Below are 144,179 nucleotides of genomic sequence, written 5' to 3'. Positions count from 1 at the left end.
CCCTGGGCTCCAACACCGCCAGTTGCCGTCCAGAAGTGCTGTACGCACAGTCAACAGTCCCTCCTCTGTTATTGGGGTTCAGTAACGTCAGCTGTTCCCCTGCTGTGTGTGTGGCAATCCCTCCTACCTCCTCCAACCTCCTCCAACCTCCTCCTCCTCCACCTGTCCCTGGGCTCCAACACCGCCAGTTGCCGTCCAGAAGTGCTGTACGCACAGTCAACAGTCCCTCCTCTGTTATTGGGGTTCAGTAACGTCAGCTGTTCCCCTGCTGTGTGTGTGGCAATCCCTCCTACCTCCTCCAACCTCCTCCAACCTCCTCCTCCTCCACCTGTCCCTGGGCTCCAACACCGCCAGTTGCCGTCCAGAAGTGCTGTACGCACAGTCAACAGTCCCTCCTCTGTTATTGGGGTTCAGTAACGTCAGCTGTTCCCCTGCTGTGTGTGTGGCAATCCCTCCTACCTCCTCCAACCTCCTCCTCCTCCACCTGTCCCTGGGCTCCAACACCGCCAGTTGCCGTCCAGAAGTGCTGTACGCACAGTCAACAGTCCCTCCTCTGTTATTGGGGTTCAGTAATGTCAGCTGTTCCCCTGCTGTGTGTGTGGCAATCCCTCCTACCTCCTCCAACCTCCTCCTCCTCCACCTGTCCCTGGGCTCCAACACCGCCAGTTGCCGTCCAGAAGTGCTGTACGCACAGTCAACAGTCCCTCCTCTGTTATTGGGGTTCAGTAACGTCAGCTGTTCCCCTGCTGTGTGTGTGGCAATCCCTCCTACCTCCTCCTACCTCCTCCAACCTCCTCCTCCTCCACCTGTCCCTGGGCTCCAACACCGCCAGTTGCCGTCCAGAAGTGCTGTACGCACAGTCAACAGTCCCTCCTCTGTTATTGGGGTTCAGTAACGTCAGCTGTTCCCCTGCTGTGTGTGTGGCAATCCCTCCTACCTCCTCCAACCTCCTCCTCCTCCACCTGTCCCTGGGCTCCAACACCGCCAGTTGCCGTCCAGAAGTGCTGTACGCACAGTCAACAGTCCCTCCTCTGTTATTGGGGTTCAGTAACGTCAGCTGTTCCCCTGCTGTGTGTGTGGCAATCACTCCTACCTCCTCCAACCTCCTCCAACCTCCTCCTCCTCCACCTGTCCCTGGGCTCCAACACCGCCAGTTGCCGTCCAGAAGTGCTGTACGCACAGTCAACAGTCCCTCCTCTGTTATTGGGGTTCAGTAACGTCAGCTGTTCCCCTGCTGTGTGTGTGGCAATCCCTCCTACCTCCTCCAACCTCCTCCTCCTCCACCTGTCCCTGGGCTCCAACACCGCTAGTTGCCGTCCAGAAGTGCTGTACGCACAGAGCCAAACACCTCGCCAATGTGTTAGTGGGGTTCAGCACCGCCAGCTGTTCCCCTGCTGTGTATACGGCAACGTGTACTGCGACCGCCACGCAGGCACAACAAGTTAATTGTAAGGGAACCTGACCCCCCCCCCCCCAGGCGTTTGTTACTGAAGGAGCCACCTTGTGCAGCAGTAATGATGCAAAGGGAAAAAGTGCCTCTTTTCGTGATGCTCCTTGCACATGCTGAACCAAACACTTATGAAATGTGTCCCCACACAGCGTTAAACCGTCCGGTAGGTGGAACTTTCCTTTGTCGTGTGACGCAGCACAGCCATCATTTTTACCCCCTTGGCGCCGTGCGCCCCCTCCTCAGCGTTGTTTGAATCTGTCCCGGAGCCTGCGCTGTTAGGTTAGCCCTTGGCCATGCACACATGTTGCGCTGCCCGTCTTCTGACCTCATTTGGTGTCAGGCTGGCTGCGCCTGTGCGGGTGCGCTGGCCGAGATCCCGCCTCGCAGTGTCGTCTAATGTAATCCCACCGCGGGCCTGTGATCCGTGCCCGTGCGCAGTGCATATCCTCTCCTCTCACTCCCCTCCCTATGGCTTCTTCAGACTGTGCGATGTCAGCTGGTCCCTAATAGCATGCCACGGCCGTGACACCGCACAGTCTGAAAAAGCCGTAGGGAGGGGAGTGAGAGGAGAGGATATGCACTGCGCACGGGCACGGATCACAGGCCCGCGGTGGGATTACATTAGACGACACTGCGAGGCGGGATCTCGGCCAGCGCACCCGCACAGGCGCAGCCAGCCTGACACCAAATGAGGTCAGAAGACGGGCAGCGCAACATGTGTGCATGGCCAAGGGCTAACCTAACAGCGCAGGCTCCGGGACAGATTCAAACAACGCTGAGGAGGCGGCGCACGGCGCCAAGGGGGTAAAAATGATGGCTGTGCTGCGTCACACGACAAAGGAAAGTTCCACCTACCGGACGGTTTAACGCTGTGAGGAGACACATTTCATAAATGTTAGGTTCCGCATGTACAAGGACCATAATTAAAAGAGCTAAGTTTACCTTTTCCAGCATTAGTGCTGTACACAATGGCTCTTTCAGCTACAAACGCCTGGGGGGGGGGGGTTAAAGGTTTCCTTTCAACTTGCTCGAGTGCAGGCTTCGGCCTACACTCCGCTCCCCCTGCTCCTCCTGCTGACCCTGGGCTCTAACACCGCCAGTTTTTGCCCAGATGTGCTAGCTGCACAGAGAAAAACACCAGCCAATGTGTCAGTGGGGTTCAGCACCGCCAGCTGTTCCCCTGCTGTGTAGCCGGCAACGTGTCCTGCGACCGCCACGCAGACACAAGAACTGAAATTGAAGGGAACCTGTCCCCCCTCCCCCAGGTGTTTCTATGTTTTACAGCTACCTTGAACAGCAGTAATGCTGCATGTGTTCAAGGTGGCTCAGAAACTTATTCTCCTTGCCCATGTTGAAGTGAACACGTCTAAAATGTGTCCTCTGTGACCATTAAAACGTCCCTCAGGTGTGATTTGACTTTGTATTGACACACGCAACAAGCTCCTTGGTAACGCTGCCCGTCTTCTGGCATCATTGTTTGGCTGGCTGCGCCTCTGCGGCCGCCCTGACCCACACAACGCCCCTCGGTGTCTTATTTATTGGGACTGCGAGGGTGTGATTGATGGGCAGGATCAGTGCATCAGTTCGCCTGTCCCTCCTCTCCTTCCGCCTTCTTCGGACTGTGCGGCTTCATGGCCGTGGCATGCGATAAGGGATCAGATGACGCCGCACAGTCTGAAGCGGGTGTAAGGACCCGAGTGTGAGAGGCGAACATATGTGCTGCGCCAGGCCCTGAATCCCAGCCCCGCAGTGTTTTAACAATGTTAAGACACTGCGGGGCTGGGATTCATGGGCATCGCGAACCGCACCGGCCGACATTACATGATGCCAGAAGATGGGCAGCGCTAACGGCGCTAGGCCAGGGGATAACACGACAGCGCAGACTCCTGTACAGCAAATAACAACGCTCGGGAGGCTGCACCCAGCACCAAGGTGGGATTCTTGACACCTGTGCTGCGTCTCATTACAAAGGGAACTCTCGCCTCCATTACACAGTTTGACTGTATAAAGGGCTAAATGTTATACGTGTTCCATTCAGCGTGTGCAAGGAGAAAAATTACAAGAGCAACCTTTGACTTGCGCAGCACTGCTGCTGCATAAGCTGTGGCTCTTCTACTTTGTAACCCCTGAGGGGGGGTTAAAGGTGACTTTTGAAATCGGTTCAATTAGGCTTCGGCCTACACTCTGCTCCACCTGCAGAGCCCGGGCTCCAACAACGCTAGTTGCTGTCCGGAAGTGCTGGCTGCACAGAGCCAAACACCTCGCCAATGTGTCAGTGGGGTCCAGCACCGCCAGCTGTTCCCCTGCTGTGTAGCCGGCAACGTGTCCTGCAAAAGCCACGCAGACACAACACACCCAAAGCTGCCGCCTGTGCAGGCTTCGGCCTACACTCCCCTCCCCCTGCTCCTCCTCCTCCTGCTCCTCCTCCTGCTGTCCCTGGGCTCTAACACACCGCCAGTTGGGGCCCAGATGTGCTAGCTGCACAGAGAAAAACACCAGCCAATGTGTCAGTGGGGTCCAGCACCGCCAGCTGTTCCCCTGCTGTGCAGCCGGCAACGTGTCCTGCAAAAGCCACGCAGACACAAGAACTGAAATTGAAGGGAACCTGTCCCCCCTCCCCCAGGCGTTTTTACGTTATCCAGCCACCTTGTACAGCGGTAATGCTGCATGTGTGCAAGGTGGCTCAGAAACGTATTCTCCTCGCACATGTGGAACTGAAAACACGTCTGAAATGTGTCCTCTGTGTGACCATTTAACCGTCCCGGTGGTGTGACTTTCCTTTGTAATGACACGCTGCAACCCCCTTGGTAGCGCTGCCCGTCTTCTGGCATCATTGTTTGGCTGGCTGCGCCTCTGCGGCCGCCCTGACCCACACAACGCCCCTCGGTGTCTTATTCATTGGGACTGCGAGGGTGTGATTGATGGGCAGGATCAGTGCATCAGTTCGCCTGTCCCTCCTCTCCTTCCGCCTTCTTCGGACTGTGCGGCTTCATGGCCGTGGCATGCGATAAGGGATCAGATGACGCCGCACAGTCTGAAGCGGGTGTAAGGACCCGAGTGTGAGAGGCGAACATATGTGCTGCGCCAGGCCCTGAATCCCAGCCCCGCAGTGTTTTAACAATGTTAAGACACTGCGGGGCTGGGATTCATGGGCATCGCGAACCGCACCGGCCGACATTACATGATGCCAGAAGATGGGCGGCGCTAACGGCGCTAGGCCAGGGGATAACACGACAGCGCAGACTCCTGTACAGCAAATAACAACGCTCGGGAGGCTGCACCCAGCACCAAGGTGGGATTCTTGACACCTGTGCTGCGTCTCATTACAAAGGGAACTCTCGCCTCCATTACACAGTTTGACTGTATAAAGGGCTAAATGTTATACGTGTTCCATTCAGCGTGTGCAAGGAGAAAAATTACAAGAGCAACCTTTGACTTGCGCAGCACTGCTGCTGCATAAGCTGTGGCTCTTCTACTTTGTAACCCCTGAGGGGGGGTTAAAGGTGACTTTTGAAATCGGTTCAATTAGGCTTCGGCCTACACTCTGCTCCACCTGCAGAGCCCGGGCTCCAACAACGCTAGTTGCTGTCCGGAAGTGCTGGCTGCACAGAGCCAAACACCTCGCCAATGTGTCAGTGGGGTCCAGCACCGCCAGCTGTTCCCCTGCTGTGTAGCCGGCAACGTGTCCTGCAAAAGCCACGCAGACACAACACACCCAAAGCTGCCGCCTGTGCAGGCTTCGGCCTACACTCCCCTCCCCCTGCTCCTCCTCCTCCTCCTGCTCCTCCTCCTGCTGTCCCTGGGCTCTAACACACCGCCAGTTGGGGCCCAGATGTGCTAGCTGCACAGAGAAAAACACCAGCCAATGTGTCAGTGGGGTCCAGCACCGCCAGCTGTTCCCCTGCTGTGCAGCCGGCAACGTGTCCTGCAAAAGCCACGCAGACACAAGAACTGAAATTGAAGGGAACCTGTCCCCCCTCCCCCAGGCGTTTTTACGTTATCCAGCCACCTTGTACAGCGGTAATGCTGCATGTGTGCAAGGTGGCTCAGAAACGTATTCTCCTCGCACATGTGGAACTGAAAACACGTCTGAAATGTGTCCTCTGTGTGACCATTTAACCGTCCCGGTGGTGTGACTTTCCTTTGTAATGACACGCTGCAACCCCCTTGGTAGCGCTGCCCGTCTTCTGGCATCATTGTTTGGCTGGCTGCGCCTCTGCGGCCGCCCTGACCCACACAACGCCCCTCGGTGTCTTATTCATTGGGACTGCGAGGGTGTGATTCATGGGCAGGATCAGTGCATCAGTTCGCCTGTCCCTCCTCTCCTTCCGCCTTCTTCGGACTGTGCGGCTTCATGGCCGTGGCATGCGATAAGGGATCAGATGACGCTGCACAGTCTGAAGCGGGTGTAAGGACCCGAGTGTGAGAGGCGAACATATGTGCTGCGCCAGGCCCTGAATCCCAGCCCCGCAGTGTTTTAACAATGTTAAGACACTGCGGGGCTGGGATTCATGGGCATCGCGAACCGCACCGGCCGACATTACATGATGCCAGAAGATGGGCAGCGCTAACGGCGCTAGGCCAGGGGATAACACGACAGCGCAGACTCCTGTACAGCAAATAACAACGCTCGGGAGGCTGCACCCAGCACCAAGGTGGGATTCTTGACACCTGTGCTGCGTCTCATTACAAAGGGAACTCTCGCCTCCATTACACAGTTTGACTGTATAAAGGGCTAAATGTTATACGTGTTCCATTCAGCGTGTGCAAGGAGAAAAATTACAAGAGCAACCTTTGACTTGCGCAGCACTGCTGCTGCATAAGCTGTGGCTCTTCTACTTTGTAACCCCTGAGGGGGGGTTAAAGGTGACTTTTGAAATCGGTTCAATTAGGCTTCGGCCTACACTCTGCTCCACCTGCAGAGCCCGGGCTCCAACAACGCTAGTTGCTGTCCGGAAGTGCTGGCTGCACAGAGCCAAACACCTCGCCAATGTGTCAGTGGGGTCCAGCACCGCCAGCTGTTCCCCTGCTGTGTAGCCGGCAACGTGTCCTGCAAAAGCCACGCAGACACAACACACCCAAAGCTGCCGCCTGTGCAGGCTTCGGCCTACACTCCCCTCCCCCTGCTCCTCCTCCTCCTGCTCCTCCTCCTGCTGTCCCTGGGCTCTAACACACCGCCAGTTGGGGCCCAGATGTGCTAGCTGCACAGAGAAAAACACCAGCCAATGTGTCAGTGGGGTCCATCACCGCCAGCTGTTCCCCTGCTGTGCAGCCGGCAACGTGTCCTGCAAAAGCCACGCAGACACAAGAACTGAAATTGAAGGGAACCTGTCCCCCCTCCCCCAGGCGTTTTTACGTTATCCAGCCACCTTGTACAGCGGTAATGCTGCATGTGTGCAAGGTGGCTCAGAAACGTATTCTCCTCGCACATGTGGAACTGAAAACACGTCTGAAATGTGTCCTCTGTGTGACCATTTAACCGTCCCGGTGGTGTGACTTTCCTTTGTAATGACACGCTGCAACCCCCTTGGTAGCGCTGCCCGTCTTCTGGCATCATTGTTTGGCTGGCTGCGCCTCTGCGGCCGCCCTGACCCACACAACGCCCCTCGGTGTCTTATTTATTGGGACTGCGAGGGTGTGATTCATGGGCAGGATCAGTGCATCAGTTCGCCTGTCCCTCCTCTCCTTCCGCCTTCTTCGGACTGTGCGGCTTCATGGCCGTGGCATGCGATAAGGGATCAGATGACGCTGCACAGTCTGAAGCGGGTGTAAGGACCCGAGTGTGAGAGGCGAACATATGTGCTGCGCCAGGCCCTGAATCCCAGCCCCGCAGTGTTTTAACAATGTTAAGACACTGCGGGGCTGGGATTCATGGGCATCGCGAACCGCACCGGCCGACATTACATGATGCCAGAAGATGGGCAGCGCTAACGGCGCTAGGCCAGGGGATAACACGACAGCGCAGACTCCTGTACAGCAAATAACAACGCTCGGGAGGCTGCACCCAGCACCAAGGTGGGATTCTTGACACCTGTGCTGCGTCTCATTACAAAGGGAACTCTCGCCTCCATTACACAGTTTGACTGTATAAAGGGCTAAATGTTATACGTGTTCCATTCAGCGTGTGCAAGGAGAAAAATTACAAGAGCAACCTTTGACTTGCGCAGCACTGCTGCTGCATAAGCTGTGGCTCTTCTACTTTGTAACCCCTGAGGGGGGGTTAAAGGTGACTTTTGAAATCGGTTCAATTAGGCTTCGGCCTACACTCTGCTCCACCTGCAGAGCCCGGGCTCCAACAACGCTAGTTGCTGTCCGGAAGTGCTGGCTGCACAGAGCCAAACACCTCGCCAATGTGTCAGTGGGGTCCAGCACCGCCAGCTGTTCCCCTGCTGTGTAGCCGGCAACGTGTCCTGCAAAAGCCACGCAGACACAACACACCCAAAGCTGCCGCCTGTGCAGGCTTCGGCCTACACTCCCCTCCCCCTGCTCCTCCTCCTCCTGCTGTCCCTGGGCTCTAACACACCGCCAGTTGGGGCCCAGATGTGCTAGCTGCACAGAGAAAAACACCAGCCAATGTGTCAGTGGGGTCCAGCACCGCCAGCTGTTCCCCTGCTGTGCAGCCGGCAACGTGTCCTGCAAAAGCCACGCAGACACAAGAACTGAAATTGAAGGGAACCTGTCCCCCCTCCCCCAGGCGTTTTTACGTTATCCAGCCACCTTGTACAGCGGTAATGCTGCATGTGTGCAAGGTGGCTCAGAAACGTATTCTCCTCGCACATGTGGAACTGAAAACACGTCTGAAATGTGTCCTCTGTGTGACCATTTAACCGTCCCGGTGGTGTGACTTTCCTTTGTAATGACACGCTGCAACCCCCTTGGTAGCGCTGCCCGTCTTCTGGCATCATTGTTTGGCTGGCTGCGCCTCTGCGGCCGCCCTGACCCACACAACGCCCCTCGGTGTCTTATTTATTGGGACTGCGAGGGTGTGATTGATGGGCAGGATCAGTGCATCAGTTCGCCTGTCCCTCCTCTCCTTCCGCCTTCTTCGGACTGTGCGGCTTCATGGCCGTGGCATGCGATAAGGGATCAGATGACGCCGCACAGTCTGAAGCGGGTGTAAGGACCCGAGTGTGAGAGGCGAACATATGTGCTGCGCCAGGCCCTGAATCCCAGCCCCGCAGTGTTTTAACAATGTTAAGACACTGCGGGGCTGGGATTCATGGGCATCGCGAACCGCACCGGCCGACATTACATGATGCCAGAAGATGGGCAGCGCTAACGGCGCTAGGCCAGGGGATAACACGACAGCGCAGACTCCTGTACAGCAAATAACAACGCTCGGGAGGCTGCACCCAGCACCAAGGTGGGATTCTTGACACCTGTGCTGCGTCTCATTACAAAGGGAACTCTCGCCTCCATTACACAGTTTGACTGTATAAAGGGCTAAATGTTATACGTGTTCCATTCAGCGTGTGCAAGGAGAAAAATTACAAGAGCAACCTTTGACTTGCGCAGCACTGCTGCTGCATAAGCTGTGGCTCTTCTACTTTGTAACCCCTGAGGGGGGGTTAAAGGTGACTTTTGAAATCGGTTCAATTAGGCTTCGGCCTACACTCTGCTCCACCTGCAGAGCCCGGGCTCCAACAACGCTAGTTGCTGTCCGGAAGTGCTGGCTGCACAGAGCCAAACACCTCGCCAATGTGTCAGTGGGGTCCAGCACCGCCAGCTGTTCCCCTGCTGTGTAGCCGGCAACGTGTCCTGCAAAAGCCACGCAGACACAACACACCCAAAGCTGCCGCCTCTGCAGGCTTCGGCCTACACTCCCCTCCCCCTGCTCCTCCTCCTCCTGCTCCTCCTCCTGCTGTCCCTGGGCTCTAACACACCGCCAGTTGGGGCCCAGATGTGCTAGCTGCACAGAGAAAAACACCAGCCAATGTGTCAGTGGGGTCCAGCACCGCCAGCTGTTCCCCTGCTGTGCAGCCGGCAACGTGTCCTGCAAAAGCCACGCAGACACAAGAACTGAAATTGAAGGGAACCTGTCCCCCCTCCCCCAGGCGTTTTTACGTTATCCAGCCACCTTGTACAGCGGTAATGCTGCATGTGTGCAAGGTGGCTCAGAAACGTATTCTCCTCGCACATGTGGAACTGAAAACACGTCTGAAATGTGTCCTCTGTGTGACCATTTAACCGTCCCGGTGGTGTGACTTTCCTTTGTAATGACACGCTGCAACCCCCTTGGTAGCGCTGCCCGTCTTCTGGCATCATTGTTTGGCTGGCTGCGCCTCTGCGGCCGCCCTGACCCACACAACGCCCCTCGGTGTCTTATTTATTGGGACTGCGAGGGTGTGATTCATGGGCAGGATCAGTGCATCAGTTCGCCTGTCCCTCCTCTCCTTCCGCCTTCTTCGGACTGTGCGGCTTCATGGCCGTGGCATGCGATAAGGGATCAGATGACGCCGCACAGTCTGAAGCGGGTATAAGGACCCGAGTGTGAGAGGCGAACATATGTGCTGCGCCAGGCCCTGAATCCCAGCCCCGCAGTGTTTTAACAATGTTAAGACACTGCGGGGCTGGGATTCATGGGCATCGCGAACCGCACCGGCCGACATTACATGATGCCAGAAGATGGGCAGCGCTAACGGCGCTAGGCCAGGGGATAACACGACAGCGCAGACTCCTGTACAGCAAATAACAACGCTCGGGAGGCTGCACCCAGCACCAAGGTGGGATTCTTGACACCTGTGCTGCGTCTCATTACAAAGGGAACTCTCGCCTCCATTACACAGTTTGACTGTATAAAGGGCTAAATGTTATACGTGTTCCATTCAGCGTGTGCAAGGAGAAAAATTACAAGAGCAACCTTTGACTTGCGCAGCACTGCTGCTGCATAAGCTGTGGCTCTTCTACTTTGTAACCCCTGAGGGGGGGTTAAAGGTGACTTTTGAAATCGGTTCAATTAGGCTTCGGCCTACACTCTGCTCCACCTGCAGAGCCCGGGCTCCAACAACGCTAGTTGCTGTCCGGAAGTGCTGGCTGCACAGAGCCAAACACCTCGCCAATGTGTCAGTGGGGTCCAGCACCGCCAGCTGTTCCCCTGCTGTGTAGCCGGCAACGTGTCCTGCAAAAGCCACGCAGACACAACACACCCAAAGCTGCCGCCTGTGCAGGCTTCGGCCTACACTCCCCTCCCCCTGCTCCTCCTCCTGCTGTCCCTGGGCTCTAACACACCGCCAGTTGGGGCCCTAGGAAGACAAGCTTGAATAGGTCCCCATCCGGGTTCCAGTACCGTCAGCTGGTTCTCGGCAGTGTCTTTTGCTCTTGTACCTTCTGCTCCCCATCCTGGTTCCAGTACCGTCAGCTGGTTCCGGGCAGAGCCTTTGGCTTAGGTGCCTCCCTCTGGGTATCCGAGTTCCACCAACGTCAGGTGGTCCTTGGTAGTGCTTTCAGGCACGGGTACCTCCTGCTTAGTAACCGGGTTCCAGTAACGTCAGCTGGTCCTCGGTAGTTCCATTGGCTCTTGGACCTTCGGCTACCCATCCGGGTTCCAGTACCGTCAGCTGGTTCTCGGCAGTGCCTTTTGCTCTTGTACCTTCTGCTCCCCATCCTGGTTCCAGTACCGTCAGCTGGTTCCGGGCAGAGCCTTTGGCTTAGGTGCCTCCCTCTGGGTATCCGAGTTCCACCAACGTCAGGTGGTCCTTGGTAGTGCTTTCAGGCACGGGTACCTCCTGCTTAGTAACCGGGTTCCAGTAACGTCAGCTGGTCCTCGGTAGTTCCATTGGCTCTTGGACCTTCGGGTAGCCATCCGAGTTCCAGTTCCATCAGCTGTTTCTCGGCATTTTCTCAGCCTTCTTGTACCTTCTGCTACATTTCCAAGTTCAAGACCCGAAAGACGATGACCCGGAAGACCACCCCTAAGATGATGACGACACCAGAGACGACAACCACCGAGATGACGACGACCCTGGAGACGATGACCCTGAAGACGACCCCGATGACGACGACCCCGATGACGACGACCCCGATGACGACGACCCTGGAGATGACGACCCTGGAGATGACAACGACAACCTGGAAGACCGAGAAGCAGAAGAACAAGAGGCTGCAGAACAAAGAGCAGAAGAACATTAAGCATAAGACTAAATATCAGAGCAAAAGATATTATCTAAATTATAAGCAGAAGAAGACTAAGCAGTGTATGGGGGTGAGTCCGTTCCTCCTCGTGGTGCCCCTGGATAAAGCCTGATGCTGCAGGCCAAACTGAACGCAGACAAATGTAACTGTTTTGTGACAGGCAGAACGGAAGGTGTAATCTTCAAACTTTTATAGATAACAACTACGGGAATGCCTGTCACAAATAAGAATATGATGAAGAAGTTGAATATAAAAAAGATAATAGTTAAATAAAAAGAATATGAACAATGTAAAAAAAAAATATATATATACGTAGAAAAGAAGAAGATGAATAAGGTGAAGAAGTTGATGTCACAGAAGCTGATGATGAGGATAATGAAGAAGAAAGTGTGGGAGAAGTAAAAAATAGGGTGAAGGGCGTGGAAGTAGTGAAACATCAATATCTGACAAAATAAATAAAAAATTAACATAGTCAAATTCTTTCTAATGCCGAACGTCATAAAAAAATTAAAAATACTGCTATTCTATTTGATTGGGATAAACCCCTGTGCCTTTAATGTCTCCGCCACCTCCCCCAATACATCCTACATTATTCTTAGTTGTTTTCCTTCATGTAGAATTAACCTACAAGGAAAGAAAGGGTTTATTTTAATTCCGATATTTTCGTCCCATTGACTTGCATTGGGATCGGGTATCGGTATCGGATTGGATTCCGATACTGTGACGGTATCGGCCGATACTTTCCGATACCGATACTTTCCGATATCGGAAAGTATCGCTCAACACTACTCATGGCTGCTGTTTTTGGCACAAGGTTAGAGGAGACTGAGTTTTCCTAAAGCTGGAAAAGTTGCATCACCTGGCCTTTCCTTAAGATGGTAGTTAACAAGCTATAACCATACCAGTTCAATTAAGGTCTGAAAAACTGGTAAAAGTTATCTGATCATGCAAATCTCCAAGGGTGACCAAACTTTTGAACTGGCCCATTTTCCTTTTTGTAATTTTAAAAATTAAATAAGTGACAATAATTTTTTGCCTATAATAGAAAGGAAAAGTGTCATCTTTAACTTTAGCCCTTAGGCCGGGGTCACACTTGAGTGTGCAATGCGAGAAAATCGCACAAGTCTCTCGCATCAATACCCGGTACTGCCGCCGGGACTTGGGACAGGAGCATTCAGCTGCTTATAAATACATGCAGCCGCATGCTCCGATCTCGAGTCCCGGCGGTTGTGCTGGGTATTGATGCAAGAGACTCGTGCGAGTTTCTCGCATTGCAGTCGTAAGTGTGACCCTGGCCTTATATAGATTATTGCATTTTCTACTTGCTTAACTGTTCACTACAACATTCCTTTTTATCAGGGGTGCCCAAACTTTTACATGCAACTGTATGTTCTGTTGTGAATGAAATATGGCTATAAGAGATTTCCTAATTATTTCACTTTTCTTTTCTTTACATTTTACACAGCAGCTTGTTTGGAATTAGATGTTGTAAAAGTAAACCGAAATAGGAAGAATTCTCAGTGACAAGGTTAGCAGTAAGATGCAATGCTGAACAATTTTAATACAAAGAGATGAAACTCAACAAAAGGGCAGTAGCAATATGTAACATTCAGCAAAAACTGCATTAAATGCTTGTTATTTAAAAATGCTAATTCATTTATCAATAATACCAATAAACCCTTTGGTGAGCAATATAACATAAAACTAAGAAGAAATTGCTTGTCATTCAGTGTTCAAGTAGAGACTGTAGAAATACACTGATAGCAGTAATTATAACAGTAATACATTCTCAGAGGCGAGGAAAAAAAATCAATTTAAAGCTGACAGTACACTGATGGATTTCTCCCAAATCATAACAAGATCAATAATAATAGCTTAATGCATGCAATTAGGAGGATGCAAAGGAAATGGCAGTTTTCACTTAACTTTCCCTTTTCCACTCAGATCCCATAACTAGAGGACCAACCAAACAGCTTTCTTTTTAAACTCTGAGTAAGTAGAAGGGAGCAATTAGCATGACTTTGTTGGGAATAATAGCAGTATATTAGGATTATGGTTGAATGACCTTAGTAGTTTTAAGTAAAAATTGTGTTTGATTTTTTTTTCCCTCCATTTTCTTTTCATATCCATGGAATTTTTAACATCATGCAACTGATTGATGGGACAGTCATTTATCATATTATATTTCTTCTCATTTGTCCTACGAAGGAACTTGGATCAATGCTTGGTGTTAAGCGACAGAGATGAAGTGAAATGCTCTTTACAGATGATCATTTGTTTTAGTATAAAGTTTATCTTACACTGATAACTGAAATTATAAAGCCTTTAACCCCTTAACGACCGCCGATACGCCTTTTAACGGCGGCCGCTAAGGGTACTTAAACCACAGCGCCGTTAATTAACGGCGCTGTGGAAAAAGTGAATAGCGCCCCCCAGAGTCGGATTTTCTCTGGGGTCTCGGTTGCCGAGGGTAGCCGAGACCCCAGAGAACATGATTCGGGGGGGTTTTACCGACCCCCGAGTTGCGATCACCGGTAATTAACCGTTTACCGGCGGTCACAACAAAAAAAACAAAACGCGATTTGCCGTTTAATTTCTCTGTCCTCCGATGTGATCGCACATCGGAGGACAGAGAAATGTGGTCCCCGATGGCCCCCAGTAGCCCCCCGATACTTACCTACCTCCCCCGGTGCTCCTCGTGTCTCCCCATGGGCGCCGCCATCTTTTTTCCGGGAAAAAATGGCGGGCGCACGCGCAGTACGCCCGCCGCCCGGCACCCGGAAGATCTTTGGGGTCTCGGCTGCCGGGGGTAGCCGAGACCCCAAAGAACATGATCGGGGTCGGTTTGCACCGACCCCTGCTTTGCGATCACCGGTAATTAACAGTTTACCGGCGACCGCAAAAAAAAAAAGCGATCAGTTATTTCTCTGTCCTCTGATGTGATCGCACATCAGAGGACAGAGAAATAGGGGGATTCGGGGACCCTAACATACTCACCCGGTGTCCCTGGGTCCTCTTCTGTCTTCTCCTGCCAGCCGGCTTTTTCATCATGGCGGGCGCATGCGCAGTGCGCCCGCCATCTGCTGCCATCTGCCGGCCGGCAGGAGAAGACGAGTTGGGGCTAAAATTAGGGTTAGGGTTAGGGTTAGAGTTAGGGTTAGGGTTAGGGTTAGGGTTAGAGTTAGGGTTAGTGTTAGGGTTAGGGTTAGGGTTAGAGTTAGGGTTAGGGTTAGAGTTAGGGTTAGGGTTGGGGCTAAATTTAGGGTTAGGGTTAGGGTTAGGGTTAGAGTTAGGGTTAGAGTTGGGGCTACAATTAGGGTTAGGGTTAGGGTTAGAGTTAGGGTTAGGGTTAGGGTTAGAGTTAGGGTTAGGGTTGGGGCTAAATTTAGGGTTAGGGCTAGGGTTAGGTTTAGGCTACTTTCACACTAGCGTTTTCTGGCTTCCGTCGCAATGCGTCGTTGGAGAAAAAACGCATCCTGCAAAAGTGCTTGCAGGATGCGTTTTTTCTCCATTGGCTTGCATTAGCGACGCATTGCGACCGATTGCCACATGTCGCATCCGTCGTGCGACGGATGCGTCGTGCTTTGGCGGACCGTCAACACACAAAAAACTACATGTAACTTTTTTGTGCGACGTGTCCGCCATTTCCGACCGCGCATGCGTGGCCGGAACTCCGCCCCCGCCTCCCCGCACCTCACAATGGGGCAGCGGATGCGTTGAAAAAACAGCATCCGCTGCACCCGTTGTGCGGCGCTTACAACGCTAGCGTCGGTACGTCGGCCCGACACACTGCGATGGGCCGAGTACGACGCTAGTGTGAAAGTAGCCTTAGGCTTCTTTCACACTTGCGTTGGTACGGGGCGGTCGCAATGCGTCGGCCCGACGTACCGATGCACGTTGTGAAAATTGTGCACAACGTGGGCAGCGGATGCAGTTTTTCAACGCATCCGCTGCCCAGTCTATGTCCTGGGGAGGAGGGGGCAGAGTTACGGCCACGCATGCGCGGAAATGGCGGACGCGACGTACAGAAAAAAGGTTACATTGAACTTTTTTTGTGACGACGGGGGCTAAAGTTATGGTTAGGGTTGGGGCTAAAGTTAGGGTTGGGGCTAAAGTTAGGGTTAGAGTTGGGATTAGGGTTAGGGTTTGGATTAGGGTTGGGATTAGTGTTACGTTTGCGATTAGGGTTGGGTTTAGGGTTAGGGTTGGGATTAGGGTTAGGGGTGTGTTGGATTTAGGGTTTTGATTAGGGTTATGGTTAGGGTTGAGATTAGGGCTGTTTTGGGGTTAGGGTTGTGATTATCGTTAGGGTTGTGATTAGGATTATGGATTGGGTTGAGATTAGGGTTAGGGGTGTGTTGGAGTTAGGGTTGGAGTTATAATTTGGGGGTTTCCACTGTTTAGGTACATCAGGGGGTCTCCAAACACGACAGCCAATTTTGCGCTAAAAAAGTCAAATGGTACTCCCTCCCTTCTGAGCTCTGCCGTGCGCCAAAACAGTGGTTTACCCCCACATATGGGGCATCAGCGTACTCGGGATAAATTGGACAACAACTTTTGGGGTCCAATTTCTCCTGTTACCCTTGTGAAAATAAAAACTTGGGGGCTAAAAATCTTTTTTGTTGGAAAAAAAAATATTTTTTTATTTTCACTACTCTGCATTATAAACTTCTGTGAAGCACTTGAGCTTTCAAAGTTCTCACCACATATCTAGATAAGTTCCTTAGGGGGTCTAGTTTCCAAAATTTGGTCACTTGTGGGGGTTTCTACTGTTTAGGTACATCAGGGGCTCTGCAAACGCAACATAGCACCCACAGACAATTCTATCAAAGTCTGAATTCCAAAATGGCGCTCCTTCTCTTCCGAGCTCTGCCGTGTGCCAAAACAGTGGTTTACCCCCACATATGGGGTACCAGAATACTCAGGACAAATTGTAGACCAAATATTGGCATCCAATTTCTCTTGTTACCTTTGTGAAAATAAAAATTTGGAGGCTAAAAAAATATTTTTTGTGGGAAAAAAAATATTTTTTATTTTCACTACTCTGCATTATAAACTTCTGTGAAGCACTTGGGCATTCAAAGTTCTCACCACATATCTAGATAAGTTCCTTGGGGGGTCTATTTTCCAAAATGGGGTCACTTGTTGGGGGTTTCTACTGTTTAGGTACATTAGGGGTCTGCAAACGCAACATAACGCCCGCAGACAATTCTATCAAAGTCTGCATTCCAAAATGGCGCTCCTTCCCTTCCGAGCTCTGCCGTGCGCCCAAACAGTGGTTTACCCCCACATATGGGGTACCAGCATACTCAGGACAAATTGGACAACAACTTTTGGGGTCCAATTTCTCTTGTTACCCTTGTGAAAATAAAAACTTGGGGGCTAAAAAATCTTTATTGTTAAAAAATATATATTTTATATTTTCACGACTCTGCATTATAAACTTCTGTGATGCACTTGGGCATTCAAAGTTCTCACTACACATCTAGATAAGTTCCATGGGGGGTCTAGTTTCCAAAATGGGGTCACTTTTTGGGGGTTTCTACTGTTTAGGCACATCAGGGGCTCTCCAAACGCGACATGGCGTCCGATCTCAATTCCAGTCAATTTTGCATTGAAAAGTCAAATGGCGCTCCTTTGCTTCCGAGCTCAGCCATGCTCCCAAACAGTGGTTTACCCCCACATATGGGGTGTCGGCGTACTCAAGACAAATTGTACAACAACTTCTGGGGTCCATTTTCTCCTGTTACCCTTGGTAAAATAAATATTTGGAGGCAAAAAGATCATTTTTGTAGAAAAAATGCGATTTTTTTATTTTCACGGCTCTACGTTATAAACTTCTGTGAAGCACCTGGGGGTTTAAAGTGCTCACCAAACATCTAGATAAGTTCCTTAAGGGGTCTAGTTTCCAAAATGGTGTCATATGTGGGGGGTCTCTACTGTTTAGGCACATCAGCGGCTCTCCAAACGTGACATGGCGTCCGATCTCAATTCCAGCCAATTCTACATTGAAAAAGTAAAACAACACTCCTTCTCTTCCAAGCTCTGCGGTGCGCTCAAACAGTGGTTTACCCCCATATATGGGGTATCGACGTACTCAGGAGAAATTGCACAACAACTTTTGTGGTCTAATTTCTCCTGTTACCCTTGTGAAAATAAGAATTTGTGGGCGAAAAAATCATTTTTGTGAAAACAAATGCAATTTTTTATTTTCACGGCTCTACGTTATAAACTTCTGTGAAGCACTTGGGGGTTCAAAGTGCTCACCACACATCTAGATAAGTTCCTTGGGGGGTCTAGTTTCCAAAATGGTGTCACTTGTGGGGGTTTTCCACTGTTTAGGCACATTAGGGGCTCTCCAAACGCGACATGGCGTCCGATCTCAATTCCAGCCAATTCTGCATTGAAACAGTCAAACGGTGCTCCTTCACTTCCAAGCTCTGCGGTGCGCCCAAACAGTGGTTTACCTCCACATATGGGGTATCGGCGTACTCAGGAAAAATTGCACAATAAAATTTGTGGTTAAATTTCTGTTTTTACACTTGTGAAAATTAAAAAAAATGGTTCTGAAGTAAAATGTTTGCAAAACAAAGTTAAATGTTCATTTTTTTCTTCCACATTGTTTTAGTTCCTGTGAAGTACGTAAAGGGTTAATAAACTTCTTGAATGTGGTTTTGAGCAGCTTGAGGGGTGCCGTTTTTAGAATGGTGTCACACTTGGTTATTTTCTATCATATAGACCCCTCAAAATCACTTCAAAGGTGATGTGGTCCCTAAAAAAAACATGGTGTTGTAAAAATGAGAAATTGCTGGTCAACTTTTAACCCTTATAACTCCCTAACAAAAAAAAAAATTGTTTCCAAAATTGTGCTGATGTAAAGTAGACATGTGAGAAATGTTATTTATTAACTATTTTTTGTGACATATCTCTCTGATTTAAGGGCATAAAAATACAAAGTTTGAAAATTGCAAAATTTTAAAAATTTTCGCCATATTTCCATTTTTTTCATAAATAATTGCAAGTAATATCGAAGAAATGTTACCACTAACTTGAAGTACAACATGTCACGAAAAAACAATCTCAGAATCAGCGGGATCCGATAAAGCGTTCCAGAGTTATAACCTCTTAAAGTGACACTGGTCAGAATTGTAAAACTTGGCTCGGTCATTAAGTACCAAATTGGCTCTGTCACTAAGGGGTTAAAATGCAGTCAGCATCAATTTTAGAATTATTGCTATTTTTATTTTTTTTAACAGTCAATTGAAATGACTAAGAATTGTCAATTGACATTTTTGCATGTCAATGCAACAGATATTATTTGAACGTAGAGATGAGCAGATAAATTCAGAAAGAATAGTCTTTAACCCCTTTCCGACATCGGGTGTAAAAGTACACCGATGTCGGACTCCCATTTGGTGCTGGCTCCAGCGCTGAGCCCACAACTTTCCAGGCACATGACATCTTATATATACAGCTGACATGTGCCCGCAACAGCCACAGGCGGAATCGTGATCCACCCGCTGCTGTTAACTACTTAAATGCTGCTGTCAATCTCTGACAGCTGCATTTAACTAGCGCTTACCGAGAGCTCATCCCTAAACTCGCCCATCGATGATCCTGTCACGTGATCATGGGTCACCAATGGGTCGGCATGACAACCAGAGGGCTCCTGTTAATGTTACATACAGTGAGTACGAAAAGTATTCAGACCACTTTAAAATTTTCACTCTTTGTTTCATTGCAGCCATTCGGTAAATTCAAAAAAGTTTATTTTTTTCACATTAATGTACAGTCTGCAACCCATCTTGCCTGAAAAAAACAGAAATGTAGAAATTTTTGCAATTTTAACAAAAAACAAAAAAATTTAATATCACAAGGTCAGAAGTATTCAGACCCTTTGCTCAGATACTCATATTTAAGTCACATGCTGTTCATTTCCTTGTGATCCTCCTTGAGATGGTTCTACTCCTTCATTGGAGTCCAGCTGTGTTTAATGAAACTGATAGGACTTGATTTGGTAACGCACACACCTGTCTACAGTGCCTTGCAAAAGTACATAAAGATATATATGTAAATTTTTGGTGAAGAATCAACAACACGTGGAACACAATTGTGAAGCGGAATGAAATTTATTGGTTATTTTAAATTTTTGTGGAAATTCAAAAACTGAAAAGTGGGGCGTGCAATATTATTTGGCCCCTTTACCTTAATACTTTGTTGCACCACCTTTTGATGTGATTACAGCTGCAAGTCACTTGGGGTATGTCTCTATCAGTTTTATACATCGAGAGAATGAAATTACTACCAATTCTTCCTTTGCAAACAGCTCGAGCTCAGTGAGTTTTGTTGAGATAGTTTGTGAACAGCAGTTTTCAGCTCTTTCCACAGATTATCGATTGGATTGAAGTCTGGACTTTGACTTGGCCATTCTAACAAATGGATACGTTTATTTGTGAACAATTCCACTATAGATTTTGCTTTACATTTGGGATAATTGTTTTGTTGGAAGACACATCTCCGTCCCAGTCTCAGGTCTTTTGCAGACTCCAACAGGTTTTCTTCAAGAATGGTTATGTATTTCGCTCCATCCATTTTCCCATCAATTTTAACTATCTTGCCTGTCCCTGCTGAAGAAAAGCAGGCCCAAATCATGATGCTGCCACCACCATGTTTGACAGTGGAGATGGTGTGTTGAGGGTGATGAGCTGTATCGCCTTTACGCCAAACATATCATTTGGCATTGTTGCCAAAAAGTTAGATTTTGGTTTCATCTGACCAGAGTACCTTCCTCCACATGTTTGGTGTGTCTCTCAGGTGGCTTGCTGCAAACTTTAAACAACACTTTTATGGATATCTTTGAGAAATGGCTTTCTTCTTGCCACTCTTCCATAAAGGCCAGATTTGTGCAGTGTACAACTGATTTTTGTCCTATGGACAGACTGTCCCACCTCAGCCGTAGATCTCTGCAGTTAATCCAGAGTGATCATGGGCCTCTTTTTTTTTTTTGTTTCAATGAGTTTTATTATGTTTTTAACAATGAACAGATCAGGAATAGTTTACCCACGCAGGGGATGATTACATATTTGTAAAACAATCAACTATGAGATCCTGGAATAAACCAATTTTTTACATATAAAGACAGGACAAAAACAGGATGGAAGACACAATAGGGATGGGGGTGTTGCCAAACCACTTTATGGCATTATGGAAAATTTCAGCAGACATTGACCACTTGAACACATTAGTATGTATCACTGTAAGGAAATATAAGTAAAATCGAACGTGTACGTAAAATCTTGATGGATCTTGGGTGGAAGAGAGGGTTAGATAAAACGGCGAGTTTCAAATAGAACAAAGGAAGATCTTCCAAGTTCCACAAAAAAAAAAAAAAAAAAGAGACATTATGGAGAGAGTACTAGAGCCTGAGACAAGCAAGCGTTGGAGTCCAGGTCCAGCCAAGGTGACCATGTCCGAAAGAATGTATTCCAACTGTCTGTTCTAGTCGCTTGAATACGTTCGTATAGCATTATTGCATTCATTCTGTCTTTGACCAAAGATATAGAAAGCGATGAAGTCTTCCACTTGGATGCTATATGTATCTTAGTTGCCATGCATAGTAGATTAAGCAGTTTATGTGAATACTTCGAGAGACCAGGATGTTTAGAACCCAATAAGAAAACAATCGGGTCAAGATTAGTGTTGAGCATTCCGATACCGCAAGTATCGGGTATCGGCCGATACTTGCGGGTATCGGAATTCCGATACCGAGATCCGATACTTTTGTGGTATCGGGTATCGGTATCGAAACAACATTAATGTGTAAAAGAGAGAATTAAAATAAAAAATATTGCTATACTCACCTCTCCGACGCAGCCTGGACCTCAGCGAGGGAGCCGGCAGCGTTGTTTGCTTAAAATTCGCGCGTTTACTTCCTTACGTGAAGTCCCGGCTTGTGATTGGTCGCGTGCCGCCCATGTGGCCGCGACGCGACCAATCACAGCAAGCCGTGACGTAATTTTAGGTCCTTCAGGATTTTAAAATTACGTTCTGGCTTGTGATTGGTCGAGTCGCGGTCACATGGGCGACGCGAACAATCACAAGCCGTGACGTCACGGGAGGCAGGACACGCGCGCATTTTAAAAGGGGGGGAGAGGGAAAAGGGGGGGACGGTAGTAAAGTAAGAGAGGGGTGTAACATTAGGGCATATATTATTTGGCTCAGAATCTAACATGAAAACAACTTCTTAAGGGAAACATATCACTTCGTAAAGGCTATGCCTTATAGCCTTATAGAAAGAGCATAAACCTTTTATTTTGAAACTGCACAAATAACATTCTGACAAAGATGTCAACAATTTTGAGAGAAAATCGCCTGAGCGCCATTTTAAGTGTGATCAGGTAATCCGAGAATTCTGGCTCCTGGTTCTTGGGGTATTAATCCAATCTTTAGTTGGACGTGGTCTCCGTTGTGGTTGAGGTAGTGCAGCTTCAAGGAGAGGAACTCCAGCGCGTTCAAGCACTTTTCTGCCATCTTCTAAGGACCGGCAGATGAAGAGTTCATTATTGTGAGAAAATGAAAGTGCGAAGGGGAACCCCCATTTATATTTTATCTGCAAAGCCTGAAGTGCTGTTGTAACAGGCTTGAGGGCTCTTCTCCTAGCTAGTGTGGATGGGGAGAGATCAGCATACAGTCTCACTGAGCCCGGCAGGCCTGGTAGGGAAGCCAGGTCCCTTGTAGCAGCCAGTACAAGGTCTCTAGATTCTTCGTAATGCATCTTAAGAACAACATCTCTAGGAAAATCTGAGGTGCGGGGTTTACCCAGAGCCCTATGTATTCTTGTGATGTGCAATAGGCTTGGGTCTATGTCAGGCAGTAATGTTTTAAATAGTGCAGAGGCAGTATCCTTTAATGTAGAAATCGATTCAGGGAGACCACGAATTCGAATATTACTTCTGCGGGACCTATTTTCGTAGTCCTCACATTTTAATTCTAGGTCTGTAATTCGGTCAGCTTGGTGCTTAATAGTATCTTTGTCTTCCTCTAATGCCTCTGCAGTGGCATCCATTTTATCTTCCAGGGCTGAGGTACACTGGGATATGTCTTGCAACTGCATAGTAACAGTCTGCATGGCTGTGGTGAGCTCAGCCCTGAAAGTCTGTTGAAGTGTCTTTACTAACGCCGCTGTGGGGATAACATCTCCTGCAGCCATTACTATTTCTTCAGGGCCGGCCCCATCATCATGCGGTGAGGAAGAAGCCGACATAGAAGAGGTTGCGGCGGCCATCTTGCCCACTCCGCCTCCAGTCAGGAAGTCGGCTATTGTGCGGCTTACCGGCTGGTTCGCAGAGCCTTTCTTTGGCATATCAGGCCGGACCGGACTCCAAAGCAGTAGCGGTAAGTTCCCGGTGAGAGCAGGGAGATTCCGGCGCTCTATGGGGTCTCGTTGGCAGATCGGGTCACGGAGCTCAGCAGAGCATGTCTGGCTCCGTCAGAGTCCGCGCATGCGCCCGATCATGGGCCTCTTGGCTGCATCTGTGATCAGTCTTCTCCTTGTTTGAGATGAAAGTTTAGAGGGACGGCCGGGTCTTGGTAGATGTTTAAAGTTTTGGAAATCGTTTTGTATCCAAATCTGACTTTAAACTTCTCCACAACATTATCACGGACCTGCCTGTTGTGTTCCTTGGTCTTCATGATGCTCTCTGTGCTTCAAGCAGAACCCTGAGACTATCACAGAGCAGGCGCATTTATACGGAAACTTGATAACACTATTATCATCATTAGGCATTTAGGACATTATTCAGAGATGCACAATGAACTTCTGGAGTGAGTTTGCTGCACTGAAAGTAAAGGGGCTGAATAATATTGCACGCCCCACTTTTCAGTTTTTGAATTTCCACAAAAATGTAAAATAACCAATAAATTTCATTCAACTTCTCAATTCTGTTCCACGTGTTGTTGATTCTTCACCAAAAATTTACATTTGGAATCTTTATGTTTGAAGCATGATATGTGGGAAAAGGTTGAAAAGTTCCAGGGATCCAAATACTTTCGCAAGGCATTGTTTATAAGACCTTACAGCTCACAGTGCATGTCAAACCAAATGAAAATTATGAGGTCAAAGGAACTGGCCAAGGAGCTCAGAGACAGAATTGTGGTGAGACATAGATATGGCCAAGCTAACAACAGAATTTCTGCAGTACTCAAGGTTCCTAAGAGCGTGGCCTCCATAATCCTTAAATGATCCCAACAGTGAAACATGGTGGTGGCAGCATCATGCTATGGGGGTGTTTTTCAGCTGCAGGGACAGGACGACTGGTTGCCATTGAAGGAGGCATGATTTCTGCCAAATACAGATATATCCTGAATGAAAACCTCTTCCAGAGTGCTCTGGACCTCAGACTTGGCTGAAGGTTCACCTTCCTACAAGACAATGACTGTAAGCACACAGCTAAAATAACAAAGGAGTGGCTTCAGAGCAACTCTGTGACCATTCTTGACTGGTTCACCATCCAACCTGAAGGAGCTGGAGAGGATCTGCAATGAAGAATGACATAGGATCAACAAATACAGGTAAGAAAAAACATGTTGCATCATTCCCAAAAAGATTCATAGCTGTAATAACTCAAAGGGGTGTTTCTACTCAGTACTGAGTAAATGTTATGACTTCTTATGACCATGTGATATTTCAGTTTTTCTTTATTAAAGGGAATCTGTCACCGCAAAAATTATATATGAGCTACGGCCTTGCAACAGGGGCTTATCTTCAGCATTCTGTAATGCTGTAGATAAGCTCCTGATGTAGCCAGAAAGTAAAGAAAAACAGGTTATATTATACTCACCCCGGGGCGGTCCTGCTGCGGTCCAGTCCGATGGACAGTCCAGGTCCAGCACCTCCCATATTCATACGATGATGTCATCTTCTTGCCTTCCTGATGGGAAAGGTCAAAGAGGCCCGGCGCCTGCGCACTGCAGTACTTTGCTCTGCCCTCAACAGGGCAGACAAATTACGCCTGTGCCAGAGCCGCGGCAGGAAGACAAGAAGAGGACTTTATTGTATGAAGATAGGAGACGCAGGACCCGGACCATGATGCCCATCGGACCCGAAACGAACTGGGACCTCCCCTGGGTGAGTATAATATAACCTGTTTTTCTTACCTTTTACCTTACCTTTTACTACATTTTTGTTTTTTTTTCAGACAAGATGGGGTGCAGAGTGTACATTAATGAGAATTATTTTACCAAATTGCTGCAATGAAACAAAGAGTGAAAAATTTAAAAAGGTATGAATACTTTCTGTAACCACTGTACAGGCGATCTGATCATCACCTGTATGTAGCATAGCCGATCAGACAACTGCAGCTGCTAGTCTCCCATGGAGACTATTGAAGCATGCAAAAAGTTAAAAAAGTGTTTTTAAAAATATTAAGTTCAAATTGCCCCCCCTTTTCCCCATTTAAAATAAAGCAATATATATATATATATATATATATATATATATATACAAATATTTGGTATCGCCGCATTCAGAATTGCCCGATCTATCAATACAAAAAAATATTTCACCCGATGGTTAAACGGCGTAGCAAGAAATAAAAAAGACAAAACTACAGAATTATGGTTTTTTGGTCACCGCAACATTGCATTAAAATGCAATAACGGGCGATGAAAAGATTGTATTTGCACCAAAATAGTATAATTAAAAATGTCAGCTTGACACGCAAAAACTAAGCCCTAACTCAACCCCAGATCACGGAAAACGGAGATGATACGGGTCTCAGAAAGTGGCACAATTTTTTATTTATTTTTTTAACAAACTTTGGCATTGTTTTCACCACTTACATAAAAAAGAACCTAGAAACGTTTGGTGTCTATGAACTCGTAATGACTTGGAGAATCATTAAGTCATGTCACATTTAGCATTTAGTGAACATGGTAAAAAAACCAACAACTGCAGATTGCACTTTCTTTTGCAATTTCACCACACTTCCAAAAAAAATAAAGCCCTCACATGGCCATTTTGACCAAAAAATAAAAAAGTTATGGCTCTGTGAAGAAGGGGAGCAAAAAACGAAAATACAAAAATAAAAATACTGTTATGGGGTTTAATAAATTTTTCTCAAAATAACAGGTATTCGCAAACTCAAACACTTTCAATTTACAAAGATAATAAAGTGTGCTGCTCCATTTCACATTATGGTGAAAATTCAAAGCGTGGGATAATGACGTTAGTCATAGCTGATCAGGTTTCCATAAAGCCATGCATTAATAATAATAATTAATTAATAATGCTATTGCATCACATCATCTAGCACTGTCACAGTAGAAGTCTCAATTAGTATAAAAGATGCTGGCCGGCTATGGAGTGGCATTTTAGGCTTTTAGAATGTAAGGATAGGAAATCAGAGTACATAGCTCATTCCACTTAGGGCTCATACTCACTTGTGCGAAATACGGATATAAAAAATCGGATTGCACTCGAACCAATGTTATTGAATGAGTTGCATCTCATTTGCGATTATTTTCTCAGCCGAAATCGGACAGAGAAAAAAAAGTGCAGCATGGTGCTATTTGCTGCGTATCTCAGACGAGACTCGTCAATGCAAGTCAATGGGTGCGAAAAAAAAAACACACAGCACTCGCACCTTGCAAGTGCTGTCCGATTTGTACACACGGTGTCCTTTGAAAAGCCAGCAATTCATCTCCAGGGTACAGTAAAAACACACTAAAAAGTTAAGAATAGAATTGATAGAATATATATACACATAGAATAAATATGTATATATACTGTATATATATATATATATATATATATATATATATATATATATATATATATATATATATATATATATATACAGTACAGACCAAAAGTTTGGACACGCCTTCTCATTTAAAGATTTTTCTGTATTTTCATGACTATGAAAATTGTACATTCACACTGAAGGCATCAAAACTATGAATTAACACATGTGAAATTATATGCTTAACAAAAAAGTGTGAAATAACTGAAATTATGTCTTATATTCTAGGTTCTTCAAAGTAGCAATCTTTTGCTTTGATGACTGCTTTGCACACTCTTGGCATTCTCTTAAAGAGCTTCAAGAGGTAATCACTGGGAATGGTCTTCCAACAATCTTGAAAGAGTTCCCAGAGATGCTTAGCACTTGTTGGCCCTTTTGCCTTCACTCTGCGGTCCAGCTCACCCCAAACCATCTCGATTGGGTTCAGGTATGGTGACTGTGCAGGCCAGGTCATCTGGCGTAGCACCTCATCACTCTCCTTCTTGGTCAAATAGCCGTTACACAGCCTGGAGGTGTGTTTGGGGTCATTGTCCTGTTGCAAAATAAATGATGGTCCAACTAAACGCAAACCGGATGGAATTAGCATGCCACTGCAAGATGCTGTGGTAGCCATGCTCATTCAGTAAGCCTTCAATTTTGAATAAATCCCCAACAGTGTCCCCAACAAAGCACCCCCACACTATCACACCTCCTCCATGCTTCACGATGGGAACTAGGCATGTAGAGTCCATCCGTTCACCTTTTCTGCATCTCACAAAGACACGATGGTTGTAGCCAATGATCTCAAATTTGGACTCATCAGACCAAAGCACAGATTTCCACTGGTCTAATGTCCATTCCTTGTGTTCTTTAGTCCAAATAAGTATCTTCTGCTTGTTGCCTGTCCTTTGTTGCCTGCTGCACAAAGTCTCCACTTAACAGTTGTTGTAGAGATGTGTCTGCTGCTAGAACTCTGTGTGGCATTGACCTGGTCTCTAATCTGAGCTGCTGTTAACCTGCGATTTCTGAGGCTGGTGACTTGGATAAACTTATCCTCAGAAGCAAAAAAATTTGTATATTGCCCAGTGACGTAGTATATTGCCCAGTGATGTAGTATATTGCCCAGTCACGTAGTATATTGCCCAGTCACATAGTATATTGCCCAGTAACGTAGTATATTGCCCAGTGATGTAGTATATTGCCCAGTTACATTGTATATTGCCCAGTGACGTAGTATATTGCCCAGTCACGTAGTATATTGCCCAGTCACATAGTATATTGCCCAGTCACGTAGTATATTGCCCAGTGACGTAGTATATTGCCCAGTCATGTAGTATATTGCCCAATCACGTAGCATATTGCCCAATCATGTAGCATATTGCCCAGTCGCGTAGTATATTGCCCAGTAACGTAGTATATTGCCCAGTGACGTAGTATATTGCCCAGTTACGTAGTATATTGCCCAGTCACATAGTATATTGCCCAGTGACGTATGACACAGGTTAAAAAAAATTAAAAATAAACATATACTCACCTTCCGCAGGCGCGTTGTAGCTCTGTCGCCTGCAGGCGTCAACTTCCGGTCCCAGGGTGTGATGACATTGCGGTCACGTGACCGCGTCGCGGTCACATGACCATGACATCATGGCAGGTCCTTGTCGCGCAGGACCTGTGATGACGTCACAGTCACATGACCGTGTTGCGGTCACATGACCGTGATGTCACGGCAGGTCCTTTCCGCGCAGGCGAGCAGGACTTGTGATAACGTCGCGGTCACATGACCGTGACATCATTGCAGGTCCTTCTGCCAGACCATCCTTGCCACTGGAATGTGCCGCTTGCATCGTGAGGAGAGGGAAAGGCGGCGTAGGTGAGTATATAATCATTTTTTATTTTTTTTATTATTTTTAACATTAGATGTTGTTACTATTGATGCTGCATAGGCTGCGTCAATAGTAAAAAACTTGGTCACACAGGGTTAATAGCAGCGGTAACGGAGTGCGTTACCCGTGGCATAACGCGGTCCGTTACCGCCGGCATTAAGCCTGTGTGAGCGGTGACCGGAGGGGTGTATGCAGGCGCCGGGCAAGGAGTGCGGGGAGTAAGGAGCGGCCATTTTCTTCCGGACTGTGCACGTCGCTGATTGGTCGTGGCAATGGTCGTGGGTGTTTTGCCACGTCCAATCAGCGACTTGGATTCCATGACAGATAGAGGCCGCGACCAATGAATATCCGTGACAGACAGAAGGACAGACAGACAGAAAGACGGAAGTGAACCTTAGACAATTATATAGTAGATATGTTTTGAAGATTATTTGGTATTAAAAAGATGTGCACAGTTGTATTTTACAATGCAGTTTTAACATGAGCTTTTACATAGAGAGAACTGCTGTATGTAAAAATTCATGTTAAAATTGCATTGTATACGGATTGCATACGCATGTCATATGGACGTTCTGTGGAAAAATCACACGGAAATCGCATTACACTCGCATGGCACTTGCATGACACTCGCATAGCATTCGCCTGCTTTTTCGGTCCGGAAATCAGATATTTTTTTTGTCGCAATTGGGTATGAGCCCTTAATCTGATTGCAGTGTTCTAGTGCAGTGTTCAAGCAGTTTGAAAATCAAAGCGGTAGTCAATTTGTGAATAATATTCCAAATATTCAAGTGAAAAAGGGAAATCAATTAGTGTGACAGTGAATTTAATAATCTGTGATGCAGTAACAGCACTTTAATAGAAGCCTATTCTGCAAACAAGGAAGGCATTTTATTACCCTTCAGGTCAAATTTTGCTACTAAACCAAAATCTTGGAACCAACACAGGAATGTAAAGTGTGCTTCCTGTGTTTGTTTTTTTAACCCCTTCACCCTGGGCATGTTTTGTTTTTTGCATCCCTGTTTTTTTCTCCCCTTCTTCCCATAGCCATTACTTTTTTCGTTTTCCATCAATATGGCATTATAAAGGCTTTTTTTTTTTAGGGTGAGTTGTACTTTTGAGATACACTGTTGGTTTTACTATTATAGAATACTGGAAATGGAAAAAAATACAAGTGTGATGAAATTGCAAAAAAGGTGCAATTACACATATTTTTCTTTTTTTTTACCATGTTCACGAAATGCTAAATCTGACCATTATGATTTTCCACGTCATTATGAATTCGTAGATTCCAAAAATGTAGAGGTTCTTTCTTATTTAAGTGGTGAAAAAAAATCCAAAGTTTGTAAAAAAAAAATTGCATCTTTTTCCGAAACCAGTAGCATGTCCAATAGGGTGTTTCATTTTGTATGGTAGAAATTAAAATGTCAAATTTTTGCAGACTTTGCTTACGCCCCGAGTCTCACTAATGTAAAAAGTATATATGCCAATTTTCAAGATGATCGAACTATGTTTAGAGTTTGCACACTTTTATCAGTTTAATAAAAGCATGCAAAAAAAACAGATTTTCAATGTTAAGTATTTTTTATTAGAAATTCAAACAATTAAAAACTTAGAATAATAGTGACAATAAACAGTAACATTGATAGGCAGTATCATACATATTAAATTATTTACACTAATGTGCTGTGAAAGATGCAACTCCTTCTTTTGTTCGCTTGCTGACGGCTTTTCTATGATACTCGACAACTCTTAACAAGAACTGTTTCGGTTGTTCATCTCTGATTGAATTATTAAACTTCTTTATCAGAGCAATGCCCCTTTCTGTGGTGTCATTCACCACCTTAAGAGCATTGATGGAGCTTCTTAGTGTATCACTGCAATATTCTTCTACATCGTGGATCCCAAAATTCAATTCAAAGATTGTCTTTGTTTTACTTGTAACAAAATCGCTGAGGTCTTTTCCTTCAAAAACTAGTTTTTTACCTTCCAACTGTTTCAGCTCCTTTTTCTTTGCAGGTTTCATTCACAAAATTTTCAAACATCTTATCCTTCTCAGCCTGACTGATATGTTCATCCAAAAATGCCAATCCTATGTTAGTTTCTGACAGATACCAAATGTGACTCTTAGCCACTGTGAGGGCACTTTCTCTGACATCTTTATCTGGATAATATTGCAAAAGCTGTAGCATCTCCAAATCATTCTTTGGAGCCCATCGACTTGCAACTGCCTCGTGCCAAAAGCGGACATATATTAGACAGACAAAACGCACTACTTTTCTTATTCCTTTCAATATGGTATTGGAAATATGCAATTGTTTAGTGAATAGCACAATTTTGAGTACATATACGGCCTTTGCCATCCACCTTGCTTCAGTCAGAGCCCCTGGAACCCTAAATTCGAAATAGTTTTCATCCCAGCCTCCAAGATATAGAAATGATAGTTCTAATAGCTCTTTGTAATCTTCTCTTGGATGACTGCCATCTTGCAAGACATTGTTGAGGTAGTCCACTATTTTCACACGTTGTTCTTCTAGAAAACCTTGAATGGGATTTTCTTCATCTAACATCGTGAAATAGAACTTCTTATCAACTGAATTCGACTGATTATGGAACTTTCTGAAAATCTGGATGTCAGGACAACTTGATGGGATGTTGCAACAGTTACCAAACACTCCTTTCAAGATTAATTCGTGGGTGTGGTGGCGGCAAGCCAAACACACCAATGGTCTCCCAAATTCAGTTTCAATTTTGATACATGCTCCTTGGATCATTCCTGTATTAGATGCAGTTGTATCAAAACATATACCAATGATAAGGTCACGTAGTGCTAAACGGTCCACCTCCTGAATAACAACTTCAGCCATGAGCTCACCAGTACCTTTCTGAGCAACAGGTATGCCAAGCAAATGCTCAAAATCTTTTCCAGTTTCAAGAACAGCAGCTCTATCTTCTAGAGTTTTGACACTCCCTCAGGCAGCAATTCACTATCCCAATGTAAGATTAAATGAGGAGGATTTTCAAACAGTGACTTTTCCATGTTCTCAGCCATTTGTCTTCTGTTAATCGCCCGAGCTCAGAAAACGGTGGATGGAGACATGGAAATGCATGAAACATCGTGACCAAGGCTTTTTGCAGTTGCAATAAATGAAGTACTTGCTTGTCAAATGGAGAGTTGTTCTCGATCCCATGTAGCCGTGAGTGTGTGATCAAGAGGTTTTAATCTACGACCTGCACAAGATTTTTTCACTGGTGGTGCTGAAAATTTGTCCTCTTCGTGAATTGATGATGATGGAGATGAGACTGAATGTTCCACTGTTCATTTTGGCGATTTCTTTATAATGTTTCTCCTTGTATGCCTCCTTTTTTTCTGCATTTATTTTCTTATTTTTAATTTGTGAGGCAAGAACCTTATCTACACCACTCATTGATAAACTCATATAATCCTCTCTTTGTGACATAAGGAATGCTTTATTGTCTTCTAGTACGCTATTCATGGAGATCACATTTTGCCTGGCAATATCAAATAGCTCAACAAGATCACCTTTCCAAATCTGCCGCTTCATATTTACTTTGTCAATGTTTCTTGATTTCTCTTTACCCAGATGTTGATATTCCTTGCATAACTTCTGCATATGAGTTCAGATATTCTCCTCTGTCATGACAGGGATACTTGCTTTCTTCCACACTTCCTTTAGTTTAATACTTGTGGATTTAGCAGCACATGAGAGTGTTTCTTTAATTTCCTTGTGACGGTAAATAAAAACTAAAAGCACGTGTTCCTTGGAAGGGAGTTGAGCTCCCAAAAATTCACCACCAGGCACCTTTTCAAGTAACCAAATTCCCTTTCTAGTACTCTTTTTCAGTTAAACTACCCGCAAAACATAATAGAAACACAACATACACATTAGTGTGATGTCGATGATACATTTTCATGAATTTTGGTACTTTCAGATAAAAGTGATCAAAGTGTGCAACCTCTAAATATTAATTGATTTCGCTAAAAATTTTTACTTGGATCTTTTAGATGACTTAGACCAAGGATTCAAGCAAAGTCATATGAAAATCATAACTTCATATGAAGTTACGTCCATTTTTCATAACGTCCATAACGTCCATAACGTCCATTTTTCATGATCCACAGCTGGGTAGGGGCTTATTTTTTGTGTGCCAAGCTGACGTTTTTATCGATACCATTTTTGTGTAGACAGATATGATGTTTTGATTGCCCATTACTGCAAAACACCAAAAAATCATAATTCAGTTTTTTTTCTCATTACGCCGTTTACCGAATGGATTAATTATTTATATATATTGATAGATCGGGTTATTCTGAACTTGGAGATTAAAAAAAATATATATATACTGTATATTATATATATGTATTTTTTTAATTGTATTATTTTGAATGAGGCAAAAGGGGGTGATTTAAAGATTATTTCTTTTTCTTTTTAATATTTAAAAAAAAATAATAATTACTTTACACTTGCTTCAATAGTCCCTATGGGAGACTAGAAGATGCAATCATCCGATCTCTTCAGCCCTGCTCTATGTAGCAGAAATGCTCACTTGCTGTGACTGCCAACTACTGTTGAGCGATACCTTCCGATATTCAAAAGTATCGGTATCGGATTGGATCGGTCGATATCCAAAAAATATTGGATATCGCCAATACCGATACCCGATACCAATGCAAGTCAATGGGACACAAATATCGGAAGCAATCCTGGATGGTTCCCAGGGTCTGAAGGAGAGGGAACTCTCCTGCAGGCCCTGGGATCCATATTCATGTAAAAAATAAAGAATAAAAAAACATGGATATACTCACCCCTCCGACGGACCCTGAACCTCAGCAGTGCAAGCGTCTGCCTCCGTTCCTAAGAATGCAGTGAATGAAGGACCTGCGATGACGTCACTGTCACGCGACCGGTCACGCGACCAATCACAAGACCGCGACGTCATTGCAGGTCCTACACTCACTGCATTCTTAGGAACGGAGGCTGCCGGTTGTACCGCTGAGAGCCAGGGGCCATCGTAGGGGTGAGTATATCCACATTTTTTATTTTTATAATTTATTTTTTACATGAATATGGATCCCAGGGCCTGAAGGAGAGTCTCCTCTCCTCCAGACCCTGGGAACCATATGCACCGCACATACTGAAGATGACTGGGAACTTATAGGAACTTCCGATTCCGATTTCCGATATCACAAAAATATCGGAACTCGGTATCGGAATTCCGATACAGCGAATATCGGCTGATACCCGATATTTGCAGTATCGGAATGCTCAACACTACTGCCGACCGCTCGGAAATGCTCATAGCTATCTGGGTTTAACAACCAGTGGGGTCAGTTGTAGACTCTAGTTTGTCATACCAACCCATCGACGACCCGCTGTCATGTGACATGGGCACCGATGGGCGGGATTAGTGACGCACTTCCAGTGCTATCGTGTTAAATGCCAATGTCAGAGATTAACCGCGGCATTTAACAGGTTAACGGGTTGATCACGATTCTACCTGCAGCTGTTAGTGTCAAATGTCAGCTGTTGAAATCAGCTGACATGTGCAGAAAAAATATGGGCTCAGAGCCGGAGCCCATATCAAAAGGGGAGACTTGACATGCACTGTGAATGCCGTGAAGGGGTTAACGACAAAAATAATTGAGATATTTAACTGTGCTTGTCCTTATCTAGATGAATGAAAAAAGAGAGCCATAGTCATGTTGGTCAGCATAGCAAGATGCTTTCTGTAGTGTGTGTGGCACACCAGGCATTTTGTTACCATAAAAAAATAAACCAACAGAGCCCTGGTCATGCTGGACAGCGTGGCAGGATGTTTCCTGTAATGTGTGTGGCACAACAGGTGTGTTGTTACCATCAAAAAGGGAGAATTATTGGATAAACATGCTTTTAGACTCTCACTATAACTCTCTTCTGACTTCCGAAATGGAATCAAGCCATAAGCTGTATTACCTGCTTTTGCTAAGTGGGTGCATACCCAACGTTCTCCAATCTTTTCCTGCATTGGACATACAAAAATTTGCTGAGGTAGCAGCAACTGTCATAGCATATTTGACATGATGGATTATTATTATTTGCCATAACAACAACCTGATGCCTTTTAGTAGGCAGAGGTGCACCAGCAGGCAGAGACGCATACCAAGACTTTGTCCTTTCTCAGGCCGATACACTGAGAAATGATCCATGAACATTTTGTTCAGCAGATTGAATAAGTGGAAATAACTCTCCCAGTTTTCTATTAGCGTAATGACCAGCCTCCATTGTAATGTCAGCGAGTGTATTGAGCATGGCAGATAATTTTGTCACATCCAAGTAGACTAGAATATCTACTGCAAATGTAAAAATACCCCTTAATTTGTTAAATTGAATCAGGCATGAATCATTACCACCTTTTATTCTACTATGGCTGATACTACCGATTAATCTGGCCTTGCCATCTGCCATCCTAACTGTTCATCATTTGTCATCTACTACTCCATTCTGCTGACATCAGAGCATATGGCCCACACTTAGCCAAGCATCTACTCTCTGTTGGTCATGTCATCTGTGCTGCGGATTTACCGCAGATTTACCTTGTTTTTTTTGCAGTTTTTGTGCAGATTCCACCTGCGGTTTTACACCTGTGAATTCCTATTGAGGAGCAGGTGTAAACCGCTGCGGAAGCCGCACAAAGAATAGACTTGCTGCGGAATATAAACTGCTGCGTTTCCGCGCGTTTTTTTCTGCGGCATGTGCACTGCGGATTTTGTTTTCCATTTGTTTACATGGTACTGTAAACTCATGGAAAACTGCTGCAGGTCCGCAGCATCAAATTCGCAAAATCTGCAGCGTGTGCATATAGCCTTACCATGCAGCTTCTGCTATCTACATATATAAGAGGCATCGTGATTACTCGCTAATCCCGCCTCCTGCACAGTAGCTCCACCCCCACCACATCACCACACACAATCCCGCCTCCCACCCCATTACAACGCACAATCCCGCCCCCACCACATTACCACACACAATCCCGCCCCCCACCACATTACCACACACAATCCTACCCCCCCACATTACCACACACAATCCCGCCCCCCACTACATTACAACACACAATCCCGCCCCCCACCACATCACCACACACAATACCGCCCCCTACCCCATTACAACACACAATCCCGCCCCCCCACCACATTACCACACATAATTCCGCCCCAACCACAGATAATCCCACCCCCCACCACATAACCACACAAAATCCCACCCCCCCACATTACCACATGCGGCTCCGTCCCCACACATTACCACACGAGGCTCTGTCCCCACACATTACCACACGAGGCTCCATCCCCACACATTACCACACGAGGCTCCGTCCTCACACATTACCACATGAGGCCATGCCCCACACATTACGACATGGGGCTCTGTCCCCACACATTACCATACGAGGCTCCGTCCCCACACATTACCACATGAGGCTCTGTCCACACACATTACCACATGAGGCTCTGCCCCCCCCACATTACCACATGAGGCTCTGTCCCCACACATTACCACATGAGGCTCCATTCCCCCACATTACCACACGAGGCTCCGTTCCCCCACATTACCACATGAGGCTTCATCCCCACACATTACCACACGAGGCTCTGTCCCCACACATTACCACATGAGGCTCCGTCCTCACACATTACCACACGAGGCTCCATTCCCCCACATTACCACATGAGGCTCCATTCCCCCACATTACCACATGAGGCTCCGTCCCCACACATTACCACACGAGGCTCTGTCCCCACACATTACCACACGAGGCTTCGTCCCCCCACATTACCACACAAGGCTCTGTCCCTCCACAATACCACACGAGGGTCCGTCCCCAGACATTACCACACAAGGCTCCATCCCCACACATTACCACACGAGGCTCCACCCCCCACATTACCACATGTAGCACTTCCTTTCTATGTAATTCAACCACTTCAGCCAAGGTAAACGTACATTTAATTACGTCCTCATTCTCCCAAACAAAATGAGCCAAGAAGAGTCGCCAGGTCCATCTCACAGGCCGCAGGAAAAGATGCAGTAGCTGATGGACAACAACAATATCAACTAAATCATAGGATTGGTAATCAACAATGAACACCTGAGCAGATTGATAAGGACAGAGAGAGATATCACAAGGTTTATATCAACCGAGTGACAGAAAGAATGGAAGCTGATATATATACCGTCAACGAAGAAGGAAATTGACACCTGTGGAAGTTGAAAACAACAATGCCCGTCGACGTAAACTGCCACCACCTTCGAGGTATGGAGCAAGAAATCCAGAGAATATACCCAGTGAACACCACGTGGGAAAGCGAAACGTTATGTGTAGTGATTGCGGTGCATCTCACTTTTGGAAAGAAAAATTACACAGTGCAAAGTTTGCGTCATGCTGCTGAAGTGGTACTATACATGGTCAATTATACACTTCATTCTCTACAGTGACAAGTTGTAAAGGTCTTTCAGTTCAAATTGTACCTGGTTGAAGTCAAGGAAAGATCTTTGAAAATGACAAAAATGAATATACATTTAATTGTGTTTACAGAGAAACTTTAACTTAATTTATGTTTCGTTATGAAATTTGTTTAGATGCTGGAATGAATAAAAAATGCACATCTTACTGAATCCAGTTTGTTTTTGATTTTACACTGTGAATAAAATGTATTATTAGTATTATTCATATTTTTAATGATTATTATTGTTATTAACTTCATTTTAAGTTAATTTACCACATGCGTAAGCAATATTGAATGTTGTCATTATTTACTTTAGTTTAATCACTAGCAGTGTTAATTAGATAGCAATGAGCATGCCGAGCGTTAGCTGGCTTGAAACAGCTAGTTGTGGTCATATCAGTGACATGCCTTTTCTACTCACTAAGTTTTAAATAGTGAAAGTCTGTTCTGGTAATATGAAACTTACTATCTTGAGGGTACATAAGCATCAAACAGCCCCCAAAACAGGGCTAATTTTTAAAGACTTGTTGACAGCAAGCTATTGCTCATTACTTTGACAACAGCTAGCCTGTTCCTGCTCTCTAAAGGAAGGATAATTTTTGTAAGTCTTGATAAAAAGATTTATAATTGATTACTTTTTAGAATAGCAAACCCATTGGAGACCCCAAAAAATGAATTAATCTTTGAGAACTTATTCCTTTTTCACTTTTTTAAAGTTTTGAGGTCATCTCTGTGTGTCTCCAAAGTAAATTCATAGTTTTGTATGCCTTGTGAAAAAGCTTTCAATTCTTTATTTATTAAAGAATACAATTTGTGAAACTCCCTAAACAGAGATCATTTTTGCAACATCCTGTGTCAAAAAGCCACGACCTCTTGTATTTGCACCACCTGTCTTTAAACATCAGCAATGCAGGTATTGCCTCCTAAAATGACAATTTTTGGACTGTTTCTACAATTTAAGTAGCCTAACAAGTCCGATATTGCAGTGTGTTGTAAAATAGCCTGCTGGTTACCATTGCTGACCATTTGTTTTCACCTAGCTAGTTAGGTTATGTTCATTTGGACAATAATAAGGCTGTATTTGCATTAAAGAGATCCAAAGGGGTTTAAATGAGTCCTAGGAGACATTTTAGGGTATGTGCACACGTTGCAGATTTGACTGTGAAATTTTCTGTTGATTCTGTTGGCAGAAAATGCAGGTAAAAATCCACGAGGATTTGATGTGTTTATGATGCAGATTTTCATGCATTTTTTCCATGCCGATTTGTATGCATTTTTTAAGCTAAATAAAGATCTATTATTTAACAAAAAAAAGACTTGTGATGTAATTCCTTGTCCAACCTCTTCATTTACATACTTCATTGAAGAATAATGTTTACACGCACAGAAAGATAGATAGATAGATAGATAGATAGATAGATAGATAGCTCTATAGATAATAGATAGCTACATAATAGATAAATCTGTAGATAGATCTATAGATTGATCTATCTATAGATCTATCTATAGATAGATCTATCTATAGATCTAGCAGTAAGAAAAAAGAACAGAACAATTACTTATCTTTGACTGCAAAGCCCCCAGGCAACCTGTCCAATGATTGCCCCAAATGCACACAAATTCAAACAGACATGTGGGTTGAATAAATCCTGCACGTTTTTCGCCAAGAATATGGAGTGCTGCCTTCATTTTTGAATTTATTTATAGATCTATCCATCCATCTATCTATAGATATATCTATCTATAGACAGATAGATGGATCTGTAGATAGATAGAGATATGGATAGATAGAGCTATAGAAAGATCTATAGAGAAATAGATCTATAGATAGATGGATAGATATATCTATAGATAGATGGATAGATAAATAATACCAAACCCAATGTTTAGTAATAAACATAATACAATGGTACATAAAGAGCTAAATATAGACAGACACACACAAAAACTTCGTTAGGTCAGGGTAACACTTGCTAGAAAGTCGCACGAGTCTCACACCTCAATACCCGGCACTGCAGACGGCACTCAGGACCAGAGCATTCAGCTGCATAGAAATCCATGCAGCCGCACACTCCGGTCCCGAGTGCTAGGCATTAATGCAAGAGACTAGTGCGAGTTTCTCGCAAGTGTGACCCCGGTCTTAAACGCAATATCTGTTTAATTTAAAAAAAAATAAAAAATGGCATGGGCTCCCATGCAATGTTTTGCACCAGAGAGGGAAAGCCAGCAACTTGGGGCCAATATTTATAGCCTGGGAAGGGGTTAATACCCATGGATCTTCCCAGGCTATGAATCTCAGCCCACCGCTGTATTTTTAGCCTTTACTGGCTATTAAAATAGTGGGACCCCCTTAAAAATGACATGGGATCCCCTATAATTTATAGCCAGAAAAGGCTATGCAGACAGCTGCGGGCTGATATTCATAGTCAAGGAGGGGACCATGGATATTGCCCCCCTGGCTACAAACACCAGCACACAGCCTTCTGGCACTTAGTCTCTCTCTTCCCACTTCCCTGTAGCAGTGGCATAAGGGGTAATAGTTGGGGCTTGATGCCACCTTTGAATTGTAAAGTGACATCAAGCCGGCTTAGTAATGGAGAGGCGTCAATAAGATACCTATCCATTAATAAGCCTATAGTTGTGAAAGAGTTAAATAAAGACACATCCAGAATAAAGTATTTTAATGAAATAAAACACATCACAGTTTTGCCATCTTTATTGCTTAGCCAATCCACGCGACGCCCTCGATCTCCTGCAAAAAAGAAAAAATAATAAACCAACACAAACACTGAAAATGATGAGGAATCCAGCTCAACAAGATAGTGAAAAAACTCTTTTCTTTATTCACTTAAAAAAGTGTTCAGTGGAGGATAAAAACATCAGCAATTACAGAAAATAAAATGCGATATCAACGTGTTTCTGGTGACCAAGCACCCTTAGTCATGATATCATGACTAAGGGTGCTTGGTCACCCGAAACACGTTGATATTGCATTTTATTTTCTGTAATTGCTGATGCTTTTAATCTCCACTGAACACATTTTTAAAGTGAATAAAGAAAAGAGTTTTTTTCACTATCTCATTGAGCTGGATTCCTCATCATTTTTTTGATTCCTCCACGCCTTGACACAGCGGTGCTGTGCTCCGAGTCTTCAAGGATGTTAACTATGGTGAGCTGGACTTTGTTCTATTATAACACAAATACTCCCTGGTTCAATGCAGTCCATTTAATAACAAGTGTCCCACGACGATCTCCCCTATAGAGCTGTCACATCAGTAGATTTTCATTTCATATCTTTTACTTTTTTAAATCATGTTACAAGCAACCTGCAAACTTTTTGAGCATCACAGCAACATTATTATTTGTCATTTGATTAAATACTATCCAACTAACATGAATACAAAAAGTAGGTTTGTTAAAAAAGAATTATTAAAATCAACCTATTTGTAGGATTAAACATTATAAGATGTCTATCTACATGAGCATGTAGGTTATAGTCAGTTGAATAGAGTGGTAACTTGATAACTGCTCCCATGTGTCTTATTGAGCAGAAATCCACATTTTACTTATACTGTATGTAATTTAGATCTGGACTCAGATCTGCATGAGAATTTTCCTACAGGGCTTATCTTAAAATAAAGGGCATGTAATAAGTGACAACAAAGTAATGACTGACACTTTGTTCTGATAATCACAAACAGCTTTGCAGTAAGATCAGAACTAACACCGTACAATAAACTTTGCCTCATTACAAACATCTACAGCAGTACTTGCTATATCACGCTGTCAGCGCTTTTACAGAGTGGTGCCTGATTATAAATAACAGCATGCAACAATGTTGAACCTTCTCTCATTACAAAGACAATAAGCACATTTGTAGATGTCTTCTTATAGTGCAATCAATACTGATTTACTGCCATTCCCCCACACTGGTTGCCTGTGGGATGGATAATGAAGCACTATCACAGGACAGCTGTAAATATTTTTGCAATTTCTGCAGTACTGTATTAGCTCTGCTGTACTGTGCTTGTTATGATCTCACTGCAGAGCTGTTTATAATAATCACATAAAAGTGTCAGTCATTACTTGGTTCACACTGATAATGCCTCTTTTGCATGAAAATATGCTTTGGAGATAGATTCTCTGGGAGATCAGTGTCCGACCCACAGACCATAAAAGCTGACTGTATATAAGAAAAACTCTCATAGTGCTTCAATTTCCATCTAACCGGCAACAAGTGTGGGGAAGGGCAGTACAACAGTGCTGATCGCACTGTGAAAAGGCATCCTCAAATGTGCTGGGTTTGTTTATAATGAGACAAGCTTCAGCTTTGTCGTGTGGTGTAGTTTACAATCAGACACAGCTCTGCAGCATGATAAAACAAATACTTGTCTATAAGTTTGTAATGAGACAAAGTTTACTTCTGATGTACTGTGCCATCTCTGATCTCACTGCAGAGCTGTTTGTGAATATGAGAGCAAAGTGTCTATCATTACTTGGTTGAAACTTGTAACACGCCTTTTTATTTAAGATAAGCTCTAAGGGCAGATTTTCATGCAATATATTAACAACCCATTGCATATAAGACAAATGTAGATTTTTCCAGAATAAGACACCAGATTGCAGAAATAAAGATATTTTAATCAACCTTATTTGACTTGCAGGTCCGTGTAGATGACTTAAGAGAGTCGATCCAACTGGAAGATTTCCTTTAATAAGCTGAAAAAAACAACATTTAGCTAAGCATTCCTTTTAAGAACAGAATTTGAAGCCACAGAATATCGTCAAGCATGAGTTAACTATTTCAAACCTTGAAAACAGTATGATCAGTAAGCTGAACTCTATTAAGCATCCTAATCTCAGGCGATAACTCCACATCAGCTTCTTGGTGGTATAAGATTAATTTGCCACAAGGTGACAAAGGATTATATAGGATGCTTATAGGTCAAAAATAAAAAAAGATTGATAGGTCATATACAACATTTAGGATATGTCAAATTGTATGATTACTGGTTCTTTGGTTTTTCTCGAGCGACTATTAAAGAATAGTGTAATGTACTATGATTGCGTCTATTGTGAAACAACATTGCATATTTCTAGCTACATACATGGATTCAGACGATTAAAAACCTCCATAATACAATATAAAAATGAAGCATGGAAAAGCTGAAATCAAAGATTTGTGTTACTACTGAAAAGCAATGTTATCCTCAGCAATTTATGTCCATTGTATGAGTTACATTTGCTTTGTGTTTCTTAAATTGATATAGAAGGTAATAGATCTAAAACTACAATGCAAGTTAAATCTAAACAATTGTGACACACACAGCGGGAAACAGAAACCCATATCAATGAACAAAACTGACCACCCACATAATTTATTGTTCTGTTCCACTGCCTTATAATTTTATGTTATAAATAATATATTTTTAATTGCAGTAAGGTAACAAAATGTTTTTATTCAATTGTAAAACCATTTAATTTCCAACTGCTTAATGAATCTAACTTGAAGTGAATTTGATATTCTATGTGGCAGTAATTATACTACAACTCCTCAGTACTTTAAAACTTAGTCATAATCTCCATATAATAGTGGGAATTAAAATATGCAGTTTGTCTGACCTTTAACCCTTTCCAGACATCCGTTGCACATGTACAGTAAGTTCCATGTTGAGTATGGGTGTATAGCATAACTGGCATCTGTCTGTAACAACACTGATCTTAGCGCCAACCACTGCTGTTAACCACTCAAATGTCACTGTCTAGGGGGTGAGTGCACTGGCGATTAAACAAAAGCCTTGCTCAATATGAGTTTTCATAACTGTGTAGCTGTAAATAAGTGCCATTAAAAAGCAGTTGTTACCTCTTATTGCTTACTTTAGCGTATTTTTTCAGTTTGGCGCAGTCTGTATTATAACTGCTGAATAGTGTTGAGCGATACCATCCGATACTTGAAAGTATCGGTATCGGAAAGTATCGGCCGATACCGGCAAAGTATCGGATCCAATCCGATACCGATACCCGATACCAATACAAGTCAATGGGACTCAAGTATCGGACGGTATTCCTGATGGTTCCCAGGGTCTGAAGGAGAGGAAACTCTCCTTCAGGCCCTGGGAACCATATTAATGTGTAAAAGAAAGAATTAAAATAAAAAATATTGCTATACTCACCTCTCCGAGGGAACCGGCAGCGTTGTTTGCTTAAAATTCGCGCATTTCTTTCCTTACGTGAAGTCCCGGCTTTGTGATTGGTTGCGTCGCAGTCACATGGGCGACGCAACCAATCACAGCAAGCCGTGACGTAATTTCAGGTCCTTAAGGATTTTAAAATTACGTCCCGGCTTTGTGATTGGTTGCGTCGCAGTCACATGGGCGACGCAACCAATCACAGCAAGCCGTGACGTAATTTCAGGCCCTTAAGGATTTTAAAATTACATCCCGGCTTTGTGATTGGTTGCGTCGCAGTCACAGGGGCGACGCAACCAATCACAAGCCGTGACGTCACGGGAGGCTGGACAAGCGCGCATTTTAAAATGCGCGCGTGTCCAGCCTCCCGTGACGTCACGGCTTGTGATTGGTTGCGTCGCCCATGTGACTGCGACGCAACCAATCACAAAGCCGGGACGTAATTATAAAATCCTTAAGGGCCTGAAATTACGTCACGGCTTGCTGTGATTGGTTGCGTCGCCCATGTGACTGCGACGCAACCAATCACAAGCCGGGACTTCACGTAAAGGAAAGAAAAGCGCGAATTTTAAACAAAGAACGCTGCCGCTTCCCTCGGTAAGGTGCAGGCTGCGTCGGGGAGGTGAGTATAGCAATATTTTTTATTTTAATTCTCTCTTTTACACATTTTTACATTAATGTTGTTTCGATACCGATACCCGATACCACAAAAGTATCGGATCTCGGTATCGGAATTCCGATACCCGCAAGTATCGGCCGATACCCGATACTTGCGGTATCGGAATGCTCAACACTACTGCTGAAACAATTTATGATCATTTTTTTCCAGTGTTCTGTGTGACAAAATAAGATTTTTGTCCTGATGAAGAGGTCCTGCGATGACCTCGAAACGCGTTGACTTTGTAAACCTGTGAAAATAAAGTATCTAAGGAAAATATTTGTGGAATTCTATTATCAACATCACATCCAGTGAAACTTCACCCGGATATATTCTTTCTCTAAGTCTTTTGGACTTGTGTCTTGCAGCAGCTGATCAATGCGTTTGTTACATGTTGCTTTGTTGCAACACCACCAGGTGAGCAGATCCATGTTGGTTTATAACACTTAAAGTCCTACTGTGCACTCTTCCTTTTCCCAGTTTGCCTTACCACATATTAAAATGAGGAGTAAATTGTTCTCCAGTGATAAAATTAAACCAGAGGACTCATTCTGAGTCTTGTTCAATCTGAGGCTTGATCACTAAGTTGCATGTGAACAAACAAAGTTTAAAAGAAGATAGCTGTCTCGGCTGAGTGTGAATATGTAAACTGGTTTAGTGCTAATGTGGCACCCCAGAGTCTGGTTGCCACGGTGACATTGCCTCCCTCTAAGGGGTGATGTCATGCCTGGAGGCACGAAGGAAGGTCCCCATGCAGGTAACACAGTGTACATGTCAATTCCTGCTCCAGGCCAGAAAGGGGAGCTTCTTCATAAATTCTGGCCAGCAGTTGGGGTTAGTGAGACAGAAATAAGTCAGCTGAGAGAGTAAGCAGGGGAGTAGTCATGGAAACGGGAGCCAGCTGGAGCTGGTAACAGGAGAGTAAGAGAGGAGAGTTGGCAGTTGGTCTGTAGAGAGGGAAGGGAAAGGAGCAGAGACAAGAGCTCAGGGGAATAAAAACTGTGTATAGCTTTCCCCAGAGCAGAGCACTGATAAAAAGGAAAACCTGAGTCCTTGCATGGGCGGGTGCTGTATGCCCTGACTGCCAAATCTGGAGGGCAGGGGACTGCAAGTTCCCTAGCCACACCAAACACCTGAAGGCACAGTAGCAGACCAAGAGCCCCGGGGCTGACAGTGAAAAGGACAGTGCCCATGAAATAGGCTCACGCTGTCTGTCATACAGGTTAGAAATCATCATGCAGGAGAGGGCCGCAGCTTAGCAACAAGCCCACCTGGCAGGGTGGATCCGCTGAAAGCCTCCAGGCAAGCTGGACTCAATCCATCATCTGTAAGTGGTACCCCAGATTGAATCTACTTTCAAGTAAAAGGTAAAGAAAACTGCACACCTCTGTGTCCTTCACTTATTCTCTGCCCCACCATCTGAACAATTAAATATATTTGCTCTGGTGCCCCGCTCTACCCGTGGGGGACTGAACCATCTTTGCTGCGTCACCATCAGCCCCAGTGGACCTAAACCGCAGAGTAGGCCACCCATTGCCAAACACCACAGGTGGCGTCATGACCAAACACCACATAATAATCCTCCATTTTATTACACAGACAGGGCCATGGAAAAGGATCACAGCCCCGAGACCTCCCCCATATAACTGTCCAGTCCGATTCCGGGTACCCCACGGCCCTGGCGGGCGCGTCACTTATATTGTTGTCAGTTGGTTTCTACAGTTTGTGCTATATTTACAGATACAATTTCATACCCTTATTTTCCTATGTGCTTTGTGTGCTGAGAGCCTCAGTAATAGGAGAAAAAGTTAATTGTTCTCAGGTGCTTAAATTAAAGAAGCACTGCCATTAAGGTTTATATCCTCTTAATATATTGCAATCATTATATTATATAGCACTGTATTTACAATTGATAATTTTGCCTATCTGCACAGTAGATTATTCTCTTTTCTTTGCTCTAGCAAGAAACAGGAAGTGTCTTGTCCCTTCAGAAATAATTCCCATCTTCAACTCCTGACCCAGCTGCTCCACCATTCCCCCTGCCATTGAGTTTGGAAGTGACTTATGATTCATACAGGGAAAATTGACCTCTTGTTTCTGAATAGAGCTTAGAAGGATTCAGCTAATCAGTGTTAAATGTTAAAAACCTAATAGAAAGCTGAAGAATGAAATGGTTTGAAGGTCACAATGAGCAATTGTAAGAACACAGTGCTATATAATATGATGAATGCAATAAACTAAAATGATAAAATTTGCAATTGGAATGTGTTGCCGCAGCGTCGACACCCTTGCATGGTTCTTCTTCCTCACCCGTGCAGTGACGCTGGTATATTAAAGTGCCTGTCTGCTATATTTCAGCATCTGCTTCCTCCTAGAACCTGCACACGGCATGCTGGTCTCCTGGGAATTAGCTTTGGGTGTACACATTCACAGCCTCTTAAAGGGCCAGTGCATGCTTCTAAAATGTCCCCAGCCAATAGCTACAAGGCGTTCGATATAACGCATCCTCCCATATTGGGAGGTGCTTTAGTAGTGTTAGTAATCAGTATTGATCCTGCTATCTAGTTGTTAGGTCTCCACAACCATGCTCTCTAATCCTGTCCACCCCACTTACCTGATCCTGTCCTTCCTGTCTGCATCTGTTCCACTCTGTCCTGCTGAACCCATACCCATATCCATCCTGGCTTGCTTAGTCCTGCTCCTGATTCGCTTGATCCTGCAACTGTTTATCTGCACATGTAATCCCATACCTGTGGTTGAGCTGTGTTCCTGTACCAGTCCTGCTTTTGCTTGAACCTGCACCTGTCTACCAGCTGTACTCTCCTACTCACTTCTTCCTGGCCATTTCTGCTTCCCTGTCCCCCTTGATGGTCAGCTGCCATGTGCACAAAAGTTTTCTAAGGCCATAAAACTCACTTACTCTCATATCATTCAATCCGTAAGTCAAGCTTCAAGTCCCAAATGAGAAAGATTGCGGCACTCCCAAAAAAAGTGCATAAGAAAGGTCCCAAACCTTATAATATTATAGATGAACTTGGCACACAGGTATTTGATGTAAGTAAAGTAGCTTGAATGACAGTGTAACAGTGACAAGGACCTTCATCAGAGTACTAGTAAAAATTATTTTAAAACAGATCATATATTCCTCACAATTGGACACTTTGTCCATTCCACATATAGTTACAACAGTGTGGTATGATCTTTTTTCTTTTAATCTTTTCTTTTCTCCTACAAACCCAATTTTTCTATTGTATATATTTACAAGTATATGATACCACTGTGATCCTGTTGATCCTTTTTGTAGTTATATAATATCTAAATCTGACTATCTTAAATGGTTGTACATTTTTGTTATTTTTTTCTTATATTATCTCTGTTTTAAAATATTTTTTTCTATACTTTGATGAAGGTCCTTGTGGATCAAAACATCACACCTGTACTGTTACACTGTCATTAAAGCTACTTTAGTTACATCAACTACATGTGTGCCAAGTTTACCTATAATATTGTAAGGTTTGGGACTCTACTTGTGCACCTTACTTAGGAGTGCCTCTATCTTTCTCACTACGTGCTTTCCTATTAATGAACATTATATATGCCATGTCTGCTAATACTTACTCCTATAATTACCAGCAAACATCGAGGATCATCTCACAATCTCAACAACCATGCGATTTCATGAAATTTCCACTCAAGGAGACAAGGGGCCAGGACTTGGAGCAAGAATCACGCCATCTGACTAACATCAAATTACATTATATAACACTCATAGAATATCTTTGTGTACAGAGAATCAAATGAAATAAATTTTCATTTGATCTGATGACTCTGATTACAGAATACTTGCAAAAAGCTATTTGTTTCTTCTAAAGAACAGAATACCAGCATAGAACCCCAATTGACATCCGCTATTTCTCCAGAGGAGTTTGAATCCCTTAAGACCAAAACCAAAACTATTATTGACCAACACCAAAATGATACAGAAAGCAAGAAAAAGGTTAAATTCATCAGGGATATAGAAGATTACAAACAAGACACAGTCTATAAATGACAAATTTTGATCAAGAAGGAACTATTCAAAATTCACACGTTTCTCCTCCGATCTCTCCTTGTCAGGTTCAGAGATTGACAGGAGGGACCTCCCAAAACATTCTTCTCATTTTTTTGGCCAGGGAAAAAATCATTAGACCAAAAGAACCAGACAAGGGGGCCAATGTAAGCAGCACAACAGATTCCGTATGTGTAACCCACTCCCAGGAACGGCACCATTGGTGTTAAACTTTTCATCTAGGAGCTTGAATATATCAAAATTGTCTGTTTTGCTAAAAGGGCTTTCCTTTTGTCTTCTGTATAAATGTAATACCTTTGCACTAGATATGGAACTCCAAAAATTCTAAAATTCTATCGCTCACTAAGACTTAAGGTACATATTTCCTAGGACAAAGCTCTCTCCCTGCCCACTGCTCAGTCTCCTACCACCACAATGGAAGCACTTATCACCACTGTCAGCCTGGTTTTATGTTCAAAAAGTACATACAGACCCCCACATGGTGGCCACGCCCTACAGATCTTCATAGGTTTCATTGATAAGAAATTCCAAACCCTCTGGTCTGATATAGATAACAGTCACTGTTAGGAGTCGAGTTCCCGCTGCTGCACAGGGGGAATCTCGAACCTTGTCTGCTGCAGTCTCTCATTCTGCATCGGCCGCAGTGGAGCCTGCTCAGCGGAGACTTCAGTCCCAGCATCTCGCTCAGTCTGGTTCTGTGCAAAGCGTTACTGCTACCTTTCCAGGCTCTGCCACTGTAGCCTGTACTGATCAACGGCGAGCAGACGTCTCTGGAACTAAGTCCTGCTTTTCCCCTTCTGAGCATGCCCAAAGGAAGACCTCTCAGTGGAGGTCTGGGGTCACATGCTCAGGTACTACAGTAGCTCCTATTGGTCCTCCAGGAAGGTCCTGAAGTTGCTCAGTTACTGTAGCAGTTCTCATTGGTCCTCTAGGAAGGTCCTGAACTTGCTGCAGCTATAAAAAGTTTGCATGGCCGCACAGCCATGCACTAGTATACACTTGTTTATGTGTGTGTGTATTGATTGAAAGTCGCTCTTTAATCATTCCCTCCCTTGTGTTTGAATGCTCGCGTAAGGAGGATGATTGTAATCTAGCACCCGACTTTACCAACATTATTACGCAAACAGCATCTATTGCTGTGACTGCCAGTGTGGTGCCGTGCGCTTTCACCGCGCTTTCCAAACCCAAGTCTGGGTGGTTAGTGGTGCCCATCAGTGCAGCACCGCATGCACTCTCATGCTACTTTATTATTAATTCTGTTACTTGCAGTACTGCGGCCCTGTGACGCAACAGGGTTCACTTCTTTCACACAGGGTGAAGCTAACCCATGTGTATTCTCATTTTACTGCCATATAGTCCGTCATTGCTTAGCAGCAGGTTCCATCTCTGCACGGTGGACCCTGGGCTGCGAACGCACCTTATTCCTTTTCTCTAATTATTTGGTGCGTTCCACTAGCCCATTAGACAAACAAGCCATCAAATCACTAAAAAAAGTCAAACATTTTATTATAAATCCAGTTGATAAGGGTGGCACTATAGTTGTGATGAAAAAAAACCAGACTATACTGTATATTGGAAATAAAAAGACAACTTAGTGGCTACACAGTCTACCGGTGCCTTCCACACAATCCCACACTTCACATCAGCCATCTAATTACTGACATTTTGGATAAGAGCCAGACTAAAGGGATTATTGACCAGAAAACACGTGATTTTCTGCTTAGCAAACAGCCTATCATTCCAGTATTCTACACACTACCGGAAGTACATAATAATCTTGAACACCCATCAGGCCACCCAATTGTGGCATCAACTGACTCTCTGTTATCTCCGCTGTCCATCTGCTTAGAAAAATTTTTAATACCATTAATGAAATCACACAAAAATTGGATTGAACTAGTAACCATGGTTCTTACTAAGATTTATTTTCTCTTCCAAGATACATTTTATCTTCAGATTAAAAGTAATTTAATGGGCTCTAATTTGGCCCCCAATATGCAAATTGCTATATGTCTACGTATGAAGAATTGGTAGTTAATCCCAATGTCATGTGTCAAGAAATCTGTCTACTGTGGAAACACTTTATTGATGACATTTTGTACATATGGGGAGTCCACTGGAATCCCTTAACATCTTTTTTGAATTTCTCAACTCCTTTTGGCGCAATCTGACTTTCACCGTGGCCTACAATCTACAACACATCAATTTTCCAGACACATTAATCCTCAAAGACACCAAAGGAACCTAACAACTGATTAATATTTAAAGCCTACTGACAGTAATGGCCTACTATATTCCACTTCCATAATCCAATCAATACCCAAGTCGCAGTTTCAACGAGTAAAACATATTCTTCTGCAGTCATCACATACTCTTCACATACTCGCCCGGTAATACAAAACCGCATTACCTTTGTACATTCCTATCAACCGTTTGTGTGCATTTTACACAAAACCATTCACAAACACTGGAACATCCTCCATACACCTTACCACACAGTAAAATAATTCCAAGTGCCCTTTTTACCATGCTTCAAACGAGCACCAGTATTAGAGAAACGCTTGTTCATGCAGACTTCGGCACATCTCATAGACATACCGCACAGAGATTTTTACAATCACTTAAATTGCATACATTTCCCTTTCTACAAAGCAATCAATGCAATAATGTACTATGAGGCAACATAATACATCATCCCTACATGGAAAAAAAAATATACCATGAAAGATTATTCCACATGTGACACCTGATACGTAGTCTACCTCATCAAATGCCCATGTGAGCTTATATAAATTGGAGAAACCACGCAAGCAATAAAAGATCAGATATCTAAACATAAATCTACATTCAGGTGCAAAAACCGCTTATTGCCCCTACCGTTCCATTTTATCACAGCTGGACATAAAGTTACACATCTTAAATTTCAAATTGTTGCACACATAACTCCTGTCATGGTTTGGACAGGTTTAATGCCCTGCCCTCTCAGGGTTAATTGTTGTGGCCTCCTTTTGGATCTGGGAAGAATATCTATACCTACCCAAGCTGGACTAGGATTCTCTGTCATTTATACTTTCCTTTTGTCTGTGCGCCCTGGTGTGCGTGTGCATAATGTGTTGCTTGTTTGCTCTCCATGCTTTGTCTGGTCTGTTTGATCCTCTCGGCTTCCCTGCTTTGTGTTTCTATTCATTCGCTTACTCTGTCTTTCTGACCTCTGGCTTCCACCTGACTATCCTTCTGTCTCACCCTCCAGTACCTCGCTTGTCCCCTAGTTATTGACCTTTGCAAGTTTGACTAATCCTCCTTTGCACCCTGGTGCCTAGCTCTGCCCCTGGCCACTCCCCCTCTTTCACATGGTTCAGGTCCTGCTTGCTACCCAGTGAGTTCTCTGCCTTTCAGCTCTGGGCTCCCTTACTGTGGCGAGTAGCCTCCCGGCGGTAGTTACACCCGGGAGCCTTGACAACTTTTTTGCAACGAGGAGATCAGATCCACCTTCTAAAATGAAGGGCAGCCTTTTGGATCCATGAATTAAATTCACTAGCTCCAAAGGGTCTCAAAACAGATTATGACCTCTAAGCTTTCATATGATTGCAATTGGTCATATATTATTTGTACATATTAGTATCATAAAGATCCCTTTAATTAGGAACCTCCATCTGAAGATTGTTTATACTATTCTAAAACTGTTTTTCCCTAGATGTCCACTGTTTAGTATTATATGACTCTAAAAGCACTTCCTTCTCCTTCTCAGAGTCAAATCTCTCAAATCACTTCTCTCAAATTCCACTTTGCCACCAGTGTCTGCAGCAATATCCTTTGCACTCTATGTTTCTACTGTGCTAGACCACCCACCATACCTTTCCCATTCAAACATGCTGTGGAACACACATCTTAGCCCCTGTCACACAAGCCTTGCAGATCTGTAACTTTACAGTTGCATTGAACATTTTCGCGTCAGACGCGACATCACTTCCGGTCATGTGCCCACATTCTGATTGGCCATCAGCTACGGTATAATCCACCCCTGGCCCTTTTAACAGGGAAAACAGTAACAAGCATTAGAGTGCCTTTGAACCAACGGTGAACACGGTGTTCGCACAGCCATAACTTGACTGTACTTCTCTGGAACCACTGGTAAGTTGGGTAATGACCACCCTATCGCTTGCATAGCATTTTTCTTGGTGTGTCTCTTTTACTCTAGGTAACCTCTTTTCACAGATTCCGCATAATTGTACACTGTGTCCGTTCCACATATATTTACAACAGTGTGGTATGATCTTTTTTCCTTTTCTTTTCTCCTACAAACCCTGATTTTTTCCATTATATATATTTACAAAGAATTAAACAAAAATTAAGGGCGCTGCACAACCAATATACTGACTAGACCTGCTGCAGCAAATATTAGGACCCAACTACCAAATAGTCCAATATTAGGCAAAAAAGCCAAAGTGTATATTCTATATGTGGAGATATTTGCGCTGCGGGTACATTCAGAATTCCCCTTAGAGTTCCAAATAATAACAACAACAGAAATTCAGAATAGCACAAAGATTTGTACCGAGAGGTACCTCATAATAATCCTTGCACACACTTTTACCTTTCTTCAGTGTGGTGATTGTGATTTTCATATAGCGTTGTCGAAGGTCCTTGTCGTCTTCAAGTGGCTATGTTAAAATGTCCAAACTTTGCTTAAATGGATCCGCAGACCTTCCAGAATGTAGATGAGGTGTGAACCTGTCCCGGCCGGTGACAGGCACCTCTATTCTATTATGAATAATTACCCACTCACTAAACAGTGATGCGCGCTTCCAGTAGCACCTCGACGGCAAGTTGCTACTGGAAGCGCGCATCACTGTTTAGTGAGCGGGTAATTATTCATAATAGAATAGAGGTGCCTGTCACCGGCCGGGACAGGTTCACACCTCATCTACATTCTGGAAGGTCTGCGGATCCATTTAAGCAAAGTTTGGACATTTTAACATAGCCACTTGAAGACGACAAGGACCTTCGACAACGCTATATGAAAATCACAATCACCACACTGAAGAAAGGTAAAAGTGTGTGCAAGGATTATTATGAGGTACCTCTCGGTACAAATCTTTGTGCTATTCTGAATTTCTGTTGTTGTTATTATTTGGAACTCTAAGGGGAATTCTGAATATATACAGTATTTACAAGTATATGATACCACTGTGATCTTGTTGATCCTTTTTGCAGCTTTGTAATATCTAAATCTGACTACCTTTAATGATTCTACAACTTCCTGTTTGTGGCACATTAGTTTATGGGAGGGGGAAAAAATTTCAAGATTGGTGGTGACCATGGTGGCTATTTTGAAGTCGGCTATTTTGGATCCAACTTTATTTTTTCCAATGGGAAGAGGGTCATGTGGCACATCAAACTTATTGAGAATTTCACAAGAAAAGCAATGTGGTGCTTGGTTTTAACATAACTTTATTCTTTCATGAGTTATTTCCAAGTTTATGACCACTTATAAAATGTGTTCAAAGTGCTGCCCATTGTGTTGGATTCTCAATGCAACCCTCTTCTCCCACTCTTGACACACTGATAGCAACACTGCAGAAGAAATGTTAGCACAGGCTTCCAGTATCCGTTGTTTCAGATGTTGCACATCTCGTATCTTCACAGCATAGACAAATGCCTTCAGATGAGACCAAAGATAAAAGTCTAAGGGGGTCAGATCGGGAGACCTCAGTGGCCATTCAACTGTCCCATGACGACCATCATGATGATGTGTTGCCCTGTTGAGGGCAGAACAAAGTACTGCAGTGCGCAGGCGCTGGGCCTCTCTGACCTTTCCGGCGCCTGCGCACTGCAGTACTTTGCTCTGCCCTCAACAGGGCAGACAAAGTACGCCTGCGCTGGAGCCACGGCATGAACACCAGAAGAGGACGTCATGGAATGAAGATGGTTGGCGCTGTACCGGACCTGAGAAACCCATCGGAGCAGTACCGCCCCTGGGTGAGTATAATCTAACGTCTTTCTCTCCTCTATCAGGTAACATCGGCGGCTTATCTGCAGCATTACAGAATGAAATCAAATTTGATTTTGGTGGCTTTTTTATTTGCGGCAAAAAAAATTGTGCCTATTGGATAATTGAAATACCTGTAAAGGCTGTAAGATATGTGTTGGACACTGTGAGTCTCTGTTGGAGTGAGTTGAACATGTTTTGATCCCTGCAATGCAAACCTAGCTTTTTTAATGTCCTAATGACTTCAACCTGCCAAACTAGGAGAAATAGATACTCAGAGGTAAAAAAACAGCTTACCTAACAACTCATCGTAGCATCAGACTCTGTAGGCAATCTAAATTGGGTAACAGTCTAAAATTTGTTTTGGAAGGAATAGAGTGGAAAGAGGCATGCAGTACTGTTTTTTTTTTACATCGGCGATGCAGATAGCTAAAGTCTTGGCATTTTCACACTGTTTGGTGCAACAATTTTCCTTGCTTGGGGTGAATAAAGAGACATGCACTTTGCTAAATGAAAAAGAGAGTTTTTTCGTAAGATTTTCCAAAATTATCTCTTTATTTAGAGATACAAAACATGTACAATTTTGAATGTGATGAGTGGCTTCGCAAATAGAGGAAAATGTTTTCCTTTTTGGGGTCTGCAACTTGTTTGCTAAGCAAAAAATTATTAGGCAATTACAAAGGATTTTTAACAAGCCTTCCAAAATTATCCCTTTTTGTCTAATGAAACAATTGCTCTGTTTTAAACTTGAAGAAATTATGGCTCGTTGTCAAAAGATTAGCACTATTTTGAGAGCTGTTTCATTGAGTTTAGGTTTTTTATGCACACAAACATGAGAGTATGTTTCCCAGTAACAAAAGTACTGTTTAGTGCTTTAAAATATAATTTGCAGCCAGGAAATGTGTGACTACCATGGCTGTGCAGTGGCTGCCGCAGGAGAAGCACTGTAAAAAGTTAGGATGAGGCAGAAGATGTTTGACAGTTTAGAACAACCAAGAGCAGCCCGTATAACAGCAGCACAGTCTAGAACTGTGAAACACCGTGAACAGCCAGTAGGTGTGTGACTGCTGTGGTAGGAACAGCATTGTAGAGAGTTATGAATGGGCAAGCAAAGAGATGCCTGTCAGGTTAGCCCCTTCATCTCAAAGCCTGTTTTCACCTTCCTGACCAGGACAATTTTTACAATTCTGACCACTGTCAATTTATGAGGTCATAACTCTAGAACACTTTAATGGATCCTGTTGATTCTGAGACTGTTTTCTTGTGACATATCGTACATTATGACAGTGGTAACATTTCTTTGATATGACGTGTTTATTTGTGAAAAAAAAATTTGACAACATTTTTGAAAATTTTGCAGTTTTCAAAATGTAATTTTTATGCCCTGAAATCAGAGAGACATATGGCACAATATAGTAAATAACATTTCCCACATGTCTACTTTACCTAAGCATAATTTTGGAAACAAAATTTACAAAGCCATTTTTTTTTAGGACCCACCTCACATTTGAAGTGACTTTGAGGGCCTATATGACAGAAAATACCAATAAATGACACCATTCTAAAAACTGCACCCCTCAAGGTACCCAAATCCACATTCACAAAATTTAAGTGCTTCAGGAGCTTCACAAGAATTTTTGGAATGTGGAAGAAAAAAAAAACATTTACTTTTCTTTTACAAAAATTTTCCTTTCAAACTAATTTTGGTTAACTTTTGTAAGGGTCAGGGTATGTGCACACGCTGTGGATTCCATTGTGTATTTTTCCTTGTGGATTCTGTAAAGTCCACAGGTGAAATGCCCAGCGGAATCCACGCAAAAAATTGACATACTGCGTAAATTAAATCGCAACGTTTCCGCACAGAATTTTCGCAGCATGTGCACTGCGGATTTGGTTTTCCATAGGTTTACATGCTACTGTACAACACATGGAAAACTGCTGCAGATCTGCAGGGCCAAATCCACTGTGGATCCGCAGCCATATCCGCAACATGTGCACATACCCTAACAGTAGAAAATGGACCATACATTTTGTTGTGCAATTTCTCCTGAGCATGCCGGTACCCCATGTGTGGGAAAAATCTACTGTTTGGGTGCATGGCAGGGCTTGGAAGGGAAGGAGCGCCATTTCACTTTTTGAATGTAAAATATGTTGGAATAATTTGCGGTTTCCATGTCGCAATTGGAGAGCCCCTGATGTGCCTAAACAGTAAAAACCCCTAACAAGTGACACCATTTTGAAAACTAGACCCCTTTTTTACCTTATCTGGATGTGTATTGAGCACTTTTAACCCCCAGGTGCTTCATGGAAGTTTATAACATTAAGCCATGAAAATAGAAAAAACACATTTTTCGCAGATTAATCTTTTTTACCTCTAAATTTTGCATTTTCCTAAGGGGAACAAGAGAAATTGTTCCAAATTTCTCCATAAAATTTGTTGAAGAATTTCTCTTGAGTACGCAGATACCCAGTATGTGGAGGAAAACAACTGTTTGGGTGGACGACAGAGCTTGGGAGGGAAGGAGCGCTATTTGACTTTTTGAACGCAAATTTGATGGAATAATTAGTGGAGGCCATGTCGCATTTGAAGAGCCCCTGATGTGCCTAAACAGTGGAAATCCCCAACAAGGCCCCTTTGGGACCTTATCTAAATGAGTATTGAGCACTTTTAACCCCCAGGTGCTTCATGGAAGTTTATAACGTTAAGCCATGAAAATAAAATAAATCACATTTTTGTCACAAAAATCTTTTTAGCTACAAATTTTGTATTTTCACAAGGGCAAAAGGAGAAAATGGACCCCAAAGTTTGTTTTGCAATTTCTCCTGAGTTCGCCGATGCCCTACATGTGGTTGAAAACTACTTTTCAGGCACAGTGCAAAGCTTAGAAGGGAAGTAGCACAATATTACAGTTCAGATTTTACAGCACTTGTTTGAGGGTGCCATGTTACATTGGCAGAGCCCCTGAGGTGCCAGAAAAGCAGAACCACCCAATTTTACCAATTAAACCTCTCAATGAATTCATCTAGGGGTGCAGTGATTATATTGACACCACAAGTGTGTCACAGACTTTTATGCCATTGGGCAGTGAAGAAAAAATCATTTACATTTTTACCACCAAGATTGTGTGTTAGCCCCAAGTTTTACAATTTCACACTAGGAAATGGGTATATATGGCATCAGAAATCGTCCTGTAAGTTCTGCTGAATGCAGAAATACCTCATATTGGCTGTAGAATACTGTTTAGCCATATGGAGAGACTCGGGAGGGACGGAGCACTATTTGCCTCCTGGAGCACAGATTTTCCTAGACTCTTTTGCAGATTCCACATAAAGAGCCCCTAAGCACTAGAAAAGCATTTTTATTTACATCCGTCTTTTTAATCGCATTTTATTGCACTTTTTGTTCGACTGTATTATGATAATACATTGTTTTATTTATTTATTGTTTTGTATTTATTATTTTTAAGGTGTTCACTGAAGGGGTGAACTAGTGGGACAGTTTTATCGAGTGAGTCGTTACAGACACGGTGGTACCAAATATGTGTACTTTCATTGTTTATTTTTTATTTACATACATAAATGTATTTATTGGAAAAATATTTATTTTTTTTCTTTTATTTAGGGATTTTTTTAAAATATATTTTTACACTTTGTAATATTTTTTTAAAACTTTTTACATTGTCCCAGAATGGGACATTACTGTATTACATCAGATCGCTGATATGACACTTTGCACTGAAAAGTATCAAATCACAATCTGACAGGCAGGGAAGGAGGCATGCCAGTGCCTGCTCCCAGCAGGCATGCACAAGCCACCTTCCCACAGGACCCAGAAGGACCTTGTGGCCATACCCATGCAATCACGCTGTCTTAATGAAAGAACCCAGGGAGCCCCCTCCCTGCGAGATGCCCCTCTATGTTGCTGTCACTACTGAGAGCGGCATGAGAGGGGCTAAATGCCTGTGATCTGTGCTAGCACCGATCATGTGCATTGCTGCAGAGTGTCAGCTGTCACGTACAGCTGATACCCGCACCCCATCACAGCAGTCCTAGTACCGCGATCGGTGCGCCGTACTAGTATTGCTGTTTGCAAGAATGCAGCTCCTGCAGAGCAGTACTAGTATGACACGTCAGGAAACAGTTAAGGCCAGCAATGGCAAACTTAACATCAGCAGTACTACAATATAGATAGCTTGATGGAATATTGTAGATGTCCGGCAGAGTGTGGTCCATCAGGGCTTAATGCAGCAGAACTAGGTAGATGTAGTCAATGGATAGTCAGCCAGGCAGACAGATGGTATGGACATTTTAATCACTGGCATCAGCAGTTGGTGCATGAAAGTCTATACTGATCCATGCCTAATTCAGTTTTGCAAATGTTAGGAAATCATCGTAGTCATCATCATTTTCACTCTGTATGCCATCCCCTGCTTATTCAAAGTCTGTGTCATCTTTGACTTCCACCTGATGCTGATCTTCCTCTTTCTCTTCTTCCTCTTCCTATTTTTTCTCGTAATCCTGCAGCATGTGACATGGACCTAAAGGTTCCCCAACATACACAAGGTGGCAATAGTCATCCTCCTTTCACATGTTTTTTTCTAATATAAATATTATTAGGAATAGAACCGTGACTCCACATGTGCCTCTCCTTATGAATTTTGTTGCCTACTCAAAGGACATGAGCAGGTGACATTCATCTTTTATTATCTGCCATTGTCAGAATTCCAAATAACCCATGCTCCAGTTTCACTGTTGCATGATGTAGTCTGCAATCATTTTACGCTATTTGTACAAATGATACAACATATGCAGCATTAAATTCCTCTTAAATTCCAGTAGGTTGTGATGTTTACCAAAAAAATTGTTTTCTGGCAGACCTCTTTATTTTGTTGTATTTTGTCACTTAATAGCTATTGAAATAGGCTGTAACTTTTCTCACTTTTCTAGCCAAAGCATCTACCTTTGTCAAGTATATACTTTAGGGCTTAAAGACACGTCCAAAAAGCAGCCTACATTATTCTGTACATGGAAACAGAGGCAGAAACCCCTTGCTGCAAGAAATAATGGTCATATGGTTTCTTTCAGAGAGTTTGAGAAAACACATTTGCATATGTGGAGTAGAAATGGATGACAATGATATACAGTGGGTACGGAAAGTATTCAGACCCCGTTAAATTTTTCACTCTTCGTTTCATTGCAGCTATTTGGTAAGTTCAAAAAAGCTCATTTTTTTCTCATTAATGTACACTCTGCACCACATCTTGACTGAAAAACCCCAGAAATGTAGACATTTTTGCAAATGTAATAAAAAAGAAAAACTGAAATGCCACATCGTCATAAGTATTCAGACCATTTCCTCAGGCACTCATACATAAGTTGCATGCCATCCATTTCCCTGTGATCCTCCTTGAGATAGTTCTACACCTTCATTGGAGTCCAGCTATGTTTAATTAAACTGGTTGGACATGATTTGGAAAGGCAAAAGCCTGTCTATATAAAACCTCACAGCTCACAGTGCATGTCAGACCAAATGAGGATCATGAGGTCAAAGGAACTGGCCAAGGAGCTCAGAGACAGAATTGTGGCAAGGCACAGATCTGGCCACGGTGACAATAGAATTTCTGCAGTGCTCAAGGTTCCTAAGAGCACAGTGGCCTTCATAATCCTTAAATAGAAGAAATTTTGGACCACCAGAAGACTTCCTAGACCTGGCCGTCCAGCGAAAAGAACCCCAAGATCACTGTGGCTGAGCTCCAGAGATGCAGTAGGGTGAGGGGAGAAAATTCCACAAAGTCAACTATCACTGCAGCCCTCCACCAGTTGGGCCTTTATGGCAGAGTGGCCCAATGGAAGCCTCTCCTCAGTGCAAAACATATGAAAGCCCCACAGATATTGCTTAAAAAACACATGAAGGACTCCCAGACTGAGAAAAAAAGATTATCTGGTCTGATGAGATGAAGATAGACCTTTTTGGTGATAATTCTAAGTGGTATGTGTGGAGAAAACCAGGCACTGCTCACCACCTGCCCAATACAATACCAACAGTGAAACATGGTGGTGACAGCATCATGCTATGGGGTGTTTTCAGTTGCAGGGACAGGACGACTGGTTGTCATTGAAAGAGACTTGAATGCGGCCAAATACAGAGATAATATGGAAGGAAACCTCTTCCAGAGTGCTCTGGACTTCAGACTTGGCCAAAGTTTCTCCTTCCAATAAGACAATAACCCTAAGCACACAGCTAAAATAACAAAGGAATAGCTTCAGAGCAACTCTGTGACCATTCTTGACTGGCCCAGCCAGTACTTTGACCTAAACCGAATTGAACATCTCTGGAGAGACCTGAAAATTGCTGTCCACCAACGTTCACCATCCAACCTGATGGAACTGTAGAGGATCTGAAAGGAAGAATGGCAGAGGATCCCCAAATCCAGGGATGAAAAACTCGTTGCATCATTCCCAAGAAGACTCATGGCTGTACTAGCTCAAAAGGGTGCTTCTACTCAATACTGAGCAAAGGATCTGAGTAATTATGACCATGTGATATCTCAGGTTTTTTTTGTTTTTTTTAATAAATTTGCAAAAATTTCTACATTTCTGGTTTTTTTCAGTCAAGATGGGATGCAGAGTGTACCATTAATGAGAAAAAATTTACTTTTTTGAATTTATCAAATGGCTGCAATGAAACGTAGAGTGAAAATTTTAAAGAGGTCTGAATACTTTTCATACCCACTGTATATATTCCATGTGTTTCAATCATATGTGTATGCTTAGTGAGAAAAGCAGTCTTTGACTCTTCTGTCAGCACTCAATTACATCATTGTCATGATAATTGGAGGCAGCAGAGTGCTGGTAATGACAAATTGGTAGCAATGGTAGGATCTCTGCTTAATCTCCTGGCTGTCCCTTGACAACTTGGTGGCAGCAGTGGGATATCTGCGAGATTCCCTGTCTGGATCCTGACAATGCATATGATCCATCCATCGACCTTTAGATACCATGGTCATTACTACACTGAACCAATAAAAGAATACTGACTCTTAAATTGTCAAAATAAAACTATGAATCTTAAGGGGATAAGTTTTCATTTTGAAGCTTTTTTGGTTGTCATTTCTTTAATAACTTCTGATTGTTAGCGTACTTTCTTCATTTTTATATGCTTTTGCATGTGGCATTTATTGTATTGGTTTTACTTTTACCTTGGCACAGATACCTTAGTCACTGGCATCGTTGAGCTTGACAGTAGGATACTAGCTTAGTTTGGCATCTATTGTTTTTTAACCTCCCGGATCTGAGATCTGCCAAGGGGTGAACAAAGCCAACCTGCTTTAGTATTATGTGAAATCAAGCAGAATAAGCCATTTATGAACACTAATGGTATGAATGCTAAATAGTTGATGTAATATTGCTCACATTTATGATTGTGCTGCTGCATATTATGCTTTCATTGCTCAAAATAGGTCTATTAGTTATATGTACTGTATGATAAGTCTCTTAATGGTTAAATCTTTTTTTGAATTACATTCTACAGTATTTAATTATTTACTGATTTTCTCTTCTTTCAAACAATGAATTTAACATTTTTAAGTATCTGTCTGAACACGTATTGTCCTAACGTTTGTTAAATAGCATTTCATGTTACATAGATGCTAGTATTCATTTTATAATAATAATAATCTTTATTTTAATATACAGCTAACATATTCCGCAGCGCTTTACAGGTTGCACACATTATCATTACTGTCCCCGATTGGGCTCACAATCTAAATTCCCTATCAGTATGTCTTTGGAATGTGGCAGGAAACCGGAGTACCCGGAGGAAACCCACACAAACACGGGGAGAACATACAAACTCCTTGCAGATGTTGTCCTTGATGGGATTTGAACCCAGGACTCCAGCGCTGCAAGGCTGCAATGCTAACCACTGAGCCACTGTGCTCATCCACCATGCAGCCATTTACACTAAATTTTTGAAAAAGCGAACCTGTTTTTTTTTTTGGATGTCTAGTTAACCCCTTTGCCACATTAGATGTATCCATACATCCCTGTGACCTGGTACTTATTGACCTGGAATGTATGGATATGTCCATGCATCTTCGCACACACAAACGCTGTGCGCACACGATCACCACCGGGTGTCAGCTGATTCTGAAGCCTGACAACCGGCACTTAGTGCCAGGAGCGCTCCTCCACTGCTCTCGGCACTTTACCCCCTAAATGCTGTGATAAAACTCAATCGAACATTTTGGAAGCATGAAGAGGGAAAAAAAACCTTTACCCTTTGATAGCAGACTCCACGACATCATCGCGTGGTCCCAATCGCTGCCATGGTGACCCGATGTCATGACATTCGGGTCATCAGAGCGAGCAAAGTTGCTTGATAATGCTTATAGCATAATGAAACAAGTTTAACTGTCATTTCAGAGCTGGCAGCTTGCAAAAAATGAAAGTCCCATAGTGAGACAAAGTAAAATAATAAAAAAGTAAAATAAATTACATTTTCTTTTAAATTTTAAAAAAATATATAAAAAATTTAAAAATCTAAATATATTGTACTCATGAATAAATATATTTATGAAAATAAAATATATAAACAATAAAAGTGCACATATTTGGTACCGCTGAGTCCGGAACGGCACAACCTATAAAACTGTTCCACTAGTTAACCCCTTTAGTGAACACCATAAAAAAAGGCAAAAAAATGCTTTATCATCATACCGCTGAACACAAAGTGGAATGAAATGCAATCAAAAAGGCGATTATAAATAATGATGGCACCACTGAAAACATCATTTTGTCCCGAGAAATATAACATGTCATACAGCTCCATCAGTAGAAAAATAAAAAAATTATAGCTCTCAGAATAAAGCAATGCAAAAAACAATTATTTTATAAAATAATTTTATTGTGTAAAAGCTAGTGTTGAGCGATACCTTCCGATATGCATTGGTATCGGTATCGGATAGTATCGGCCGATACCGGCAAAATATCGGATCTCGCCGATACCCGATACCAATGCATTTCAATGGGACGCAAAGTATCGGAATGGTTCCCAGGGTCTGAAGGAGAGGAAACTCTCCTTCAGGCCCTGGGATCCATATTCATGTGTAAAATAAAGAATTAAAATAAAAAATATGGATATACTCACCTCTCCGGCGGCCCCTGGACTTTACCGATGTAACCGGGAGCCTCCGTTCCTAAGAATGAGCGCGTGAATGGCCTTCGATGACGTCGCGGCTTCTGATTGGTCGTGTGAGTGCTCATGTGACCGCTCACGTGACCAATCACAAGCCATGACGTCATCGCAGGTCCTTCACGCGCTCATTCTTAGGAACAGAGGCTCCTGGTTACGGCAGTAAGGTCCAGGGGCCACCGGAGAGGTGAGTATATCCATATATATATATATATATATATATATATATATATATATATATATCCATATACTCACCTCTCCGGTCACCTTTTCACTTATGCCACACGAGGAATGGTTTAAAAAAATAATTAAAACCAATTCTTCACCTGCTGTTGATTTGTTCATTCTGCCTCCCAAAGATTGCAGTAAGGGTCGGCACACATTTATTCTGCGCTGTGCGCTGAGCACTTTCACTGGATTTTACATGTAACTCTCTGAAATAAGTAATTCAGACAGAATCGAAATCGGAAGATTCCCTATAATGAGGCAGATGAAGCAACTGTGAATGCTATAGGACATGTGATCCAGTGGTGTCTGACATTTTAGGAGTGCATAAAACTGCAGTCGGCCACAATTTTGTGCACATGTACGGAGTCCAGAGAAACTCTGCTGCCTCATTATAATGAATGGATCCCTCAAGAGTTTCATCTGTCACATTACTCAGAGATTTAGCTGTAAACCCTAATGCAAGTGCTCAGTGTAGAGTGCCAGATTAAATATGATACGAAATGTTATGTAAAATGTTCCTAGCAAAAGCTTCAACTCAATCCACTAAAAAATCAAGTCCACACTCAGGTCCATCAGCTGTTAACAGAAATATAGGGGGTTCCACGTTACTGGTAGTACAAAGGCTCTGGAAAAGCAAAACGGCTCCTCACCCTCCAAAGGAAATTCCGCAGTTTGCAATTTTAACTTGGTTGCATTCATTGCTGTTTGTTTCTGGAAAAAAACCCATGGAGTAAACATGGTCACCTGTAGGTAAATTCCCATATTGGTACAATTTTCACACTGGAGCCACTTGTGACACACACGGGTTGTCAATATGATCACTGCACACTTAGATGAATTCCTTGTAAAGTATAGTTTGTAAAATGGGATCACTTATTGGAATTGATGCCATTCTAGAAACTTAGGGGCTCTCACAATGGGTCATGGCACACACAAACCATAATAGTAAAATCAGAACTATAATATGGCGCGCCTTCCCCTCTGAGCTTTGCACTGTGCTTGAAAAATATTTTCTGATTACATATAGGGTATTGGCACAGGCAGGAAAAAAATGTACCTCAGTTTATTGTAAAAAAAATATCCTATTAGCCCTTAAATAATTTAGAAACTTGGAGCTAAAGCAAGATTTTAGTGGTTAACAATGTAATTTATTCTTTCTTTACTGTTCAGTTGTGTAAAATTCTGTGAGACACAGGTGGTGTCAATATGATCACTGTACCCCTAGATGAATTAATTGGGGGGAGTAGTTTGTAAAATGTGTTCACATAAGGGGGGTTTCTGTTGTTTTGGCACCTCAGGGTTTCTGCCAATGTGACATGGCACCCTCAAACTATTCCAGCAATATCTGAACTCCAATATAGAGCTTCTTCCCTTCTGAACTTTGTACTGTGCCTCAAAAGTAGTATTCCCTCACATATCGGGTATCGGGGTAATCAGGAGAAATTGCAAAACAAATTGTATGGTGCAATTTCTCCTGTTAACATTGTAAACAGGCTAAAATAACATTACATACTCAGAAAACAAATTTTGGTGTCCATTTTTTGTGAAAATAAAAAAATTGGGGCTAAATAATAATTTTGTGGAAAAAATTTGATTTTTTTTTCACAGCTCAACATTATAAACTTCTGTGAAGCACCTAGTGGTTCATTGTGCTCACCACACATCTAAATACAGTCCTTGAGGGGTCTATTTTCCAAAATGTGGTCACTTGTGGGGGGATTTCTACTGTTTAGACACATGAGGGGCTCTTCAAAAGGAACATGGCATCCACTAATAATTACAGCAAATTTTGCATTCAAAAAGTCAAATGATGGTCCTTCCATTCGAAGCCCTGCCGTATGCCCAAACAGTGGTTTTCTCTCACACTGGGGAGAAATTGCACAACAAATTGTATGATGCAATTTGTTGTGTTACCTTTATGAAAAATGCCAAATTTGTGGCTAAAAAACATTTTTGTGGTGAAAATGTGATTATTTTTTATTTTCACGGCTCAACGTTATAAACTTATGTGAAACACCTGGGGGTTCAATGTGCTCACCACACAATTAAATACATTCCTTGAGGGGTCTATTTTCCAAAATGGAGTCACCTGTGGTGCTTTTCACTGTTTATGCACATCAGGGGCTTTCAAAATGGGTCATTGTGTCCGCTAAGGATTTCAGCAAGGTTTGTGTTCAAAAAGTCAAATGATGCTCCCTCTCTTTGCCGTGCACCAAAACAGTAATTTTCTTCTTCATATGGGGTATCAGTGTAATCACAGAAATTACACTACAAATTCTATGGTGCAATTTCTCTTGTTACTCTTATGAAAAAGCAAAATGTGGGGCTAAAAATATTTGTGTGGCAACAGCTTGTTTTTTTTTTATATTCGCTCAACGTTCTAAACTTCTGTAAAGCACCTCGGGTTTCAATGTTTTCATCATACATCTAGATAAGTTCTCTGATTGGGTCTAGTTTCATAAATATGTCAAGTGTGAGGGATTTTCACTGCTTAGGCACATCACGGGCTCTCCAAATGTGACATGGCATTTGATAATTATTCCAGCAAACTTTGCATTCAAAAAGTCAAATGGCGATCCTTCCCTTCCAAGCTCTGCCATGCGCACAGTGGTTTTTCCACACATATGGGATATCTGCATGCTTTGGAGAAATTGCACAACAAATTTTGTCCATTTTTTCCTGTTACCCTTGTGAAAATAAAACAAATTGGGTGTAAAAAAAAAATGTTGTGAAAAAGTTCCCAAATGATCATTTTTTTTCCACATTCCAAACATTCCTGTGAAGCACCTAAAGGGTTAATGAACTTCTGGAATATGATTTTGAGCACTTTCAGTAGTGCAGTTTTAGAATGGTGTCACATTTAGGTATCTTTTGTCATATAGACCCCTCAAAGTCACTTCAAATGTAATGTGGTCCCTAAAAAAATGGTTTTGTAAATTTTGTTCGAAAAATGAGAAATTGTTGGTCAACTTTTAACCCTTAAAACGTCCTAAAAATAACTTTTGTTTAAAAAATTGTGCTGTTGTAAAGTAGAAATGTTATTTATTATCTGCTCTTTGTGATATATGTCTCTGATTTAAGAGAGTAAGAGATTTCAGTTTGAAAATTCCAAAATTTTCCACATTTTTGCCAAATTTCAATTTTTTTTCACAAATAAATGCAAGTTATATTGATAACAGTTTACCACTATCATGTTGTACACTATGTCACATAAAACAGTTGAAGAGTTAGGGTATGTGCACACGATGCGGATTTTGCTGCGGATCCGCAGCATTTCCGCAGCTGCGGGTCCGCAGCAGTTTCCCATGTGTTTACAGTTCAATGTACACCTATGGGAAACCAAAAATGCTGTGCACATGCTGCGGAGAAAACCGTGCGGAAACGCAGCAGTTTACATTCCGCAGCATGTCACTTCTTTCTGCGGATTCCGCAGCGGTTTTACAGCTGCCCCTATGGAAAACCGCAATTGTAAAACCGCAGTGAAAACCGCAGAAAAAACGCTGTAAATCCGTGATAGATCCACAGCAAAAACGCAGAGTTTTTGCCCTGCAGATTTATCAAATACGTGTGCACATAGCCTCAATGGGATCCGTTGAAGTTTTCCAGAGTTATTACCTCATAATGTGACACTGGTCAGAATTTTAAAAATTGGCCTTGACAAACTATCTTGGGATTAAAGTGTGTAAAATGTATTTCTTCTACATTTGCCAAACATTATACTTTTTGCTATGCTCCAAGTTGAAAGATAATTTGTTGACCACAACATGTCAAAAAGTTATGGCTGCTTCCTTGTGCACCTCATGCATGCAATCACCGACAAAGTGGGCAAAATAATTTCTCCCAATAAGGAATCATTTTGGACCATTTTGACATAAAATGACTGTTCGTGCAGTTTGATATTAAACAAGTTATTATGTTTAAGAAAGAAAAGAAAAGCTGCATAGAAACACTCCCAATATTGAAAGTATAGACATGATTTAAAATTGCAAAAAAAAACACAGCCACACCATTAAAAATATAAATAACAGACGGGGACGGATATAATGATCTGCAAAAGAAAAATCCCCACGCATCATGCACAAATAGATATAGACAATAAAATCTCCATGGAACCAAAAAAGAAAGAAGTATATATGTCCCAAACATCATATTTAAAAACCAATTATAAACTTTATTACACAGACTAAATAATAAACAAATCCATAACGATCATATGTATATATATACAGTAAGCAATATATACCAACACAGAGGTATCAAAGAGAAAACACGGTATGCCAGGTTAGGCTACGTTCACATTTCCGTCCTGCGACGCAGCGTCATCGACCCATAACAACGCATGCGTCATGCGCCCCTATCTTTAACATTGGGGGTGCATGGACATGCGTTGTCATGCGTTTTGGTGCGTTGCACGACGCATGCATCGTTTGGCCGCACCTGGCGGGGCGGGGCGCGGTCGACGCTACATGTTGCAGTTTTGGAGCGTCGTAAAAACGTGTGCGTCGCCCTTGCGTCGCCCGTGCGTCGTAATTGCGTTACAATCCCCATTGAAACCAATTGACAATGCACAGGACGCAAGTGCGTGCGTCGTGCATGCGTTGTGCGACGCATGCGTCGTTAAATAAAATGACACAAAAAGTGTCTAGACTGTGTCTAGACAGTGAAAAAACATCCCCCATATATAAAAAAAATGTTTGCATTGTTTGGCACTTTGCATCAGCATACGACAGAGACAAGACCTCATCATTAGTGTTGAGCGATACCGTCCGATACTTGAAAGTATCGGTATCGGAAAGTATCGGCCGATACCGGCAAAGTATCGGATCTAATCCGATACCGATACCCGATACCAATACAAGTCAATGGGACACCAAGTATCGGACGGTATCCCTGATGGTTCCCAGGGTCTGAAGGAGAGGAAACTCTCCTTCAGGCCCTGGGATCCATATCAATGTGTAAAAGAAAGAATTAAAATAAAAAATAGGGATATACTCACCCTCCGACGCAGCCTTGACTTTACCGCTGTCTTCTAAGGTATTTCAAGCGCTTGAAAGACCTTAGGTGACGTCACTGCTTTGTGATTGGTCGCGTGTGATTGGTCCTAAGGCCCTTCAAGCGTGCATTCTTAGGTACAACGGCTCCCGGTTACGGCGGTAAAGTCCAGGAGCCTCCGGAGAGGTGAGTATATCCCTATTTTTTATTTTAATTCTTTATTTTACACATTGATATTAATCCCGATACCGATTCTCGATACCACAAAAGTATCGGATCTCGGTATCGGAATTCCGATACCCGCAAGTATCGGCCGATACCCGATACTTGCGGTATCGGAATGCTCAACACTACTCATCATCTGCTTTCAAGAGATGTAAGTATTGAATGATTCTGCGCATTTTCTTAATGTTTTATTTTTAAATTGTTTATTGCAAGTTGTGTATTCTGCACTGTGGTTGTGGTCATTGTTGTATTTTTATTCTGGTTGTGATGTATGGCGTTGTATATGATGGCGTTTCATTGTCTCCGGCCTTGTTGATTTTATTGTAAAGTATGGTGGTGTATCCAGGATTGACTTTTATTTTCAATTTTTGTGGGGGTGTTTTTTTATTCTGGTTGTGATGTATTTCTGGCATATATGATGGCGTTTCATTGTCTCCGGCCTTGTTGATTTTATTGTAAAGTATGGTGGTCTTTCCAGGATTTACTTTTCTTTTCCATTTTTTGGGGGGGTGTTTTTTTATTCTGGTTGTGATGTATATTTCTGGCGTTATATGATGGCGTTTCATTGTCTCCGGCCTTGTTGGTTTTATTGTAAAGTATAGTGGTCTTTCCTGGATTGACTTTTCTTTCCTTTTTTTGGGGGGGGGGTTGTTATTTTTTTTCAGAAATCTATTGTGCTTTTTATTTTGGGTTGTTCTGTGCATGCGGTTGTTCCACTGTGGTTTTTTTTAAATAGAAATGTTTTCTTTTTTAATCAGGTTCTGATGAATTTCAGGGCTTCATATGTAGCCGTACTCTTTTATTTATTTAGTTATTTTTTTTCAATTGTAACGTATGGCGGTATGGTTTGCCTTTTCTTGTACCTTTTGGAAATCAATGTTGTAAAAATTTTGTTTAAAAAAATCTGTGTCTTTTTGGATTAGTACATAGGGTCTGTTGTTTATTTGTTTTGTTATCTTTCCTGGGAGGGACTGGTATTATGCTTTTGCTATACTCTGGCATTGTGTCGTCTCTGCCATTGTTTTTTATTTCAATGTATGGCGGTGTTGTTTGCTCAGCGCTTGTTCAGTTGGCATTGTACTATGAGTGCACTGTTCGTTGTTGTCGTAATGTTAATGTATGGATTTTTTGATATTTTCCTATATGTGCCTCTGTATTGTGCATAGTAAAATAATTAAATTTTTTTCATTTCAGAATTTCATCTTGTTATTAGAATGGCCAGCGACTCGAGCCACACGACACCGCTGGGGAGTCCGGTGAGTACATGATCTACTGTTGCTTACTATTCGGTGTCATTTGTAGACGTGTCACTCAATTTTTAAAAACTATTTTCCAGGCTTCTTCAAGTGAGGAGGAACAGAGCCAGGAGGAGCAGCGACCTCGGGGCCAAGCTGTGATGTCAAGATGGCGAGTACGTATTTTTTCAAACAACCTAGTAATTTTTTTTTTTTCCTTACATTTTTTTTTTTTTTTGGGGGGGGGGAGAAGGGAGGGAGACCAATTTTTATTTATATTGCAAACATTAATGTTTTCCAATTATTCTAGGTTTCACAACGGGACCAAGATGAGGGGATAGATATAGACATCATGGTCGCCTCTATCCAGAAGCGAGGCCCATTGTGGGACAGCCGTGACTCCCGGCATGCGGACCAGGTGGTTTTGAGACGTATGTGGGCTGAGGTGGCCAAATCGCTGTGGGATGGCTTTGACAGCGCTTCACCCACGGACAAAGATAAATCTGGTAAGTATTGCCGAAATGCCGCTCTGACCCATCAGGCCAAGATACACAACCGTCTGTGATGTGTTCTACTTTTGTTGCATCGCACACGGTTGCGTTATCAATTAAAAAAGTTTCTCTCAACCTTAATTTTTTTGTTTGACTTTTTCACAGTCAAAAAAATTGAAGACCAGATGGCGCTCCATGAAGGACCGTTTCAATCGGGGCCTGCGGAAGGAGGGACAGACTCGTAGTGGTGCTGCTGCGGCAGGGACATCCACATACAAGTACGGCAGAATTCTTCAGTTCCTGAGACTGGTCCTTGCTCGCCGACAGTAAGTATTTAGTACCTATTCCCACACATCGGTTATTGTACAAGATGCATATTCACGTAGTATATTTCCCAGCCATGTAGTTTATTGCCCAGCCATTTAGTATATTGCCCAGTGACGTAGTATACAGCCCACAGACACATAGTATCTTGGCCAGCCACATGCAATATTTCAGAGTGGCATAGTATATTGCCCATCCAGGTTTATCACAGTTTCCAATACATGTTAAAATAATAGACACGGGAGACCTTGTAGTCCAGGGCAGGTTCTGTTCCCAGGGTTGGTCTGATCGCAGGACCTGTGGTGACGTCTCGGTCACATGACCGTGACGTCCTGGCAGTTCCGACGGTAAGCGTAAACCATGGCGGCCGTTACAAATGGCAACCATGGGTGAGTATAGCATGGTAATTTATAAAAACAAAATGTTTTCAATTTTTAATATTGATGCGGCATAGGCAGTGTCAATAGTAAAAATTTGGTTACATCTTAACGGCGGCAATGGTTACCGCCGGTAAGTGTTTATCAATGACAGAGGGGAGTATGCGGGTGACAGGCATTCACTGCGGGGAGTAAGGAGAGGCCATTTAATTCAGGACTGTGCCCGGCGCTGATTGGTCGCGTCAGCCATGACAGGCAGCTGGCCGTAACAATCAGCAAATTAATACCGTTAGGACTGACAGACGGAACTGACCCTTTACAATTATGTAAAATTATAATGTTATAGTGTGTGATGCAATGTTAACTTTATATTATACACAGGAGGCGGCGAATGTGAAATGTTATATTTTGTATACTAATGTTTTCCTTATGTTTTCACAGAACACACAGCAGCACCCTCGAGCCTGTTCGGAACTCTGGAGCAGTCCTTCGTGAATCGCCATCTAACCCGTCACAGCCATCCCACAGCGAGAGCAGGCTTGCACCACTATCTGGAGAACCGGCAGCCGGTCCATCAGATGTTCCCCTGGCCGAGGCCACTGGCGCTCCTTCCTTCGGGTATTCCTGACAGCGTCAGCGGGCCTCAGACAGGCCGCTACTGCCCGAATTCTTGCATTTGAGCACGGTCTTCCAGAATTGTTTCAAGGCGCTGGGCGATAGAATGGACACAGCTCTGTCCAATATCGACCGGCGCCTTGAAACTATGGAATCCGAGCTCTCGAGGCCGGCAAAACATTTCTTTAGTGCCATTGCGAAGGGCATGGTGGAACATCTTACGCCGGAACTCCAGATTTCGGTGATGCAGGCCTGCAACAATGCCTACATGACTGCTCTGCAGCAGGCTCGGGTCATGCAGTCAGCGACTACAATGCATGTAGTACCATCCCTGGCTAGCATGACTCCGACTCCTGCTGCAGAGCACCCACACAGAGCTCCGCGTGCCGAGGGCCACCGCCGCTGCCGACACCATAGAACCGAGCCGCAAAGTCCTGCTCCTGCCAGGCCTTCAAGGACCCAAAGACGCCACGCTGAATAACACCCAGAGGGAGAGAGGAGAAAACGGCCAAAAATGACAACATCTACGGCGGCTCTGGCAGCTCCAATACCAACACCGAGCTCTCGGCCGGGGTCTAGCTGGAGCAGGAGTAGCCAGAGCCAGTCCACAGGGCCAAGGAGACTGGTCGTGCCTCCTCCCTCCCCTCCTGCTTTGGCATTCTCGCCACCGTCGACCACAGGGTGGTCAGACGTCGGCATACCTTCTAGTATTGTCCAGTATGGTGGTTCCTCCTCCTCCCCCCTCCACCCACTCCCAAACTGGTGGATATCAATCACCCTTAATCGCCAAAGTTCCTACCCCTTAGAACCTTTCCCCATTTTTCTTTTTGTGTCACCCTTAATAAAATTGTTTTATTTTGACTACAAAATCTGAGTTTCTTGGTCTAAAATAAAGTTTGCACCAACTCACACCGTGCGCTGTATACACAAATCTTGTTTTTTAAACACCTCATATCTGCAATGTCTGACACAATTTTATCCAGTTATTTAGTTGTAATTTTTTTAAGCCTGTCTCTCATTGTACTATGAGGTGTTACAAACACATAAAGAGGATTAAAAAATATATCAATTTTCAAACCTGCAAAGGTACCGTCACACATAACGTTTTGGTTAACGATATCGTTGCTTTTTGTGACGTAGCAATGATATCGTTAACAAAATCGTTATGCGTGACAGCGACCAATGATCAGGCCCCTGCTGGGAGATCGTTGGTCGCTGCGAATGATCAGGACCTTTTTTTGGTCGCTGATGATCCGCTGTCATCGCTGGATCGGCGTGTGACACCGATCCAGCGATGTCTTCCCGTGTAACCAGGGTAAACATTGGGTTACTAAGCGCAGGGCCGCACTTAGTAACCCGATGTTTACCCTGGTTACCATTGAAAATGTAAAAAAAACAAAACAGTACATACTTACATTCCGGTGTCTGCCACGTCCCTCGCCGTCATCTTCCCGCACTGACTGACACTGTGAGTCCTGGCCGTAAAGTAAAAGCAGAGCACACCGGTGACGTCAACGCTGTGCTGTGCTTTAGGGCCGGCACAGTGTGGGAAGCTGACGGCGATGGACATGGCAGACACCCAAATGTAAGTATGAACTGTTTGGTTTTTTTTACATTTACAACGGTAACCAGGGTAACCATCGGGTTACTAAAGTGCGGCCCTGCGCTTAGTAACCCAATGTTTACCCTGGTTACATGGGGACTTCATCATTGTTGGTCTGTGTGACAGCTCTACAGCGACCACACAACGACTTAACAACGATCACGGCCTGGTCGTATCGCTGGTCGTGATCATTGGTTAATCGTTTAGTGTAACGGTACCTTAAGGTTATTGGTCAGGTGAGGTGGTAGCAATGTTCACGTGGCCAAGTGTCGCCACTATTTGACTCTGGACGTATTCCAGCATCCTGAGTTCAATAGTGTTAACTCACTAGAGTTGAGCAAACATGATTGTCTCCCTCCTTGTCAAGCAAAACACTTGCAGACTTGTAGCATATGGGCCCCGGCTTCATGGAGTGTGGATTATGATCTGCAGCCACATGTTCAGAGGCTGTGTGACAGGCAGAACACATGCACATCCAAGGCCTATTTGTTGGCCTCACCATGCATGTGTAGTGCCTGTCACACAGCCGCGGCACATGCAGCGGCAGCGGCAGAAAACCTGCTTCAGCCGTCACGCTCCATGATGCCAGGTTCCATATGCAAATAGTCTGCAAGATTAATTGCTTGACAAGGTGGGAGTCGATCATGTTCGCTTTTAAAACTATGGAACACACGGCTATGTGAACAATTGGGTTGTTTTGTCAGAGTCAATTTGGGAACTGGTGCTCACATTACTACATTTTGTGGTACCCACATTTGGTTCTAGAACATTGGATTTGTTTTAACTTTTTTTATTGGCAACAACATTGTAGGGGAGCATTTTTTTAAACGGAAAGGCACAATAAAGAACTTTATTTCAAAACACAACACAGTAGAAAATCACGGTACATTACAACATTTAAAGAACATGACATTAGGCTGGTAAAATGTCATGGACTCAATAGTGTTTAATTCTTTACATGACAGTGTTTAGATTTTTATTAATCACAATAAATTTACTTACAGTTACAGCAGGATAAAGTACAGTTTCTACATTAAACCATTTGATCTTGCCATGACACACGGCCAACATCTGAAACAAAATATGAAGCAAATCGATCCCTCATCTGAGCAATTTCCAAAGTTGTCCTCAGAGGATGATCTTGGTAATCGGGCAATGGGTTTGGTATGGGTTCATCTAGTTCCACGTTGACTCTCTCTTTAGCAATAATATAATTGTGGAGAACCACACAAGCCTTCACCACCTGATCAACTGTCTCAATTTTCAGATTTATAGCGGATCCTAAAATCCGCCATTTGGAGACAAGGATTCCAAAGGCGCACTCCACAGTTCTTCTGGCCCTGGACAGTCTATAATTAAAAATACTTTTTGTGTGGTCCAAGCCCCGACTGGAGTACGGTTTCAGTAGGTTGGCACACATTTGAAATGCCTCATCACCAACAACCACAAATGGCATTGCCGGCCCTTCGGTGTTGGGAAGAGGTCTTGGCTGGGGGAAATTAAAATTGTTCTCATATAATCTTCGGCCTATATCAGACTCCTTAAATGTCCGTGAATCATTTGCATGGCCAAATGCTCCAATATCCATGGCGAGAAACCTGCAGTCCGCACCTGCAATTGCCATGAGCACAGTGGAAAAGTATTTTTTGTAATTAAAAAACAGAGATCCACTTCTTGCAGGCTTTGTAATCCTAATGTGCTTCCCATCCACTGCTCCAATACAGTTAGGGAAAGAACACACTTGGTCAAATTTTTGGGCGTTGGCCTCCCATAACTCTGTTGTTGGGATTGGTAAAAATTCCTCCCGGAGATTGTCCCACAAAGCGCGGCATGTGTCGGCAATAATACCCGAAAGTGTGGAGACTCCAATCTGAAACTGGAAATGCAGGGATCTCAAGGTCTCTCCGGTAGCCAGGAAACTGCCAAGGAGAAAAATAAATAAATTTAAGTAAAGTACATTGTTATAAAATAAAATTACATTTTCCATCCCTCCCTCCCCCCCAAACAAAAAAAAGGTTATTTAAAAAAAGGGCAGAACATATAAAGTCCTTCAACTAGCTACATTACGTACCATAGAGTCACCGGCAGACGTTCCTCAGCGGAAATTGATCTCCGGAGCTGCGTGTCCTGCCTGGTAATGGCTCCTTCCACCAGACGCAGCAGATAGCGGAAGCTGTCTTGAGACATCCTGGTATACTCAAAATATTTTTCCAGGTTGTCGTTTAGCTCACCAAACAAGCAATGGTAGGCTCCACGGCTCTCTCGGACTTCCACTATAAGGTGTAGCCAAAAGCGCCGATGACTCCTTCTCCATTGTTTATCTCTTTTCCTTTGTTCGTGAAAGGCGATAGCGCAAGCATTAGCCATGGCAAAATCCAGCTCCATATTGAGGTAGATACTCTCCATGGGACGCTCCATCTTGATGCAGTAAAAACACGCAAAATGGGAGGAATTTTTATGTATGCCAGGGTATATATACTAAAATTCCACTATAACCACCCTCTTCTATCCATTGGTGGTATTATCTAGTGTCTAGACACTAATGGGGCTTTTCATCATGCTATTGGGTGAAAAATGACATCATTGTTTGAAAACGCATGCGTCGGAAAACGCTGCGTTTTTAACAAAAACGCAGCAAAAACGCACAAAAAAACGCTGCGTTTTACGACGCATGCACTCAACGCATGCGTCGAAAAAGGTGCGTTTAGTGTGCGTTACTAATGCGTCATGCGTTGCGTCGACGATGCTGCGTCGCAAGACGCAAATGTGAAAGTAGCCTTACAGGTGAGTCCCAAAATTCATCCCCAGGGTAAACAGCAAATATATATAAACAAGTAGCAGCATATAGAACCCAAAAATAAATTGTACATCATACAGTCCCCATGTAATAGGAAAGGGTCCAAAAAATGCCGCTGTCAGACCAATATGGTTGCACACTTACCAATACTAAATACAGAGGGGAGTGACCAACACTTCATCCGGCGGCCGCCACACACATCTTGGGTTCCTTCATTCAGGCACATCATTTCATTTTCCTATAGTCATCTGATTTCAATTGTTTGTATTGGTATATTGGTGCTAGGAGACCTAAGATTTTTTTAGTTATTTTCTATGGCACTTTGAGGCTTTGCAGTACTTGCGATTTGCTGTGACTAGATTTGCCACAAATCAAATTTTTAAAGAAATTTAGCTTTGGTAAATTATTATTTTTTTAAAATGCTCATCTCTTGAATACAGTTCTACATTTCCAGTAATATATTTAGAACAAAATGCAACTCAAATTGAAAAGCAAAAAACAATTCCTTAAGTGGAATCGGTCAGCAGTTTTTTGCCATATTATCTGAGGTCAGTATAAGGTAGGGGTGGAAAAAATGAAATCAATGATCTGTCACATGTCTGGCTGCATGGTGTTGTTTAACCTAGACTTAAGATTTAACCTCTTCATGACCTTGGAATTTTCCATTTTTCCGTGTCCGTTTTTTGCTCCCCTTCTTCCCAGGGCCATGACTTTTTTATTTTTCCATCAATATGGCCATGTGAGGGCTTATTTTTTGTGAAACAAGTTGTATTTTTGAACAACATCATTGATTTTAGCATGTCGTGTACTTGAAAACGGGAAAAAAATTCCAAGTGCGGTGAAATTGCAAAAAAAAGTGCAATCCCACACTTGTTTTTTGATTGGCTTTTTTACTAGGTTCATTAAATGCTAAAACTGACCTGTCATTATGATTCTCCAGGCCTTTTTGAGTTCATAGACACCTAACATGTCTAGGCTGTCTTTAATCTAAGTGGTGAAAAAAAAATCCAAACTTTGCTAAAAAAAATAAATTGTGCCATATTCCGATACCCGTAGCGTCTCCATTTTTCATGACCTGGTGTCGGGTGAGGGCTTATTTTTTGTGTGCTGAGCTGGCATTTTTAATGATAGCATTTTGGTGCAGATATGTTCTTTTGATTGCCCCTCATTGCATTTTAATGCAATGTCGCGTTGACCAAAAAACGTAATTCTGGCGTTTCAAAATTTTTTCTCGCTACGCCGTTTAGCGATCAGGTTAATCCTTTTTTTATTGATAGATTAGGCGATTCTGAATGCAGCGATACCAAATATGTGTAGGTTTGATTTTTTTTTTATTGATTTATTTTCAATGGGGCGAAAGGGGGGTGATTTAAACTTTTATATTTTTTTATTTTTTTCACTTTTTTAACTTTTTTTTTACTTTTGCCATGCTTCAATAGCCTGGGAGGCTAGAAGCTGGCACAACATGATCGGCTCTGCTAAATAGCAGAGATCATCAGATCGCTGCTATGCAGAAGAAATGCTAGTGTGCTATGAGCGACAACCACAGGGGACACTCACAGCAGGCCTGCATCAGTAACCATGGAGGTCTCAAGGACCTCTATGACTACCGTTCTGATGCATCGCTGACCCCCGATCATGTGATGGGGGTCGGTGATGCGCTCATTTCCGGCCGCCAGGCCGGAATCGTCGGTTAAATGCAGCTGTCAGCATTTGACAGCGCAATTTAACTAGTTAATAGTGGTGGGTGAATCACGATTTCACCTGCCGCTATTGCGGGCACATGTCAGCTGTTCAAAACAGCTGACATGTCCCGGCTTTGATGCAGGCTTACCGCCGGAGCCCTGCATCAAAGCGCGGTATCTGACCTCGGACGTACTATCCAGTCCGAGGTCAGAAAGAGGTTAATAACTTTGTGATTAACATTGCTGTGTCTAGCTGGTCATGTGAGCCCTGGTCCAACTCTGCCCACTTCTGTAATAAGAACCTCACTGTAAATAGAGGGATAACGTTCTCAGCTCTGCTGCATTGCTAGATCAAAAAACTCTGACAGTGTCAGAATGGCTGCACCCAGTAAACTAAGTGATAGTTTGTTGGATTCAAGGTACCTTTGTCTAGATCATGTTGCTCTCATATGAGGTAGCAAAACCTGCTCACAGATTCCCTTTACAGAATTTTTCATTCATTATAAGGTGTAGGAAGGTATGTGTTAAAGCCCTGAATGGGAGGTATGTGTCACCGAGGTGGCTAGCCTCAGTGATATAAGCCCTGGAAATGAAGGTTACAGCAATAATAGTTTGCTGAGAAGCTTCTTAACAGGACCAGATTTTGAGTTTGGGTTTTAGGAGCCACCAGAAGAGCATAAGTGGGAATGGGTTCTCCAATAGCTCCAGTCTGGGCTTTGCAGGACTTATTTAAGGCAACTTAGCTGTCTCAAAAAATGTCAGTATGTGGAAAGAAGAAAAGACTTGTGAGAGTTAGTTGGTCTCTGACAGATTCAGAGGAAATGTATTTGGTTCTGAATGACTGAGCCTGCTTCGATATATGGTAATTCCTGTATATGAACTGTTTTTTATTTGTTTACATTTTTGCTGATAAAAGGCTGTTCTTTAGGGTACTGTCACACTCTGCAAATTTCCAACGATCACCACCAGCGATACGACCTGGCCGTGATCGTTGGAAAGTTGTTGTGTGGTCGCTGGAGAGCTGTCACTCAGACCGCTCTCCAGCGACCAACGATGCCGAAGGCCCCGGGTAACCAGGGTAAACATCGGGTTACTAAGCGCAGGGCCGCGCTTAGTAACCCGATGTTTACCCTGGTTACCATCGTAAAAGTAAAAAAAAACAAACAGTACATACTCACATTCCGGTGTCCGTCAAGTCCCTTGCCGTCTGCTTCCCGCTCTGACTGAGTGCCGCCGTAAAGTGAAAGCAGATCACAGCGGTGACGTCACCGCTGTGCTCTGCTCTTACATTCCGGCCGGCAGTCAGTCAGAGCGGGAAGCAGACTGCAAGAGACCTGACGGACACCGGAATGTGAGTATGTACGTTTTTTTTTTTTTTACTTTTACGATGGTAACCAGGGTAAACATCGGGTTACTAAGCGCGGCCCTGCGCTTAGTAACCCAATGTTTACCCTGGTTACAAGCAAACGCATCATTGGATCGGTGTCACACACACCGATCCAATGATGACAGCGGGAGATCCAGCGACTAAATAAAGTTCCAAACGATCTGCTACGACGTACGATTCTCAGCAGGGTCCCTGATTGCTGCTGCGTGTCAGACACAGCGATATCGTATGGATATCGCTGGAACGTCACGGATCGTACCGTCGTAGCAATCAAAGTGCCACTGTGTGACAGTACCCTTATGTTTAGTGTCCTTTGGGGGTTTATGAAAACAATAAGCATATGTTTGGACCTGATCGCATTGTCTGTGTGTATGCTACCGGCTTCCAAAGGGCACACATTTCTTCAATGATCTTTTGTAATGTTTCTTTTAAAGTTACTCCATTTTTCAAATTAGATTGGAGAAAGACATTAGATTAATGAAATCACATGTGAAGTGATATTTAATATTAGCCAAATCGATACATTATACAGCAATCATTACTAACAATTTTACTTCATAATGAATCTATAGTGACTTGCAAAAGTTTTCATCCCTCAACATTTTTCATGTTTTGCTACCTTACAACATGGAATTTCACAGTTCTCTTTTTAAAGGTTTGCATCTGTTCAATTAAAGAACATGCCTACAACTGTGAATATATGGTTTTCATTTTTATTGTAAAGCAAGCAACAAATAGAACATGATAGCTGTAAACTTCAGTGTGCATAACTATTCACCCCCCCAAAGTCACTACTTTGTAGAGCCTCCTTTTGCTGCAATTATAGTTGTAAGTCACTTTGACTAAGTCTCTATGAACTTTCCATATATTGCCACTGGGATTTTTGCCCATTCATCAAGTCAAACTGCTGCTAGTTAGCTAGCTTCCTCTAGTGAACAGCAAGTCTGACCACAGATTCTCAGTTGGATCTAGGTGTAAGCTTTGACTAAGCCACTACAAAACATTTACACATTTTCCCTTAAACCACTTGAATTTTGCTTTAGCAGTATGCTTTGGATCATTGTCTTGTTGAAAGTTAAACCTCCGTCCCAGTCTCAAATCACTGACAAACTGAAACCGGTTTTGCTCAAGAATAACCCTGCATTTTGCACTATCATCTTGCCCTCGACTCGGACCATTTTCCATGTTCCTACTGCAGAAAAAAATTTCTACATTATGGTGTTGCTACCAACATGTTTCACTGTGGGGATAGTGTTCTTGGGATGATGAGATGTGTTGGTTTGGTGCCAGACATAGCGTTTACCTTGATGGCCAAAATGTTAAACTTTGTTCTCATCTGACTCCCAACATCATACTCCATACATTTGGGCAGTCTTCCATGCATTGCAAACTCAAAACCAGCCTAATTATTTTTGTGTATAAGTAAAGGATTTTTTTCTGCCCGAGTTTCTATAAATGCTACCTCTATGGAGTGTACGGCTTACTGTGGTTGTATGGACAAATTCTCCAGTCTCTGCTTGCCAGACAAGAGGACCAGGGAATGGCGTTGTCTTTGCCACCAATAGAAATCAAGGTGCAGATATTTCAGGTTGCTTGTAGTAAAAAATGTTTTACTCAAACTAATAAAAACTATATACACAACATGTGTTTGCAGCCTTCTTCAGAATAGAAGGTCATTTATTGGGATACATTTAAGTCTTTATATGAGAATTTAATTGTATTGTCAAGTTTTTTTACAAATAGGTTCATTATCATCAATATTTTTTTTTATAAATGTTATATATCATTTTTTATATATATTTAAAAGGACAGTGTAGGACAGTGTAGGCTGAATCACTCCCCCTCTTCCTCTTTTGTCTCCCCTCCCTCTCTCACACAGGGAAAAGGCTACATATGAAGGATCAAATTCATTTTCTCCAAACACCTGAAGAAGGCTGCAAATAGCCAAAACACACTGTGTATATAGTTTTTATCATTTTGAATAAAACATTTTTTACCTACAAGCAACTTGAAATTTCTGCACCTTGATTTTTCTCGGTGACAGCACCATTCCCTGCTCCTCCTATCTGGCATCTACTTTGTGGGCTGCTCCTGTTTCAGGGTCCAATCCCTCCACACCAGGTGGGCAGCAGTCTCTTGCAAATACATCCATACTTCAAGTGGGAGTTGTGCCTCAGTTTGCACAACCGTATCAGGTGAGCAAATTCCTATAGATATTCACCCACTCAATTGATTATGTCACACTACACTTAGATAGCACTACATTTTTCTCCTTTAGGAACTTCAATACTGTTTACAGTCTCTGCTTGTGTACTTTGCAGCTCCTTCAAGGTAACTTTTGGTCTCAGAGCTAACTCTCTGATTAATGCCCTCTTTGCTTGGGGTGACAGTTTTGGTGGGTGGCCCTCTCATGGCTGGCTTGTTGTGGTATCATGTTCTTTCCATTTGATGACATTGGATTTGATGGTGGTACTGGGGTCTTGAAATATTGGGATATTTTTATATTACCCAGCCCTGACTTGCACTTCTCAAAATTTTTCCCCCTGACCTGTTTGGAGATCTCCATGGTCCTCATGGTATTGTTTGATTAATGGTTCCTCCTGCTTAATGGTGTTGCAGCCTCTATAGCCTTTCAGAAAAGGTGTCAATATATTGACAGACCATGTGACACTTAGATTGCACACAGGTGGACTTCCTTTCACTAAGCATGTGACTTATGAAGGGAATTGCTTGCCCAAGAAATTTTTAGGGGCTTTATTGAAAAGGAGGTGAATGCATAAGCACATGCTAATTTTTAGCTATTTGATTCCATTAATTAAATTAATGCCTTTATTTACTTCACTTCACCATCTCTGACTATTTAGTGCTGATGCATTACACACAAATTGTATTACAAAAATATTTAAACTCAGGTTGCAATCTAGCAAAATAAGCACAAAAAGCCAAAGCTGGTGAATACTTTTGCAAGCCACTGTACAACATCATTCTGGAGCAGCCAAGAACATATTAGTTTATTCTGATCCTTAAGAAACATTGCCAGCCACTGATTATACAGGATCAACATGTGGTTAAATCTTCAGCATTCTAATAACATCAAGTTTCAAGCAACCCAACTTTTAGGAAGAAAAGCTAGAGTCATAGTTGCATAGTTTGACGAAAGACAAAGATTTATCAGATTTAACTGTGGTTATCCAGTCCTTTGATACTTTTGTTTTTTTCTTGTAATTACTATTTATTGTCTTCAACCATTACTCTCTTCACTCAAAGCGATAAGGAAGCTGTGGAATAATATGATGTTCAATACCTGAAAGAAAAAAGAAAAAACACAAAAGGAAAAAAGCTTTCCTTTTAGTAAGAAATTGGCTTTGTATGAAATGCAAATCCTCTGAAACAATCATAGTATCTCCTTATAATTTTCACAGTTTTTAAACAGCAAGGTCTGTATCGATTAGATGTTCCAGAGTGTTGGCATGAATATTCATAACCTGGTCTTTTATAACTTGCTTTGAAAATGCTAATCTAATTCTGAAGGTAAATGTGTCATTTTAAGACTGAAATTACTTCAGATTAATGTCTTCTTTGCCAATAAACAATTCTACTGGATAAAGGAAACCTGATGTCTGGGAAAAAAAACCTGCTCACTTTTAAATGTGCTACTTTTACTTTTTATTTCTGAAAGGTCAAATCATTGCACAGAAACTGCCTTCTGTAACAGTAATAAAAAGACAAAGCTCGCTTAATAGGATGTGACAAAAAATTGCTTACCTTTTACATCCTTTATAAATATGTTTATGAAATAACTGGTCTTCAGGCAATCAATCTCATTTTTTATGTTTCCATGAGCTAGCAAGTTAAGACTTTGATGTACATTGAAAGAATGATTTGTGGATTTAAATAGAATTGTATCAATGGCACATTGTTTTCTTCCTCTTTATTTCAGGTTTAGCTGTGATATACTTGTGTTTTAGTGTGCAATTTTTTCCTTTCACATCATTGCTTGCAAAGTACCTTTGAAATATTTCAATTCCGTTAAATGAAATGAATCAAACTAGTAAAAACCTGAAACAAGTGAACAAATGCTATTAACCTGCAGATATGGGGTTAATCTTTATGGTAATAGCATTCTACCTGGCACCCACATTTAGATCCCTACTGTTGGGAGGAAATTATCTGTATTCTTCCCAGCAGCATTCAGCTACCAGTCATGGGGGTAATGCTGGTGCAGATTCAATCATCGCCGAGAGCTACAGCTTTAACTATACCCCAGCACTGACTGGCAGCAGATTCAGGATTAGGATCGGCTATCAGCCAATGATGGGGACATGATTAAAACCACTGCTCTCTATGCAGAGAGCAAAGTCTGAAGCTGTGCTGGCAGCACCCCTGTGCCTGACACGCGAACTAATGCGGGGATGAAAAAAGTTAATTTCCTCCAGGCAGCGAGGGTCTAAGTGTGGGTGCCAGGCAGGTTCAAAAAGCTATTGACCTGCACATTAATCCCATATCTGCAGATCAATAGAATTTTTTCATGTGACAGATTCTCTTTAAAGAAATAAATAAGCAAAATTCAAAATCTCCTGTTTGTTTTGTCCAAGTAAATTTGATGAAAGGAGAAGTTATTCTCCATAAATTTTATGTCCCCTTTGATTCTCTGAGATCTTTCAAGACATCAGAGCATAATATCGTATTTTCCGGACTATAAGACGCATCGGACCATAAGACGCACCTAGGTTTAAGAGAAAAAAATTAGAAAAAAATTGACACAAAAAATGTGGTCAATTCTATACTTAATATCCTCCCGGCTACCTTATCTTTATCCTGGTATGCAGGGCCCCCATCTCCATCCTGGTATGCATGGCCCCCTCATCCCAATCCTGGTATGCAGGGCCCCATCTCTGTCCTGGTATGCATGGCTCCATCCTTATCATGGTATGATTTAGTTACATAGTTATTAAGGTTGAAGGAAGACTGTAAGTCCATCTAGTTCAACCCATAGCCTAACCTAACATGCCCTAACATGTTGATCCAGGGGAAGGCAAAAAAACCCCATGTGGCAAAGGGTAACTCCACCATGGGGAAAAAAATTCCTTCCCGACTCCACATACGGCAATCAGACTAGTTCCCTGGATCAACGCCTTATCAAGGAATCTAGTGTATATACCCTGTAACATTATACTTTTCCAGAAAGGTATCCAGTCCCCTCTTAAATTTAATTAATGAATCACTCATTACAACATCATACGGCAGAGAGTTCCATAGTCTCACTGCTCTTACAGTAAAGAATCCGCGTCTGTTATTATGCTTAAACCTTCTTTCCTCCAGACGTAGAGGATGCCCCCTTGTCCCTGTCTCAGGTCTATGATTAAAAAGATCATCAGAAAGGTCTTTGTACTGTCCCCTCATATATTTATACATTAACATAAGATCACCCCTTAGTCTTCGTTTTTCCAAACTAAACAGCCCCAAGTGTAATAACCTATCTTGGTATTGCAGACCCCTCAGTCCTCTAATAACCTTGGTCGCTCTTCTCTGCACCCGCTCCAGTTCAGCTATGTCTTTCATATACACCGGAGACCAGAACTGTGCACAGTATTCTAAGTGTGGTCGAACTAGTGACTTGTATAGAGGTAAAATTATGTTCTCCTCATGAGCATCTATGCCTCTTTTAATACATCCCATTATTTTATTTGCCTTTGTAGCAGCTGCCTGACACTGGCCACTGAATATGAGTTTGTCATCCACCCATACACCCAGGTCTTTTTCATTGACGGTTTTGCCCAGAGTTTTAGAATTAAGCACATAGTTATACATCTTATTACTTCTACCCAAGTGCATGACCTTACATTTATCCCCATTAAAGCTCATTTGCCATTTATCAGCCCAAGCTTCTAGTTTACATAAATCATCCTGTAATATAAAATTGTCCTCCCCTGTATTGATTACCCTGCAGAGTTTAGTGTCATCTGCAAATATTGAAATTCTACTCTGAATGCCCCCTACAAGGTCATTAATAAATATGTTAAAAAGAAGAGGGCCCAATACTGACCCCTGTGGTACCCCACTGCTAACCGTGACCCAGTCCGAGTGTGCTCCATTAATAACCACCCTTTGTTTCCTATCCCTGAGCCAGCTCTCAACCCACTTACACATATTTTCCCCTATCCCCATTACTCTCATTTTATGTAACAACCTTTTGTGTGGCACCGTATCAAAAGCTTTGGAAAAGTCCATATATACTACGTCTACTGGGTTCCCTTGGTCCAGTCCGGAACTTACCTCTTCATAGAAGCTGATCAAATTAGTCTGACATGAACGGTCCCTAGTAAACCCGTGCTGATACTGGGTCATGAGGTTATTCCTCTTCAGATACTCCAGCATAGCATCCCTTAGAATGCCCTCCAGGATTTTACCCACAGTAGAGGTTAAACTTACTGGCCTATAATTACCGAGTTCAGTTTTTGCCCCTTTTTTGAATATTGGCACCACATTTGCTATACGCCAGTCCTGTGGTACAGACCCTGTTATTATGGAGTCTTTAAAGATTAAAAATAATGGTCTATCAATGACTGTACTTAGTTCCTGCAGTACTCGGGGGTACTTAGTTCCTGCAGTACTCGGGGGTGTATCCCATCCGGGCCCGGAGATTTGTCAATTTTAGTTATTTTTAGACGCCGCTGTACTTCCTGCTGGGTTAAGCAGGTGACATTTAATGGGGAATTATTATCACTAGTCATATTGGCTGCCATGGGATTTTCTTTTGTAAATACTGATGAAAAAAAGTCATTTAGCATATTGGCTTTTTCCTCATCCTCATCCACCATTTCACCCAGACCATTTTTAAGGGGGCCAACACTGTCATTTTTTAGTTTCTTACTATTTATATAGTTAAAGAATATTTTGGGATTATTTTTACTCTCTCTGGCAATGAGTCTCTCTGTCTCAATCTTTGCTGCCTTGATTTGCTTTTTACAGAATGTATTTAATTTTCTGTATTTATTTAATGCCTCCTCACTACCTACTTCCTTTAATTCTCTAAATGCTTTCTTTTTGTCCCTTATTGCGCCCCTTACAGCTCTATTTAGCCATATTGGTTTCCTCCTATTTCTAGTATGTTTATTCCCATACGGTATATACTGTGCACAGGTCCTATCCAGGATGCTAATAAATGTCTCCCATTTTCTTTGTGTATTTTTGTGTCTCAGGATATCGTCCCAGTTAATTGCACCAAGATCCTCTCTCATCCGTTGGAAATTTGCCCTCCTGAAGTTTAGTGTCCTTGTCACCCCCCTACTACCCATCTTATTAAAGGTTACATGAAAACTTATTATTTTGTGATCACTATTCCCCAAGTGACCCCCAACCCTTATATTTGATATGCGGTCTGGCCTGTTGGTTAATATTAGGTCTAGCAGTGCCCCCCTCCTTGTTGGGTCCTGAACCAGTTGTGAAAGGTAATTGTCTCTCATAGTTGTCAAAAACCGATTACCTTTGCTGGAACTGCAGGTTTCTGTTCCCCAATCTATTTCAGGGTAGTTGAAGTCCCCCATAATAATGACTTCTCCTTGAGTCGCAGCTACATCTATTTGCTTTACGAGGATATTCTCCATTGCTTCCATTAGTTTTGGAGATTTATAACAAACCCCTATCAGTAATTTATTATTTTTAATTGGCCCCATCCCGATTCTGGTATGCAGGGACCCATCCTTTTCCTGGTATGCAGGGTCTGCATTTCTGTCCTGGTATGCTGTACATGGCCCCAATGCCTATGCCTTTGCACTTAAAAGCGTCTTTTAGTGTGTGACAGCTGTCAAACATAAAAACCCGCTATAAAAACCCACTATAAATAATAAATCAAGATCACCACCTAAGTTAGGGAAAAATAATAAAATAAAAAAATCAATATATTTCCATTTTCCCATTAGGGTTAGGGTTGGGGAAAAAGTTAGGGTTAAGGCTAAAGTTAGGTTTAGGGTTGGGGCTAAAGTTAGGGTTGGGGTTGGGGCTAAAGTTAGGGTTGGGGTTGGGGCTAAAGTTAGGGTTGGGGCTAAAGTTAGGGTTAGGGCTGGAGCTAAAGTTAGGGTTGGGGTAAAGTTAGGGTTGGGGCTAGAGTTGGGGTTTGGATTACGTTTACGGTTGGGTTAGGGGTGTGTCAGGGTTAGAGGTGTGGTTAGGGTTGGGATTAGGGTTAGGTGTGTTTTGAGGTTAGGGGTGTGTTGGGGTTGGGATTAGGGTTAGGGGTGTGTTCGGGTTAGGGGTGTGGTTAGGGTTGCGATTAAGCTTAGGGGTGTGTTGGGGTTAGGGTTGCAGTTAGAATTGGGAGGTTTCCACTGTTTAGGTACACCAGGGGCTCTGCAAACTCAACATGGCATCCGATCTCAATCCATACAATTCTCGTTGAAAAAGTAAAATGGTGTTCCTTCCCTTTTGAGCTCTGCCGTGTGACCAAACAGTGGTTTACTCCCATATATTGGGTATCAGCGTACTCAGGACAAATTGGACAATAACATTTGGGGTCCAATTTCTCCTGTTACCAATGGGAAAGTACAAAACTGGGGGCTAAAAAATCATTTTTGCGGAAAAAAAAGATTTTTTATTTACATGGCTCTGCGTTATAAACTTTATTTAAACACTTAGGGGTTCAAAGTGCTCACCACAAATCGAGATAAGTTCCTTGGGTAGTCTAGTTTCCAAAATAGGTTCACTTGAGAGGTGTTTCTACTGTTTAGGTACATCAGGGTCTCTGCAAACGCAATGTGACACCCGCAGACCGTTACATCAAAGTCTGCATTTTAAAACGCTACTTCTTCCCTTCTGAGCTCTGCCATGCACCCAAACAATAGTTTTCTCCCACATACAGGGTATTAGCGTACTCAGGACAAATTGCACTACAATTTTTGGGTTCCAATTTCTCCAGATACCCTTGGGAAAATACAAAATTGCGGGATAAAATATCAATTTTGAGGAAAAAATGATTTTTTAATTTTCACGGCTCTACAAATTATAAACTTCTGTGAAGCACTTGAGGGTTCAAAGTGCACAACACACATGTAGATAAGTTCCTTAGGGGTCTAGTTTCCAAAATGGGGTCACTTTGGGGGGGTTTCCACTGTTTAGGCACATCAGGGGTTCTCCAAACGAGACATGGTGTCCCATTTCAATTCCAGCCAATTTTGCATTGAACAGGCAAATGGTGCTCCTTCCATCTTGAGCTCTGCCATGCACCCAAACAGTGGTTTACCCCCACATATGAGGTATCAGAATACTTAGAACAAATTGTACAATAACTTTTGGTGTCCAATTTCTCCTGTTACCCTTGGGAAAATAAAAAATTGGGGGGTGAAAAATCATGTTTGTGAAAAAAATAAGATTTTTTATTTTTACGGCTCTACATTATAAACTTCTGTGAAGCACTTGGGTTCAAAGTGCTCACCACACATCTTGATAAGTTCCTTAGAGGGTCTACTTTCCAAAATGGTCTCAGTTTTTGGAGATTTCCACTGTTTAGGCACATCAGGTGCTCTCCAAACGCAACATGGCATCCTATCTCAATTCCAGCTAATTTTGCATTGAAAAGTCAAATGGCGCTCCTTCCCTTCCAAGCTCTGCCATGTGCCCAAACAGTGGTTTACCCCCACATATAAGGTATTGCTGTACTCAGGACAAATTGTACAACAAGACTTCTAGTCCAATTTTTCCTGTTACCCTTGGTAAAATAAAACAAATTGGATCAGAACAAATTTTTGTGAAAAAAGGTTAAATGTTCATTTTTTTTAAGCATTTCAAAAATTCCTGTGAAGCACCCAAATGTTTAATAAACTTCTTGAATGTGGTTTAGAGCACCTTGATAGGTGCAGTTTTTAGAATGGTGTCACACTGGGGTATTTTCTATCATATAGACCCCTCAAAGTGACTTCAAATGTGATGTGGTCCCTAAAAAAAATGATGTTGTAAAAATGAGAAATTGCTGGTCAATTTTCACCCTTATAAGTCCCTAACAAAAAAAATTGGTTCCAAAATTGTGCTGATGTAAAGTAGACATGTGGGAAATGTTACTTCTTAAGTATTTTGTGTGACATATCTCTGTGATTTAAGGGCATGAAAATTCAAAGTTGGAAAATTAGGAACTTTTCAAAATTTTCCCAAATTCCCGTTTTTTTTCTCAAATAAACTCAAGTAATGTCAAGGAAATTTTACCAGTAACATGAAGAACAATATTTCTCGAGAAAACAGTGTCAGAATCACAGGGATCCATTGAAGCATTCCAGATTTATAACCTCATAAAGGGACTGTCGTCAGAATGTTAAAAATTGGCCCAGTAATTAACATGCAAACCACCCTTGGGAGTAAAGAGGTTAAAACATTAATATTGTTTTTTCTAAATGATTGCAAACTTGTTTTCTTTGCATTATTTGAGGTCAGCAAGCAAGGCATTTTTTGTTATTTTGATCATTTCTCATTTTCAGAAAATAAATACAAAATGTATTGCTTGGAACTTCAGAGACATGTTGTCAGTAGTTTATAGTATAAAAGAAGAATTTACATTTTACTCAAAAATATGCCCATAAAGAGAAAAATTAGACAAACTGAAAATTTTGCAGTGGTTTCTTAATTTTTGCCAGAGCTGTATACAAACAATGTTTTAGCCCTTCCTTCTTTTCTGATCCTGAGCTTTGCACTCTAAGTTCTTTTCTGTCGCTTGTACAACCCAAAAATGGATGTCATTCCCTTTCTCAGCTTTTATAGTGGCTGAGCTAGGAAATTACCTTTTACAGTATTTTTTTCCTGTTCTATAAAGTTTATACTACTAGATGTGATAACTAGGGTTGAGCGACTTTTATTTTTATAGGATCGGGTCGGGTTTCACGAAACCCGACTTTCTCAAAAGTCGGGTCGAGTGAAATCGGCCGATCCTATAAAAAAGTCGGGGTCGGGGTCGGCCGAAACACGAAACCCAATGCAGTGCAATGGGATACTATGGTTCCCAGGGTCTGAAGGAGAGGAAACTCTCCTTCAGGCCCTGGGATCCATATTTAAGTGTAAAATAAAGAATAAAAAAAAAAAATATTGATATACTCACCTCTCCGACGCAGCCCGATGTAACCGGCAGCTTCGGTACCTCAGAATGAGCGCTTGAAAGACCTTAGATGACGTCGCGGCTTCTGATTGGTCGCGTGGCGGTCACGTGACTGCCACGCGACCAATCACAGGCCGCGACGTCATCTAAGGTCTTTCAAGCGCTCATTCTGAGGTACCGAAGCTGCCGATTACATTGGGCTGCGTCGGAGAGGTGAGTATATCAATATTTTTTTTTTTTATTCTTTATTTTACACTTAAATATGGATTCCGATACCGATTCCCGATATCGCAAACATATCAGAACTCGGTATCGGAATTCCGATATCAGATTCAGAAGATCGCCGACCTCATGGCCGACCCCACACAGGGGTCGGGTCGGGTTTCATGAAACCCGACTTTGCCAAAAGTCGGCGACTTCTGAAAATGGCCGACCCGTTTCGCTCAACCCTAGTGATAACTAAGGCAAATAACGGGGAACACTGTGCATGCATGCCTGTGGTAATGTAAGTCCTCCTTGCAATCATCAGCAATGTGTAAACTGATAACGAGCATTTTTTAAGCTATTCATTTTAATCATAAATTGTTTAAATTTGAGAAGACATATACATTTCATTAAACTCACCACACAAATTATCTTCATATCATCGCTTTGCTCATCTCTAGTTGATTTATTTATATGTTATCTAATTTTATTTTAGAAAAGTTGCATTAAACAATGTCAAGTCTGACATAATGTATAGTTTTAAAGCCTATATGTGATAGGGTCCTTTGTGAAGAATCTAGTGCAATAAAGCATTGGAGTAGAGGATTGCATGCAACTAAAATGGTCAATATTATTAGAAGAACACTCCTGTTGTTCAACTTCATTAAAATCAAATTTACTGACATATTGTTAAAGCACCTGCTATGAATTCAAAATAATGGGTCGATATATTTCTGCAAACATGACTTTGAGGGTCAAAATAAAAATATATTTTTTTTTTATTAAGAAAACAGTTTATGTGACAGACTTTTATTCTTTGTGCAATTTAAAAATGATTAGCTTTCGAAAAATGGTATTTCAGTACATTTTGTGACTTGATTTGGGGTCACTGTGTAGTTAATATCAAACTTTCAAAACAATTCTTTCACAGCTAGTTATGTGTAGAAATTATTCTTTATTTTGCACCTGATGTGTGTATGTTTGTTTCATGGTATTCTAGAAATCTGTTTTCCCAGCTGCTTTGGGATATTTTGACTTGCAAAAAGGCATATCTACATAAACATGGTTTGGCAGCAAGTTCTGTTCTCCACATAAATGTGATCCAGTTAAATAACATTTTGTTCATCATGCTTTTGTTTGCCTTTCATCATAAAATGCAAATAGAGATTAGGTATATGCACCACCATGTAACAGGATACATTAAACATTAGGATTATGTATCCGCTATTTCACACAATAAAGTATCAACTACTGTATGTTGTGTTTTATCTTTTTCATTGTACAAATTTATGATAAATGTTTCAAACTCATGATTATTGAATCTTCAATAAGTATTATTATAGTATCTGACAAAACAAATGTTAAATGAGTACTCCAAGATATAATTTTGACAAAAGTGCAAATTAAAGAGAATCTGTTGACAGGTTTTTGCTATGTAATCTGACAGAAGTGTGATGTACGGACATATGCCCTGATTTAAGTGATGTATAACTTACTGTAGTTTACAGGGTGAAGCAGTTGTGATAGAATCCGTTTTCTCTGCTACAGATTTAGCAGAGCTTGAATGCTGAGCCCTGTGTAACCCCGTCCACAACACTGATTGCTAGACAGAAGGCTGTTAATAAATTCTGAGGCCATGGTTGAACTAGGAGGCATGAGGCCTTCTTGTCCTGTAGTGATAATCTACTGCTTATAAAATATGGAATTTATTAAAATAGCAAAACATAACCAAGTAATGAAACATAGCTGTAATCAGGGTCTTTTCCCCTACATCATGATATTTTCAGAAGACATAGCAAAAAGTTGCAACTAGAGATGAATGGAGAAATGTATTTGAGTGGAATTTCCTAAAATCTGTGGTTTTCTGAGAATTCAAATAATCTGTACTTCGATTCATGGGTTGAAATTAAATACACAGTCAGCACCATTTTACACATGCTGCCCAGTCAGGAAGTTGGCTAATGGCATCTGGTGTGATAGTGCGGTCTTCTCCATAATGCCTTGCAGCAATGCAATCACATGATGTAGCACAGCCAATAAGGGGGATTATCACGGGCAGTAGAAAACACAGGGGCTCGCCAAAAAATGCTATTTTATGCTGTCCTGTGTAAGGAAAGGAGTAGCGATTAGAAGACCCATGGATGTTTGGATTTGTTTGGGTCTATTTGGTTTGGGTTCCAGAACCCCATAGAAATCAAAGACCAGAACTTTGGAGGTGGAACTACCAAACTGTAAAATAGAATAGTGCTTGGTACGAACATCAAACTTTACAGTTCAGTTTTGTTCATCTCTAGATAGGAGCTCTTAGATCACACAGCATAGGGATAGATTTAGGTGTAAATCCAAGATTCAAGTGATGTTTAGCATCTCGTCATCACCACTCAGTGTATGACTGTAAATGAATACATCTCAGACATCCAGCAGCATCAGCATCTCAATAGACTTTTTTTTTTGGTTCTTTGTTTTTTCAAACAGTAATAGCATGCCAAGGAGGAAATAAACCACATTTTGCAACTAAATCTGAATTCTAAATATTTTTTTAATTTTTTTAAAGAGAAATCTCCCAAATCCTGAAATTTAAACTCTACAATGTGAGCATTGTATAAAATATTTTTTGAGCCTGCAGCATTACTTCAACATTCTAATGAGTGAATACATTAGGCACTATTCATTGCTCGCATGAATAGTATGGTATTCAGGCTATTCGTTACTCGATGAGTAATTAGGTATAGTGATGAGCTAGTATACTTGTTACTTGATATTTCCCAAGCATGCTCAGGTGATCTCCGAGTATTTGCATGTGCTCAGATATTTAGTTTCTGTCACTGTAGCTGCATGATTTCCGGCTGCTAGACAGTATGATTATATGTTGGGATTCCCTATCAAACAGGCAATCCCCACATGTATTCATGTTGGCTAGCATCCGCAATAATGCAGCTATGGTGACAGAAACGAAGTCTCCTAGTACATCCTAATACATGGAGATCACCCGAGCAGGCTCAGGAAATCTCGAGTAACGAGTATACTCACTCATCACTAATTAGGTATTTGCTTCAGTATAAAGTTTGGCACTTTACTTGTAGCCAATGAACATGCTGGGCTGGCTTGCCAATCACAGTAATGCCGGTGTAACAGGCCAGATTAACCCCCCCGCCCAGAATATACCCAGGGTTAAAATGGCCTAGGCCAGATTATACCCCGGGTATATTCTGGCCTAGCCCAAACTATACCCCGTGGTATAAATTGGACTAGCCAAGTTTATACCCCTCTGGGCCAGATTATACCCCAGGTATATTCTGGCCTAGCCCAAACTATACCCCGGGGTACAAATTGGACTAGTCCAGATACCCCTCCAGGTCAGAATATACCCGAGCTGCTGTAGATCAGATTTTTCAGCCTTTTGAGAACCATTGAGTGATATAATCAATAACGGAGCCCCAGGCAGCAAACTGGGACCCAGGCAGCGCACAGGGCCCAAGGCACCACACAGGGCTCCAGGCAGAGTACAGGGCCCCAGGCAGCCCACAGGGGCCCCAGGCAGTGCACGGGGCCCCAGGCAGCGCACAGGACCCCAGGCAGCCCACAGGGGCCCCAGGCAGCCCACAGGGCCCCAGGCAGCCCCAGGCAACCCAAAGGGCCCCAGGCAGCCCACAGGGCTCCAGGCAGCATACAGGGGCCTCAGGCAGCACACTGGGGCCTCAGGCAGCACACTGGGCCCCTGGCAGAACACATGGCCCCAGGCAGCGCACAGGGCCCCAGGCAGCGCACAGGGCCCCAGGCAGCGCACAGGGCCCTAGGCAGCACACAGGGGCCCCAGGTAGCACACAGGGGCCCCAGGCAGCGCACGGAGCCCCAAAGAGCACACGGAGCCCCAGGCAGTGCACAGGACCCCAGGCAGCCCACAGAGGCCCCAGGCAGCCCACAGGGCTTCAGGCAGCGCACAGGGGCCTCAGGCAGTGCACAGGGGCCTCAGGCAGCACACCAGGCTCCTGGCAGAACACAGGGCCCCAGGCAGCACACAGGGCCCCAGGAAGAGCACAGTGGCCCCAGGCAGCGCACAGGGGCCTCAGGGAGCACACGGGGCCCCTGGCAGAATGCAGGGCTCCAGGCAGTGCACAGGGCCCCAGGCAGTGCACAGGGGCCCAAGGCAGCACACAGGGCCCATGGCAGCACAGGGGCCCCAGGCAGTGCACAGGGCAACAGGCAGCACAGAGGGCTCCAAGCAGTGCACAGGGGCCTCAGGCAGCACACAGGGGCCTCAGGCAGCATACTGGGCCCCTGGCAGAATACAGGGCCCCAGGCAGCGCACAGGGCCCCAGGCAGCGCACAGGGGCCCAAGGCAGCACACAGGGCCCCAAGCTGCACAGAGGGGCCCCAGGAAGAGCACAGGGGCCCCAGGCAGTGCACAGGGCAACAGGCAGAACAGAGGGGCCCCAGGCAGCAGAGAGGGGCCCCAGGCAGCACAGAGGGACCCCAGGAAGAGCACAGGGGCCATAGGAAGTGCACGGGACCCCAAACAGCATATGGGGCCCCAGGCAGCTCCACAGGGACCCCAGGCAGTGCACAGGGCCTCAGGCAGCACACGATGTCCCAGGCAGCACATGAGGCCCCAGGCAGCACACAGAGCTCCAGGAAGCACATGGGGTCCCAGGCAGAGCACAAGGCCCCATACAGCGCACAGGGCCCCAGGCAGCACACAGGAACCCAGGCAGCCCACAGGGGGTCCCAGATAGCGCATGGGGGGCAGAGACAGTGAGCAAGGGGATAAGAGATAGCACGCAAGGGGGGAAATAGACAGAACGCATGTCCACTGTGCGCTTTCTGGGACCCCGTGCGCTATCTGGGACCCACTGTACGCTGTCTGGGACCCCCTTTGTGATGTCTGGGGCCCTGCTCTTGAGTATATCACTTAATCCTGTAAGGCTAGATTCACATTTGCGTACAGCCGTGTGCATGCGTACGCTCTCAGTGAAGCCTTGACCACTGCTGTGCCCACATTCTTTTGACGGTGCTGCAACCCGTGGCAAAGGCAACAAGTTGGATTTTCTTGCATTCGCCAAATCGTCAAAACAACGCCTGCGGACACAAACGCAAACATCCGCAGGGCCTGCATACCCAATGATAAAGATAGGGTACGCAGGCAGCATGCGGCCGCATTCATACCTGGGCGGAGATTAAATGGCAGGCGTGGCAGTGGGCGGGGCTTCACTAAGAGCATACACAGCCAAGCGCAAATGTGAAGCTAACCTAAGATGTCTAGAACCCATGTGCGATGTGCGATGTCTGGGGCCCCTGTGCGGTGTCTGGGGCCCCGTTCTTGAGTACATCACTCAATGGTTCTCATAAGCATGAAAAATCTGATCTACAGCAGCAGGGGTATATTCTGGCCCGGAGGAGTATAATCTGGCCTAGGTATAATATACCCATGGTCTATACTCCTCTAGGGCAGAATATTAGTGTGTTTTTGCTGCTGTAGTGCTACAGTATATATAGATGCATATACACAAACCATATACCATTTCATGGCTTTTGTCAGATTTTCATGCAGTCTGCAGCAGATTTCCCTCTTCCATGTGAAACGGAGAAATCTGCAGTGCTCCTGCACAAAAAAATCCACATAGTTGGGATGCGGATTTTGATGCAGATTGACTGCTGATTTTTTCCCTGTTGAAATTCAGCAGCAAATCTAGTGCAAGGGAATGGGTGGACTAGACTTATAGCATGTAGGGTTGAGCGACTTTCATTTTTTTAAGATCGAGTAGGGTTTTGGGAAACCCGATTTTGTCCAGAGTCGAGTCGAGTGCAGTCGGCCGATTATCGCTAAAAGTCGGGGATCGACCGAAACACGAAACCCAATGCAAGTCAATGGGGAAGCATAGTCGGCAGTGAGTGGAGGCCAGGAAAACACCTACAGTGCCCATTTTAATGCCAAAAACATCCATTCTTGTTTCTGAAGCTTGCCAATCTTAATTAACTGTATAATAATAGTTGGGCATAGGGAATTGGGGGAAAGTTGTGGGGGGAGTAGGGCTGGCTCAAGTTTTTCGTGGGCCCAGGAAATGCGGACTACGTCACGGCGGTGTTGCAGGGAAAGGTAAGTATTTAAAAGTTGCAAGTGCTGTGATCCTGAGCAAGCAGGGGGGGGGCCCACTCGTTCGCATTGCCACTGGCACAGGGCCCCTCAAAGTACGGCGGTGTGTTTGCATGGCGGGGGCGCCTCCCACCAGCAGCGACACTTTTGCGTACTCTGAGGGGCCCTGTGCCAGTGACGTCGCCAACGAGTATGCCCCCCCACCTGATGAAGGAACCTGCACTTTCATCTGCACCTTCCTCTTTGTCCCTGTGTAAGGTGGTATAACATGCGGGAAGGGGAACCTTACTTTCAGCAGGGACAGATTCTGGCTGTGTAGAGTACAAGGGGAATGTAGTGGTCTAGGTCAATGTACCAGCAGACTCATTTAGCAGTGGCTGGGCAATGGGCAGGATGAGGAGGAAACAGATATAGGGCCAAAGAATAAAGTAGGCTACATGCAGTTCAAAATTGGTAACAGGACTATACAGGCGGCATTGCTTTGTTCAGTGGAGTAGCAAACCCAAGAGCAGCAGACACTGTTTCAAGGGCCTAACCACACTAGTAGGCCAAATGCAGTTTAATATCTGATAGTATAGGGCGAAAGCCAGAATGTGGAAGCTCAGCTTTGTTCAGTTGAGGACAACACCAGGGAGGGGCAGACACCTTTAGTAGGCCGGAAAAGCCTATTGCATTTTTTAAAATGGTAATTTGGAGCAGAAGGTTGAAGCTCAGCTTTATTTAGTTGAGGGCAACACCAGGCAGGGGCACACAGACAGACACCTTTAGTAGGCCGGAAAAGCCTATTGCATTTTTCAAAATGGTAATTTGGAGCAGAAGGTTGAAGCTCAGCTTTATTTAGTTGAGGGCAACACCAGGGAGGGGCAGAAGCCGTTAGTAGGCCCTAACCACCATTTTTTTTTTAAAACCACTTAATGAGAGCCGGAAGGTTGAAGCTCAGCTTTATTTAGTTGAGGACAACACCAGGGAGGGGCAGAAGCCGTTAGTAGGCCCTAACCACCATTTTTTTTTTTAAAACCACATAATGAGAGCCGGAAGGTTGAAGCTCAGCTTTATTTAGTTGAGGACAACACCAGGGAGGGGCAGAAGCCGTTAGTAGGCCCTAACCACCATTTTTTTTTTTAAAACCACATAATGAGAGCCGGAAGGTTGAAGCTCAGCTTTATTTAGTTGAGGACAACACCAGGGAGGGGCAGAAGCCGTTAGTAGGCCCTAACCACCATTTTTTTTTTTAAAACCACATAATGAGAGCCGGAAGGTTGAAGCTCAGCTTTATTTAGTTGAGGACAACACCAGGGAGGGGCACACAGACAGACACCTTTTGTAGGCCTGAAAAGCCTATTGCATTTTTCAAAATGGTAATTTGGAGCAGAAGGTTGAAGCTCAGCTTTATTTAGTTGAGGGCAACACCAGGGAGGGGCAGAAGCCGTTAGTAGGCCCTAACCACCATTTTTTTTTTAAAACCACTTAATGAGAGCCGGAAGGTTGAAGCTCAGCTTTATTTAGTTGAGGACAACACCAGGGAGGGGCAGAAGCCGTTAGTAGGCCCTAACCACCATTTTTTTTTTAAAACCACTTAATGAGAGCCGGAAGGTTGAAGCTCAGCTTTATTTAGTTGAGGACAACACCAGGGAGGGGCAGAAGCCGTTAGTAGGCCCTAACCACCATTTTTTTTTTTAAAACCACATAATGAGAGCCGGAAGGTTGAAGCTCAGCTTTATTTAGTTGAGGACAACACCAGGGAGGGGCAGAAGCCGTTAGTAGGCCCTAACCACCATTTTTTTTTTTAAAACCACATAATGAGAGCCGGAAGGTTGAAGCTCAGCTTTATTTAGTTGAGGACAACACCAGGGAGGGGCAGAAGCCGTTAGTAGGCCCTAACCACCATTTTTTTTTTTAAAACCACATAATGAGAGCCGGAAGGTTGAAGCTCAGCTTTATTTAGTTGAGGACAACACCAGGGAGGGGCACACAGACAGACACCTTTTGTAGGCCTGAAAAGCCTATTGCATTTTTCAAAATGGTAATTTGGAGCAGAAGGTTGAAGCTCAGCTTTATTTAGTTGAGGGCAACACCAGGGAGGGGCAGAAGCCGTTAGTAGGCCCTAACCACCTTTTTTTTTAAAAAAACCACATAATGAGAGCCGGAAGGTTGAAGCTCAGCTTTATTTAGTTGAGGACAACACCAGGGAGGGGCAGAAGCCGTTAGTAGGCCCTAACCACCATTTTTTTTTTTAAAACCACATAATGAGAGCCGGAAGGTTGAAGCTCAGCTTTATTTAGTTGAGGACAACACCAGGGAGGGGCAGAAGCCGTTAGTAGGCCCTAACCACCATTTTTTTTTTTAAACCACTTAATGAGAGCCGGAAGGTTGAAGCTCAGCTTTATTTAGTTGAGGACAACACCAGGGAGGGGCAGAAGCCGTTAGTAGGCCCTAACCACCATTTTTTTTTTTAAAACCACATAATGAGAGCCGGAAGGTTGAAGCTCAGCTTTATTTAGTTGAGGACAACACCAGGGAGGGGCAGAAGCCGTTAGTAGGCCCTAACCAAAGTTGAAGGCCAAATGCAGTTTAATTTCTGATACTATAGGCCGAAAGCCAGAAGGTGGAAGTTCCGATTTAGACAGTGGAGGACAATTTGAATTAGGGACTGCAGACAGACTTAGTAGGCTGTCCCCTGTGGACCATGCATCCACCACATTAACCCATTGCGCCGTAATGGACACGTAATCTTCCGTTGCCATGCCTACAGGTCCATGCGTCTGTTGTCAGGTGCACCTTTGTACTCACAGATTGCCAGAGTGCATGGACAATGCGGTCTTCTACATGCTGGTGGAGGGTTGGGATGGCTTTTCTCGCAAAAGAAGTGTCGACTGGTTAGCTTGTAGCGTGGTACAGCGTAGTCCATCATGGCCTTATTAATAGTAAATAAAATATATAACTAGGCTCTATGAACTTTTAAATAGGTTCCAGGGGTACACGGGCAGCATTGGTGTGGTCAGTGGAGGAGTATTGCAAGTAGGGGCTGCAGACAGGCTATCAAAGGCCTAAAATAACAAACAGTAGGCAGTCATGGCAGTTTTACATCGGTTACATGGATACACAGGCAGGCACTCCAGGCAGCATTGTGGTCAGTGGAGGAGTATTGCAAGTAGGGGCCGCAGACAGGCTATCAAAGGCCTAAAATAACAAACAATAGGCTCATGGCAGTTTCACAGCGGTTACATGGATACACGGGCAGGCAGCTTGGTGGTGGTGAGTGGAGGAGTATTTAAAGTAGGGACCGCAGACAGGCTTCAAAGGCCTAACATAAGAAAATGGGCTGGCTGTAGGCACTTTATAATTGGTTCCAGGGGTACACGGGCAGCAGTGGTCTGGTCAGTGGAGGAGTATTTAAAGTAGGGACCGCAGACAGGCTATCAAAGGCCTAACATAACAAACAATAGGCTCATGGCAGTTTCACAGCGGTTAAATGGATACACGGGCAGGCAGCTTGGTGGTGGTGAGTGGAGGAGTATTTAAAGTAGGGACCGCAGACAGGCTTCAAAGGCCTAACATAATAAAATGGGCTGGCTGTAGGCACTTTATAATTGGTTCCAGGGGTACACGGGCAGCAGTGGTCTGGTCAGTGGAGGAGTATTTAAAGTAGGGACCGCAGACAGGCTATCAAAGGCCTAACATAACAAACAATAGGCTCATGGCAGTTTCACAGCGGTTACATGGATACACGGGCAGGCAGCTTGGTGGTCAGTGGAGGAGTATTTAAAGTAGGGACCGCAGACAGGCTATCAAAGGCCTAACATAACAAACAATAGGCTCATGGCAGTTTCACAGCGGTTACATGGATACACGGGCAGGCAGCTTGGTGGTGGTGAGTGGAGGAGTATTTAAAGTAGGGACCGCAGACAGGCTTCAAAGGCCTAACATAAGAAAATGGGCTGGCTGTAGGCACTTTATAATTGGTTCCAGGGGTACACGGGCAGCAGTGGTCTGGTCAGTGGAGGAGTATTTAAAGTAGGGACCGCAGGCAGGCTTCAAAGGCCTAACATAAGAAAATGGGCTGGCTGTAGGCACTTTATAATTGGTTCCAGGGGTACACGGGCAGCAGTGGTCTGGTCAGTGGAGGAGTATTTAAAGTAGGGACCGCAGACAGGCTATCAAAGGCCTAACATAACAAACAATAGGCTCATGGCAGTTTCACAGCGGTTACATGGATACACGGGCAGGCAGCTTGGTGGTGGTGAGTGGAGGAGTATTTAAAGTAGGGACCGCAGACAGGCTTCAAAGGCCTAACATAATAAAATGGGCTGGCTGTAGGCACTTTATAATTGGTTCCAGGGGTACACGGGCAGCAGTGGTCTGGTCAGTGGAGGAGTATTTAAAGTAGGGACCGCAGACAGGCTATCAAAGGCCTAACATAACAAACAATAGGCTCATGGCAGTTTCACAGCGGTTACATGGATACACGGGCAGGCAGCTTGGTGGTGGTGAGTGGAGGAGTATTTAAACTAGGGACCGCAGACAGGCTTCAAAGGCCTAACATAATAAAATGGGCTGGCTGTAGGCACTTTATAATTGGTTCCAGGGGTACACGGGCAGCAGTGGTCTGGTCAGTGGAGGAGTATTTAAAGTAGGGACCGCAGACAGGCTATCAAAGGCCTAACATAACAAACAATAGGCTCATGGCAGTTTCACAGCGGTTACATGGATACACGGGCAGGCAGCTTGGTGGTGGTGAGTGGAGGAGTATTTAAAGTAGGGACCGCAGACAGGCTTCAAAGGCCTAACATAATAAAATGGGCTGGCTGTAGGCACTTTATAATTGGTTCCAGGGGTACACGGGCAGCAGTGGTCTGGTCAGTGGAGGAGTATTTAAAGTAGGGACCGCAGACAGGCTATCAAAGGCCTAACATAACAAACAATAGGCTCATGGCAGTTTCACAGCGGTTACATGGATACACGGGCAGGCAGCTTGGTGGTCAGTGGAGGAGTATTTAAAGTAGGGACCGCAGACAGGCTATCAAAGGCCTAAAATAACAAACAATAGGCTCATGGCAGTTTTACAGCGGTTACATGGATACACAGGCAGCTTGGTGGTGAGTGGAGGAGTAGTGCAAGGAGTGTCTGTCCCAGTACTCCCAAAATATAAATAGATGTTAATGTCTCGCAAAACAACCAAAACAAAAAAAAAAGGTGGCATACTTAGGTACAGGGGTGGGCTCATCTACTGAGTTTCTGACATAGTAATTTGGCAGTAACTATTTAATGGTGCCAATATAGGACACAGACACAGACTACTTTAAGTTGCATCATAGATGTCTACAAATTTGTATTGTCAGTGCCAGACATTGAATGATGTCAGCGAATAGACTAAAGATTGGTGGAGCTGTGCGACATAATTTTGCACGTGGTAGAGCACATTTTGAGCTGGGGTAGGGGGGAACTCTCTTGAGGCCGGCGGGACCGCCCCAGGGCCCCTCATGTTACAACGGTGTGTCTGACGTTGGGTGCGCACCACCACCGCCAGAGACACTACATTGTACTATGAGGGACCCAGTAGCAATGCCGTCAACCAAAAGCGAGCACACCCACCTCTTCAGACAAACAGCAGTCTCACGGGTGCTTGCGCCAAGTCGCGATACCACGGCCCCGTGTGGGGAGTTTTGCCATTTAGGGAGGTGTAAACATGTCGTATGCTGTACAATCAGCTGCAGCAAATTAGACATTAGAAAAGTAATTCACAGGCAAGAGCTTTTCATAGGAAAGCTAGGTGTCGGCCGGGCAAGGTGGGGCAAAAGATTTCGAAATCCAGTTGTGGTTCATTTTAATGAATGTTAGATCGTCAACATTTTGGGTAGCCAGACGAGTCCTTTTTTCGGTTAATATTGAACCTGCAGCACTGAATACTCTTTCTGATAGGACACTTGCTGCCGGGCAAGCAAGCTCCTGCAATGCATATTCTGCCAATTCTGGCCAGGTGTCTAATTTGGAGGCCCAGTAATCAAATGGGAATGACGGTTGAGGGAGAACATCGATAAGGGATGAAAAATAGTTAGTAACCATACTGGACAAATGTTGTCTCCTGTCACTTTCAATTGATGCAGCAGTACCTGTCCTGTCTGCGGTCATAGCAAAATCACTCCACAACCTGGTCAGAAAACCCCTCTGTCCAACGCCACTTCTGATGTGTGCACCCCTAACACTCCTAGTCTGCTGCCCCCTGGAGCTCGTGTGAGAACGATCACGTGCGCTGTGTGCTGGGAATGCCTGAAGCAAACGGTCAACAAGAGTTGATTGTTTGGTTGCTAATATTAGTTCCAAGTTCTCATGTGGCATAATATTTTGCAATTTGCCTTTATAGCGTGGATCAAGGAGGCAGGCCAACCAGTAATCGTCATCGTTCATCATTTTCGTAATGCGTGTGTCCCTTTGTAGGATACGTAAGGCATAATCCGCCATGTGGGCCAAAGTTCCACTTGTCAAATCTCCGGTTGTGATTGGTTGAGGGGCAGTTGCAGGCAAATCTACGTCACTTGTGTCCCTCAAAAAACCAGAACCCGGCCGTGACACGCAACCAATTTCCTGTGCCCCCGTGAAAGTTTCCGCATTAAAAATATACTCATCCCCATCATCCTCCTCATCCTCCACCTCCTCTTCGCCCGCTACCTCGTCCTGTACACTGCCCTGACCAGACAATGGCTGACTGTCATCAAGGCTTCCCTCTTCCTCTGGTGCAGACGCCTGCTCCTTTATGTGCGTCAAACTTTGCATCAGCAGACGCATTAGGGGGATGCTCATGCTTATTACGGCGTTGTCTGCACTAACCAGCCGTGTGCATTCCTCAAAACACTGAAGGACTTGACACATGTCTTGTATCTTCGACCACTGCACACCTGACAACTCCATGTCTGCCATCCTACTGCCTGCCCGTGTATCCTCCCACAAATAAATAACAGCACGCCTCTGTTCGCACAGTCTCTGAAGCATGTGCAGTGTTGAGTTCCACCTTGTTGCAACGTCTATGATTAGGCGATGCTGGGGAAGGTTCAAAGACCGCTGATAGGTCTGCATACGGCTGGCGTGTACAGGCGAACGTCGGATATGTGAGCAAAGTGCACGCACTTTGAGGAGCAGGTCGGAGAACCCAGGATAAGTTTTCAATAAGCACTGCACCACCAGGTTTAAGGTGTGAGCCAGGCAAGGAATGTGTTTCAGTTGGGAAAGGGAGATGGCAGCCATGAAATTCCTTCCGTTATCACTCACTACCTTGCCTGCCTCAAGATCTACTGTGCCCAGCCACGACTGCGTTTCTTGTTGCAAGAACTCGGACAGAACTTCCGCGGTGTGTCTGTTGTCGCCCAAACACTTCATAGCCAATACAGCCTGCTGACGCTTGGCAGTAGCTGGCCCATAATGGGACAACTGGTGTGCAACAGTGTCATCTGCCGATGGAGTGGTTGGCCGACTGCGTTCTGTGGAAGAGCTGTAGCTTCTGCAGGAGGACGAGGAGGAGGAGGAGGGGGTGCGAACGCCTACAGCCAACTGTTTCCTAGACCGTGGGCTAGGCACAACTGTCCCTAAATTGATGTCGCCTGTGGACCCTGCATCCACCACATTCACCCAGTGTGCCGTGATGGACACATAACGTCCCTGGCCATGCCTACTGGTCCATGCATCTGTAGTCAGGTGCACCTTTGTACTCACAGATTGCCTGAGTGCATGGACGATGCGCTGTTTAACATGCTGGTGCAGGGCTGGGATGGCTTTTCTGGAAAAAAAGTGTCGACTGGGTAGCTCGTATCGTGGTTCAGCGTACTCCATCAGGGCTTTGAAAGCTTCGCTTTCAACTAACCGGTAGGGCATCATCTCTAACGAGATTAGTCTAGCTATGTGGGCGTTAAAACCCTGTGTACGCGGATGCGAGGATAAGTACTTCCTTTTTCTAACCAGAGTCTCATGTAGGGTGAGCTGGACTGGAGAGCTGTAGATCGTGGAACTTTCGGGTGTGCCGGTGTACATGGCAGACTGAGAGACGGTTGGAGACGGTATTGTTTCCGCCGGTGCCCTAGATGCAATATTTCCTCCTACAAAACTGGTGATTCCCTGACCCTGACTGCTTTTGGCTGGCAAAGAAACCTGCACAGATACTGCCGGTGGTGCGGAAAATGGTGGCCTTACAGTGACGGAAGGGATGTTGCGTTGCTGACTAGCTTCATTGGCCGAGGGTGCTACAACCTTGAGGGACGTTTGGTAGTTAGTCCAGGCTTGAAAATGCATGGTGGTTAAGTGTCTATGCATGCAACTAGTATTTAGACTTTTCAGATTCTGACCTCTGCTTAAGCTAGTTGAACATTTTTGACAGATGACTTTGCGCTGATCAGTTGGATGTTGTTTAAAAAAATGCCAGACTGCACTCTTCCTAGACTCGGATCCCTTTTCAGGGATTGCAGACTGAGCTTTAACCGGATGGCAACGCTGTGCTCCAACAGGTTTTGGCTTTGACACGCGTTTTGGTCCAGATACGGGCCCGGCAGATGGAACCTGTTGCGATGTTGATGCCTGCTGCGGCCCCTCCTCCACCTCCGCTTCTGAACTACTGCCGCCTGCACCCTGTTCCCCCAATGGCTGCCAATCGGGGTCAATAACTGGGTCATCTATTACCTCCTCTTCGAGCTCGTGTGCAACTTCGTCTGTGTCACTGTGTCGGTCGGTGGTATAGCGTTCGTGGCGGGGCAACATAGTCTCATCAGGGTCTGATTGTGGATCTGTACCCTGAGAGGGCAATGTGGTGGTCTGAGTCAAAGGAGCAGCATAGTACTCTGGCTGTGGCTGTGCATCAGTGCACTCCATGTCAGAATATACTTGTAATGGGCATGGCCTGTTAAATGTTTCACTTTCTAAGCCAGGGACGGTATGTGTAAAGAGCTCCATGGAGTGACCCGTTGTGTCGCCTGCTGCATCCTTCTCTCTTGTTGTAGTTTTTGCTGAGGAGGACAAGGAAGCGACTTGTCCCTGACCGTGAACATCCACAAGCGACGCGCTGCTTTTACATTTACCAGTTTCGGAAGAGGAGGCAAAAGAGCTAGAGGCTGAGTCTGCAATGTAAGCCAAAACTTGCTGTTGCTGCTCCGCCTTTAAAAGCGGTTTTCCTACTCCCAGAAAAGAGAGCGTTCGAGGCCTTGTGTAGCCTGACGACGAAACTGGCTCCACAGCTCCAGACTTAGGTGGAATATTTTTATCCCCACGACCACCTGATGCTCCACTACCACTACCATCATTACCAGCTGACAATGAACGCCCACGACGACCTCTTGCACCAGACTTCCTCATTGTTTTAAAATCTTAACCAAAGTAACTTTATTTGTTGCTGTCAAACAACTTACACGGTGAGCTATAACTTCAGTATGATTTCAATATCCCTTAACAGGTTGGTGAGACCACAAGGAAAATCAGGCACAATGTTACACACTCTGTTTTCTGTGGCACAAAATCACAGAGATGACACACACGCAGGACTGTCACTCAAGCACTAATGTCAATATTAATCTCCCACCTAATTTATTTTTTTTTTTTTCTCAGGGAGACTTTAGAAACCAAATAATATTTAAAAAAAAAAAAAAAAAAGGCTTTCTATGGCCCACAATTAGAGAGAGAGAGGTGGCACAACCAGGAGTCAAGACTGGCGCACAAGCTGAAAGGGCAATATTACTCTCCCACTGTTTTTTATGTTTTTTTTGTTTTTTTCAGGGAGACTTTAGAAACCAAATAATATTAAAAAAACCAAAAAAAAAAAAGGCTTTCTATGGCCCACTGAATGAGAGGGAGAGAGGTGGCACACCCAGGAGTCAAGACTGGCACACAAGCTGAAAGGGCAATATTACTCTCCCACTGTTTTTTTAGGTTTTTTTTTTTTTTCAGGGAGACTTTAGAAACCAAATAATATTAAAAAAAAAAAAAAAAATAGGCTTGCTATAGCCCACTGAATGAGAGATAGCACACACAGCAGTGGCACACAAGCCCTGACTGAGGCCAATATTTTTCTCCCACTGATTGATGTAGTGTTTTTGTGTTGAGGTAGAATTTAGAACACAAATCACGGAAAAAATAAATAGGCTTTCTATGGCCCACTGAATGAGAGGGAGAGAGGTGGCACACCCAGGAGTCAAGACTGGCACACAAGCTGAAAGGGCAATATTACTCTCCCACTGTTTTTTTAGGTTTTTTTTTTTTTTTTTCAGGGAGAATTAGAAACCAAATAATATTAAAAAAAAAAAATAAATAGGCTTTCTATGGCCCACTGAATGAGAGGGAGAGAGGTGGCACACCCAGGAGTCAAGACTGGCACACAAGCTGAAAGGGCAATATTACTCTCCCACTGTTTTTTTAGGTTTTTTTTTTTTTTCAGGGAGACTTTAGAAACCAAATAATATTAAAAAAAAAAAAAAAAATAGGCTTGCTATAGCCCACTGAATGAGAGATAGCACACACAGCAGTGGCACACAAGCCCTGACTGAGGCCAATATTTTTCTCCCACTGATTGATGTAGTGTTTTTGTGTTGAGGTAGAATTTAGAACACAAATCACGGAAAAAATAAATAGGCTTTCTATGGCCCACTGAATGAAAGGGAGAGAGGTGGCACACCCAGGAGTCAAGACTGGCACACAAGCTGAAAGGGCAATATTACTCTCCCACTGTTTTTTTATGTATTTTTTGTTTTTTCAGGGAGACTTTAGAAACCCAATAATATTTAAAAAATAAAATAAATAGGCTTTCTATGGCCCACTGAATGAGAGGGAGAGAGGTGGCACACCCAGGAGTCAAGACTGGCACACAAGCTGAAAGGGCAATATTACTCTCCCACTGTTTTTTTAGGTTTTTTTTTTTTTTTTTCAGGGAGAATTAGAAACCAAATAATATTAAAAAAAATAAATAAATAGGCTTTCTATGGCCCACTGAATGAGAGGGAGAGAGGTGGCACACCCAGGAGTCAAGACTGGCACACAAGCTGAAAGGGCAATATTACTCTCCCACTGTTTTTTTAGGTTTTTTTTTTTTTTTCAGGGAGACTTTAGAAACCAAATAATATTAAAAAAAAAAAAAAAATAGGCTTGCTATAGCCCACTGAATGAGAGATAGCACACACAGCAGTGGCACACAAGCCCTGACTGAGGCCAATATTTTTCTCCCACTGATTGATGTAGTGTTTTTGTGTTGAGGTAGAATTTAGAACACAAATCACGGAAAAAATAAATAGGCTTTCTATGGCCCACTGAATGAAAGGGAGAGAGGTGGCACACCCAGGAGTCAAGACTGGCACACAAGCTGAAAGGGCAATATTACTCTCCCACTGTTTTTTTATGTATTTTTTGTTTTTTCAGGGAGACTTTAGAAACCCAATAATATTTAAAAAATAAAATAAATAGGCTTTCTATGGCCCACTGAATGAGAGGGAGAGAGGTGGCACACCCAGGAGTCAAGACTGGCACACAAGCTGAAAGGGCAATATTATTCTCCCACTGTTTTTTTAGGTTTTTTTTTTTTTTTTTCAGGGAGAATTAGAAACCAAATAATATTAAAAAAATAAAATAAATAGGCTTTCTATGGCCCACTGAATGAGAGGGAGAGAGGTGGCACACCCAGGAGTCAAGACTGGCACACAAGCTGAAAGGGCAATATTACTCTCCCACTGTTTTTTTAGGTTTTTTTTTTTTTTCAGGGAGACTTTAGAAACCAAATAATATTAAAAAAAAAAAAAAAAAAAAAAAATAGGCTTGCTATAGCCCACTGAATGAGAGATAGCACACACAGCAGTGGCACACAAGCCCTGACTGAGGCCAATATTTTTCTCCCACTGATTGATGTAGTGTTTTTGTGTTGAGGTAGATTTTAGAACACAAATCACGGAAAAAATAAATAGGCTTTCTATGGCCCACTCAGTGAGAGATGGCACACACAGGGATGGCACTGTAGCAGAAATGCCAATCTTAATCTCCCACAAAAAAAAAACAAAACAAAAAAAAAAACTGTCCTACAATTACTATCTCCCTGCAGTAATGTAAGCCAGGTATGGCAGGCAGCAATAGGAGTGGACTGATGCACAAATTAAATAAAAAGTGTGGACAAACAAAAAAGATAGCTGTGCAGAAAGGAAGGAACAAGAGGATATGTGCTTTGAAAAAAGCAGTTGGTTTCCACAGTGGCGTACACACAGCAATACAGCTATCACGGAGCCTTCTAGGGCAGCCCAATGAGCTACAGCGCTGAGGGGAAAAAAAAAAAAAAATAGCTTCCACAGTCCCTGCACACCGAAGGTGGTGTTGGACAGTGGAAATCGCTGCAGCACAAGCGGTTTGGTGGTTAGTGGACCCTGCCTAACGCTCTCCCTGCTTCTGACGAAGCGGCAGCAACCTGTCCCTAAGCTCAGATCAGCAGCAGTAAGATGGCGGTCGGCGGGAACGCCCCTTTATAGCCCCTGTGACGCCGCAGACAGCAAGCCAATCACTGCAATGCCCTTCTCTAAGATGGTGGGGACCAGGATCTATGTCATCACGCTGCCCACACTCTGCGTTCACCTTCATTGGCTGAGAAATGGCGCTTTTCGCGTCATTGAAACGCGACTTTGGCGCGAAAGTCGCGTACCGCATGGCCGACAAGCACAGGGGTCGGATCGGGTTTCATGAGACGCCGACTTAGCCAAAAGTCGGCGACTTTTGAAAATGATCGACCCGTTTCGCTCAACCCTAATAGCATGTGTTGGATGCATTACATTGAACTGACAGTAGATGGTGCAGTTCCATCAGTGCATAGTTAATGCTATGTGTTGTAACTTGTTATGTATGTTTCTCCCTGCTCTCTATGATATGCACCTTAAGTTCTCCAGTGTGAGTTCCTATTCTATCCTGATAAGGTATTTAAAGTGAACTTAGAACACCTCCAACAAAAAAAAAGTTTTCCAATTTTGACAACAATGGAAGACCAACTATATGATCAGCTTTTGAGATTCTACACTGCAACAGAACCAAAGTACCACAGTGAATCTACGATCTACCTCCAGAGAAACGTTCAAATGCCAAGTCCCAGTTTAGACAAATATCTAAGCCATATCGAGCAGAGAAAGGGATAATTTACTATGGAAAAAAGGAGGTTCCCACGAAAAGCCAACTGCCAAATATCCTGAAGGCCTGTCACGACAACCCAACTTCTGGTGGCCATTTTGGGAGAGATAAAACATTTGCCAAAATTTCTGACCGTTATTACTGGAAGGGAATGAAGAATGATGTTTACCAACATGCCAAAGCCTGTCAAAAATGTTTTGTCACATGTCCAAAAATCAGCAAAGAAGCTCCACCACTCAACAGTATACCAGTGCCTGGAAAAGTATGGAGCTTAGTTGGGATTGATATGATCGGTCCTCTTCAGGAAACATCTAGCGGCAACAAATATATAGTTGCTGTCACTGATCATTTTGTCGAAGTGGACTGAAGCAACAGCTGTTCCAGACAAGAGTGCCATGTCAGTAGCAAAATTTTTGTACAACATTATTTGCCACTTAGGCTGTATGGACACTCTGATTAGCGACCAGGGAAGAGAGTTTGTGAACTCGATCATCGACAACCTGATGGATCATTTTAAAACAGATCACCGCATTTCAACTGCCTACCACCCACAAACAAATGGCCAGCGGGAACATGATAATCGAACACTCAAAGAATCTCTTTGCAAGCTTGTCAATGACCAAAGAACCAACTGGGACCAGTTCATCCCTGGTGTTTTGTTTGCCTATCACACATCTATGCATACCTCAACCAAGTGCACTCCATTTGAGGTCATGTATAGACGAAAGGCTAAGCTTCCTATTGACCTCAATCCATCAGCAAATTACACTGTGGATGTCATGTCTCTTTCAGATGATGCCAACCCTGATGTGCTAAATACACTCACAACCATTCATAACAGGATCCTCTCAACTGTAGGTACCAACATCCATTCTGCTCAGGAACACCAAAAGTGTGCCTTTGATCGCTGACACGAGCAACAAAGAAATCACTGCTGGCACCATTGTTTATATCAAGAATCAATGTCGTATTCATCGCATGAGTTCAAAGATGGCACCACGCTGGGTTGGACCCTACTTAGTTGTGGAATCCTAAACCAAGGGACGAGTAAAACCTAAGAACAATAAGACTGGCAAGATACTAAGCAACACCTACCATGCCAGCAACCTTAAGATTTACCAGGCTGAAGAGACTTCTCTACCACCTCAGTCCCCTGATGACTGTCCCAGTGACTCTGCCACACAGAAACACCAGCAAACCAAGACTTTCAACCCACTACCAAGTTCAGGAAGGAAGTATCTTACCACCACTCGTGACCTTACATTTAATAGGGTTGTGTACTTTGGAGGCACAAGAGATCTTGGACAACCACGGCGTACATATAAAACCAAAGGTGATGGGAACTGCTATTTTTGGGCCATCAGCTATTTCCTGACAGGAACAGAGGACAACTACTCCCTTCTCAGAGCTAAAGTCATCCAGCACATGAAAACTAACTTGTCCAAAAAACTACAGGGCTTCTGTAATCAAGATGTGAATGAATATGTGAACACCTCTGGCATCTCTCGTGATGGAGTCTGGGCAACTGATGCTGAAATCATGGCCACAGCAAATATGTTGAGTTGTGACATCGTCATCCACACCAAAGTTGGTGACACCATGGATTGGTTGACCTATCCCGCAAGCTTCAATATGCAGTCAACAACAGAACATGCACTTTATCTTTAAAACAGTCATGATCATTTTAATGTTGTTATCAGTGATTACCTTTGAACGTTTATATTGTAGTGTCCTGTCACCAGCCATGTGTACGATTATCAGCCGAAAGCCTCTCTGGAACCAACAATCGCCCCATGTAAAAGTACCTTTATAAGTTGAAGTTTCAGAATGTTATAACTTTTATTATATCCTGAACAGTTTTTTTATGAACAGTCAAGGTTTTCAGGTTGAAGTAAAAAAAAGTCTGTGTGTTTAGAGTATTAAACACTAAAATGTTGAAAAATTATGTCATTCTTGAGTATATCAATCAATGGTGCTCATAAACGTGAAAAATCTGATCTTTAATATGCTTTAATCTTTTTAACTCAAGAACGGGGCCACAGACATCACACAGGGGGTCCCAAACAGCACACATGGGATCCCAGACAGCAGTGGCGTATCCAGGGGGGGCAGGCGGGGCATGCGCCCCGGGCGCAGCTGTCAGGGGGCGCCATCGGGGCCACCTGATGATGTGATGTGGCATTGCAGCTGTCAACAGCCAGGCTCCTCGTCGGTGCCCGGCCGGCACATTCTGCCGCCCGCTCCCGGCCCACGGCCCCCGCAGTGAGATAATCCCATGCTGTGTCTGTGTGTGCTGCACAGCTGCGCTAGTACAGTACCCGGCCCGCCGGAGGTTCACTTGCTTGCCTTGTTGTGAGCGCCCCCTTCCTTGTTGTGGCCGGCTGCGCCCCTGAAAACCGCTGTGAGGCACTGACCGCTGCTGGCACTTCCGCATCAGGGAAGCGCCAGCAGCGGCTGATGTCACACAGTCTGACTAGCGTGTCACACAGGCTGAGGCTGCTTCGTCGGTGGTCGTTGCGCCGCAGCGCCGGTGACTCGGTTCGGGTGTCGTCGGTCGGTCGTGTGCAGCTGTTTGTAGCTAGGTGTTGTTGCGTTGGGCGGTCGCGTGACATCGTCGGTGCCGGTGGTAAGTGCTCCAGACCGTGGCCGTGGGGAACGGGTGGAGCTGATGAAGTTTGATGAAGACACCGACGAGTCACCGCCTGCAGGCCGCCTACATGTATGATGGATAGGGGGATGGAGCAGCTGCCAGGGCAGGGGCAAGTTGCAACAACGCAAGCTGGGTTACTGGGTATGTGACGAGACTGTCAGACTCACTGTTGTGAGAATGAGTCTGACGACTGTGATAGGGGCACAGATCTGGACATTATGGGGGCACAAATCTGGACAGTATGGGCCATAGTGTCCAGATTTGTGCCCCCCATAGTGTCCTGATTTGTGCCCCCATACTGTCCAGATTTGTGCCCCCATACTGTCCAGATTTATGCCCCCATAGTGTCCAGATTTGTGCCCCCATACTGTCCAGATTTATGCCCCCATAGTGTCCAGATCTGTGCCCCCATAGGGGGCACAAATCTGGACAGTATGGGGGCACAAATCTGGACATATGGGGGCACAAATCTGGACAGTATGGGCCATAATGTCCAGATTTGTGCCCCCATACTGTCCAGATTTATGCCCCCATAGTGTCCAGATCTGTGCCCCCATAGGGGGCACAAATCTGGACAGTATGGGGGCACAAATCTGGACATATGGGGGCACAAATCTGGACAGTATGGGCCATAATGTCCAGATTTGTGCCCCCATAATGTCCAGATTTGTGCCCCCCATACTGTCCTGATCTGTGCCCCCATATTTCCATATTTGTGCCCCCATACTGTCCAGATTTGTGCCCCCATACTGTCAAGATCTGTGCCCCCATAGGGGCCATAATGTCCAGATTTAAGCCCCCATAATGTCCAGATTTGTGCCCCCCATACTGTCCTGATCTGTGCCCCCATATGTCCAGATTTGTGCCCCCATACTGTCCAGATTTGTGCCCCCTATGAGGGGAGCGCTGAACTGATCCTTTGACCCGGGTGCAGGAAAGGCTAGATACACCTCTGCCAGACAGTGCACAGGGGGCAGAGACAGCGCACAAGGGCCCTGCGTGCTCTCTTCCCCCTTGCACACTGTCGCTTCCCCCTCCCTTGTGCACTGTCTCTGCCCCCTGTGCACTGCCTGGGGCCCTGTGTGCTGCCTGAGTCCCCATCCACTGTCTCTTCCCCCCTTGCATGCTGTCTCTTCCCCCTCCCTTGTGCACTGTCTCTGCCACTCCGTGTGCTGCCTGGGGCCTCGTGTGCTGCCAGGGACTCCTGTGTGCTGCCTGGTGCCCTGTGTGCTGCCTGGGGCCCCATTTGCTGTCTCTGCCCCGTGTGCTGCCTGGGGCCCCTGTGTGCTGCCTGGGGCCCCTGTGTGCTCCCTAGAGCCCATGTGCTGCCTGGGGCCCTGTGCTCTGCCTGGGGCCCTGTGTGCTGTCTGGGGCCGTGTGTGCTGCCTGGGGCCCCTGTGCACTGCCTGGGCCCCCGTGCTCTGCCTGGGGCCCCGTGTGCTGACTGGGGCCCCGTGTACTGCCTGGGGCCCCTGTGTGCTGCCTGGGACCATGTGTGTTGCCTGGGGCCCCGTGTGCTGCCTGGGGCCCTGTGCACTGCCTGGGGCCCCTGTGCGCTGTCTGGGCCCCCGTGCTCTGCCTGGGGCCCCGTGTGCTGACTGGGGCCCCGTGTACTGCCTGGGGCCCCTGTGTGCTGCCTGGGACCGCGTGTGTTGCCTGGAGCCCCGTGTGCTGCCTGGGGCCCTGTGCGCTGCCTGGGGCCCCTGTGCGCTGTCTGGGCCCCCGTGCTCTGCCTGGGGCCCTGTGTGCTGACTGGGGCCCCGTGTACTGCCTGGGGACCCTGTGTGCTGCCTGTGACCACGTGTGTTGCCTGGGGCCCCTGTGTGCTGCCTGGTTCCCCTGTGTGCTGCCTGGTGCCTCTGTGCGCTGCCTGGGGCCCTGTGCACTGTCTGGGCCCCCGTGCTCTGCCTGGGGCCCCATGTGCTGCCTGGGGCCCCGTGTGCTGCCTGGGGCCCTGTGGGCTGCCTGGGGCCCCTGTGTGCTGCTTGGAACCTCGTGTGCTGCATGGGTCCCTGTGCGTTGCCTGTGGACCCTGTGTGCTGCCTGGAAACAGAGTTGGGAGAGCGTACCTTCAGCATAGGGAGAGTGATTGGAGGTTACAGTAACCATTATTTATTCTAAAAAGCTCTTTTAAGGGCTGAAAATTGTGAAGAGATTACTTGTTTATTAGGAGGGATTAAAGTAGGGAGAGATTTAATAGGAAGGAGGATGAAAGGCAGGCACCTGGGTGTTCTCGTCATTGCAAGTACATGCTGCAGATCTCCGCTATTTTCAACTGTGTTGTATAGTAGTTAGTATTAGGAATAGACTGTGGGATTTTGGTGAAATAGGGAGGATTTCATCCACTACAAAAAATTTAAAATCAGCTATTTGTAGAGGGACATAATATTAGGTAGTAACAGCATATACAAAACCATTTTTTTGGGAGATACATATTATTTCTATGTAGCAGCCTATAATTTATTTTTTTTACCGCCAAATAATATTCCTCAGTGGCAGCATATAGTAACATCCATTTTAAAATCTTATTGTGATAATATTCCTCATCTATTGCTTAAAAAACCTAATATTTGTCTAGCAGTTGTGCGACTTGCACAATCTGGGTACAGATAATCATATGTGACTATTTAGCAGGGGCAATAATCTTCCTTACTCCACATTTGAAGTGTCAGTAAGGCGATTGAAAAAAAATCATAATTTTCTATTGGTTTAAAAAACAGCGTACCTTTATCTAGCAGTTGTGCGACTGGCACAATCCGAGTAGAGAAAATCTTAAGTGAAAATTTAGCAGGGGCAATAAGCTTCATTACTCTGCACTTGCAGTGTGTCAGCAAGGCAATTGAAAAAAAAACATAATTTTCTATTGGCTTAGAAAATAGCATATCTACTGGTGCAACTGGTGCAATCTGGGTAGAGATAGTCTTACGTGACAATTTGGCAGGGGCAACAATCTTCTGTTTGAGTGGGTCAGCAAGGGGAACAACAGGGAGTACAAGTTTCACCTTTGCACAATGTGCCAAGTATTCACAAAGTACAAAACATTAGCCATGTGGGGTATACATACTTAACGACTAAGAACTTGTTGCAGAAGCAGGAGGAAGTGATTTCATTAAAAAAATGGGTTTGGATGGTAAAGGATGGATGTTAAGACAACTTCCCAAACAAAGCATTTTTGGCTGCTTTTACATTCCATTGCATCCGTAGAGCTTGCAAAGTTGCCTGAAGTCCATCTCTTTATCAATTTTAGAGAAGTCAGCCAGTCTGCATTTTGCTTTGACAGGCGTGTGCGCCTATCTGTTATGATTGCACAAACTAAAAACCCTCTCAGACAACACACTTGCAGCAGGTGCAGAATGAGTGGTTGGGCCATATGTTGAGTGTGATGGGGTGATATGCTATGTGGGTATCATTTTTGTTTATATTTCTATTTTACTTATTTTCATGTTGTTCTCTTGTTTATGGAGTTATTTGCTAATAGATGAATGGCTGTTATTTGCCATCTGATATCAGCCCCCACAGTCCTGTCTCTCCACAGGGTCAGTGAATAATGTTGTTTGCTAATATGCTAATGACATATTAATCTAGCTTGTTGAAACAGTGAGCCCCTGCGACCCACCACCCTAACCTGTGAATGAGTAGAGGGACTTGTAAATATCAGGGAGATGAGACACAGATCAGTCTTGTGTGGAATGATGATGTGAACACAGCATGTCAGAGAGAAGGGGAAGCATTTGGACCATTTTTTTATCCTCTGTCTGCTGGATTATTGGACTCTCATCTCCTTGGACATTTATCTGGTTACTGAATTGTATTCGCTTCTGGACTATCTTATCCTTTGTGTGGTGCATCATATATGGACCTTTTGAGTTTTTGCCTAAATAAAGCTTTTGGAATTGTTCACTATTCTCTTGCTCTGTTGATTGTGTGGTATCTGAGAAGGACCCCGTGACAAGTGGTGGCAAGCAGTGGGATCAACAGAGCGTATCCTAATGGAGAACCACCAACAGAGTAAGTACAGAAATTGAACTGTATTCAGTTTACAGGAGATAGCCAGGGACCTGGGTCTGAACTACCAGGGATTGAATAAAGAGGCCTTAATTGTCCTACTGGTGGGTGCCAGCTCGGCCACCTCCTCCCATATGTCTGAAGGATGAGCACTGGAGACAAGGACCCCCACCCCAAAAAGCCAGTGGGTGGTGTGGTACGAAGAAGAGATGACGGTTCTGGGCCCAGGCGTCTCTCAGGAGTATAAGGAGGAGGCTGCCCGCCGGGCACAGCAGAGACATGAAGCAATGGAGCTTGAAAGAGGGAGTAACGCAATGTGGAATGTAAACCCAACGGGACAGAGTTTCAGCCATTTGATGAGGCTTCCGGAGATGTGGAGGGGTTCTTCAAGGACTTTGAGCAGCAGTGTGCTGTGATGGAGGTGCCCCACTCTGGCTGGTTGCGTTTGTTAGTGGGAATCCTGAATGGTAGCCTGGCGGAGGCTTACCAAACCATTGCTTCACAGTGGAATCGGGATTATAACATTCTAAAGCAGACTCTCCTGTATTATCATACTATCACCCCAGACTCATATAGGGCCAAGTTCCGAGACCTCCCATGCACTACGGGGGGATCGTTTAGGATGTATGCACATAAGATGTCCCAGGCATGTCGGAGATGGCTGGAAGCAGAACACGCCTTTACTGTGAAAGATGTTATACAGGCGTTCCTTATAGAACAATTTCTTGCCAAGTGCCACACAGAGGTACGGGAATGGGTCCGGGAGCGCACGCCGTGCACCGTGGATAGAGCTGCAGCCCTGGCCGATGAAGCCCTTACTATCCGACCGCAATGGAGGAGTCTTCTGGACAATAAACCATGGCCTTCTCCCACACTCCATCCCCCTCCGATTATATCTGCCCTTCCACCTATCATAAATGTAAAAAGAGAAGGCAGCACTCGATTATTTCCAAAAAGTGTAGGATTTATTTTAGACCCACATATCAGTGCGACGTTTCAGCTCTACTGAGAGTAGAGCTGAAATGTCGCACTGATATGTGGGTCTAAAATAAATCCTACACTTTTTGGAAATAATGGAGTGCTGCCTTCTCTTTTTACATTTATGAAAAGTGGATGACCAGTGGACAGGTTGCCTGGAGGCTTTGCACCCGGAGATAAGTAGTATTGTTGTGCTGTTCCTTTTTTTTATGAATATGCCCTTCCACCTAGTCACAAGCTGATGACAATCATGCCTCACAATCCTGGGTCACAACTGTTCCAACCACGACCTGGGGGTATCACAGACAGGAGATGTTATGGGTGTGGGCAACCTGGACATTTGCAGTCTGCCTGTCCCTCAAGGATTCGGAGCGAGCCCCACGCAGGCCCACCTCGTCCAGTACATCTTGTGCACTCCACCCCGCCTGAGGAAGAGCTACCACCACCCCTACCAGAGTCGACCACTGACCACGGCACCATAGATACCCCTCCTGGAGTGTACAGACCCCGGCCTTTGTCCATCAGAAATTCAGAGCAACTGCATTGCCACCTGCAGGATGTCTTAATTGATGGATACTAAGTGTCGGGATTTAGATACACGGGGTATTTCTGACTATCACTGACCCCATGTGGTTTGACCCGAGGCAATTCACCAGGGCCCGGGAATTTCCATTGTCCTGGTGGGGGGTGTCCGCAAATATATACAGCAAGCTTTGGTACATTTGGATTATGGTTTTGGAGAAAAACTGTGTTGGATTGGAGTTATGGGAGGGCATCCTGCAGATATCCTCCTTGGAAATGACATTGGGGAGTTACAAAGTCATTTTGTGGGAGCAGAAGGTCCATGGGCCTCTCACTCTTCTGAAAGAACAATTGGAGGGAGATATCTCAGATACCGGAATGCCCATTATTCCCTACATTCTAGAGTTCAGAGACTGTCTCGCCCAGCTTTCTACCTTGGCTAATGAACATCAGTGAAAGGCCCAGTGGCCCAGTCCAGTCAAAAAGCCTGGTATGACCATAAAGCCAGGACCCGCGAATTTATGGACAAGTGCTCATGATTATTGCAACCCCTGCCACTGTACAGAGGAACTATAAACTATTGAGCAATGTTGACTAAAGTGAGCAGGCCAGAGGTCTGTGTAGACCTCATGGCGTGCTCACTTATTATGAGGGGGGAGAGGTTGTGATGGTGTGATATGCTATGTGGGTATCATTTTTGTTTATATTTCTATTTTACTTATTTTCATGTTGTTCTCTTGTAGAAGGAGTTATTTGCTAATTGATGAATGGCTGTTATTTGCCATCTGATATCAGCCCCCACAGGGTCAGTGAATAATGTTGTTTGCTAATATGCTAATGACATATTGACCTAGCTTGTTGAAACAATGAGCCTCTGCGACCCATCCTTCTAACCTGTGAATGAGGAGAGGACATTTACCCCCCTGAGTTGCACCTGGTGTGCATGGCCCTCCCCTGTAATCCTTGTGGGTGAAAAGAGCTGGTACCTCTGCCAGCAGTGTCTGAGGGTAATCTTTTTAGCAAGTCTTCCACTATGGCCCTCTGGCATACATGCACTGAAAATGTTCTGCCTCCATTATGAGAGATTTTACTTTTTATTATGGTTCAAGAAAGGTGCACAGCCAGTATTTCATGATTAAAAAAAGTGTTTCACAGGAAGAACACTAACCATCCTCTCCTGCTCATGATGCATAGCCTCCTCATCTTTCTCCTCATCAGGCCATCCATGCTGGACAGGCATGAAGCTGGGAGTCCCCTCTGTAGTGCAGACCTAAAACTCCTGTTCCGCCTCATCCTCCTCCTCCTGTTCCTCGTCATCACCCAATGTGGCTTGAGAATATTTTGCAGCGCTATGCTTTGTGCTATCAGCCATTGCAAAATCTTCTCCTTAGCCACCTGATCGACATTCAAAGATTCCTCTTTGAGATTCTGCAGCAAATGTTTTAATAAACAAAGCAACACGATGGTTACGCTGACAACAGTGTCATCAGAGCTCACCATCTTGGTGCAGTACTCGAAGTTTTGAAGAACCTCACAAATGTCATCGATCCACACCCACCCGGCAGTTGTTATCTGTGGGGGCTGAGTGTTAATCTGATGGGCATTGAGAAGCTTGAATTCAGACATTGCTCTCTGCTGCTGATTAAGCCTTGCTAACAAAAGAACCACCTACCGCCTCAACACTTTTATCTAGCTATGCCTGTGTTGCCTATTCAACATTTTGTTTATTACCAGGATCCTTGTATCTTGTTCTCTCATGCTGTATGCATTTAATAGCCCTCTGTGTCTATACTTTTACACATAATGGTTGGTAACTGGTTCATGCAGCATTACATGAACACCTGATTTCTTACATTATGGCTAGTCAGAACAATGAAAGTGATTGTTACCATCCACCTTTCATGTCTCCACCATTTCCTCATAGATTGTAAGCATGCAATCAGGGCCCTCATTCCTCTTGGTATCTGTTGTTTATCGGATTATTGCTATTCTGTAATGTATTTTATTGTCTGTACAAGACCCTTCTAAAATGTAAAGTGCTGCAGAATATGTTGGCGCTTTAGAAATAAAATTAATATTATTTATTATTATTGTTATAGATCGAATTCTAGAGTGTTAGTAGGTCACAAATCAGTCGGTGATGAGGCAAATTAAAGCGCTGCTGCATCCAAGCTAGTCTACTGAAAGCCTGAGATGACTTTTGAAAATGTGTGTTAGCACACCTTACCTTGGCAAATAGGTCTGGCAAGTCTGGGTATGTTTTTTAAAAAAGCTGTACTGTCCCAGACTCCACCAGGTTCAGCCAGTGTGCCATAAGGGAAATGTAGTGTTCCTGTAAACAAGAACTTGTCCACACGTCTGTGGTAAAGTAGACCTATCTTGTAACTGCATTGCTGGAGCATGGCAGACATTGTGTAACACATGCTTATGTAAGGCGTTGACGGCACACCGGGGAAAATAGTGTCGGATGGTAATCGAGCATCGTGGGGCTGCCACCGCCAAGAGGTTGCAGAATGACTCAGTTCCCACAAATTGAAACAGCAACATTTCCAGGGTTGCCAATCTGGCTATGTGGGTGTTTAGCGTTTTGGCCTGTGGCTGGGTGGATATTTCTGCTTTCTGTTAAATGTCTGGGGCAGGGACAAGTAAACGCTGCACTGGGACAGCAAACTGGATGTGGTTGCTGACTGTTGTGTCTGTGCAACTGCAGATTGTGCGCAGGAGACATCATTGCTTGCATCATGGACAGCAAATTGGGAAGGCCATGACATAGGGGTAAGGGTAGTGGTTTCACCATCAGACAATGATTTTGTAACCAGGTGTTCCACTCACCTACTGGGGTGCTTGGCTGCCATGTGCTTTTGCATTCTGGTGGTGTTCAGGTTGGCAGTGTTCTTGCCTCTTCTTAGCTTGGCTTGGCAGATTATGCAAATAACAGTTGCTTTGTCTGCCATACAGGGGAAAACACACCCTTGGCCTGTTATCTAGCCAAGTGCAGAGGGCTCTATGGAAGAGTTGACCGAGTTCTCCCTTTGGGCAAACCACTACCTCTTATTGCCTGTTTTTGTGCTATGGACCAATCCCTGTCTGCACTGCTGTGCTCACTAGACGTGCCAACATGCTAGGTTGGATCAGTGGCCTCATCATCAAACACATCATCTTACAATTCCTCAATCTAATCACCCTTCTGAGTTGCAATTTTAGGCTGACCTGATGGCAGCTGTGCATTATGATTATCCTCCGCCACTTCAGACATGAATTGACCTTCCCCAATGTGGCTTTTTCCTTGCCGTGGGTGCTCAAATGTTTGCGCATCAGTACACTCCACCTTTTCATGACCATCTTTAATGGTGCATGTTGAGAGGCCCTGACAAATTACAAGGGAATTTAAACAGTTCCTGAGAGTGGCCAGCATTGGTGTCATATGTCTCCTGGGACTCTTGTTGGTGGGTGGATGAAGGACCAGGTTAAGGATTCAGATGCCGAGCCCTTTGGCTACTGAGACTGGACCATGTGGAAGACTTGGTGGTGCTGCCTCTCAATAGACTGGAGCCTTTATTTGCCATCCAACCCATAACATCCTCGCAATTGTCTGGGTTCATCAGTGGTGTAGCACGCTGACCACATTTTAACAGGAAGTTAGAACAAGATCCAGTCACCTTCTGATCTGTAACACCATCTTGGCGGGCACCACCACATCCACATCCCTTAACATAACACTTTCTCATATGGAACGATTTATGCTTACGAAAAATAAAAAAATGTCCTGGCTTTATTTTTGATAAGTACTTTCACAGAGGTGTTATGCACAAATTCAAATAATCTAGCAATGTGTGGCAATTATTTAAAGATGTCACCTTCATTACACACAGCAACAGAAGTCTCATGAAAATTAGAGATAAATAGTCAAGTTTGCGCATCTCGGCAGGCTTTGCACCATAACTGCAAAGAATATTGTGATGTCCACATCACAGCGTCTTTCAGCGTGTATGATACAGACCCCCTGGGGTAAATCTTTGGAAACCTTTGTACATTGTGCAAAGGTCAAATTTCCACTCTCAATCTCTATATATTCTAATATTATAATTTGATTATTGTGGTGCCCGTATCACAGTTTCTTTAAGTGTATCATATATCTGTTAGCCTGATGTGAAGTTTTGGTTGTGACATTTTGGTACATGAATGGATTAATATGCTCCACACAATTCTTCAGGTTTCAGCCATACACAGAATAATAATATGAGTAATGAAACATGCTCTATATACAGTATATGTGCAGCTAGTTCTGAAATCTTACCCACATATCCCTTTATATATGGAAATTCAACATAATACCTCTGTTAGCATACACCATATACTGCTCATATACACATAGGTATAAAATCTGTGTCTGAGGGTGAAACCACTGCCTCTTCCCCTGTGTTATGTCATTCCCACTCTGCTGTCCAGTAAGAAGGTGCTGAGGCCTCCTGTCCACAACCTGCAGTTGCACAAACACAACAGCCAGAAACCACATCCAGCTCGTAGCCCCAGCGCAGCATTCAGTTATCCCTTGTCATCATATCTGTCTGTTCAATAGAGATTGGTGGACACCTGGACAGGTCCCGCAGGTACGGCCAAACAGTTACAAAAAGTTTGGCTTCAGGTACCAGAACAGCTACTGGACTCAAACTCGATCCTGGACCCCTTTCACTTGAATGGGGGCCCTGAACATCCAGTGTTTGCCACGCTGTCATGTGAATTACAGCATGGCAAACACCGCTTCAGATCGGTGGTGTAATCATCCTCTCTGGTCAGACAGCTGCGGTACGCACGCTGTCAAAAACAGCTTGATCACTCAGCTGTGATCGGAGGTATAAAGTTTACCTCCAGTCACTGGTGTCAGTAGATGGGACTACTGCTCCCATCATCCAATGACTGCTAACAACAGCGAGAGCAGGAGCAGCTGACGGGAGTGTTCATTAGCCAGCTCCTGCACTGTAAATAAATACTTAAAAATACAAAACAACGTGGGTTCCCCTGCATTTTTGATAACCAGCCAGGCAAAAGAGTTTTTCTCAAGTTGCTAGTGGGTCACTGCAGTTCAGCCTTGCTAGGAAAGTTGTTGTGATTTTGCTTTTTGCTCCCTCTAGTGGTCATTAGTGATTTGACTCTGGAGCGTCTGTCTTTTCCTATATCCTCACCTGGGCCGTTAGTTCAGGGGCGTTGCTATATAAGCTCCCTGGACCTTCAGTTCTATGCCTGGCATCGTTGAAATCAGAGCTAATCTGTTGTGCTCTTGTCCTCTGATCCTGGTTCCTGTTTTTCAAGCTACGTCTGCTTCTTTGCTTTTTGCTTTTGTTTTGTTTGGTATTTTTGTCCAGCTTGTTCCTATCTGTATCCTGACCTTTGCTGGAAGCTCTAGGGGGCTGGTGTTCTCCCCCCGGACCGTTAGACGGTTCGGGGGTTCTTGAATCTCCAGCGTGGATTTTTATAGGGTTTTTGTTGACCAGATAAGTTATCTTGCTATATTCTGCTATTAGTAAGCTGGCCTCTCTTTGCTGAACCTGGTTCATTTCTGTGTTTGTCATTTCCTCTTACCTCACCGTTATTATTTGTGGGGGGCTTGTATCTTGCTTTGGGGTCCATTTCTCTGGAGGCAAGAGAGGTCTTTGTTTTCTTCTCCTAGGGGTAGTTAGATTCTCCGGCTGGCGCGAGTCATCTAGCGATCACTGTAGGCATGATCCCCGGCTACTTCTAGTGTTGGCATTAGGAGTAGCTATTTGGTCAACCCAGTTACCACAGCCCTATGAGCTGGATTTTTGTATCTTGCAGACTTACACGTTCCTCTGAGACCCTGTCCACTGGGGTCATAACAGTATGCCAGGCCAGTATTAAATGTTTAATGCATTGCAGAAGTGGGATTATAAGAAAGAAAATTTTGAGTTTTTTTTTTTCCCTCTCTCATTTTTTTTTTTTCTTTTCCCCTTTACCTCAGAGTGGCTTAAGCTTGCTGCAGATATGAATGTCCAGACCTTGATTACAAGTGTGGACCAGCTTGCCGCTCGTGTGCAGGGTATACAAGATTATGTTACCAGAAATCCTAGGTCTGAACCCAAGATTCCGATTCCTGAACTGTTTTCAGGAGACCGATTTAAGTTTAGGAATTTCAGGAATAATTGTAAATTATTTTTGTCCCTGAAACCTTGTTCGTCTGGAGACTCTGCTCAACAAGTAAAAATTGTTATTTCATTCTTACGGGGTGACCCTCAGGATTGGGCTTTTTCGTTGGCGCCAGGAGATCCGGCATTGGCTGATATTGATGCGTTTTTTCTGGTGCTCGGTTTACTTTATGAGGAACCCAATCTTGAGATTCAGGCAGAGAAAGCCTTGCTGGCTATGTCTCAGGGCCAGGACGAGGCTGAGGTGTATTGCCAAAAATTTCGGAAATGGTCCGTGCTGACACATTGGAACGAGTGTGCACTGGCCGCTAATTTTAGAAATGGCCTTTCTGAGGCCATTAAGAATGTTATGGTGGGTTTTCCCATTCCCACAGGTCTGAATGATACCATGTCCCTGGCTATTCAAATTGACCGGCGGTTGCGGGAGCGCAAAACCGCAAATTCCCTCATGTTGTTGTCTGAACAGACACCTGATGTGATGCAATGTGATAGAAAAACCGCAAATTCCCTCATGGTGTTGTCTGAACGGACACCTGATTTGATGCAATGTGATAGAATCCTGACTAGAAATGAGAGGAAAATTCATAGACGCCGGAATGGCTTGTGCTACTACTGTGGTGATTCTACACATGTTATCTCAGCATGCTCTAAACGTATATCTAAGGTTGTTAGTCCTGTCACCGTTGGTAATTTGCATCCTAAGTTTATTCTGTCTGTAACTTTGATTTGCTCACTGTCATCTTATCCTGTCATGGCGTTTGTAGATTCAGGTGCTGCCCTGAGTCTTATGGATCTCTCATTTGCTAAGCGCTGTGGTTTTATTCTTGAACCATTAGAAAATCCTATCCCTCTTAGGGGTATTGATGCTACGCCATTGGCAGAAAATAAGCCGCAGTATTGGACACAGGTTACCATGTGCATGACTCCTGAACACCGCGAGGTGATACGTTTTCTCGTTCTACATAAAATGCATGATTTGGTTGTTTTGGGGCTGCCATGGTTACAGACCCATAATCCAGTCCTTGACTGGAAGGCTATGTCAGTGTCTAGTTGGGGCTGTCGTGGTATTCATGAGGATTCCCTGCCTGTGTCTATTGCTTCTTCTACGCCTTCGGAAGTTCCGGAGTACTTGTCTGATTATCAGGATGTCTTTAGCGAGTCCAGGTCCAGTGCATTGCCTCCTCATAGGGAATGTGACTGTGCAATAGATTTGATTCCAGGCAGTAAATTTCCTAAGGGAAGACTGTTTAATCTGTTGATACCTGAACATACCGCTATGCGTTCATATATCAAGGAGTCTCTGGAGAAAGGACACATCCGTCCGTCTTCTTCCCCTCTTGGTGCGGGATTCTTTTTTGTGGCTAAAAAGGACGGATCTTTGAGGCCTTGTATTGACTATCGGCTTTTAAATAAGATCACTGTCAAATTTCAGTATCCTTTGCCACTGTTGTCTGACTTGTTTGCCCGGATTAAGGGTGCCAAGTGGTTTACCAAGATAGACCTTCGTGGTGCGTACAACCTTGTGCGCATTAAGCAAGGGGATGAATGGAAAACCGCATTCAATACGCCCGAAGGTCATTTTGAGTACTTGGTGATGCCTTTTGGGCTCTCTAATGCCCCTTCAGTTTTTCAGTCCTTTATGCATGACATTTTCCGGAACTATCTGGATAAATTTCTGATCGTTTATCTGGATGATATTCTGTTTTTTTCTGATAATTGGGACTCGCATGTGGAGCAGGTCAGGATGGTCTTTAAAATTTTGCGTGAAAATTCTTTGTTTGTCAAGGGCTCAAAGTGTCTTTTTGGTGTACAGAAGGTTCCCTTTTTGGGGTTCATTTTTTCCCCTTCTGCTGTGGAGATGGACCCAGTCAAGGTCCGAGCTATTCTTGATTGGACTCAGCCCTCGTCAGTTAAGAGTCTTCAGAAGTTCTTGGGTTTCGCTAACTTCTACCGTCGTTTTATCGCTAACTTTTCTAGCATTGTGAAACCTTTGACGGATATGACCAAGAAGGGCTCCGATGTGGTTAATTGGGCTCCTGCTGCCGTGGAGGCTTTCCAGGAGTTGAAACGTCAGTTTACTTCGGCGCCTGTTTTGTGCCAGCCTGATGTCTCGCTTCCCGTTCAAGTTGAGGTGGATGCTTCAGAGATTGGAGCAGGGGCCGTTTTGTCGCAGAGAGGCCCTGGTTGCTCTGTTATGAGACCTTGCGCCTTTTTCTCTAGGAAGTTTTTGCCTGCGGAGCGAAATTATGATGTGGGCAATCGGGAGTTGTTGGCCATGAAATGGGCATTTGAGGAGTGGCGTCATTGGCTCGAGGGTGCTAAGCATCGTGTGGTGGTCTTGACTGATCACAAAAATCTGATGTATCTCGAGTCTGCTAAACGCCTGAATCCTAGACAGGCCCGCTGGTCATTGTTTTTCTCCCGTTTTGACTTTGTTGTCTCGTATTTACCAGGTTCAAAGAATGTGAAGGCCGATGCTCTTTCCAGGAGCTTTGTGCCTGATGCTCCTGGAGTCGCTGAACCTGTTGGTATTCTTAAGGATGGTATTATCTTGTCAGCTATTTCTCCTGATCTGCGACGTGTGTTGCAGAGATTTCAGGCTGATAGGCCTGATTCTTGTCCACCTGACAGACTGTTTGTGCCTGATAAGTGGACCAGCAGAGTCATTTCCGAGGTTCATTCCTCGGTGTTGGCAGGTCACCCAGGAATTTTTGGCACCAGAGATCTGGTGGCCAGATCCTTTTGGTGGCCTTCCTTGTCTAGGGATGTGCGGTCATTTGTACAGTCCTGTGGGACTTGTGCTCGAGCTAAGCCTTGCTGTTCTCGTGCCAGCGGGTTGCTCTTGCCCTTGCCTGTCCCTAAGAGACCTTGGACACATATCTCCATGGATTTCATTTCTGATCTTTCGGTGTCTCAGGGCATGTCTGTTATCTGGGTGATATGTGATCGCTTCTCCAAGATGGTCCATTTGGTTCCTTTGCCTAAACTGCCTTCCTCTTCCGATCTGGTTCCTGTGTTTTTCCAGAACGTGGTTCGTTTGCACGGCATCCCTGAGAATATTGTGTCAGACAGAGGATCCCAGTTCGTTTTCAGATTCTGGCGATCCTTTTGTAGTAGGATGGGCATTGACTTGTCGTTTTCGTCTGCTTTCCATCCTCAGACTAATGGACAGACGGAGCGAACTAATCAGACTTTGGAGGCTTATTTGAGGTGTTTTGTCTCTGCTGATCAGGACGATTGGGTGACCTTCTTGCCGTTAGCTGAGTTTGCCCTTAATAATCGGGCTAGTTCCGCCACCTTGGTTTCGCCGTTTTTCTGCAACTCTGGTTTCCACCCTCGTTCTTCTTCGGGTCATGTGGAACCTTCTGACTGCCCTGGGGTGGATTCTGTGGTGGATAGGTTGCAGCGGATCTGGAATCTTGTGGTGGACAACTTGAAGTTGTCACAGGAGAGGGCTCAGCGCTTTGCCAACCGCCGCCGCGGTGTGGGTCCCCGACTACGTGTTGGGGATTTGGTGTGGCTTTCTTCCCGCTTTGTTCCTATGAAGGTTTCCTCTCCCAAATTTAAACCTCGTTTTATTGGTCCTTACAAGATATTGGAAATTCTTAATCCTGTATCCTTTCGCCTGGATCTTCCTGTGTCGTTTGCTATCCACAATGTGTTTCATAGGTCCTTGTTGCGGCGGTACGTTGTGCCTGTGGTTCCTTCTGCTGAGCCTCCTGCTCCGGTGTTGGTTGAGGGCGAGTTGGAGTACGTGGTGGAGAAGATCTTGGATTCTCGTCTCTCCAGGCGGAGGCTTCAGTACCTGGTCAAGTGGAAGGGCTATGGTCAGGAAGATAATTCCTGGGTGGTCGCCTCTGATGTTCTTGCGGCCGATTTAGTTCGTGCCTTTCACGCCGCTCATCCTGATCGCCCTGGTGGTCGTGGTGAGGGTTCGGTGACCCCTCACTAAGGGGGGAGTACTGTTGTGATTTTGCTTTTTGCTCCCTCTAGTGGTCATTAGTGATTTGACTCTGGAGCGTCTGTCTTTTCCTATATCCTCACCTGGGCCGTTAGTTCAGGGGCGTTGCTATATAAGCTCCCTGGACCTTCAGTTCTATGCCTGGCATCGTTGAAATCAGAGCTAATCTGTTGTGCTCTTGTCCTCTGATCCTGGTTCCTGTTTTTCAAGCTAAGTCTGCTTCTTTGCTTTTTGCTTTTGTTTTGTTTGGTATTTTTGTCCAGCTTGTTCCTATCTGTATCCTGACCTTTGCTGGAAGCTCTAGGGGGCTGGTGTTCTCCCCCCGGACCGTTAGACGGTTCGGGGGTTCTTGAATCTCCAGCGTGGATTTTTATAGGGTTTTTGTTGACCAGATAAGTTATCTTGCTATATTCTGCTATTAGTAAGCTGGCCTCTCTTTGCTGAACCTGGTTCATTTCTGTGTTTGTCATTTCCTCTTACCTCACCGTTATTATTTGTGGGGGGCTTGTATCTTGCTTTGGGGTCCATTTCTCTGGAGGCAAGAGAGGTCTTTGTTTTCTTCTCCTAGGGGTAGTTAGATTCTCCGGCTGTCGCGAGTCATCTAGCGATCACCGTAGGCATGATCCCCGGCTACTTCTAGTGTTGGCATTAGGAGTAGCTATTTGGTCAACCCAGTTACCACAGCCCTATGAGCTGGATTTTTGTATCTTGCAGACTTACACGTTCCTCTGAGACCCTGTCCACTGGGGTCATAACAGAAAGTAGCTTCAATGACCAGCTGTAACCTCAATGACATCACCGCTGGACACTGAGGCTGCGCTCACAGCAGTTCAGTCACCAATGGTTCTTAGTCTGGACAGTCACATCTTGGCACCTTCCAGGTTGAAAACTGTTTTTCCCCCAGGCATGGATTATGGCATGGGACAGAATGATGGATAGGTGAGGGATATTGTTGTTTTATATTTTTGTTTAATTACAGAAGACGAGGGCTTTGGTGGAATAAGCGTTTGGTGAGTATAGCTGTGTTTGTTATTTTTAAATAAAAAAGTAAAAGTGTGTTTTGTTATATTTCTAATAAAGAACTTTATTCTGGCTATGTCTTTATTTACAATACAACTATATGATTAGTAGTGGATAGGTGTCTTATAGATGCCTCTCCATTACTAAGCCATGGGCTTGATGTCACCTGACAATACAAAGGTGACATCAACTCCGAAAATATTAATCTCACTTGCCACCGCTACAGGGCAATTGGGTAGAGCTGGGCAAAAAGCATGAATTGCGCATCTAATAGATGTGCCTTTACTGGGCAGTTGTGGGCTGCTATTTTTAGGCTGGGTGACCAATATTAATGGCCCCTTACCAGCCTGAGAGTACCCGCCCCCAGCTGTCTGCTTTAACAAGGCTGGTTGTCAAAAATTGGGGAAGCCCCACTCCATTTTTTTGAATTATTTATTTAAATAATAAAAAAAAATAGCATGGGGAACCCTCTATTCTTGTTATCCAGCCTTGCTAAAGCTGATAGCTGAGAGTTGAAGCCCCCAGCTGTGAGTTTTTCCTGGTTGGTTATCAGAAATACAGGGAAACCCATGCAGTTTTTTTTTTTTAGTTTTTTACAGCGCAGGAGCCGGCTGATGAATACTCCCATCAGCCGCTCCTACTCTAGCATTTATTAGTGGTAGCAGGCGCCAGATCATGGGAGCAGTAGTCCCATCAGATGACACCAGTGACAGGAGATAAACTTTATACATCCAATCATAGCTGAGTGCTCACGCTGTCTTTTGACAGTGTGGGAACTGTGGCTCTCTGACCAGCGGGGATGATTCCATCGCCAATCAGAAGCGGTGTTTGCCACACTGTCATGCATATGACAGAATGACAAGCACCTGGTGTTTGGGCAGCCATACTTGAGCAGTAACATGGACTTCCTGGTGAACTCTGCATTCGGTGTCCGTGCCCGAACAGTAGGTTTTCGGTATGGATGCCGGACTTTACTGTTCGGGTTTCTCAATCTCTACTATTCACAAATTCTTAGCTAGATATGCTGGACAAAAATCACTGCTGACTTTTCCAGGATTCTAAATGAGACTTCTGTCTTTTTATTAAACTGTCGCTTCCCTTACATTATCTACATTTGGGTCCTTACAAAAAATGGTGGTGGGGTATTGGCCAGTTTCGGTACATTTTAAGCACGTCTAAGAGAGTGGGTTAATATGCTCCACAGACCTATTTAGGTCGCAGCCTTCCACATATTGGAACATAGCAATTGCCATGCTAAGGCCTTTACTTGAGCTCTGTAGCACTGCCTGTCACCTGAGTAATACACTCCACAGATCTCAACACTCTCTTTGACATATTCTGTAATTACTCCTTTGTTGCTCAAAACCATGCAAAAGATACATTCTGCCTAGTTGGTTAGTTTACAGAAGAAGTAATTGGCTTTGTGCAGATTGGTCAATGACACTCTTGTCTCTTTCCCTTGAGGAGGCTGCTTCCAAGTAAAATGAGGCTTGTACATGTTCCTGACATGGGTTTCAGGCCTGACAGACTGCAGAATTTAATTCTAATGCTTTTGGTGTCTGGTAGAATCCAATTTCCTGGTATTGATCATACAGCTCACCCAACTCCTGTATTATATTCACCTTACAGCGGCTTCACCCGCTATGACAGTGGTTCCATTGGGATTTGGTGGCAAAAATTAACTGTGGACTTTTCAAAACACAGGTTTCACAGCACATGGTTGCCCTCTGAAAATTTAAAGTGAGGGCCTCATAATGACATGGCAGTGGACGTGATGGTGGTGGCGGGCAAAGCTAAAATTCAAATGGGTATATTTGAAATGGCATTTTAAAGGGATGAAGAATATGTATTCCACTATCTTGCTAACTATTTGGCATGAAGGAGGGACCTCCCAAATGTAGCATTGAGAGCTCTCTCAAATGTATGACACAGGACCACCTGAGGGCCCTTACCAAAGCCAGGTTTCACGGCACCTGCTGGCACTCTGCAAATTGTAAGTGAAGGCTGCATAATGACATCGGGGTAAACATGGTAGTGGTGATGGTAGACTAAGACTAAAATTCAAATGGGCATATTTAAAATGGAATTGTAAAGGGATGGGGAATATATATTCCACTATCTTGCTAACTAATTGGCATGAGGGAGGAACCTTCCAAATGTAGGAGTGAGAGCCCTCACAAATGTTAAAAGAAAAACTAAAGTCAAAATGCTCCATGTGAACATATCCTAAAGGGAAGGTATATTTTTTTGTATTATTTTCATTTTGCACTACATACATGTAATTATGAAGGAAAAAAATGTTTCTTAGCATTTTTCCCTTTAAAAAAATGTTTGGTTTGGTTTGAAAGGTCAAATTAAAATTCCGTAAAATTGGCGCAATAGTCTGACAATAATATTCCCAGACACCATATGTGAGTCTGAAAGGCATGCAGGCATCTTCTCCATGCTGTTCCCATTTAGTTTTAGCTTTCTCCCATCAATTTCAACTTTTTTACCATGCCCCCAGACCTGTTTGTTGGGTCCAGCAGAAAGACATTCGGCTTTCCCATTGACTTGCAATGGATTCAGTATTCGGCATGAATACATGGATATTAGAAATTATTTTTGACAATTTTCATGAATCCAAATATTTTACTATTTGATCATCACTAATTATAATATTGCTGCATACACACCACCTGAACACAGCTTTCAATTAAACATGCTTGCTATTGGGACTAGGGATGATTTATACCAAAAAAAGGAAGTGTGGAGCCCACATCCAGAAATCTTAAATAGGTAGAAATTTATTACATGAAAAGTTGAAATTCATACAAGAATAATCAAACAAAGGTATAAAAGTAATAGCAACTACATGTTCAGCAAGAGAGTCAGGTAAAGAAAACGGTGTGTCAACCAGAAATTACTACATCCATTATATAGTTAAGTGTATAGAGCCTAGTGGTCACAATAGTGAAAGCAGCATCAGGTATAGGGTGGAAAATAAAGCAAATGCAAAAATATTACATGTCTAGAGCAAAGTGCCCTGTGGATATAGTGACATCCCATACCTCTGGTTCTTTACCCATAATGTGGTATAACTGGATCCACTCTGTGCACCCCCAATGCGCGTTTTGCATTGGCTTCATCAGGGGGCAATGCTGCAATGTTTATAACCTGTTCTTAAATAATACCACCTCATAAGCCTAAGTGAGTCCCAACATGACATTGCGAATCACAGCAACGTCGCAGTGATGTCTCTGGACCACACGCATCACTTCCTGGCGCCATCGGTCATGCCCCAGAAAGCGGTCTGCCTAGAATAATGGCACAAGTGACTCAATGAAAGTCAAATATGCGGTGCCCGTCGTCACTAGGATACTGTATTAACCCCTACCATCCCAACACAGAATTGAAATATAACCAGACAACTTATGATGTGGATTCAAAAATCCAGTAAAGTGCCCATCATGTATTACAAAATGAATAGGTATTAAAAGTGACTGTGCCTTATATCAAATAATAAAATTAATTGCTCACAAAACATTTTTTCCTTTTTTCAGTTTAAGTATTCAGTCTTTGGAGTGTCCTTTTTTCTGACTCTCAGCTTGTCACTTCCCCAACTTGGTGTAGAGTATATGTGGCAGAACATTTTTTATGTTTCTCGTTTTGGATTGTATTCATCTGGAACTAGGGATGAGCGGACTCATGTATATTCGGGTAATGATACCCAACCAAACTTTAGTCAAACTCACTTTTAAGTTTGGGTTCGCTCATTTCTAATTGAGACATGTTTCTACCTAGATTTCTTTGTCTCTTTCTATTTCGTAGATGGACTTCTTTTTTTTTTGTTTTAAATGGAAAAAAATGAAATAGTACTGAAACATAAACAAAAGAGTTAACATACAGTGGGTATGGAAAGTATTCAGACCACTTTACATTTTTAACTCATTATTTCATTGCAGCCATTTGGTAAATTAAAAAAAGTTAATTTTTTTCACATTAATGTACACTCTGCACCCATCTTGACTGAAAAAAAATCATAAATGTAGAAATTTTTGCAAATTTACTAAAAAAGAAAAACTGAAATATCACATGGTCTTAAGTATTCAGACTCTTTGCTCAGACACTCACATGTAAGTCACATGCTGTCCATTTCCTTGTGATCCTCCTTGATATGGTTCTACTCCTTTATTTGTGTCCAGCTGTGTTTCATTAAACTGATAAGACTTGATTTGGAAAGGCACACAGCTGTCAATATAAGACCTCACAGCTCACATGTCAGACCAAATGAGAATCATAAGGTCAAAGGAACTGGCCATTAAGCTCAGAGACAGAATTGTGGCAAGGCACAGATCTGGCCAAGGTTACAACAGAATTTCTGCAGTACTCAAGGTTCCTAAGAGCACAGTGGCCTTTATAATCCCTAAACGGAAGAAGTTTGGAACCATTAGAAGTCTTCCTAGACCTGGCTGTCCAGCCAAACTGAGCAATCATGGGAGAAGAGCCTTAGTGAGAGAGATAAAGAAGAATCCCAAGATCACTGTGGCTGATCTCCAGAGATGCAGTAGGGAGATCGGAAAATATTCCACAAAGTCAACTATCACTGCAGTCCTCCACCAGTTTGTCCTTTATGTGGCATAGAGTTTGCTAAAAACACATGAAGGACTCCCAGACTATGAGAAATAAGATTCTATGGTCTGAAGAGTAGAAGATAGACCTTTTTGGTGATAATTCTAAGCGGTATGTGTGGAGAAAACCAGGCACTGCTCATCACCTACCCAATGCAATCCCAACAGTCAAACATGGTGGTGGCAGCATCATGCTATGAGGGTGTTTTTAAGCTGCAGTGACAGGATGACTGATTGTTATTGAAGGAAACATGAATGCGGCCAATACAATCATATAAAGAAATGCGTATAAGAACAAAGATAATATAATAACCTTTATTGGAGAAAAAAACATAACACAATCAAGGGATATAATCCCAATAAAAACACTTTAAAAACTGGTAGCCACAAGTGTGTCCTATAGATGAGCCAAAACGGATTGAAGTGGCACCAAAACTGAGTGAATGTTTATAATAACCAGATCAAAAGGGAGTATACATACATCCTATCATACTAGTAACATATCAGGCCTGGTACCCAGTGATACAAATCAGGCTAAGTTCCCATAATAAGGGGTCACTGTCTCTATACTATCATTGTGACATACATGCTACATAGAACGCCAAGTGACATAATAGTAACTGCATAGCAAATAGCAGATAGCAGATAGGATACAGAAAATGTACGTAGTGAATACTTTACCTACACACTCAGACAATGGTGCCACTGCCCCTACGCGCGTTTCGGCGGCGTGCCTTCGTCAGGGGGAGTGGCATCATGTCAATAGGAACACCTTTTATACGGCAGAAGACCAATGGGAGAAAAACTAAGCGCCCAAAGAGAGATCACATGATACAAGCTCGAACATAATGCCGGGATTTGTAGTCAAAATATGGCGGATGAAGATAGTGTCATAAGGGCGTCACGGCGCACGCAACGCTGACACCACTGAGGAGAGCAGGGCGAGCAGGCGCGCCCCCGGCAGTCAGCGGCGCCGGCCCAGAGCAACCAACCATGCGGCCGTACATGGGAGGAAGCCCCGCCCAGCGAACCGCCCACCACCGACGAGCGCCGCCAGCACCCGTCATATCCCCAATATGACACCGCGCGTGCGCACCAGACCATGACAGCGTCACATAGAAGACAGCCCTCTATCACTTGTCCATACAGGAGTGTTTTGTTACGCGTAAGTATAGAATGACCCATACTCTAAACAATATATCACCTATTTAAATAGATCAATACTTGAACTTCCCCCATATAGTGGAAAATAAGTACTATAAAGTGACAGACGCCATAAATAGAGTGATGTGATTTATTGTACTAATCCAAAGCAAAACCCAAGTGGGCAAAAAAGTGTCAGTGCAAGATAATGTTAACTACAGTGCATACAACTATAGTCGAAAAAGATTAAAAGTGCAATTATATCAAATAAAATTGTACAAGCCAAATTTGTACATCAAGGGGGTATATATAGATATACATATTGGCCGGTGCATGGCTACAGTGCAACGATACTAAGACCAAGTATATCCTTGGCCATAATAACAAGAATAGGTGGTGAAAGTGCAAAAGTGCCACAAAGGAAATAATACATGATATTTATAATATTAGACAAGGTGCACATGTAGATAAATATATAAACATATAAATAATGTGTATACATATAAAAGCCAAAACATATGGCTAAAATGCAAACATGTAATATTAGATGTAAAAAGTCATATCTAAAAACCTGACAACAGAAGTGCAATAATACGTCAAAAAAATGGGATATAACAGCGTCCAATTTTGCCTATACAACCCACTCCATAGTCACTCAAAATTAGACAGCCGCAAAAACTACCACAAAGATGCAGTAGATAAGTACAACATCGCACCATTCATATGTATGCGGTCCTCTTCACTGTAGTTCGTAAATTAAACAGGGTGAAGACGCTGAATGTAATTCTTCCTTTTCTTTTGCAAGGGTTCTTGATTTCCTTCCAGGACCGACCAAAGGAGGCACAAGGCCACAAAGACCTCCAAGCGCAGACAAGAATGAAGATACTACCCATCGGTCTCCCCTATGCTCTAAAAGGTATATAAGTAGCAGATGTTAATACCAACAATAAAAACAACTTAAACAACATATAAACCATTAATGACAATATATAAAAACACAAAAACCACACATTAAAAATAACAATATTGCACGGGGTAGTGATTCAAATAAATGGAACAAAACTCAGTGTTTCATTTAGTCCATCTGGTTGTAGTGTACGCAGGGTCCAAATCCATTTGGCTTCTTTCTGTGCTAAATTGCGACTAACATTACCTCCCCGTAGACTTGGTCTAATATGGTCAATCCCTCTCACTTTTAAACCAGATGGATCGCAGGCATGGTATTTTTTAAAATGTCTCGGGATAGTGTTAAGTTGTTCCGGATCATCCTCTTTCGCAGCCGCAATAATATCACGGACATGCTCTCTTACTCGAACTTTGAGGGCTCTTGTTGTTAGTCCCACGTAAATCAATGCACAAGGGCAACTAGCATAATACACAACTGCTTGAGTCTGACAATTAATGCTATGGGTGATGATAAATTTCCTGCCATCAGATGATAGGAATTCCTTGGCCACTTCTATATTGGGACACGCTATACATTGCCCACAAGGTCTACACCCCCAAACATTAGTAAGTTTCTTATTCATCCTACCTTGAAAGACAGATGGTTGATTAGTGGGCGTGTAGTAGCTCCTCACCAGATGGTGTCTTAAATTGTCACATCGTCTTGCAGTTATTGTCGGTGTCAATTCTTAAGAATACGGAGAATCTGTTCAACTGATAATGATTTCGAGATACAAGCTAATGAGATGAAGAAGAGGTTTTACGAGAGAGGGTATAGTAAAAGGTCTGTTAAACATGCCTATAATCGGGCAAGAAACATGGATCGACAGGAATTGATGTATTCTAAACAGACGAAGAGAGGATTTCAATCTCCAAGGATGGTCACCCAATATCATTCTCAATGGCAGAAAATGTATGAGATTTTGAAGCAACACTGGCCAATTCTTCTGGCAGATAAGACTTTGAGACAATACCTATCTGCGACACCGACAATAACTGCAAGACGATGTGACAATTTAAGAGACCATCTGGTGAGGAGCTACTACACGCCCACTAATCAACCATCTGTCTTTCAACAACTTAAGACTATCCCGAGACATTTTAAAAAATACCATGCCTGCGATCCATCTGGTTTAAAAGTGAGAGGGATTGACCATATTAGACCAAGTCTACGGGGAGGTAATGTTAGTCGCAATTTAGCACAGAAAGAAGCCAAATGGATTTGGACCCTGCGTACACTACAACCAGATGGACTAAATGAAACACTGAGTTTTGTTCCATTTATTTGAATCACTACCCCGTGCAATGTTGTTATTTTTAATGTGTGGTTTTTGTGTTTTTATATATTGTCATTAATGGTTTATATGTTGTTTAAGTTGTTTTTATTGTTGGTATTAACATCTGCTACTTACATACCTTTTAGAGCATAGGGGAGACCGATGGGTAGTATCTTCATTCTTGTCTGCGCTTGGAGGTCTTTGTGGCCTTGTGCCTCCTTTGGTCGGTCCTGGAAGGAAATCAAGAACCCTTGCAAAAGAAAAGGAAGAATTACATTCAGCGTCTTCACCCTGTTTAATTTACGAACTACAGTGAAGAGGACCGCATACATATGAATGGTGCGATGTTGTACTTATCTACTGCATCTTTGTGGTAGTTTTTGCGGCTGTCTAATTTTGAGTGACTATGGAGTGGGTTGTATAGGCAAAATTGGACGCTGTTATATCCCATTTTTTTGACGTATTATTGCACTTCTGTTGTCAGGTTTTTAGATATGACTTTTTACATCTAATATTACATGTTTGCATTTTAGCCATATGTTTTGGCTTTTATATGTATACACATTATTTATATGTTTATATATTTATCTACATGTGCACCTTGTCTAATATTATAAATATCATGTATTATTTCCTTTGTGGCACTTTTGCACTTTCACCACCTATTCTTGTTATTATGGCCAAGGATATACTTGGTCTTAGTATCGTTGCACAGTAGCCATGCACCGGCCAATATGTATATCTATATATACCCCCTTGATGTACAAATTTGGCTTGTACAATTTTATTTGATATAATTGCACTATTAATCTTTTTCGACTATAGTTGTATGCACTGTAGTTAACATTATCTTGCACTGACACTTTTTTGCCCACTTGGGTTTTGCTTTGGATTAGTACAATAAATCACATCACTCTATTTATGGCGTCTGTCACTTTATAGTACTTATTTTCCACTATATGGGGGAAGTTCAAGTATTGATCTATTTAAATAGGTGATATATTGTTTAGAGTATGGGTCATTCTATACTTACGCGTAACAAAACACTCCTGTATGGACAAGTGATAGAGGGCTGTCTTCTATGTGACGCTGTCATGGTCTGGTGCGCACGCGCGGTGTCATATTGGGGATATGACGGGTGCTGGTGGCGCTCGTCGGTGGTGGGCGGTTCGCTGGGCGGGGCTTCCTCCCATGTACGGCCGCATGGTTGGTTGCTCTGGGCCGGCGCCGCTGACTGCCGGGGGCGCGCCTGCTCGCCCTGCTCTCCTCAGTGGTGTCAGCGTTGCGTGCGCCATGACGCCCTTATGACACTATCTTCATCCGCCATATTTTGACTACAAATCCCGGCATTATGTTCGAGCTTGTATCATGTGATCTTTCTTTGGGCGCTTAGTTTTTCTCCCATTGGTCTTCTGCCGTATAAAAGGTGTTCCTATTGACATGATGCCACTCCCCCTGACGAAGGCACGCCGCCGAAACGCGCGTAGGGGCAGTGGCACCATTGTCTGAGTGTGTAGGTAAAGTATTCACTATGTACATTTTCTGTATCCTATCTGCTATCTGCTATTTGCTATGCAGTTACTATTATGTCACTTGGCGTTCTATGTAGCATGTATGTCACAATGATAGTATAGAGACAGTGACCCCTTATTATGGGAACTTAGCCTGATTTGTATCACTGGGTACCAGGCCTGATATGTTACTAGTATGATAGGATGTATGTATACTCCCTTTTGATCTGGTTATTATAAACATTCACTCAGTTTTGGTGCCACTTCAATCTGTTTTGGCTCATCTATATGACACACTTGTGGCTACCAGTTTTTAAAGTGTTTTTATTGGGATTATATCCCTTGATTGTGTTATGTTTTTTTCTCCAATAAAGGTTATTATATTATCTTTGTTCTTATACGCATTTCTTTATATGATTGTATTGATATATAGCGTTGAACATACGTTTAGTCCTAGAGACTCTGGACGCTGTACATGGTTGTAATTGATGGTTACTAATTATTATATACTTACGTCCTTCCTTGCTGAGGGTCACTATTTGATTCTTATGAATGCGGCCAAGTACAGAGACATGCAGGATGAAAACCTCTTTAAGAGTACTCTGGACCTCAAACTTGGCCAAGACAATGACTCTAAGCACAGCTAAAATAACAAAGGAGTGACTTCAGAACAGCTCTGTGACAATTCTTGACTGGCCAAGCCAGAGCCCCGAACTAAACCCAATTGACCATCTCTGAAGAGACCTGAAATGACTGTCCAATAATGTTCACCATCCAACCTGACGGAACTGCAGAGGATCTGCAAGGAAGAATGGCAGAGGATCCCCAAATCCAAGTATGAAAAACCTGTTGCCTCATTCCCAAGAAGATTCATGGCTGTACTAGCTCAAAAGGGTGCTTCTACTCAGTACTGAGCAAAGGGTCTGAATACTTATGACCATGTGATATTTCAGTTTTTCTTTTTTAATAAATTTGCAAAAATTACTACAGGCGCTGGATCATAAACTAATAGTTCCCTTGGTCTCTTTTGATTTCCAAAAATGCTCCCACAACTAGAAGTTGGAGCCCCAGACAAGCATTTTTTTTCCCATTAGCAAGAAGTGGGCCTCCTACACTGGTAAAGCATATGCACTAAGTACAAGGGATGCCAAAAATTGTAAGGAGGCACTACATTATCCAGGGCCGGCATCAGCAGCCCAGGCAAGTGCAGGGGCTCTAAGCAGGCGAGGGGGCCCACTCGCCGTTGGTGGACACCAGCGCACCATGGAAACCTGTTGCCAGCACTCTCGAGTGGGCACCCCAGCCACTTGGTCAGGGCCCCAGGCCTTGCAATACTTACCTTTCCTCATTCCTGCGCTGCTGCATCTTACACGTCTTCTGACTTTTCAGGTGAAAGGGTGCGATGACGTCATGTTTGTGCATTCTCTACCTGAACAGTCAATGCAGAGAGCCAGAAGATGGCGATGCTGAGGAGTCCAGAACTGAGCGGCGGCCATCGATGATCTCTGTTTTTTTAATGTTTGAAGCATTATATGGAGTATTATTTGGGTCCCTCATATGTTGGAGCATTATATGGTACCCGGTATATACTGGAGCATCATATGGGGCCCATCATATATTGGAGCATCATATGGTGCCCATCATATACTGGAGCATTATGTGTGACCCATTATATATGGATCATCATACAGGGCCCATTGTATACTGTAGCATCATATGGGTCCCATTATATATGGAGCATTACATGAAGCCCCTCATATATGGGATCATCATATGGGGCCCATTATATATGGAGCATCATATGAGGCCCATCATATACTCAGTATGACATGGGGCCCATTATATATGATGCATAATATGGAGCCCATTATATATGGAGCATCACATTGACCCCATCATATACTGGAGCAATATATGGGGCCCATAATATACTGTAGCATCATATGGGACCCATTATATACTGGAGCATCATATGGGGCCCATTTTATGTGGAGCATCATATGAAGCCCATCGTATACTGGAGTATCATATGGGGCCGATTATATATGGAGCATCATAGTAACATAGTTATTAAGGTTGAAGGGAGACTTTAAGTCCATCTAGTTCAACCAATAGCCTAACCTAACATGCCCTAACATATCGAGCTCATCATATACTGGAGCAATATATAGGGCCCATTATATACTGGAGCATTATATGGGGCCCATAATATAATATATGATCATATGGGACCCATCAAATACTGGAATATCTTATGGGGCCCATCATATACTGGAGGATTACATGGGGCCCATCATATACTGCAGCATCATATGAGGCCAATCATTTACCGGAGCATCATATGGGGCCCAACATATACTGGAGCATCATACGAGGCCTTTTATATATGGAGCATCATATGGAGCCCATCACATACTTTAGCATCATATGAGGCCCATTATATATGGAGCATCATATTGGGCCCATCATTTACTGGAGGATTATATGGGGCCCATCATATACTGGAGCATCATGTGAGGCACATTATATATGGAGCATCATATGGGGCCCATTAAATACTGAAGGATTATACGGGGCCCATCATATACAGTACTGGAGCATCATATGAGGCCTATTATATATGGAGCAACATATGGGGCCCATAATATGCTGGAGCATCATATGGGGCCCATCATATACTGTATGGAACATTATGTGGGCCTAATTATGTATGGAACAATTTATATGGTTATTTCTGTATGGAGCCTTATTTGGGCCTCATATGTATAGAGCAATAAATTGGGTTCATTATTCTGTATGGAGCATTATATGTGGTCCATTATATTGTATGGAGCACTATATGGGACTCATTCTATATGGAGCATTATATGGGGCAAATTTTTCTGTATAAAGCACTATGTAGTGCCCCGTAACGTAAGATGTAAGTGAAATCTTTGCAAATCTTTGTTCTTCATCTATATCTATTTGATCCTCTATAACAGCACCATGAGAGATGGGATCCGCCCTTCAAGGACAGGAAGCCTACAGATATATAAGAGCGGCACCTGTTATGATCCTAGTGGCTTAGGATCACAAATCTAACCAGCTAAGTAGAAAATAATAGGACGAGCTCTGGGGATGTGGTAACTGGACTAACCGCAAACCTGATCCTAACCGCATACACTATAGGCAGCCGTGGAACGTTTCCTGAAATCCTAGATGTCTCTTCACGGCCTGAGAAACTGACTACCCCTAAAGAGAAAGTAAAGACCTCACTTGCCTCAGAGAAATCCCCCAGGATATAGATGCCCCCCCACAAATAATAACGGTGAGTTAAGAGGAAAAGACAAACGCAGAGATGAAACAGGTTAAGCAAATGAGGCCCGCTAACGCTAGATAGCAGAAAATAGCAAGGGATCTGTGCGGTCAGTAAAAAACCCTATGCAAAAATATCCACGCAGAGAATGCGAGAACCCCCACACCAACTAACGATGTGGGGGGAGCAACTCAGCACCCCAGAGCACCAGCAAGCAGGGAAATCACATATTAGCAAGCTGGACAAAAACTCATCATATACTAGGAAACATCTTGAACACAGATGAGCAAAAATAAGCAAACAGAACTTAGCTTCTCTTGGAGAGACTGATAACGGATGTAGACAGGAGCAATCAGAATAGCACTGAATACATCGGCAACAGGCAAGGAATGAAGGACCAGGTGGATTAAATAGGAAACCTAACTAGCAGATGATGAGACAGCTGATCCTGCCAGAAAACTGCAAAATAACAAAAAGAGCCACCAGGAGGAGCCCAAAGAGAGAACTCACACAGTACCACTCATGACCACAGGAGGGAGACCGGAAACAGAGTTCACAACAGTACCCCCCCCTTGAGGAGGGGTCACCGAACCCTCACCAGAACCCCCAGGGCGATCAGGGTGAGCCACATGGAAGGCACGAACCAAATCGGCCACATGAACATCAGAGGCGACTACCCAGGAATTATCCTCCTGACCATAGCCCTTCCACTTAACCAAATACTGAAGCCTCCGTCTTGAAATACGAGAATCCAAGATCTTCTCCACCACGTATTCCAATTCTCCCTCAACCAGCACTGGAGCAGGAGGCTCAACAGAGGGAACCACAGGCACCACATACCTCCGCAACAAAGACCTATGGAACACATTATGGATGGTAAACGATGCCGGGAGGTCCAAGCAAAATGACACAGGGTTGAGGATTTCCAAAATTTTATAAGGACCGATAAAACGAGGTTTAAACTTAGGAAAAGAAACCTTCATAGGAACATAACGAGAAGACAACCACACCAAATTCCCCACACGAAGTCGGGGACCCACACAGCGACGACGGTTAGCAAAGTGCTGAGCCTTCTCTTGTGACAACATCAAATTGTCCACCACATGGTTCCAAATCTGCTGCAACCTATCCACCACAAAATCCACCACAGGACAGTCAGAAGACTCAACCTGACCCGAGGAAAAACGAGGATGAAAACCAGAATTACAAAAAAAAGGCGAAACCAAAGTAGCCGAACTAGCCCGATTATTAAGGGCAAACTCGGCCAATGGCAAAAAAGCCACCCAATCATCCTGGTCAGCAGAAACAAAACATCTCAAATAAGTTTCCAAGGTCTGGTTAGTTCGCTCGGTTTGGCCATTCGTCTGAGGATGGAAGGCCGACGAAAAAGACAAATCAATGCCCATCTTAGCACAAAAGGATCGCCAAAATCTGGACACAAACTGGGATCCTCTGTCAGACACAATGTTTTCAGGGATGCCGTGCAGACGAACCACATTCTGAAAAAATAACGGAACCAAATCGGAGGAAGAAGGCAACTTAGGCAAGGGCACCAAATGGACCATTTTTAGAAAAACGATCACAAACCACCCAGATGACAGACATTCTCTGAGAGACCGGAAGATCCGAAATAAAATCCATGGAAATATGCGTCCAAGGCCTCTTAGGAACTGGCAAAGGCAAAAGCAAACCACTGGCACGAGAACAGCAAGGCTTAGCCCGAGCACAAATCCCACAGGACTGCACAAAGGAATGCACATCCCGCGACAAGGAAGGCCACCAGAAGGATCTAGCCACCAAATCTCTGGTACCAAAAATCCCAGGATGACCCGTCAACACTGAAGAATGGACCTCGGAAATAACTCTGCTGGACCATCTATCTGGGACAAACAGTCTCTCTGATGGACAACGGTCAGGTCTATCCGCCTGAAATTCCTGTAACACCCGTCGCAAATCTGGGGAAATGGCAGACAAAATTACCCCCTCTTTGAGGATACCAACCGGCTCAGAAACTCCAGGGGAGTCAGGCACAAAACTCCTAGAAAGAGCATCAGCCTTCACGTTCTTCGAACCAGGAAGGTACTTTTGGCTCAGACATAGGACTGTGAACAACAAAATCCTGAATGCTTTGCACCCTTGCAGCAAGATGATCCACACTAGAAGTCAGACTCTGAATATCCATGTCTGCAGCAGAACTCAAAGCCACCCAGAGATTAAGGGGAGGAGAGAAGCAGGACAGACTGCAGAGCAGAAAAAAAAAATTGAACTCAGGATTTCTCTTATCCCACTTTTGCGATGCATTTAACACTTTTGGCCTGTTGCACTGTTATGATCCTAGTGGCTTAGGATCACAAATCTAACCAGCTAAGTAGAAAATAATAGGACAAGCTCTGGGGATGTGGTAACTGGACTAACCGCAAACCTGATCCTAACCGCACACACTATAGGCAGCCGTGGAATGTTTCCTGAAATCCTAGACGTCTCTTCACGGCCTGAAAAACTGACTACCCCTAAAGAGAAAGTAAAGACCTCACTTGCCTCAGAGAAATCCCCCAGGATATAGATGCCCCCCACAAATAATAACGGTGAGTTAAGAGGAAAAGACAAACGCAGAGATGAAACAGGTTAAGCAAATGAGGCCCGCTAACGCTAGATAGCAGAAAATAGCAAGGGATCTGTGCGGTCAGTAAAAAACCCTATGCAAAAATATCCACGCAGAGAATGCGAGAACCCCCACACCAACTAACGATGTGGGGGGAGCAACTCAGCACCCCAGAGCACCAGCAAGCAGGGAAATCACATATTAGCAA

Source organism: Ranitomeya variabilis, chromosome 4, assembly GCF_051348905.1.
Source record: "Ranitomeya variabilis isolate aRanVar5 chromosome 4, aRanVar5.hap1, whole genome shotgun sequence".
NCBI lineage: Eukaryota > Metazoa > Chordata > Amphibia > Anura > Dendrobatidae > Ranitomeya > Ranitomeya variabilis.
This window is presented reverse-complemented; position numbering follows the sequence as displayed.